At 34.3% G+C, this 144,179-nt stretch overlaps 1 protein-coding gene across 2 annotated transcripts; it reads left to right on the top strand.

Moving 5' to 3' along the window:
• Window positions 1-46,298: 46,298 nt before the first annotated feature.
• FSIP2 (fibrous sheath interacting protein 2) lies at window positions 46,299-136,674 on the top strand. 2 transcript variants are annotated; one of them, XM_059166833.1, is made up of 23 exons: window positions 46,299-46,511; window positions 46,854-46,979; window positions 50,329-50,490; window positions 51,498-51,587; window positions 52,809-52,948; window positions 54,274-54,415; window positions 54,913-55,023; window positions 58,517-58,643; window positions 62,161-62,250; window positions 71,531-71,643; window positions 72,440-72,482; window positions 73,668-73,774; window positions 75,976-76,039; window positions 82,269-82,326; window positions 85,972-86,008; window positions 88,191-97,083; window positions 99,059-108,594; window positions 111,229-111,723; window positions 113,441-113,541; window positions 126,761-126,807; window positions 130,356-130,399; window positions 133,761-133,830; window positions 136,479-136,674. In XM_059166833.1, the coding sequence occupies exons 1-23, from the start codon at window positions 46,413-46,415 to the stop codon at window positions 136,613-136,615; spliced, it is 20,832 nt and encodes a 6,943-aa protein (XP_059022816.1). In that variant the 5' UTR covers window positions 46,299-46,412; the 3' UTR covers window positions 136,616-136,674. The 2 variants fall into 2 exon arrangements, with proteins under 2 accessions (XP_059022816.1, XP_059022817.1); XM_059166834.1 differs by lacking the exons at window positions 130,356-130,399; window positions 133,761-133,830; window positions 136,479-136,674 and adding an exon at window positions 128,474-128,583.
• The last annotated feature ends 7,505 nt before the right edge of the window (window positions 136,675-144,179 follow it).

The raw sequence follows: 144,179 nt of genomic DNA, 5'->3' as shown, positions 1-144,179 counted from the left end.
CAGAGTGGCTGACAGAGTGACAAACACATGGAAGATTCACCAGAGACCAAGATAGGTACATAGAAATGAGAAGTGGATATTGTTGACAGACATTTTTCCTGGGGTCTCTTGTATTTCTGGCTATCTTGTGAGCAAGAAACAGATGGGTTTTGTTCAAACAGCCTTTCCAAGGATGTTTGTGTAGCAAACAACTTTGAAAGATGGAAATAATATCTCCCATTGGAACAAAAGACTGATTTGCTTACTGTCCAGTGTAATGAAGATAATGTCTTCCTCCAGGGCAAGGTTGGGTAGATTTGCTTGTAGAACCTTCTAATGAATTAGGGTTTCCCAAACTCAAGGTTACTCAGTTGTAATGCATGAACCATGAGAGACTGTGAACTCTGAGAATTTAATTCATTTTTAAAAGTATAACCTGTGTTGCCAAATTCATAGACATGCATTACACCATATAATAGCTAATCTAATACCAAAGGATGCAACTTCTTCCATCAATATGGCTTTATTCCACTGAAAAGATATATTCATGTGGCCCGTTACAAGATGAATGAATGAATGAATGAGAAAATAAACCCTGGTCTTTATATGTTTTACAAACAGTCAACTCTTCTACAATTATTCAAATTGATTTTATTTCAATCTACATTATGAATTTTAACTTACCAGATACTTTAGAAATAAGTTATAAAAGCTACTAAAGGAATCTTATAGGAATGCTAGAAAAAACCACAACGGGGACTCAGAAATAAGTTTTACATTCTACAGCATTGTCTCTAGATAGCTAAAATATTCAGCATCATTTCAGACTATATATTTTTTTCTAATCAGTACACAGTCATACCTAAGAAAGAAGCATCCTTTGTCTGCACTCATTTATAAACGTTTTACTCAATGAATATTAAATTAACACAACATAGCTAATTTATAGCTCTGCAAACAAATGGCCTGTTCAAAGAATGTTGATGGGTCACTTTTGGGGGAAAAAAATCTTGTTATCCCTTATGCTCTTCCTTATGTTATTTTAGGAACTATTATTTCACACAGTTGTTGAATGATATTGCTGTCATATCACTTTGTTTGGCTGATACTTTAACAGACTAAAAAGAAGCAAACTAGTTTTCTTAAACACAAACAATTTGGTACTTTAAATTAAAAACTATTTTATAAATATAGTCAATGCATGAACTAAATTTGACACATCAGTATATGCATTTGAAATAACTTCAAACTGTCCCAAAACAATGATGATCCCAAGAATATTGTCAGACACAAAGTACAGACCAAACCAAACAGGAAAAAAAATCATTTTAAGCTGTAAATGTAGGAATTATTTAAGACCACCAATATACCTTTCTATCTACTAAAGAAATGCTATAATTGCTGATTTCTTTAAGGTAATAACATATTCAGATCAATTAAAATATGTTGGCAAATATATGCTCATGTTTACTACATATTATGATTTGGTAAATGATAAACTGATATTATGCTTTCCAAAATAGAGAATATATATATATATATATATATATATATTTATGTATTCTAAGTGATTCATCACTCTTTTAAGACAAAAATATTTAATGAGGAAAAAGCAAGAGAGAGCAACTCTGAAAGACCATATAGTATACATAGCTTCAAGCTTCAAATAAAAGAATTCCTTTCATTTCAAATTGTATATAATATGCTAGTCTTTACATTCATAGTTTACATTCATAGGTAGCTTTTATTATTATGAAATATGACTGAAAATAAACAATGCAATGATTTACACTTAGAATTTCAAAGAAGTTCATTATAAACCTATATCATGCAAAAATTTGGAAATTGTCTTTATGATTTATTTTGTTCAGCTATGTTCATATCACATTTGAGAAGGAAAAGGGAAAATCAGTATGAGAAAAAGGTAGTTTAAAAATTATTCCACATTAACAAACCATAAGTGACTCTTAATCTCACAAAACAAACTGAGGGTTGCCGGGGGGAGGGGGTTGGGGAGAAGGGGGTGGGATTATGGACATTGGGGAGGGTATGTGATTTGGTGAGTGCTGTGAAGTGTGTAAACCTGGTGATTCACAGACCTGGGGATAAAAATATATGTATATAAAAAATATATGTTTATAAAAAATAAAAAAAAAAAAAATTATTCCACATTAAATCCTATGAAGTTATTCATCCTGATTTAAAAAGAAAAAACAACTGAGCCTCATGACAAACATCGAATGTCTTAAGACTGATGGATGGATGCAAAGGTAACTCTATTTCTAGTGTATTAAAAACAAATGAACACAATGATAAAGGGAACATTTTCTGACTCAACAACTATCTGCATCGTAACCATGGATTCCATTATAACTTGATTTTTCCTGTTTGTGCTCATGTCCAAAGTAATGATAATCTTGTGAGAAGCAATTTCAAATACTAAATATGACTGTGAATTAATACAAATGTTTCATTTAGACATCCATGACTTCCTTTTATATTCTGTACAATACTTGTCAGGCCAATAGTAAACGTATAGGCCTAATTACTGCTTTCATGCCGTCATGGGACTGGCTGCTTTAAATAAAATAACTTTGGATATCTTAACCCTTGAACTACACTTTTGTATATTCCCTTGTTCTAGCTTCTACATCCCACCATCATTCATCAATTTAACAAAGTTTTGTTTTGTCTTTTTTTTAATTGTATCTCCATCTGACACATATAACAAACTAAATGCTGAAAATGTGGATAGATGGGATTTCTCAGATTTATTATTAAATACAAACTATATTTTATTAAGAATGGTTTATATTAAATATATATTAAATATATTAAGATAAATGTACATGTTAAATATATTAAATATTAGTTTATATTAAAATATAAACTATAATTTATTAAGAAACATATCTAAAGGGAAAAAAGTAAAAATGAATTAATAGTTTCTGAATATAAAACTACACTGAGATTGCTTTAAATGAGGATAAATATATAATAAAGACAAGTTGGAAAAAATAAATGGAGAAGCACCAGGATACCTGTACAAGTTCTATGGGACAAGAAACTCTATAAAGAATACATGCTTTAATTACCACAATGCAGACTCAACAGTGGAAAGCTTTAGATGACCATGAATTATATATTACCTACCTATATCTTAAGAAATAAAGATTACAAGTACCCAATATGGATCTACTAAATTGAGAGGTAATACCTAGGAAAGGGAAAATATCTTAGCATAATTACTTCATTTTCCTTGAAAAAGATGCACATCTAGTAATAATAACAATAGAAAAAGCACAATATTATATGAAGTTCATAAGGGCAAATCACATTTTGCCTAAAAGCAAAAAGACATGTTAAATAAAGCATAAAATATTCAATATGTACTGATAGAAAAATAAATAGAAAGAATAGGTGCCAGAAAGAAAAAGAATAAATAAACTCTGAAAAACAGATGCAAGAAGATGGTCTAGTTTTGAATCAAATTTAGATCGTGAAGAAGGTATGAATGTGTGGATTTTTAATACCTATGTAGCTACCCTTTCTGGTTCCATCAGGCAGGAACTGAGTTGTCATCACAGATTTCAAAATATATTTTAAAGCTATTGTGGGATAGATTTTCTTTCATATAAAAGACAAGTTGAATGAAGTTTTTATCTTTGGGAGTAAGCAATGCTGATGAGAAAATTGTAAAAATATTTCTAGAGAGATACAATTAATTCATTTTGATGGAATAATAGATCAAGGCCTCAATAATGACATGAGAGACCTAAGTCTATGGGAATTTACATATTTAGCAAGATTCCAAGCTGATTCTTAGGTACACTAGAATTTAAGTACCACTGACTTTCAGATACAGTACAATAAAGAAAAAAGAAGTCTATTCTAGATAGGTTAGCTCAAACTAACTTTAAAGGAAAGAGAATTTATTCCATTTAATTCACAATCAGCTCTCAAGTTATTTTATATGTAATGCTAAAATAAGATAGCATAGAATATCCATGGTCTAAACAGAGATAGAAAAACTTTTCTTTCATGCAGATACCTAATAAATTATTCTGATAAGCCAATTTTATTTCATAAGTTTTAAATTAATATTTTAATGGCAATAAGTAGCTAAATCCGTGTCATTTTTAAAAACATAATAGTTTATAGAAATTAAGTATTGAAATAAAATGTTCTCCATAATCAAAGGCAGATTTTTTTAATTATGTTATTTCTGTAGACAATGGAAAAAATGATTTCATTGTTTTCATGGATTCATTCCTTTCTCCCAGAAACTATTTAATGAGCCACAGATATCACTATTTAAGGACATGATTATCAATTGCTTAAGTAAAAAATTAATTCAAAATGATTATGTGAATTCTGAGTCTGTCAGCTTGTTAATTCGTAACAAATACTTATTAAATTCCTTCTACATATAAGTAACAATAAGAGAAACACTCTGTACTCATTGAATTCACCTTCCCATGAGAAATAATTATAGTAGGTTGAAATCAATTTGGGGATGAAAATTCACTCTTTTATCCTCCCCTGTATTAAGGCAGAAAATGAACATTGAAAATTGGATTGTTTGAGAGTGCATGAGTTTGTTTATCTTCTGAAGGGAATTTGAGTTTTGGTCATAAATGCTTAGAGCACATCTGGCATATAGGATAAGGAAAATGATAAGTCATTAGACAAACTGCAAAGGGTCACAATGGAGCATGTACCCATGCGTGAATATGAGGACTGCACCCTAAAGGAGTGCAAAGCATGTTTGGCCTGCTGCTTTAATTTGTCCTACATGATTTGTTAAGCAAACAAAAGAATATGGAAAGCTTACTTGTCTTAGTGTGCCAAGGCTGCAAACAGGCTCTTCACCCATTCTTTCTAGTCCACCAGCCCTATGAGAGTTGTGGATGCAGAAGAGCTGGCTGCTGCACCATAGTAAATATGGCACAGTAACCAGAAAGAATTATGAACTACAAAAATGTAAACTACAGCTGCCACACTGGAAGAATACACAAAGATGGAGAAAACTAAAACAAAAACAAAGCAAAACAGAACAGCCATAAAATATTCACAGAAGCAAAAAATAAAACTCTCTTAGATATCTAGATAAATAAAATTTCTGTATTCAAATACATTATAGGTAACTGAAATATCATTGCGAATTGTATGATAAAAATATAGAAACTGAGATATGAGGAAACTGAATTTATCGAAGAGAAAAACTGTCACCTATGATGGAAAATTGTTATCTAAGTAATACCATAAATTTGAAGCAAGGCTAAAATTACAACCTGGGACTCATAATTTCTAGCATAATCCTCTTTCCACTGAAGCATGCTATGTCCTATCATCATAACATGTTCTCTTATCATCTATATCACTCACATTATGATGCTGTTATTTGATTATTTTCTCAAATATTATTGCTTAATAAATTCAAACTATTACTTGGTGTTCTGATAATACATGGAATGAACACGTACTTTTGTTAAATTTCTTATTTTATGAAATAAATTATAATAGTAGTTATAAAATATTTTAAGTACCATATGTTATAATTTTTCATGTGACAATATTCTTTCTATTATTTAACCTTTTGTTGTTTTGGTTATATTTCAGTTTCTTAAAAAATTGATATTCATTACCCTGGATCCTGCTAGAAAATATTAATTACATTTTAAAAATTCTCTTCCATTCTTTACATTACCTCTATATGTTTTGGAATCTGGTTCAACTTTTTTGTTCTGATCTTTCTCTTTCTGCTGCTGGCTATCTTCAAATATCTGTTAATCCTCAATTCTAGTTTTCAATATTTACAAATGAAGGACTATGTTGTTTAGTATCAGTACTGGCATTTTATTCTTCTGCAATAGTGGAGGGTTGCAAACAAATTACAATGATGGGAGGTTGCAACTTTCTTTGCATTATGCAAGGAATAAACCCAACCTGAAAAATGGACAAGTTCTAAGTTCAGGCAGCCTTCTACTGAGGGTATGTTATTAGGGAGATGTGTAAGACCCTTCAAATAATAATAATAATAGCGCTATTCTAGGACTAGCATACTTAATATTTATTTCAAAGGTGAGAGACATGAAATCCTTTTTTTTTCTTCTTTGACTAATTTTGGGATTGAAAATTGTCTTAACCTCTGTCTGCTCTCCAATTCTCACACTAGTACCCTTCTGTGAAATGGCTATTTAGAAAGTATTTCTTGGTTTTAGCTAAGGGCAAATGTTACAGCCTGTTGTTCCTTATACACAGAACATATACACTTCCAAAGAGAGGCCTTTAATTTATTACCATGAATTCTTCTCCAATAGTCCATCACTGCATTCGGATTCTCTACTGCATTCTCTTCTATGTAAAATCAGAATTACACATTCTTTTCAGGGGTCTCATTCAATAATCATCCACTCTCTCTCTCTCTCCTCTAGAAATCTGTCAATGTTTCTCTTCTGTTGATGGCACTATTTCTTATTTAGAAATGGATTTATACTTTTATTATTAGTATTTTGTATATATCAACTCTCACTTCACTTAGATTTTATTGAGGAGAAAGGGTAAATTTGTACTCTGTTAGCTTGAATCAGATACTCATTTGTTTTTAATATTAATTTTTGATGGTTTGTCTTGACCACTCATTTTTTAAATGTGTCTATTTTTTTAGTTTCTGTCTTTGTTGTGTCTATTAGATTTTTCCCTCTGTAATAATACATATTAATTATAATTATTTCAAGGTTTTATCAATTTTTTTCTCTTCTATATGATGATGAGAAACACAATGGGCAAAATTAATTAATTAATTAATTAATTAATTATGGGCAGTAACATATGATTTAACTGGCTCCATTTGACGAAAGAATTAGGGAGAGTTCTGGAGGGTAGTGCGTAATGAAGAAAGAATAAAATAGTAGTGCGTAATGAAGAAAGAATAAAACCAGAATGGCATGGACCTGGGTTTTAAGTAGATTATACTATAATGAAAATGCAATTAAAGCATTTATAGGATATCACAGCCCTATAGGTCTCTGAAGTGGCATGGGTTATAATCAATGTGAATAATTTAAATATTAAGAATCTACATATTTACATCCTCTATCTTGGCATCACTTCCAGAAGGAAACTACAGAGTGAGGAAATGATGGTGCAGACTCCTTGGCTTCACCTGTCATCTGGCTTTGGGCTATTACCATCTTGCTGATTCATTTAATCTTATTCCAAGTTTTTATCAAAATAGATCAAATAAATCCAGAAGAAAAGTCACTATACTGACCATACAGGGTTTTTTCCCGAAATTTTGGATTCTGTTAAACTCTCTATGGAATTTTTTTTTAAGATTTTATTTATTTATTTGAGAAAGAGACAGTGAGAGAGAGCTTGAGAGAGAAGGTCAGAGGGAGAAGCAGACTCCCCATGAAGCTGGGAGTTCAGTGTGGGACCCAATCATGACCTGAGCCGCAGGCAGTTGCTCAACCAACTGAGCCACCCAGGCGCCCTCTCTATGGGAATTCAATGAATGTTCGATTTGACATATTTATGAGATAATTCTTTCTTTGTCCAACACTATGAGATCTTTCTAAATTTTCCTTGGGACAAGTCTTCTTTTAAAAGTAAACCTGGTGATTCACAGACCTGTACCCCTGGGGATAAAAATATATGTTTATAAAAAATAAAAAAATTAAAAAAAAAAACTGGATTAAAAAAGTAAATGGTTAGTTTAATTTAGGCATGCCACATTAAAAATTGCATGTTTTTTTTTTTTTTTTTACTTACAACTATTATTCAAAGCCTTTAAGGTTCAAAACAAAATTCAGGGGAAGGTACAGAGATTTCCCAAATACCTTCTGTCCCCACACAGTTTTTTTAAACCTAAGAATCTTGGTTTCTCCATCTTCACCCTGATCCACCCCATCCCATCCCCATATAGGAGACCTCATTCAATTACATACATATTAAGTGGTATACCCAGACTTGCTTTTTATATCTTGGTTTAGTCTTTCTGGTTTTAGGTTCTTTTGCTTTTTGTCTTTATGTGTTTCATTCTTTCCAAATATAGATTGTTTTGAAGCTTTACTAAATTTTGTAGAAAATTTATTTATTATTTTAGAAAAGGTGGGAGGGGCAGTGGGAGAGGGAGAGAGAGAATCTCAAGCAGATTCCCCACCAAACATGCAACCTATGTCGGGCTCAATATCATGTCCCATGAGATCACGACCTGAGCCAAAACCAAGAGTCGGATGCTCAATGAACTGAGCCAACCAGGTGCCCTTAAGCTTTACTAAAGTTGAGAAGAAAACCTTTTATGTTATTTAAGCCAACTTGAAACTAAATTCTGCTGATCAGCAATATCATAAATGAAAGAAAATCTATTGGCCAATCCCACAAATACTCTCTAGCTACTTCCTAGACTTTTATGATATATACTGGAAGTTCGGTGCTGATGAATAATAGTAAAATATCTTGTGTATTTTATATCAGATCATGTATTTTCTTTATCAAAAATAATAGCTTCTTTAGTTTGCCATTTACAGTCAACAATTCAACAATCATATAGACATTTATAACTTTGTATTCTCTTTAAATGTTGTCAATGTACATCACCATTCATAATTTCTTTTATTTTCCCTTTCCTCATCTACTCCTAGCATACATTTTGTCCAAAGTGCTCTTTCTTCTCAGTTACCTCTTTTCTGAATGAATTAGTTGTACAAGCCAGAAATATGGAAGTTATTTTTGATGGCTCCTTCTTCTAACTTCAACATTTAATTAATCAGTGAGTAAGACCTCTGTATCATTCAAATCCACCTATTTTTCTCCTTTACATGGCTATAGTTTAAGTTCCTACCACCATGTTTTCTTGTTTTCTGAACCTCATTTTCTTGCATTACTCCTGTTTACATAATTTCACACACTGCAGCTACAGCCATTTCTTTCTGTATTATTTTAATCTATAATTAAAATATATTAACCACAAAATAAATTATTTTCCTAATAACCATACAAACTTAATCAATAAAGTGGGTTTATCATGTTTGTATTTATGGATTTTATTATATATCTTTTTCACTCCTACACAATTGTAACTTTTATATATGAGTACATTTTGTTAGTAATTATTTTTATTAAAGTTGAGGCATCTCGTACAGTAGAATCAAGCATTAATATATGAGAAATGTGCTCAGGTATACACTTACTAAATGTATTTTCAAAACTGTTAAGTAAAACTCATTTCATTCTTTAAAAATTTGTGAATATTTATTTTTTAATATGTCATGATAAATTGAAACTGTAATTAAAATTTCATGATATTTCAGAACCAGTACCATGGTAACATTATATTCAGGGATAATTTAGACATAATGAGAAATATGTATTTTCTAGACAATTATGCATAATAACCTTGATCAAAATTTATAACAAAATAATATTCTGGGAACTAAACTATCACGAATGAGAAGATGAGAATGAGAATGAGAAGTGAGACTATAAGAAAAATTATTAATTCTGCATATTTCTATATAATCTAATAATCTAAAAGATTATTATAGATACTATATATTATTAAGAGATTGTTGCTTTGGATCTACTGGCATCAGGGTATAATTCTTAATTATTTAAATTTGCAGAAATAAAAGAATGACTTACTATTGCCCACCTCCTATTTAATAATGAGCTGTATTAATTTCCAATTATTTCTTCATTTAACTTGTCAAATTGTAATATTGGATATTATTAACATTGCTATTGCAATTTTGACAGTAGTTGTACATTCTAGCAAGGCTATAAATATCATAATATTTTAATAAACTGAACTTGAAATTCTATTCTGAATGTATTCCTATAATATTAGGATTAATAAGGGAAAAGCACCTTTTTAAAAAATTTTTGTGAATGCTCTTTTAGTGTCCTTTCCTTCAAGTGCAAATTCTGGGACATTTCCTTCAAGTAATTTACCTAGGGAAACAAATAAATTTGAGAACCTGGCTTACTAATAAAATAATATATTCAAAAATCAGTTTTCTTTTTTTTTCCTGATTTACCGAGTCTTTACAAGAAATCTAGTTCAACCACAAAAAAAAAAAAAAAAAAAAAAAAAAAAAAAAATTACCAAAAATGAAGCATCATAGAGAAGGAAATTATAAAGACAACTCCAGAGGTCAACAGCTTTTTGACAAAGAAGCTACAGCAATTTAACTAAGAATAGTCTTTTCAACAAATGGAGCTGGAACATCTGGACATCCATAAGCACCCCCCCAAAAAGAAAAAAATTCCCAACGCAAAACCCCAAAAAAACCCCAAGAATCTAAACTTTAAACTTTTCCAAGAATTAACTCAAATGGACATAAATGTAAAATGCAAAGCTACTTTTACTCCTAGAAGATAGGAGAAAATCTAGCTAACCTCGGGTCTGGTGATAACTTCTTAGGTACAGCCCAAAGTATGATCCATGAAAACCAAAAAATTGATAGACTGAAATTTAATAAAATGAAATACTTCTCCACTGTGAAAGACTGTTAAGAGAATGGAAAAACAGGCCACAGACTGGAAGAAATATTCATTAAACACATAGCTGATAAAAGACTATATCAGCTAAAATCTCTACCTCACCTCACTTCCCAAAAAGTCAGGATTCAGCTCTTATAGCTATAAAGGGAATTTCCTTCTCGACTGAAATAGCCCTTTAAATTAACTCTGAACCATCTGTTACATAAAGCTCATTTAAATCCTATGTATACTCATCCTATGCTCAAATATTCTTTTTTTATTTTTTTAGGTTTGCATTTCTATACAATAAGTATTTTGCTATAATTCTCTAGATGTAAGAGGTAAATCTGAAGGTTATTTTTGAGGTACTACATTAAAACTAATTTCCATTTAAACATAACTCATATTTTTGTTTCTGTTTTGTGCTAATTGTTTGAATACTATCACTGTTTTCCTGAGTCCCCGGAATCCAAGCTTTATATTCCTCTTTTTGTTTCAGAATTTACTTCTGGATATTTGGTCATCCTTTCCCTATCAATTTAACATTGGATTTAGTTTAAAAAAGAAAAGAGAGAGAGACCTGCTTACAGAAGCTTTAACAAACAAGACCATTTTTCTCACGCAATTAGAAGTCTGGATAGGAAGTCCAGAGCTCATTTAGCTGTCCAAAAAAAAAAAAAAAAAGTCCTTCTATCTTTCAGCATTTGAACTCTGTGACTTTTTTCCCTCGTGGTCCAAGAAGAGTATTCTGACCAGTCTATCGATGTTTCAGGTATAAAGAAAACAACAGGAAGAAGCCAAATTCTTCCTAGAAACTCAGATCTACTGATTTTACATCTTTTTTTTTTTTTTTTTTTTAAATTTTTTATTTTTTTACATCTTTTTATCCAGAACTGTAATACATGACCACACTAGCTGCAAGACAGTCTGAGGAGGTGAATATATTTAAATGAACATATGCCTCCCTGGACAAAAGTATGGGTAGTAAAGAGAGAGGGGACACTGGAAATCCAGGATGTAATTAGTATACCCAAATGTTTATTTTAGTAACTTCTTTCTGGGTTCCTCCATACAAAGTAATAGAATCTCCTTTTATCTGTATTAATAGCTTTTGTTTTCCAAGGCAAACAAAGAAATCCCTTCCACATAGACATTATTCTCCTGTCAAAATATCTGAAGGCCCACTAAATGTTCCTGTCTTCCATCTGAGGACATGCATATACTCAATAGTCGTATTGCATTTTCTTTCTTCATGAAACCTCAAGTTTATATGAAATTAGAATCCAGATAATTCAATTTCTGATTCTTTTTCCTCCAATCATATATTGTCCATTTCAGAATGCTACCTCACATCTGAACTGTAAAATCCTTGATCTATAACAAGAATTTATTTAATCTGCCCATATGCTATATCATGAGAATTTAAAAAACACTATCTTGACTTCTACATAGATATTCTTAATATTCTAAAGTTCTGCTGAGAACAAGTTGATGTATCTTACAAATTCAAAATGTGTAATATCTGGTTATTATTTGATTTGTCATTTGTCATTCTCCATCAGTCTGAACAACAACTTTTTCTTTTTTCTATTGGGAGCTGACATAACAAACTGCATCAAACTAAAATAAACTTTTAAATCAAATATTCACGGGTTTTCTTCTTATAATTTTCTTACCATTTCGCTATTTGTGGCTCTTTATTTTAAGTAGGTATCCCATAATTCATTTTATCTTTTCCTTCATGCATTTCAAAGTGAATGCAAGTATCATACTTATCTCTGAATACTGGAGTATGAACAAAGTTCAATATTTGCTCAAGCTTTTTTGATATAATATTCACATGCAATAAAATACATGAATCTTAAGTGTACCTTAGTTGAGTTTTAATGAGTGAATATTCCTGTGTAACCCAAATCCTTATCAAAATAGAGAACACTATCATCAGACAGAAAGTTCCTTTATTTCCCTTCCCACTCAGTTCTCACCCACATTCCTTCAAATGCTTGCACTTGCATTGCCATGATTTTTCCTCCATAAGCATTAGTTTTACTTGTTCTACAAATTCATGTAATTGGAATCATTCAGTATACATTCTTTACAGAAAGCTTATTTCACTCAACAAAACGTTCTTGAGATTGACCCCGCTGTTGTGTATTATCATTAGGTTGTTCCCTCTCATTGCTGAGTAGCATTCCATTGTGTGAATATACCACATTTGTTTAGCAATTGTCCTATTGTAGGACACCTGGTCTGTTTCCATGGTTTTTCGCTATTATGAAACAGAGCTGCTATTAACATTTATCTACACCTATATTTTAAAAATAAGTTTCATTTCTTTTGAATAAATACCTAGGTGGGGACTGCTAGGTCAAAAAGTAGTTTATTTTTACTTAAAAAAGAAAAGAAAAACTTCCACATTGTCTTCCAAAGATGTTTCACCATTTTATATTCAACCAACTCTATACTGGCTGGCTATGCCAATCAAAAATCAAATAGGTCTGGTTATTTCACATTCTTGCTGACATTTAATGTTGGCAGTCATTTTAACTGTAGACATTTTGATAGATGTGTAGCAGATCTCATTGGAGTTTTAAATTGCATTTCTCTAATAAAGAATCAAGTTGATCTGTGCTGCTTTGAGTCTGCTTTAGTTATGCATGGTTTCAAAGTCAGTCAGGGACTTTTTTCTAAATTTATACATAGGATTTGGAGCTCCTCATTTCTGAATTTTCAGATCTAATATTTCCACTGGATTTTTTTTTTTTTTTTTGCTATTTCTGCTGATACTTGCTATATTTTCTTCCATTGTTAATATATTTTTCTTTACTTCAATGAGCATAGTCAAAATAGTTGTTTTAAAGTCTTGGTCTGACAGTTTCAACATCTGAGTTAATTAGCATTTACCATGTGTTGATAGTTTTTTGATAGTAGATTACATTTTCCTGACTGAATAATTTGATTTTGTTCTAAGCATTACGAATAGCACATTGGGTACATCCTAGATTCTGTCATCTTGCCTAGGATAACCATGTGTTGATAGTTTTTTGATAGTAGATTACATTTTCCTGACTGAATAATTTGATTTTGTTCTAAGCATTATGAAAGCACATTGGGTACATCCTAGATTCTGTCATCTTGCCTAGGATATAAAGGTTTTTGTTTTAGCTTGTTTGATTTAAACTGCTGACTCATCATACCTGCACTGAATGGCAGCTTGGATTTCTGTTCAGTTTCTTAATTGTTGGTTGCAAGTTGTTTTCAATTTGACCTTCATATGTCTTGTTCAGGGATCATTCAGAGAAATGGACTGTGTTTAGGAAATAGTCAGGAGTTTTCTCCTGGCTTTCTTTTTTTCTGGTGACTCCTTCCCCAACTCCAGTAGCTCTGGTTTACTGGGGTTCCTTCATTGAGTTCCTCTAGCTTGAAAGATTTCACATTTTCCTTTAAACTTTTGGAATCTGGTGCTGCCACTTTTGGAACTATGGTGGGAATTATTCAATTTTGATTGATTCTCCTAAGTTTTGCCTCCCCCCACCAAAAAAAAAAAAAAAAAAATCACCTACATTTTTTAAGTTATTGAGCACTAAAGTAGTGTTTTATTTTCCCCCAGCGTTACTAATAACTTACCAGTGTAAGGACTAGTGTCTTAGATGCTCATTCCTCCAAGCCAAACAACAAATTCTGGCAGAGTATGTATAAGCTACTTTTAGCATTGACTAAAACCTTAGCATTTAAAGTGTCACAAATATCAGCTAATTAGTAAGGAGACTAGCCTATCTAGAGGAGCCTGCTTCCTCCTCTCTCTCTGCCTGCCTCTCTGCCTACTTGTGATCCTTCTCTATCAAATAAATAAAATCTTAAAAAAAATTTAAAAAAATATTTGATGAACCATTGTCTAACATGCTGATTAAAATCAATTTCAAGTGTCAATTTCTTTCATTTTCATATCAAATGGATTTTATATCTTGTGAACTAATAAAGACATGTCTAATCCAGAGGTATTTTTATGGACCTTTTTCTTTCATTTAACTATATTACTGAACCACTGTCAAATGAATTCAAGACCTTTATCCTGTATCTATTATAAACAACCATTCTATCAGTCCAACTATTTCAGTAGTAGCATTTATCGCTACAACTCTTTTTTTTTTTTTTAAAGATATTTACTTCAGCGATACAGACGAAGAGAATCCACGTGTGAGCACATGGGGGTGGGGGTAGAGGGGGAGGGACACAGAAGGTCTAGCAGACTCCAGGCTGAGCCCCACGCAGGGCTCAGTCTCACAAAACTGAGATCATGACTTGAGCAGAAAACAAGAGTCAGATACCAAACTGACTGAGCCATTTGTATGACTCTTACATTTAGACAAGTATGACATTAAAAAAAGGAGACAGGATGCAGATAAAGGAACTGGGAAAAATGAACATTAACATATGTCTACAATGTACTAAATATTTTGTTAGAGATATGAACCCTAAATGTCTGCTACTGCCTAAGCTTAACCTACCTACTGAATTTTTCCACATGGCTCTAATAGCAAAATATGCAAATATGTGATATACAAACAGGACTTAAGCAGAATAAGTAAATATATTCTCTTTACTATGTAACTGTCAACTTAAAAAGTTTTCACAGTAATTTAGTATTTTTTTAATCAATGTTAAGTTGGAACTTTAAGATACACTTCTGACACAAAATGGGTTCATAAAATAAGTAAACTTATAGAATAATGTCCACATACAAAATTTAAAAAGTCAAAAAAAGAAAGGATTTTATTCATTTGTATACAATATGACACCAAGAATAAATATGCCTTAAATTTTACCTAGGTTAATATTTGATGAACCTGGGCATCTAGGTGGCTCAGTGGCTTAAAGCCTCTGCCTTTGGCTCAGGCCATGATCTCAGGGATTAAGTTCCGCATCCGGCTCTCTGCTCAGCAGGAAGCCTGCTTCCTCCTCTCTCTCTGCCTGCCTCTCTGCCTACTTGTGATCCTTCTGTATCAAATAAATAAATAAAATCTTTAAAAAAAATAAAAAAAAATTTGATGAACCATTGTCTAACATGCTGATTAAAATCAACTCAAGTGTCAATTTCTTTCATTTTCATATCGAATGGATTTTATATCTTGTGAATTAATAAAGACATGTCTAATCCAGATTTTAGTAATAATGGACTTAAATATTATTTAACTTAATATAAATCTCAGACTCCCTGTGATTATTTCATAAGTATACAACTTTATGTATTTTGCAATAAATTTAACTTAAAAATGCAATTATTCTTTTGAATTATTCTACTACTATTTTAATACATTAAAAATCACATTAAATTTAATATCAGTCTGAAAAAAAGTCCTTCTGCTTAGTGAAATCCAATCATTTTTGCTTCATACTACTTTCATAAAACCTTTACATATGCTCGCTTATGATATCATCAGACGTCATTCACTTAGAATTAATCATGTGCCACCTGTGACCTTTCATTTGTGGCATTATTTCTATTTTTCACACAGTTATGTTCTGTTTTCCCAAATGAACTTAATGTCAGGGAGTTTACATTGTCCTTCAAGTTGTTTCTATACAGAGACACACAACAGACATACATATATAATCTAGTGCCTACATACAAAAATGAAATATATCTCTGTTTGAAAATATGAAATGAGGTCCCTGGGTGGCTCAGTCATTAAGCATCTGCCTTTGGCTCAAGTCATGATCCCAGAGTCCTGGGATCCAGCCCTACATTGGATTCCCTGCTCAGCTGGAAGCCTACTTCTCCCTGCTTTTGTTCCCTTTCTCACTGTGTGTCTCTCTGTCAAATAAATAAATAAAATCTTTAAAAAAAAAAAAAAGAAAAAGAAAATATGAAATATCAATGCATATTTTGGTTTGGATAGAAAATTTAAAAGAAATATTACATTTCTAAAGATATAAATAAGAGCATTCTATAATCTCTAAAGCTGAATTTAACTGGTTATATATATTCTGTCATCTTAACTGTTTTTAATTCTTAATTTAAATTCAATTTAGTTAATGTACTATGTTGTTAGTTTCAGGGGTAGAATTCAGTGATTCATTGCTCATTATATTAAGTATGCTCCTAATGCCCATCACCCAATTACATCAACCCCCACACACCTCCCCTCCAGCAACTATCATTTTGTTCCTAGAGTTAAGCATCTCTTATTCTTTGCCTTTCTAGTTTTCATATTTTATTTTTCATTCTATTCCCATATGTTCATCTGTTTTGTTGTTTGTTTTGTTGTTTAAATTCCACTTGAGTGAAATCATATGGTATTTGTCTTTCTCTGACTTATTTTGCTTAGCATAATACTCTCTCACTCCATCCATGTTGCTGTAAATGGCAAGATTTCATTCTTTTTGATTGCTGAGTAATACTATATATATATATGTATATATAAAATATCTCTTTATCCATTCATCTGTCAATGGACATCTGGGCTCTTTCCATATTTTAGTTATTTTGGACATTTCTGCTATAAACATTTGGGATGCATGCATCCCTTAAAATCACTATATTTGTATCCTTTGTATAAACACCTAGTAGTGCAATTGCTGGGTCATAGGGTATTCCATTTTTAACCTTTTGCAGAACCTCCATACTGTCTTCCAGAGTGGCTGCACCACTTTGCATTCCCACCAGCAGTGCAAAAGGGTTCCCCTTTCTCTGCACCTTCACCAATATCTGTTGTTTCCTGAATTACTCATTTTAGCCATTCTGACAGGTGTGAGGTGGTATCTCATTGTGATGTCGAGTGACATTGAGCATGTTTTCATGTATCTGTTGGCTATTTGTATGTATTCTTGAAGAAATATCTGTTTATCTCATCTGCCCATTTCTTGAATGGATTTTTTTTTTTTTTTTGTTTTCTGGGTGTTGAGTTTGATAAGTTCTCTATAGATTTTGTATACAAGCCCTTTATTTAATAAGACATTTGCAAATATCTTCTCCCATTCTGTAGGTTGCCTTTTAGTTTTGTTGACTTTTTCCTTTGCTGTGCAAAAAGCTTTTTATCTTGATGAAGTCCCAATAGTTCATTTTGCTCCTATTTCCCTTGCTTTGGTCATATGTCTACCAAGAAGTGGTTGCAACCTAGGTAAAAGCGCTTGCTGTTTGTGTTGTCCTTTAGGATTTTGATTGCTTCTAGTCTTACATGTAGGCTTTCATCCATTCTGAGATTTCTTTTTGTGCACATGTAAGAAAATGGTCCACTTTCATTCTTCTGCATGTGGCTGTCCAATTTTCCCAATATCATTTGTTGAAGAAATATAAAATATTTCTTTCTTTTAACTAGAAGACCAAATATATATATAATAAAACACAATACAATGAAAGGAAACAAAAAATAAATATATATAGCATATATATGAAAATACAAATTGAATTAAATTAATATGTAAATAAAACTTTAAAAATTAAAAAAAATTAAATAATTGAAAACACAATACTTAAAGATTAAAGAATAAAAAGAAAGAATGCTATGTACTGTTTTCCCCCAGAAGCTGAAGTTTTGCAGTCCTCTATGACTAGTAAACTCAGTGCCAGCCAGTTGTTCCTACTGGTCTTCTGGGAAAGGGGCTTGTTGCACTGATTCTCAGGAGCACTTGCCCTATTGCAAATGTGCATTCCTTGCCAGGAGGTTACATGCTGTGTAAGCAGCTGTGAATTCCACTAAGTGGTGCTGTTTTGTTCCCTGAAGGCTTTCAGCACTGAAGGTGGGATGAATATGGTGGTGACAATGCTCTAGTCCCAAAGCTGAAAGTTCATGCCCCACACTCTTCAGTGAGCCCTCACAGAAATGCAGTTATCACTCTTGTCTCTTTGGTTCCCATCAGAACTCTGTGTTTCCCTGCCTGTGACCAAGAATTTTTATCTCAGGTATAGTACTGAGTTTGAAAACTCCAAATCCCAAACTCTGAAACTGTGCTGTGGATCCATGCTACTCAAGCAGGGGTCGTGACATGCTTCTGCCTTTTGCTAGACTCCTGCCATGAAAGCAGTTGCACAACTCTGCAGTGGTTCGAAGTTTATGGCAACACAAAGCAGAAAGACAGCACCTAGACTCACTGTTTTCAGCTGGCCTCCTCACTCCTATGCCTGGAAACTGCCACATGCAGGTACCCCTATTTCTCTTATGACCCTGGAGATCCTAAGACCACCTGTCACACCTGGAATTCTTCCCTGCTCTGCCACCTGAGTACTTTTAAGCCTATAGCAGACTTCTAAAAGTTCTGATTTTTGGAGTACTTTTGTACTTTTGTACAAAGTACTTACAGTACTTTGCAATAGCCTCTGTATTCACATGTATATCAGTCTGGATTCAAATCTCCACACCTCCTACCTTTGAAAAAGTGGTTGCTTTTCTACTTCTAGTTTTGCAGCATTTGTGTTCTCAGACCACTCACTGATTGATTTCTTAGTGTTCAGGAATGATTTGACAACTATCTAGCTGTATTCAAGGGATGAGACGAACTTAGCATCCCTTACTCCTCTGCCATCTTAACTTCTCCCCCATCATCCTAAATGTGTATATTCTTTACGTTATTAGTTGGTGTGGTTTTTCGGTGGGTTTTTTTGTTTGTTTTTTAAATAATTTTGACATGTTATATGTTGTAAATTCAAGGAATACAGCATGCTACTTTAATACATTTATATATTGTAATATGATTGCCATTGAAGTAATGTTTATCACATTATATCATTATAGTACAATGTTATTGTCTATATTAATCACACTGTGCATCAGATCTCTATGGCTTATACCTTTAAACACCATTAATTTAATCCCCTCACACTCCATTCCCTAGTAACCATCATTTTACTATTTTTTACAAGTTGGACTTCTTTAGATTCCACAAATAAATGATGTCATACCGTATTTGTCTTTCTCTGTCTCACTTATCTTGCTTAGCATGATATGCTCAAGGTCCTTCCATGTTGTCATAAATGATAGGATTTCCCTGTTTTTTCATGGTTGAATAATATCTTATTGTGTATAACATACCTTCTTTATCCATTCATCCATCAGTTAACAAGTTAAGTTTAATTTGTTCCTCTTTTACTATTTCTTTGAGATACAAAGTTAGGAGATTTATTTGATATTTTTCTAATCTCTTTATACCAAAATTCCTATAAAATTCCTTCTCAGAACTGTTTTTGCTGCATGTCACAAAGTTTGACATGTTGTATTTTCATTTTCTTTTTTTCAAGATAATTTTATTTCCCTTTTGATTTCTTCTCTTATCCATTAGTTGTTTAGAAGTATGTTGTTTAGTTTCCCATAGATTTGAAGATCTATTCGCTTTCATTCTGTTGATTTCTAATTTCATGCCACTGTGGTCAGAGAAGATAGCCAATATGATTTCAATCTTCTTAAATTTGCTAAGATTAGTTTTATGGACTAATATTCATTAGGACCTATCCTGGAGAATGTTCCATGCGTGCCTGAGAAGAATGTGTATTCTGCTGTTGTTGGATGAAATGTTCTATATATGTCTACTAAGTCTATTTGCTCTAAAGAGTTGCTCAATTCCAACATTTCCTTCCTAATTTTATGCCCAATCTACTCATGCTGACAGTGGGTACTAAAATGTCCTACTGTTATTATATTGTAGTCTACTTATTAATTAAGGTATATTAGCATTTGCTTAATGTATTTCAGTGCTTGGATGGTAGGGAGCATATATATAGTTGATCCTTGGATGGTAGGGAGCATATATATAGTTGATCCTTGAAAAAAAGAAGTTTGAACTGTGTGGGTCCACATTTTTTTAATATAAATATAATATGGTACTGTAAATGAATTTTCTGTTCCTTATGATTTTATTAATAACATTTTCTTTTTTCTGGCTTACTATATTGTTAAGAATACAGTTTGTAAAAATATACAAAACACATGTTAATCAATAGTTTATGTTATTGGTAAGGCTTCCCATCAACCGCAGGCTATATATAGCTAAGTTTTAGGGGAGTCACATAGAACAGATTTTCTACTCCATGGGGGATTCATACCCCAATCCCCTATTAAGAGTAAGCTATATTTATATTTGTTATATCTTCTTGATGTTTTGACCCTTTTATCATTATATGATGACTTTTTTGTTTCTTGTTACCATTTCTGGCTTGAAGTCTATTTTTCTCTAAGTATGGCTACATCTGTTTTCTACCATGTGATTTCTACCCCTTTACTTTAAGTCTGTTTCTGGACCTAGAGTACACTTGTTTTATCATCCATCCAGCCATGCTGTGGCTTTTGACTGGTAAGCTCAATCCATTCACATTTAGGGTGATTTTTAGTATATGAAAACTCACTAATGCCATTTTATCTTTTGCTTTCTGCCATTTTATATTTTGTTTTCTTGGTATTGCAAGAAGCCCCATTGTTTTTCTTTGTGTTTTTATTTACTTTTTTGGTTGGTGATTTTCTGTGATGATTTACTCAATTTCCCCTTTTCACATATTTGCTTTCTTTCTTTCTTTCTTTCTTTATTTATTTTTTTTAGATTTTTGTTTTGTGGTCACCATAAGGTCTGTATAAAATGCCTCATAGATAAGATAGTATTTTTTCTGATCACAATTTGTCTTCATTTGCCTATACAGGTTCTGTCATTTTCCTTCTACGTTTTTATATTTTTGTTGTTACAAATTATCCTTTTTACGCTGAGTCTGTTACCAATTGTAATAGCTATACTTATTTTTTAAAAAGATTTTATTTATTTGACAGAGATCATAAGTAGGCAGAGAGGCAGGCAGACAGAGAGGGAAGCAGACTCCCTGCTGAGCAAAGAGCCCAATGTGGGGCTTGATCCCAGGACCCTGGGACCATGACCTGAGCCAAAAGCAGAAGCTTTAACCCACTGAGCCACCCAGGAGCCCCAATAGCTATACTTATTTTAAATGTCTTTTTTCCTTTAACCTTTATACTACTCAATTTACTCAATTAAATTTAAATTTAAATTAAATTTAAGAGTATTCTTGGCTGGCAATTTTTATCTTTCAGTACTTTAAATATGTCATTCCACTCACTCCTAGCCTATAGAGTTTCTACTGAGAAATCTGCTGATGGTTTAATGGGAACTCCTTTGTAGATTACTGTCTTTTTTCCCTGGTTGCCTTTAAGATTTTTTTTTTCAATCATTGACTTTTGACAGCTTCATGTGATAATGTATGTTGGAGAGGGTCTTTTTGTATTGAGATAGTAAAGTGACCTATTAGCTTCATGGACTTGCATGGTTAATTATCTGCCCCCATTTGGAAAGTTCTCAGCTATTATTTCTTTACAAACCTCTCTGCCTCCTTCTCCTTCTTCTTCTGGTATACCCACTATTCCTATAGTGACTTTTCTAATGGAATCTGATAGCTCTTATAAGGTTTTTTCTTTATTTTAAATCTTAGTTTTCTCTCCTCTTCCACCTAAATCGTTTCAAGATTCCTATCTTCTAGATCACTTACTCTCTCTTCCATCTCATCTGCTCTATTTCCAATGCCTTCTAATGCATTCTTCATTTATTGAGTTCTTAGTTCCAGAATTTGTTTGGTTCTTTTTAAAAATTTTCGGTATCTTTGGTAAGGTACTCCTTCTGTTCATTAATTTTATTCCTGAGCTCATCAACTTGCCTTTGTTTTTTCTTGTAGCTCACTGAAATTCTTCATAACATCTATTTTGAATTCTCTGTCAGTTAGATCCCACTCTTCTATAAATTTGATTTGGGTTGCTGAAGAATTTTCATTTTCTTTATTTTTTTTAAAAAAAATTATTATGTTCAGTTAGCTACTGTATAGTACATCATTAGTTTTTGAGGTAGTGTCCAATAATTCATTAGTTATGTGTAACACCCAGTGCTTATCACAAAACGTGCCCTCCTTAATACCCATCACCCTGTTACCCCTTTCTTTACACCCTCCCCTCTGAAACTCTCAGTTTGTTTCCTGGGGTCCATAGTCTCTCATGGTTTTCTCTGATTTCTCCCCATTCAGATTTCCCTTCCTTCCCCTATGGTCCTCCGTGATACTGCTTATGTTCCACATATGAGTGAAACCATGCTTGACTTACTTCACTTAACATAATCCCCTCCAGTTTCAACCATGTCGATGCAAATGGTTGGTATTCATCTTTCTGATGACTGAATAATATCCTATTCTATATATGTACCACATCTTCTTTATCCATTGATCTCTTAAGGGCATCCTGGCTCCTTCTACAGATATATGAAAAAAATGCTCAACATTACTAGCCATCAAGGAAATATAAATCAAAACCACAATGAAATACTCTTACACCAATTAGAATGGCAAAAATTAACAAAACAGGAAATATCAAATGTCAGCAAGGATGTGGAGAAAGGGGAATCCTCTTACATGGTAGGAATGCAAGCTGGTACAGCCCCTCTGGAAAACAGTATAGAGGTTCCTCAAGATGTTAAAAATAGAGCGACCCTACAACCCAGCAATTGCTCTATTAGGTATTTACCCCAAACATACAGATGTAGTGAAAAGAAGGGACACATGCACCTCAATGTTCATAGCAGCAATGTCCACAACAGTCATTTTCTTTTTGTAATACTGCATTACTGTAATTTTTTATGGTACCTGATGAAATATGCCTCTGCCAGTGCATCTTTTATTTATGTAAAGTTTTGTTTGATTTTAATAGTTCTACAGGTTGGGAACTAGAGGCCTTTCTTTTATTTTCTAGCAGATGACACCACGGCACAAGTCTTTAGTTTCTATTACCTAAGCTTGTATTGTGACTGTATTTGGAAGTGTGCACTTTCCCCTTTCCACCCCCTCTGCAAGAAGGGCCACTGGCACCAAGGTCATTGCTTATGCTGCTAGGGTCCTCAATGCCACTGCCACTGCTGGGATAGTCAAGAGTTGTGGGTACTGTTTCTGTTGCCAAGGTCAGAGGTACCGTTGGTGCTCCTGGAACAGACACCAGGTGCTCCTGGTTTACAGACACCAGTACAGTCACTACTTCCCGGTTATGCTGTCTCCATGATGTCTAATCCACCCACATTCAGATATATAGATCTGTGCATCTCTTCAGCATCCAGGTATGCACAGAAACTTTTGTTGGGTTGTGTGTGTCCTACCGGTTGTAAATTTGAAGGAGAGATACAAAGGGAATGACTTATACAGGCATGATGCTGATGTCACTGCTGAATCATCTGTTCTATTAAACTATATAGTATGTTTAAAGAACAACTGAATCTATATACCTATTATTCATAATATGTTCCATCAATCAACTCAGTACAAAAATGTGAAGACTAGCATGATAAATCATTGAAATAGTTGGGTATTAAAAATATCTCATGCTTAAAATACGTGGAAACCAATTTTTAACTGACTTGGATTACTTCTTTTGTTATTTAGTTACCTATATAAATTCAACATTGAAAGGAAACAAAGATCTCATGGCTGGGTATCTCAGAAAATTTCTCTTTAAAAAACAAAATAAATCAAAACATAATGATTCAGACATAAGGTTCTATCTGCTACCAGCCTGGGTACTGCAAAAATACTTGTTTTTCAAAAGAATCAGGGACCAGTTTAAGAAAAAAATGGTATTCATTTGATATTAAACGGTCTCTGAAAACCCATTCCTATCATAGAACAAGAACCCAACTTAAGATCAGGTCCCTATATTGGTTCCATAAGATGGTGTCAATAATATAAATGGAGTGTTCCAAATATGATTTTGCATGTCCATGGTTAGTCACCAAGTATTTACAATGGGATTATATATTGCACAGATTAAAGGAGCAGTTTTGTTTAGAGAACATAATAGTTAGAATTTTCTTTGATCTAACTTTTTAGAAGTATAAAACTTACTTCAAAATATCAACTTCTTGTGAAAAATCTACTAGTTTTATTGTTTTACTAGCTGGTTAAATTACAGCATTCATAATAGAGACTGTTATATATATTACATAAGACAAGGTCTGCCCTCACATTTACCCACATAGAACTATGTCATATATAGAGTCAAACATAATTACATATTTAGAGAACTATACTCTTAAATCCATGGAAGAACCCTGTTGCTAATATGTAAAACCAGCACACTATAATCTGAATTATGAATATAGTACAAATATATATTCCTTACTTGTTTTAAAATGTTAGACACTAATTAAAACTTGAATATTATAAAACAGAAATGTTTTTATCCTATAAAAACTCCCACAGACATTAAGCTTTAATGAAAGTATCATTGGAATTTCTCTTCACTGATGCTCATATCTTCTCTTCCCCCATATTTCCATTCTCTGTAACTTGTTTAAGCCACAAATGTGGATGTGATCTTAACTCCTCTCTTTGCTTTGTTTACACTTATGCTAATTAAATAAATCACAAAGTATTCTTTATTCTACTTCTTCATTATTTCTAGAATCTATACCTTTTCTCCATCATCAAGATAATATTCAACTAACCCCATGATCCCTAGCTTGTTATAGCTAGCTTACTGCAACAGCATGTGAACTATAGGCTACCTATTTCTTATAACTGGACTCTTGTAATTCATCTTTGTACTGCATTCTTTCGCTCATTCATTGAATCTACTATTTATTTAGCTATATACTATAAGACAAGGCACTGTGTGACTAATCTTTCTAAAACTCAAGAGTTGATCATATTATCTTCCTTAAAACTCTTCAATGAGCTCACCTTTTTCTATGAAATACAGTTATTTTGAATTCTGTATAGCTCCTCATTACTTTGATTTCTCTCAATACTGATCCATTGCAAATGTTTAGATGTCTTCTCTGGCTAAAATCTCCTTTTCCCCCAGTGCTTTGTCAAGACTCTTCTATATCCCCACATAGTATTCATGAAGAGCAGTCACTGTACTTTAAGTGCCTAGCTAAAATGTCTCACCTATTGAAAATAAGTTCCTTGAAAAGGAGAATGTGTCTTAGGTGGACTATTTAGTAAGGTCTGAAAACATTAGAATCCCAATAAATAATTACTGATTAAACAAAGTCCTGCCTACCTGAGTTTTATAGAATATGTTAAGTTTACTTTTCCAACATTTATGTTAAACTTTCAAATCTTAAATACAATTTTAAAGTATATACTGATGATACTCTCAATAGATGCAGAAAAACCATTTGACAAAATATAGCATTCCTTCTTGATCAAAACTCTTCATGGTGCAGGGATAAAGTATACATACCTTAATATCATAAAAGACACCTACAAAACATGCACAGGAAATATCATTCTCAATGGGAAAAAACTGACAGCTTTTCCCCTAAGGTCAGGAACATGGCAGGGATGTCCACCATTACAACTGCTATTCAACATAGTACTAGAAGGCTTAGCCTTGACAATTAGACAACACAAAGAAATAAAAGGCATCCCAATCAGCAAAGAAGTCAAACTCTCACTCTTTGCAGATGATATGATACTTTATGTGGAAAATCCAAAAGACTCCACCCCAAAATTACCAGAACTCAAACAGGAATTTAGTAAAGTGTCAGGATATAAAATCAATGCACAGAAATCAGTTGCATTTCTATACACCAACAAGATGGAAGAAAGAGAAATTAAGGAGTTGATCCCATTTATAATTGCACCCAAGACCATAAGATTCCTAGGAATAAATCTAACCAAAGAGGCAAAGAATCTGTACTCAGCAAAACTATAAAACACTCATGAAAGAAATTAAGACTCAAAGAAATGGTAAAACACTTCATGCCCATGGATTAAAAGAACAAATAATTGTGAAAATGTCTATGTTACCTAGAACAATCTACACATTTAATGCAATACCTATCAAAATACCCAAAATACCATCAACTTTTTCTACAGAGCTGGCACAAATAATCCAAAAATTTTCATGGAAACAGAAAAGACTCCAAATGCCACAGGAATGTTGAAAAAGAAAAGCAAAGCTGATGGCATCACAATTCTGGACTTCAAGCTCTATTACAAAGCTGTAATCATCAACACAGTAGGGTACTGGCACAAAAACAGACACACAGATCAATGGAACAGAATAGAGAGCCCAGAAATGGACTCTCAACTCTATGGTCAACTAATTTTCGACAAAGCAGGAAAGAATACCCAATGGAAAAAAAGACAGTCTCTTCAAAAATGGTGTTAGGGAACTTTTGTATCAACAGGGATGGGACTGGAAGAGATTATGCTGAAGGAAATAACTCAAGCAGAGAGAGTCAATTATCATATGGTTTCACTTATTTGTGGAGCATAACAAATAACATGGAGGACATAGGGAGATGGAGAGAAGGGAGTTGAGGGAAATTGGAAGAGGAGGTGAACCATGAAATACTATGGACTCTGAAAAACAATCTGAGGGTTTTGAAGGGGCGGGGGGTGGAAGGTTGGGGGAGCCAGGTATTGCCCAGGAGGGCACATATTTCATGGAGCACTGGGTGTGGTGCAAAAATAATTAATTCTGTTACTTTGAAAAGAAATTAAAAAAAAAAAAAGAAAGAAAAGAAAGAAAGAAAGAAAACAATACAAAAAAAAAAAAAAAAAAAAGGTGTTGGGAAAATTGGACCACCACATGCAGAGGAATGAAACTGGACCACTTCCTTACACCACACAAAAAAAGAGACTCAAAATGGATCAAAGACCTCAATGTGAGACAGGAATCCATCAAAATCCTTGAAAAGAACAGAGGCAGCAACCTCTTCAACCTCAGCCACAATAACTTCTTCCTAGAATCATCGCCAAAAACAAGGGAAGCAAGGGCAAAATTGAACAACTGGGACTTCAAGATAAAAAGCTTTTGCACAGCCAAGGAAACAGTCAACAAAACCAAAAGACAACCAACATATTGGAAGAAGATATTTGCAAATGAAATATCAGATGAAGACCTAGTATCCAAAATCTATAAAGCACTTATCAAACTCAACACCCAAAGAACAAATAATCCAGTCAAGAAATGGGCAGAAGACACAAACAGACATTTTGACAAAGAAGACATCCAAGTGGCCAACAGACACATGAAAAAGTGTTCCACATCACTCAGCATCAGGTAGATACAAATCAAAACCTCAATGAGACACCACCTCACACAAGTCAGAATGGCTAGAAGTAACAATTCAGGGAATGACACATGTTGGCAAGGATGCAGAGAAAGGGGGGCCCTCATATATTGTTGGTGGGAATGCAAGCTGGTGCAGCCCCTCTGGAAAACGGTTTGGAGATTCCTCAAAAAGTTGACATAGAGCTACTGTACAATCTGGCAATTGCGTTACTGGGTATTTACCCCAAAGATACAAATGTAGCGATCCAAAGGGGCATGTGCACCCCAATGTTTATAGCATCAATGACCACAATACCAAACTATGGAAAGAGCCTAGATGTCCATCAACAGATGAATGGATAAAGAAGATGTGGTGTATATACACAAGGGAATATTATGCAGCCGTCAAAAATGAAATCTTGCCATTTGCAATAATATGGCTGGAACTAGAGGATATTATGCTAAGTGAAGTAAGTTAATCAGTGAAGGACAATTATCGTACAATCTCACTGATATGAGGAATTTGAGAAAACAGAGGATCATGGGGGAAGGGAGGGAAAAAATGAAACTAGACAAAACCAGAGAGGGAAACAAACCGCAGGAGACTCAGGAAACAAACTGACAGTTTGTTTAGAATGGAGAGGGTGGGAGGGATGGGTGGCTGGGTTGGACTTGGGGAGGGTATGTGCTATGGGGATTACTGTGAATTGTGTAAGACTGATGAATTACTGACCTGTACTCCTGAAACAAATAATACATTATATGCTAATTTTAAAAAGTATATACTGACAATGCTTATTAAGCAAATTCCTAGTCTCTTTTTTCCGTAGGGTCTCTGGACTACTCAGGAAGGACAGTAAATGAAGAGGTACACAATCCTCATAAGAAAGGCAAAGAAAAATTCTTGGGAGTGGCAGAATCCTTACTATTTAAGTGCAATCTAGGAAGTCATATATATTGTGGTAGTATGAGAACTCACACTTCACTGTTCCTATCAACAGAGGCTTTTTATTAGAGAAAACCGGAAATACTACCTTCACTAGATAACTAAGTAGTGGGACCAATTAACTTCATCATCTAATAAGATATACTGAGAATAATACAGACAGCATTTGTGGTATTCTAGTCAAATATGCTTAACCTGAATCTAACCACAAGGAAATATACAAAAACAAAATGAGGAAAATTCTACAAAATAACTGTCTTCACCTAAAATTATATCAAGAACTCAAAAGACAAGTAATGACTAAGGAACTGTTACTTATTCAAAGTAGTGAGGGACACAAAGTAGACATGACTTCTTTAACACATGATCCCAGATCCTGGAATCCTGGATCAGATCCCAGATCCTGAGGCCTGGATTAGAATTTATTTATTTGCTTGTTTTGTTTTGTTTTGCCATAATAGCATCTTCAGACAACTGGCAAAATTTAAATGAGATATTTGGATTAGAAGGCAATATCAGTGTTAATATCAATGTTAAATTTCTGATTTTGATTACTGTAATATTTATATAGAGAATGTCCTTGCATTTTAAGTAATTATACACTTAAGTATTTAGCAATAATGATCTATCATGCTTTCAAATTACTATCAATTGATTGAGAAAAATCTAATAGGGGCGAATATCTGGGAACTTACAGGTGTGTATGGAGAGAGGGAGAATAAATGGAAAATGGAAAATACTGGAAACAATTGGGGAAACCTCGAATTTCTTGTGAGGTGGAGAGTATTTCAAAATTTAAAAAGTATAAATAACATCAGAAAAATGAAAAAGCAACTTAGTAAGTTGAGAGAAATACTTGTAAATATCCTTAAATGGAAAACTTTACAGGGAGTAAAAGACAATACCATAAGATAGCCATTTGCTTCAACTTGATTTATAGCTTCAATGCAATTCCAATCAAAATTATAGTACAATGTTTATTCTTCCAATTCATGAGCATGGAATGCTCTTCCATCTTCTTCAATTTCTTTCACAAGTGTTCTGTAGTTCCTCAAGTATAGATCCCTTACCTCTTTGATTAGGGTTATTCCCAGGTATCTTATGGTTCTTGGTGCTACGGTAAATGAAATTGATTCTCTAATTTTCTTTTCTATATTTTCAGTGTTAGTGTATAAGAAAGCAACTGATTTCTGTACATTGATTTTGTATCCTGCCACATTACTAAATTGCTGTATGATTCTAGTAATTTGGGGGTGGAGTCTTTTGGGCTTTCTTCTCTCTGCGAAGAGAAAGAGTTTGACTTCTTCTTTGCCAATTTGAATCCATTTTCCTTCTTTTTGTTGCCTGATTGCTGTTGCTAGGACTTCTAGTACTATGTTGAATAACAGTGATAGTGTTAAAATGTCTATATTACCTAGAGCAATCTATAATTTCAATGCCATCCTGATCAAAATTCCACCAGCATTTTTCAAAGAGCTGGAACAAACAATCCTAAAATTTGTATGGAACCAGAAGAGACCCCGAATTGCAAAGGAAATGTTGAAAAAGAAAAATAAAACTGGGGGAATCACGTTGCCTGATTTCATGCTTTACTACAAAGCTGTGATCACCAAGACAGCATGGTACTGGCAATAAAAACAGACACATAGACCAGTGGAACAGAGTAGAGAGCCCAGATATGGACCCTCAACGCTCTGGTCAAATGATTTTTGACAAAGCAGGAAAAAATATACAGTGGAAAAAAAAACAAAAACAATCTCTTCAATAAATGGTGCTGGGAAACTTGGACAGCTATGTGTAGAAGAATGAAACTCAGCCATCCTCTTACACCATACACAAAGATAAACTCGAAATGGATAAAAGACCTCAACATGAGGCAGGAATCTATCAAAATCCTAGAAGAGAAGATAGGCAGTAACCTCTTTGACATCGGCCACAGCAACTTCTTTCAAGACATGTCTTGAAAGGCAAAGGAAACAAAAGAGAAAATGAACTTTTGGGACTTCATCAAGATCAATAGCTTCTGTACAGCAAAGGAAACAGTCAACAAAACAAGAGGCAATCCACAGAATGGGAGTAGATATTTGCATGTGACACTACAGACCACAGGCTGATATCCAAGATCTATAAAGAACTCCTCAAACTCAACACACACAAAACAGATAATCACATCAAAAAATAAGCAGAAGACATGAACAGACACTTCTCCAAAAAAGACACACACATGGCTAACAGACATATGAAAAATGCTCATCATCATCAGCCATCAGAGAAATTCAAATCAAAACCACATTGAGATACCACCTTACACCAGTCAGAATGGCCAAAATCAACAAGACAGTAAACAATAAGTGTTGGAGAGGATGTGGAGAAAGGGGAACCCTCTCACACTGTTGGTGGGAATGCAAGCTGGTGCAGCCACTGTGGAAAACAGTTTGGAGATTCCTTAAGAAATTAAAAATAGAGCTACCCTACTGCCCTGCAATTGCACTACTGGGTATTTACCCCAAAGATACAGATAGAGTGAAAAGAAGGGCCATTTGTACCCCAATGTTCATAGCAGCAATGGCCACTGTCACCAAACTGTGGAAAGAGCCAAGATGCTCTTCAACAGATGAATGAATAAAGAAGATATAGTCTATATATACATTGGAGTATTATGCCTCCATCAGAAAGGATGAATACCCAACTTTTGTATCAACAGCGATGGGACTAGAGGAGATTATGTTGAGTGAAATAAGTCAAGCAGAGAAAGTCAATTATCATATGATTTCACTTACTTGTGGAACATAAGTAATAACACGGAGGACATTTAGAGATGGAGAAAAAAGTGAGTTGGAGGAAATTGGAGAAGGAGACAAATCATGAGAGACTGTGGACTCTGGGAAACAAACTGAGGGTTTTGGAGGGGAGGGGAGGTGGGTATTAAGGATGGCATGTATTGCATGGAGCACTGGGTGTGGTACATAAATGATGAATTCAGGAACACTGAAAACAAAATAAAATTTAATTTTAAAAAATTTAAAAACTACAGTATAGGAATGTAAAAGCTAACTCTAAAATTGATATATAAATGCAAAGAGCTAATATAGCTAAGATTATTTTGAAGAAAAAAACAAATCTGGAAGTTGTACAATACTAGATAAGTCTACAGTTATTAAGAGTGTGTGATAAAGGTGCAAGGATAGACAAATAGCTAAATGAAACAGACAAGCAACACACTGATTCATGTCTTGTCACCTGATTTATACCAAATGGCCTCTGCATGAAATGAGAAAAGGTAATCTTTTCAATAAGCAGTGCTGGATCAGTTGGAATCTATGTGAAAAAAATAGAGTTTTCACCCCCACCACACACAAACATCAATTCCACATAGATTATAGACATAAATTAGAAAGTGAAAATATAAAGCTTTTAGAAGCTAACATAGGCAAATATCTTCAAGACCCTAGGATAGGCAACAAACCTCTGAATAAGTATATAAGTTGTAAGGTATTAAAGGAAAGATAAATATATTTAATGTCAAAAACTAAAAGACTCTATTTATCAGAAGACACCTAAGAGTGAAAATCAAGCTACAACTGACAGAAGATAGTTGCAATACATGAAAACAAGAAAATACATATCCAGTTACACGAAGAACTGCTAAAAATCAATAATTATCAGGCAGATATCCCAGTAAAAATTCAAAAAACCTGAACAAACTCTTCACAAAAGAATATATACAAATGGCCAAAAGCATGTGAAAAAATGTGTATCATTAATCATCAAGAAATGAAAATTAGATACCAATGCATGTCTACCAGAAGCGTAAAACAGAACAACAACTGATTATACCAATTTTGGGTGAGGATGTAGGGAACTAGAACTTTTTATGCTACTGGTGGGAGTGCAGATTAGAAATCCACCTAGGAAAATAGTTTGCAGTATTTCCTAAGGCTGAAAATACTCATGCTGCTGCTCAACCAATTCCATACCAGGAATATATATGTGCATCAAAGAGCGTGTGCCATAATTTTTATAGCAGCATTATCTGTAATGTCTCTAAACTAGAAAAAATCCAAATGCTCATCAATAATAAAATGGAAAAGTACAGTTTTCTATATTCATACAGTGAAATACCATTCAATGAATTACTCGTATATGTAACAACAGGGATTAATTTTACAAACACAATATTGAATAAAATAAGCCAAGCACAAATGATACACTCCATTTATATAATATATAAAACATTCAAATTCCATCAATAGTGGCAGATGTCAGAATATTTTTCTTGGAGACATCATTGACAGTCTTCTGGGGAGCTGTTAACATTCTACATCTTGATGTACGTGACAGTTACACAGGTGACTTAATTTTGTAAAACTCAAGAGACATACGCCTAATATTTGTGTATTTTACTAGATATAGAGTATGCTTCAATAGAAAACATTAAATGAACAATAAGAAATCAAGACCCAGCTTCTGCACAGTTTGGTCAGCTTCACTGTAATCTGTAGTTCAGCAAAGATTGACAGCACTAAGCAGAAATCTTCTATTTATTTTAATAAGTTAAAGAAGCTGTTATAATTCTTTTGAAAATGAGAATCAAAAATGTGAAATGCGAATTGATGTTAATATATGATGCTCAACATTTAACTAAGAAAACATTTTAAGACTGCAACTTGGACTGACTTTTATACCCAAGATACAAATACAAATACAGGAGGAAAACCTGGAAAGGAATTACTAGCACAGTATCATATTAAAGTTCTGATCACTTATTATTTGATTATTTTTATTTCATTTTTTATAAGTACATACTGCATCATTTTTCCTAGAAATAAGGCAAAATGCTTATTTGATCAAATATAAAGAAAACATAACTGTGCTAGATTATCTCTTATCACTTGTCTCTATCAGAAAATTTTGGTAAGGATAAAAATTACTATTTCTGAAAGCTTCCCTAAGTGGCTCTAGGTTAGAATTTGCAATGCAAGTAATCTGTGTGAACTATGGAAGGCAGAAGTGAAGAAAAAGCCATTATTTTCAGAGATCAGTTATAATGTTTTAATCAGAGTGACTTAGCAGATGACTTTATAGGCTCACAATGTCCATTGTGGCAGACTTTGCAAAACTCTCCATGAAATGCCTCTTCATGTCCCCATCTTTTGGCTACACATATCTCATTTTTGGATTTCCTTTTGAATACTAGCTTTTCCTCATGTTCCAGTGCTTTACGCTAAAGTTGTTATTGTTTCACTGCTCTGGAGCATTCCAGATATTCATACTAGCTCATCCTGCTTTTGTGTAAGCTCTAATTCCTTTTATTAAATATCTTACTCCCATAAAATTTTAGTGGCTCAGTATTGCCTGAGAAACCACTTTGATATTTCACATTTTAAAAGTTTTCTAACTTTACTGCCACATTTATGTATTTTTTATTAAGAAAAAGAGAACAGGATAACTTATTGACAGATTATTCAAGTACTTCAAAATAATTTAAAGATATACAACTCAACAATGTATGAATGGTAGCAGGGAAAGAATATTTTCTATATTCTATATGCCAACTTCAGCATTCATTATTGTCTACATTTAATAATGTAACAATCTTCCTACTTATAAAAGTGACTTGGGGTGGCACCTGGGTGGCTCAGTTGGGAGTCTGCCTTTGGCTCAGGTCATGATCCCAGGGTCCTGGGATCCAGTCCTGCATGGGCTCCTTGCTCAGCAGGGAGCCTGCTTCTTCCTATGCCTACTTCTCCTTCTCCCTCAACCTGCTGCCCCCTCAGATTGTGCTCTCTCTCCCTCTCTGTCAAATAAATAAATAAAATCCTTAAAACAAAAAGTGAGTTGGTTTCCTTTATCAATCTATCTTTTACAAACTGCAAACTATAACTGTAACTAAGATGTACTTAGTTTTGTGAAATGTGAAAACTGTTGATAGCCTCTTGCATTTATTTTGGTCTAATGACTTAGTGGAAAATATCTTCTTAGCAAGCATATTTCAACAAAAAAGCTACAAACCACAAACTACTACTATCTGGGTATTCTACAACAAGCAATGAAAGGAAGAAATAAGGAAAGAGAATGAGTGGAGAGCGAGGAGACAGGAAAGGAGAGAGAATGAAAGAGGATAAAAATCAATAATGTGAAAGATTTAGATAATTCAATTTATGGTAACATTGCTATGCTGGAGTAACACACAAAATTTTGCGTTAATTTGACACTAACCTTCTTCTAAATGTTTAATTCAACGGCACATCACTAAGAGTTAACATTTATTTAATAATAATATAAAATGTACTTCCTTCACATGTCAACTACATTGTTTAATATTACCAACTCAGAGAAATTATAAAGTAATTATCACTATTTTTATAATACCAATAATCATCATATGAAGGTATATTTACAATCTACACGGTGTTGCAAAGCAAATACATTTTCTTACAAAACTAAACCATTTGTGAGATGAAATTATATGTAAAGAAAGTTTTAAACTGCACATTTTCGATAAAACATGGTGCAAGCATCTGAACATTAAAAGCTAATTTAAGCTAATCAATTGCTTTATGCTTCCTACAACTAAACAAGAAAAAAAAACATATCTGGGGAAATAAGTTTAATAAGCTATTATCCAACACCCTAAAATCTTCCATTGTAAGGATTGTTTTTTAAGACATAATTGTTTCTACATAATTAAGTACCTACAGAAGTAACAGTTTCAATGATTACAAAGGTTACCCAAGGCAAACACAATAAATTTAAAATGAGAACAAATCTGAAACATGTTTCCAATATTTTGATCCATCAGAGACTAATAAAATCATACTTGAAATGAAGTACCTATGTAAACAAGGGCACATGGAATATTCAATCAATAAATGGCAAACTTCCTCTGAATTTTCTTCTCTTTCTCATTCAAAAAATTTTATTTTATGTACCTTCAAGATCTTACCAAGAAACATTGCCTTTAATGGTCTTTTAAATTTGGCCAGAATTTTGAAAGGACATTATTCCCTTTTCAATATGCACTCCCTGGGCCAGAATGAAAACACTTAACAGGACACCTTTATGAGTCCATAATTGAAACTAATTTTACTATTACTATTTGTGTAAAAATATCAAAGAAATTAAGAAACAATATTTACAAAGCAGTAAAGACCTTTAATAAGGTTTAGCAACAGAGACCAAGTCATGTAAAGAATCTTAGTAAACAGAGCATAAACTAATTTGACTGGTTAAAATGTATATATTATTCATGTTAATAAGTAAAAATGGTTTAATCTATTAAATTTTTTAAAAGAAAGTTTTAAACTGTCCCCCTCCCCGACACACACACAAACCCAACTGTTTTCTGAATGTAGGAGACATATCTAAAAATAATTCAAAAATAGATAGGCAATGACAAGCATATACAAACACTAATGATGATATATAAGGAGTGAGCTGCTAACATCAAACACAGTAGAATTCAGACAGAAAGACTTAAATAAGGGAGAAGAGAAATGTGAGATTTTTTTTTCTACAGAATGTTTTCTAAGGTCATTTTTATCCCCCCTTCATTACTTTTGAAGTAATACTAAAAATAAAATATTTCTAAGACTGTTCACTAATTATGTGAAAGAGCTAACCATCCAAACAAACAAACAAAAAGTCCCATAACTGATAAGCTGCTTCCTGAAATAACCCTGCCATGTTAATATAAATGACCAGCTAGGAGAAGATGAGAAGGAAGTAGTAATATTTTTAATTGGCACTTATTCTGAATACTTACAATACCAACTACATCAAAAGGTGAAAATTATTCCATGTTAACAAAAACCAAATTCCTCTTAATTCAATATCAGAAGGATTTAAAAGTAAATATATATAACCACAATTAGAGGAACTTTATTTAAATGAATATTTATTCTTTAAAAAAATCTGAAAAAAAAAAAAAAAAAAAACATTTCCGTGGTGATTGCACTCACTGTAAAAATGTGTTTATTTGGGAAAAAAACTAACATTAACTTAATGCCAGTTTCAGCCTAATGTTTAGAACAGATCCAAAGTTACATGCTTAGATAGCAAAAAAGTATTATATTCTCTTAAGCTCTATGATTTGATAGTAAATTGACAGAAGACTTGACTTAGGGGCGCCTGGGTGGCTCAGTGGATTAAGCCGCTGCCTTCCGCTCAGGTCATGATCTCAGGGTCCTGGGATCGAGTCCCGCATTGGGCTCTCTGCTCAGCAGGGAGCCTGCTTCCTTCTCTCTCTCTCGATGCCTGCCTCTCAGTGTACTTGTGATTTCTCTCTGTCAAATAAATAAACAAAAAATCATTAGAAAAAAAAAGAAGATTTGACTTATAACTTAAAGCTCCTACTAATCTAATTTGTAATTTTGGAAGATTTCACTTTACCAGTTCCATTTATCCTTACTTGTAAAATAAAAGTATTCATGTAAATAATGTCTAATAACATTTTCTGTTCTAATATTTTGAAGGGTTTTCTTTTTAGAGTCTTTTATTGACATATAAATGTTCAAAATCAATTATCTTGTGTCACTTTCAAACACTCCGTCCTTAAATTCATAATACACACATTATATAGCTTATATATTTATGTAAGCAAAATATGTTGTTTTATATTTATAATTAAAACAAATTTTCATAAAGTGATACTCCGATTAAATCTGAAACACACTATTTTCTATTATTTTCTCTTTACTTTATATTTAAAAACACTGTCTTGATCCAGAATTAATTTCAAAAGTTACTAATAGTTTTTGTTCCCTCATTTAACAAAAAAGCCACATTTATGCCCACCAAACAGCCCAGTACCTTAATCTGCAGATACTGATAGCTTTTATAACCATCCACGCATGAATGCTGAACAAACACGATTGATGCGGAGAAAGGGGAACCCTCCTACACTGTTGGTGGGAATGCAAGCTGGTGCACCCACTCTGGAAAACAGCATGGAGGTTTCTCAAAATGTTGAAAATAGAACTGCCCTATGACCCAGCAATTGCACTATTCGGTATTTACCCTAAAGATACAAACGTAGTGATCCAAAGGGTCACGTGCACCCCAATGTTTATCATATTGCATCAGAAGCACATGTTACCCCTGGGGATAAAAATATATGTTTATAAAAAATTAAAAAATAAAATATTTTAAAAATAAATAAATAAATAAATATGATTATCCTAAAAAAAAAAAAAAAAGAAGCACATGTTAATAGATGAGATTTTTAGGAGGTTTGCAGTTACTTACTTTACTTTCATATAACCCACTCAGCTTACGAGACACTTATATTTCATATTGAGAGGGTTGTATTGATTATGTAACGTTTTTCAACCAGGCATTTTCCATAACTCTATATATTACAGTTTATCATTAACAATTCTAGACAATAAGGTGCATCCTGCTAAAAGAATTCCATATAAAGTCTCTTCTGTAGCAAAAACCTTTGTTGTTTCTGGGCCAGTAAGATTGCCATCAGTATGTTTATAAGGGGATTAGCTCAAGTAACTTGCCATCTTTCATTCCCTGGAGCACCCCCAGTAAAAGAAGAGACTGTATTACAGACCTGTAACTTAACTTCTTTCTTTTCATATGAGAAGCTACCTTGGACATACTATCAAACATATTCACACTGAAATGAGAAGAGTGGTGGTTAAATCTTAAGAGCCAAGAAAGAAATTAGAATTTAATCCAGAATGTATTCTGGATTAAATTCATCTGTATTAAGAACAGAAAATGACTAAAATAGATAAAAGTAAAATCTTTTTTTAAGATTTTATTTATTTGACAGATGGAGATTACAAGTAGGCAGAGAGGTAAGCAGAGCGGTGGGGGAAGCAGACTCCCTGCTGAGCAGAGAGCCCGATGCGGGGCTCTATCCCAGGACCCTGAGATCATGACCTGAGCTGAAGGCAGAGGCTTATTAACCCACTGAGCCACCCAGGTGCCCCAGTAAACACAAATTTTGATTAACAGATATATGGGATCATAGTGAATTACTGTAGTATAGAGTTTAGAGATTATATCTTTAACAATTGAGATAGAATTAAGAAGAGAAATTGGTACATTAATCCTGCCCCTCATGTTTTATTCAAGTTCTGTCATGGTCATAACGGTACACAGTATAGATAATGAAGTCAGTACTATGTGGTGGTTTTATTGTTGGTTTTCTATTATTCTCCCTAATTTTATACTAGTGCAGTACAATGTGAGAAGTACATAAGTGCACAGTTTGTCAAGGTTCAAGGGTAGAGAGAACTGGAGAAAGGTGGTCAAAAGGTACAAAGTTCCAGTTATAAGATAATATAAGATAACCATTATAATTATAATTTATAAGATAATATAAGATAACCAGGGATATAATATACAACATGATGACTATAGTTAACACTGCATGTAATATATAGGAAAGTTGCTAAGTAAGTAAATCCTAGAGTTCTCATCACAGGAATTTTTTTTCTTTGTTTCTTTTCCCTTTTTATTGTATCTACATGAGATGATGAATGCTAACTAAACTTACTGCAGAAATCATTTCACAATATATGTAAATCAAACTATCATGCTGTATGCCTTAAACTGTTACCATGATATATGTCAACTGTATCTCAATAAAACTGAGGAAAAAGATTTAAGATGTAAGAAATTATTTTTAAAATGATGAGGAGAAAAATAATTGCTTACCTATTAAGAATTCCTTAAAACAAAGCCAATTTCAAAGTTTTATGAGGACAGGCAAATTAATTTTTCCAAGCCCAAATTTCCTCTTTGTAATAACTGTCTTACATGTTGATGAAAGGTTTTCATGATACACACCTTGCTAACTACCTAACACAATGAATGGTAGGTACACTGTAAGCATTAGTTTTCTATGGTTATGTAATAAATTGTTCCCAAATTTAACAGCTTAAAACATCAGACACATTTTGTATCTCATAGTTCCTATGCCACAGAAATCTGGGCATAGTTTAACTGTTTACATCTAGTACAAGGTCTCTCAGAAGACTGTAGTCAAACTGTTGGCCAGGGATGATATTTTAAAAACAAATTTCAGTTACTTGACTAATAGAGTAAAAATATTGACAAACCATAAGTGACTCTTAATCTCACAAAACAAACTGAGGGTTGCTGGGGGGAGGGGGATTGGGAGAAGGGGGTGGGATTATGGACATTGGGGAGGGTATGTGCTTTGGTGAGTGCTGTGAAGTGTGTAAACCTGGTGATTCACAGACCTGTACCCCTGGGGATAAAAATATATGTTTATAAAAAATAAAAAAATTTTTTAAAAATTTATTTTACTGAATAAAACTTTTCAACAATTTCAAAAAAATTTCCCCCAAAACACCAAATGTATTCATCATAATCCCATTAGTAACAGTGATTAAGATTGTGAGGGCAATGTATTCCAATAATCAAAATGAAAAGAAAAAAATCTTAATTATCAAAAAGTCCAGTCTCTCAATGTCTCTATGATTTTAAGCTAGAAGACAGGGTACTGTGCCTCGTACTACACTGAGCAGGGCAGATTGCCCACTATTAAAATTAATCATGCCCTCATTCACCATGATCAAGTGTGATTTATCCCTGAGATGCATGGATGATTCAACATATGCAAATCAATCAGTGTGACACATCACATTGACAGAATGAAATAAAAGAACCAAATGATCGCCTCAATAAACACCTAAAAATCATTCAACAAAATTCAATATTCATTCATGATAAAAACTCAACAAATTAGGCACTGAAGGAATATACTTGACATAATAAATGTTATCTATGACAAGACCACAGCTAACATTATACTCAATGGCAGAAGGATGAAAGCTTCTCCTCTAAGATCAGGAACAAGACAAGGATGCCCACTCTCATCATTCCTATTCACCATAGTACCAGAAGTCATAGCTAAAGCAATCAGAAAAGAAAAGGTATCAGAATTGGAAAGAAAAAAGCATAAATGTATCTATTTGCAGGTGACATGATTTTATATACAGAAAATTCTAAAGACTCCACCAAAAAAGTGTTATGTCTAATCAATGAAGTCAATAAATTTGATTATAAAAAATTAATACATAAAAATTAGAGCATTTCTATATACTAACAATGAAATTTCTGAAAAAGTAATTTAACAACTAATATCATTTACAGTAGCAACAAAAACAATAAAATAATTAGAAAATTTAAGTAAAGAATAAAAGATCTCTACACTGGAAATACAATAGTACATTGATAAAAAATAGAAGACATAAATAAATGAAAAGATATCACATGTTCATTGATTGGAAGAATTGATGCTATTAAAATGTCAATACTACTGGAAAGCCATATGTAGATTCAATACAAGCCTTATCAAGATTCCAACAGCATTTTTTTAAGTAGAAAAAAACTCTTTTAAAAATTATATGAAACCACAAAAGACTCAAAATAGCCACAAAAATCCTGAGAAAGAAGAACAAAGCAGGAAGTATCACACACTTCCTGATTTCAAGCTATAGTATAAAGCCATAGTTATCAAAACAGTATGGTACTGAAATAATAACAAATAGGCCATCAGAAGAGAACTGAGGGCCCAGAAATAAATCTAAACATATAAAGTCAACTAATACTTGACAAGGAAGCCAACAATACTCAATGGAGAAAAGAGAGTCTTTTCCATAACTGGTCCTGGAATAACTGAATATTCACAAGTACATGAATAAAACTCGAACCCATATCTTATATACTCACAAAAATTAACTCAAAATGGAAGACCTGAAACCATGAAAGTCCTAGGAAAAAACTAAAGAAACAAAGCTCCTTGACATGGATCTTAGTAATGATATTTTGGCTATGACACCTGAAAAATAAGCAACAAAATAAAAAATAAAGTGGGGCTACATCAAACTAAAAAATTTCTGCATAGCAAAAGAAACCATCAACAACAACCTACAGAATGGGAAAAAATATTTGCAAACAGTATTATCTGTTAAAGGGTTAATGTCCAAAATACAAAGAATACCTATAACCGAGCAGCAGAAAAACCAAATAACCCAATTTAAAAATGGGCAGAGGACCTGAATAGACATCTCTCCAAAGAAGACACAAAAGGCCAAGAGTAACATGAAAAGATGTTCAATATCACTGCCATAAGGGAAATGCAAATTAAAACCACAATGAGGTATTAAATCACATCTGTGAAAATGGCTACTAACAAAAAGACAAGGAATAACAAATGCTGGTATGGTTATGGAGAAAAAAGAACCCTGTACACTCATGGTGGAATTGTAAATTAGTATAGCCACTACGGAAAAACAATATGCAAGATCCTCAAATAATCAAAAACAGAACTACCTAGGATCCAGCCATTCTTCTGAAAATATATCCAAAGGTAACAAAAAAACTAACTCAAATATCTGCACCACCAAATGTACTACAGTATTATGTACAATAGCCAAGACATGGAAACATCCTAAATGTCCATCAATGGATCAATGGATGAATGGATCTCTTTCTCTCTCTCTCTCTCTCTCTCTCACACACACACACACACAGAGGAATATTATGTTGTCAGAAAAAAAATGAAAATGCTACCATTTGCAATAGCATGAATATGCCTTGAAGGCATTATGCTTAGTGAAATAAGTCAGACAGATAAAGACAAATACTGTATGATCTCTCTTATATGTGGGATCTAAAACAAACAAAACAAAAAACACAAAACTCATAGAAAAAGAGATCAGTCTTGTAGTTACCAGAGATAAGGGCAAAGGGAATTAGAGAAAGGTAGTCAAAAGGTACAAACTTCCAGTTTTAAGATAAATAAATACTAAAGATGTAATATACCACATGATGACTATGGCTAACATTGCCAGAGAACACACAGCTAACACTATATAGAAAAGTTGTTAAGACAATTTTCCTAAGAGTTCTTATCACAAGGAGAAATTTTTCCCCTTTATTCTTTTCCTTTATTTATTATATCTATATGAGAAGATGGATGTTAGCTGAACCTACTGCGGTGATCATTTCAACCCAATCAAACCATCATACTGTATGCCTTCAACTTATACAGTATTATGTCAATTATTTCTCAATAAAACTGGGGGATATCTTTAAATTAATTAATTAATAATTTCCCTATTAATGCTACTCAGTCAAAATGATGCTAATAATTAAACTGTCATTGATTGAGCATTTCTATAGACCATGCATTTTGCTAAGTGCTTTTATAAATTTAACTCATTTAATAGTCCTATAAGTTAACATTATACAAATTTCATTACTTTTTATTTAATATTTCACAATGATTTATTTGTGCTGCCACCAGAAACACATATATTGAGAATATATGAATAAATATCCCAACCAATATTTAATTTGGTCCCCTTCTTTCTGCATAGTCTGCACCATTTAACAAATCAGGAATCTGTATTCAGTGTCAGCTTTTCATCAAGATAAGTATGATATTTTCTAAAACAATGCAAATATAAAATATTTAAATGGGTGAAATACTAGCAAAGAGATATACCTTATAATATTAAAAGATACTGTGCAGTCCTTGCCAGATGTGTGTGTGTGTGTTTGTATGTGGGTGTGGGTGCATGTGCACGCACTATTTAGCAATGACTAAAAGGTAATCAGGAAATCAGCCTGAGTGCCTAATAAGCACTGGGCACTGTTGACCCAGGGGATCCAAAAAATGTAACTCCATCAAAAGCACCTAGAGTCTTATTGGGAGCATAAGACCCAAAGAGAGTCATCAAGTAACGAGAGATAAGAGCCAGGCAATATAAAAATCAGGGGCTAATTTGTTCTGCTGTAAAGGCAGTGCTGTATTAATAATGATAGGGGCAAAACTTCTCTTAATAGATTTTTTTAATATAAATTTTCATTTTTTCTTTTGGAAAGATGACAATTACTTAAAAAAATCTAAAGCATTAGTAAATAAGATACTTTACAGAAATACAGGAAAACAGTTAACATTTGATAAGTTATGTATCTTGAGAGGATGGGTTACTTTAATATTTGAGTCAGTTTTGTCAGCAATATAAGAAGTAATGTTTAATCGGAGGCAGTAACTAATCAGAAGCTAAGTAAGCTTTTACCTGGCAGAAACAGACCACTTCAGAAAGCATATGAGGGTGATACTTATTTATTCTTTTTGCCTACCTTTACTGAATCAATTATGGGAGGTTAGATAATTTTATTCTATCTAAGTTTTGAAATCATTTAGAAACCATACACATCATGATGACTCTGATATTTATAATTTTTGCTATTTCTAGACAGATTCTCATTTTAAGTCTTCTGTCTAATCAATAACCTAATAAAGCCTTTTTGACATATCAATATATCAAACCTCCTCCATTTGCAGGATATTCTGTAACTTTTTGTACTTGGTTGAATGGTGTCCCCCCCCAAAATTTAGTCCACTCAGAACCTGACTATGACTATTACTTAGAAATAGAGAATCATCGGCATCCTTAGAAAATGTTACACTAGTGAAGATTTGCACCAAAGCACACTAATGTTCATCCCCTCTTGATGCTGGAAACCCCAAGACGTCCATGTAAAAAAAGTATGATCTAAATACCTAGAATATGAAAAGAACATCTGGAGAGAGTGTTCCAGCAATCCCAACCATTACAGCCATCCCAGCTGAGGCCCTGGACATGTGGCTAAAACCATCCTAGATGATCCAGCTCAAGCTGAGTCAACTCTGACTAAAAGAAATGTCAGAGAACTCAAGGTTGTAAGAAATAATCATTATTTAAAGCCATTAAATTTTGTGAATGGTTTGTTATGAAGGAAAGGGCAAGATTGCCTCTGAAAAGAACCCAAAGTTTGTAAAATTTCAAACACATCCTCCTCTGTCATCTCCAAGAATACAACAAATACTTCTTTATACATACACAGCCAGAGAAAGATCTGAAAACACTACATGCTGGATTTGAAGTGGAGGACAGGGAAGCTTCTAGAAGCCATAAAGAGGAAGGACACAGATTGTGTCCTACAGTCTCCAGAAGAATGCAGCCTTGTCAACACCTTGATTCCAGCAAAATGGGATTCATTTCAGACTGCTGACATTAATTATTGTAAGATAATACCTTTGTGTTGTTTCAAGCCACTAAGATTGTGGCAATTTGTTACAGCAGCAAGAGAAAAATAATACAGGGACCAAGTCTCGGAGGCTGTTACATGCTTTGTGTTATTTTTTTTTTAAGATTTTATTTATTTGACAGACAGAGATCACAAGTAGGCAGAGAGGCAGGCAGAGAGAGAGGGGGGAGCAGGCTCCCTGCCAAGCAGAGAGCTGGATGTGGGGCTCAATCCCAGGACCCTGGGACCATGACCCCAGCTGAAGGCAGAGGCTTAACCCACTGAGCCACCCAGGTGCCCCATGCTTTGTGTTATCATATGGCAACCAGGGTTTACTAAAAGGGAGATAGATGGCATCAGAAAATATTTTGATAAAAGACGGACTGTTGGATAAAAGGAGGCAGAGATGAGGCTGTGGTGATCACACAGACAAAAAAATGATGAGCGGCTTAACTGGGGGAGTAGTGTACAGACGGCAGCGAGGAGAGGACCAATTGATTTCAGTGATAAAATCAGTAGGACAAAGAGATCAACTGAATGTGGGGGAATAATGGAAAAGGGAAGTATCCAGTATTATCTCACAGTTTCCAGCTTGGGTAGATCCTGATAGTGTCATTGAGATAGGAAATGAAGAATAGGACCTTAGTTTTGTACTGTTTTAGTGACAGGTAGATTGAGATTTGAGCACACTGAATTTGTAATGACTGTGAGAGTGCGGGCAGTGGACGATATCCCAAGGACTATATCCCAATTTTAAATTTAGGAGTCCCATGCATATGAGTGCCATTAAAACAAACAGAACAGACGGAAAACTAGTGCCCTAAGAAACGGTCTCTGGGGCCATGATTTAATAATAACTATCATTCTTCTTTAACCTTTGGAAAACAGAGGTCCTTATTGGCAAGGCTGTTACAAAGACTCAATGTGGTTAGCTCCGTATCTGGAGTTAGTAAATTCTCAGTAAAGAGTAGATATTTCTACTCAATGTCCCCGAAATAAGAAACAACAACAATGGGTTGAGTAATCTTAAGAGTCTCAGTCCACACTGCTGACAAACCAGGTACATTCAGTAAGCTCAAAGTACTCTCTAGGTGGCTCCTTGAAGGAAGAAGGGGCCCCATTTTACTCACTGCCATATTCCCAGAGCCCCCTTTGAATGACTGGCTCCGAGGAGTCAGGCGTGCGCTGACAGGAGAAAGAGGGATCTAGGAGAAAGCAAGGGAGGCCGAGAGCAGGGAGCAGGAGAAAGAGAAGAGAGCTAGAAAGGAAAGAGGGAAACTACAGGACGGTGGAGGCCAGGAGAAAGGCAGAGCAGAGTCCCCAGAGGAAGCCGAAGTACAGTTATGTGGACCTGGAGTGGAAAGAGGGCGTGGGAGCCTGTGTCGGGGGTGACCACAATCTCTATACGGGGCACATATAGAAAACCAGGCCTTTGCCCCTAGAATGGGCTCTACAGTCACTTCTGGATTTTTAACGATGTTTTTTTGCCTCCCCCCGCCCCCCACCCGGGCCAAACCAGAGCTCCTTGGAGGCCAGGGCAGATTAGCCAGCTACCCTCCCGCAAAGGTTTCAAAGTTCGGATTTGGGGTGTGTACGTCTGAGAGGAGCTGGTTTCTGAGAGAAATCAGATTTCGACTGTGGCCCTCGCCGACCAGGCCCCTAGGGCTGATTTCCCCACATCCGGGGCGCTGCAGGCCCAAGCCCTGCGGACCAGCCCTCGGGAGGGCACCCCCTTTCGGGGGCCCCCAAGTTCGGACGCTGGAACGCCGCGAGGGTGAGGCCTCGCGGAGGCGGGGTACTGGCCATTCCGGGTCCAGTCGCAACGGAGGGACGACGACGGGGAAAGGGGTGCGAGGGAAGGAGACCGGGGCGGGCGGAGCGGGGAAGAAGGGCCCAGGCCGGTGATGGAGCTGTACCTCAGCGCCTGTTCCAAGGCTGCCAACGTCGCTGCCTCCAAGACGGCCACCAGCAGCCTGGCCACGGACAGCCAGCAATGCGGAGACGTGAGTGGCAGCTAGCCTGGCGTCGTGGTGCTCCGCCAGGCTTCCCGCCCTCTAGGGCCGGGGCAGGGAGAGCCGCAGACCCGTCGCGCGCTTCCTAACCGCCCGCTTCTGGCGCCCTCGTGCGGGCGGCGGGTGGCAGTGCTCTCGGCCCGCTCTGGCCGCAACTGGCTGCGGGGCCTTGGCGAAGCGGGTGACCCGGGAAGCGGGAGGAGGTCTTCAGGGCTGTCTGGGAGGGCGCGACCCTTTGGCCCTGACTGTATAACTCTTGACTGGAGTAGGAGCAGATTGGCCTAATACCTAATACTAAAAGGAAAGGCCAAACTCTCCAATTGCATCTGACAGGGCGTGCACAAAACCCACTTACCAGGGGTCGGAGCGGGTCAACTACTGGATCTGCCTCTCGGGGTCAAGCTGCCTCTGATCCCAGGAAGCAAAACTTTATATTATACTACGAAGTTAAGTGAAAAGGTAAAGTAATTTTTAATGGTCTTATGTTGGTTTTCTTGGCTCTTTCCTACTTGCCGTTAGATACAAAGCCCACTGGGGGAATTTGCACTACCATGCACGGGAAAAAAATAACCAACCCCTCACCTAACCTAGGATGGATACCAAGCAACTTCATCTAGTAGAGTTTGCACAGTATCTTGGGCTAGAAAGTTTAGATTCTTAGTTATGTCTTAATTCATAACTTACAGAACCACATTAACTTTTCTTTACAATAACTGTGTGTATACCTATTTAGTGAGGTTTTGTTAAAAAACATTTGGTTGAAAGGTAAAAGCTTATTGGTGCTAGTTGGGCATTTAATTGTGTTATGATTTCAACCAATAATAACTTGGACAAAACCTGCATTACAGAATACTTTTCTGGGATTTTGTTAGGACTGCATTCTATTTCATACATTCAGTGAGAAAACAGTGACGTTGAAATAAGTTAACATGTTTAGTACTCAACTACTGACTCCATGATTCGCTTCAACCTCCTCATCCAGCCTTTTCTCTAATCGAGAGCCTCAGCGTCTTCTACCTGGGGTCTCTTATGCCATGTAAGAGACATACCACGTTAATATTTCTGTGCCTTTCTTCATCTTGCTTTCCAAACCGACATATTGTCTCCTCTTCTGCCCAATCTGTGAATCTGAACCATCTTTCAAGGTTCTTTCTGAGCTATTACAGCTCCCAGTTAGCTTACATTTCCTTAAAGTTTGCATTGCCCTTGGTTTGTGTAATTTTACTCAACACTATAATTTTATTATTATAATTTTATAATGTAAATCACACTGGGATATAGTGTGCCTGCCTCAAACTTTCATGTTTTTAGTCCTCAGCATTACCTAGACCCTTAAACATCCCCAGCCTTTGACTCAGTGCTAATGCTGAAGGAGATTCAACACATTCTTTTTTTGAGTGGTTGTTTTGATCAGTAGTTCAAAAAATTTTATAAGGAAAGAATTCCGAGTGACCCTTCTGCCCTCCTTCTATCTATGATGTCATCAGAAATTAGTAGGGTCCCTTGGTATTTGATACTTGCCTAATAAATATGATTACTCAAACTTTTGTTTCTGAGAAATATATAATTCCCCCCTTGTTTTACTACAATAGAGCAAACTAACGAAAAATAGGCCACCTCACACTGTTTGGCTAAGTCACATCCAAACAAACTAGCTTTTCTAAACTATGCTTGAAATCTCTTCAGGGTATAAACTTAGCCCTGTCTTTTGTCTGCTTATTCAAATATATTGTTTGCTGAATTACCATTTCTGTCAAATATTAATTTGCTTGTCAACTACTTTTTTAAAAGATGTTCTCTCTATTTTTATTACATTTATTCCCCCAAAACTATCATTATGTAATCATAATCAAGCACCAGACTACTTCCCTGAAGACTGACTTTGGGAGATCTTCTTTTTCTTTCAGTACAATCTCAAAAAAGAGATGGTTTATGTTTACACTTTAAAGTTTTTTTTTTTTTAAAGAAACCAACCACTTTAATTGACAAAGGGATGCACACACTGGCTCTAATGAATGGATATGTCTAAAAGATGTTCCTTGTTTACACACCAGTAGCCCAAGTTTGGTCCTGAGAAACATAACGCCCTCACAGCTAAAGTTCAACAGCTAAGAGATATTGACAGCTAAATGTCAACATCTTTAAAGAAAAAAAAATCAATCCATTCTTGAGTCATGATTGTTGATTGTTCCCCTTGCAAGAAAAGTATGGGCTTTGTACCTGGTCTTACTGAATTCAAGACACTGTCCTAAGAGATTCTTCTCTTGGCCTTCTCAGGGAAGCATTAGTAATGAGGGGATTCGGTTTTACGATGTACATCCTTGGAAGAGATTGAAGCCTTGCATTAAGCAAGAAGTCAGAAACTTATCAAGGAAGCTTTTAAATGGAAAAGGAAAGCTGGCATCCTGTCATATTCCTGCGGTCTGCCGCTTTGCCCACATATGCACCATCCTCTCATCTATAGCTTAAGGGGGTTCTTTTGAGGGTCCCACCTAGCCAGGCTCCTTAGTGTTCAGAATCTGACAGAGGTGGCTCCTGCCAGACTGAACACAGAGGTCACAAACTGGTACGTGCAGCCAGACCTGAATTGGTGAACAATGCGGAGGAACTCTCAGGGGAACTGAATATCTGCCAGAAGGGCAGGTGCTCTCGGGTTTGCCACGTCTTCCACACATTCCAGTTGTCTTTCCCTTGAGCCGAGTACTTTTTGACTGTACTTTAGACTAACTTACACTTCTCTGGCCAGGAAAAATTAAAGGAATGTGAAAAGAAAGAAAAAAGAAAAGAAAGAACACAAAATATTAGGACAGCTTCCACACCTACTTCATCCTCCACTTTTTCCCTTTCAGAAGTTCCCCAAAATCCATTATCACCATCCTGCAATTGGAAAACGGGCTGAAACACACACACACCACCACCACCACCACCACCACCACCACCACCACACAAACCCACCTCACTTTGGTAATGTTTTAATTTACAAATGGATGAGATAATTCAGCTGTTTCCTCTAAGGTAACAGATAGATAAACATGACTATTAGCTGATATTTTCTTTCGTTTACAGGCTAATGACTACTGTATAAGGTTGTATGTGGTCTTTACACATATAAAGAAACTTCAGTCCTTATCAATATCTTTTATAATTGGTTCTTCAATATGTTGAACTTTATAATACAGACCTTGATTTTTTTTTCCCCTGACTGTACCACTCTCAAAGACCACTGGATTTCTTGCCTTAAATAAGACCCTAATACAAAATAACCTTTATTCATTATATTTAATATCTAAGTTTTACTTCTACTTTTTTGGCTAAAGTTGTTTCCATGAATCCTGGTGAAAGACTTTCTTAATTTTATTCATTTTCAGATTATTGGTATATAATAATCATAATTACTATTATCCCTTTATCCTTTTAAATCTAGTGATTACCTTGACCTAGAAGTGGGAAAAGGAAAAGGAAGAATCATAACATTCACTCTCTTTATACATTAAAGCAAATTTCATTCTATTTCCTTTCTTTTCCTTCTTTCTTCTCTGACCCAAGAGCCAGAGACTGATAGTGATCTGGGAGGAATTAATTGAGTGAAGGTAGGTTTTTAGAATAACTCAGGTGAGTGGGGAAAAAGAAGTTAGGATAATATAAATTTCTGTTGCCTAATGCAAATCTTTCTGTTGCTGCTTCTTCCCCACTTCAAATTCTTGCATGCTTATTTTCAGTGAACAATCTAGTCATTTCAATAGATTAACATTTAAAAGTGAAATTCATTAGTTTTACCTTTATAATATTTTAAAATCTGTGTTTGCAGCTTTTTCAACCTTCTTACGGTTTTAACCTGACTGATCCTTATTGTCGACTTTTGGAAAACCAATATAAAAATCTTCATGATCCACATTTAAGAGCATACTATAAGCGCAAAGATATCCTGAGAAGATTAAAGAAAGGTGGCTATATCACCAGCAATAATAAAGTGAGTAGAAGATTAATTATTTTTAATCATTCTAAACCTCCAAGACTTGATAAAGCTTGCTTCTGTAACTCGCTGGGGGGTCTATATCACCTCTAACTTGGTCATGAGAAATACTTAATGGGAAATTTTATAAATTACTCAGTATTTGGGTTAAAGGAAAACAGACAATAGTTTCTTCTAAATGAAACTGCTTCCCTCATCTTTTTTCTTTATAATATCAAAAGATGATAACCAAATAATTTGAGGATATAAAGGTAATTTTCCCAGATGTATAATAGTCCTCTTTCTCTGTCTCTAAGGTCACTGTATGCTTGTCAGGGACTATGTCCCCTAAGCTTTGTAAAAACTTGAGATAAAATAGGAACCTAGTAATAGATAGAATCTTGATGAACTATATTCTTATTGGGACAGAACATTATTATTACATTGGTATTTTTTTATTATGTTATGTTATTCACCATACAGTACATCATTAGTTTTTGATGTAGTGTTCCATGATTCATTGTTTACATTTCTTCTAATAACTCAGTTGTGTGTACTAAATCCCCTAGCATGGCATAATGCATATTAATAAAGTAATGATAACTGGTTAGAAATTTCCTGTTGATTAAAAGTTGTAAAGAGTTAATGCAATTTATCACTCCTAATACAAAAATATTGTCAAGTGGTATGCTATTACTATTTTTCCTCAGAAAGAAAGGTGCAGGGTGCCTGGGTGGCTCAGTGGGTTAAGCCTCTGCCTTTGGCTCAGGTCATGATCTCAGGGTCGTGGATTGAGCCCTGCATCAGGCTCTCTGCTCAACAGGGAGCCTGTTTCCTTCTCTCCCTCTCTGGCTGCCTCCTCCTCTCACTCTCTGCCTGCCTTTCTGCCTACTTGTGATCTCTATCAATTAAATAAATAAAATCTTTTAAAAAATAAATAAATAAAAACAAAGTAATTGCTATGATTTTTAAATATTTGTATTTATATATTTTTGTCATTACTGTTGTTTTGTTTTGTTTTTTAGATTGTATGTACCTTGAGAGAACTGAATAAGTACAGGCAGTATCTTACCAGTTTAAAGTTAGACTTTGAAAGAAACTATATAAGAGATCAAGTAAGTTAAACACTTAAATTTGGTTTCTTTACATAAGGCTTAGCAGAAAGCGTTATTCGTATGCAAAATATTTTCACATAATATTTTTACCTTTAATTTTGACAAACTACTTTTTTGAAATGAAAATTTAGAAGAGGAATAAATAATATTTTGAGATTGCTATATTAAGCCAAGAAAAGGAACCAAGTCATCTATTAACAAGCCAATAGTAGTTTGTGTAATTTAGCAATTAAATTACTACTCAGATATGTCATTTCTACCTGAGCTAAGAGCAATAGGAAGAGTCTATTGTGGCAGCAAGATTCTTCAGCTGGAGTCCCCCAAAACATCTTTTGTAACAGGAAAGAAGGAGTATGAATAATTACAGTGTCCTATTGGTGACCGTAATAATATGTACACTGTGCATGTGTACCCACACACATGCAGCTGTCTTCATTCAACAAAAGATGTTCTTAAATGTGAAGTGGAATGAGCTGCTGTAGAGTGGATATAGACAGTGACTTCCTTTCAATTTTTGACAGTGGGTGCACATGTGCATGAGTGAACACAGGTTTTAGGGTCAAGAGAGTTGGATAAAAATGAGAAATGTGTTGTGTGTGTGTATGTTTACAAATTTATGTTCAAAGGTTAAGAGAGTTGTAGAGGGACACCTGGGTGGCTCAGTCAGTTGAGCATCTGACTCTCGGTTTTGGCTCAGGTTATGATCCCATGGGTGGTGGGATTGAGCCCCATCGTGGTCTCCACATGCAGCGTGGTGTCTGATTGAGAATTCTCTCCCTCTTTCCCTCCTCCCATTTGTGCACTTGTGCTCTTTCTCACTCTGAAATAAATAAATAAGTCTTTAAAAAAGAGAGAGAGTTGTAGGAAATAATGACTTTCGTACACTATTAAGTTTTCTATATTTTACCCAGTTTCCCCCTTATGTTTAGAGCTTCTCCTCCCCTCTTTTCTTATTATCATTTAATTTTTTCAGAATGGATAGAAAAATAAGATGAAATATTAATCATTTATTTTCAGAGAAAGATCTTTATTTTGGGTTGGCTGTCTTGTCTATAATAGCTAAACAGAATTAGCTATTCATGAAGTACAGGAATTTTACTAAGCATGTGATAGGACAGCTTTACTTCTGGGAATGTAAAATGAAAATTTTATATATACATAGTCAAATTTGCATACATTTATGTTTCTGTGTATATATGATAACACAATTCTTTTTTATAGGAAATGCTTGCAAAACAAGTAAATAGACTACAGGAAAACAGTCAAATACCTAGACGTTCTGATGTTGCACGGTTCCAAAATTTTTTGTTACAGGAAGGTACCCAATCTGTTAAAGATCAAGAAAGATTAATAAGGCACAGGTGAGACTAAAGTTAATGTGTGTTGCATTTATATATTGTGGACCCAAATATGTAGGAAGATACTAGAAAGAATTGACGGTAGGATTTTTAGAGAACTAGACACTACTTAACTCCACTACCGTCCCCACTCTGGAGAGGAAAGAAGACCAAGAGTTATGGGAATTGGGAAATTATGGTGGCAAAGCTGAAAAGAGAAATTTCTGCCAGAAAAGACAGGGTTGTTGCAAGTCCAAAAGGTAATCTAAGCTGATAACTGGAAAAGCAAAATCAGATCCAAAGTCCTTCCTATTGTAGGAGATGGAAGAAAATTATCTTTAGCACATGCTTCTACAGTAGCTTCTTATGATCATCTTCAAGGACTGACAGCATTAAGTTTGAATAAATTAGTGAAAAGTCAAAAAACGAAACTTTATCTAAGGCTAATATAAATATGCATCATCTCTAAATTGTCTTAAAGTCTTTGGATATTACTTACTAACATTCAATCATTACCATTCTGTGATCAAGAAGAAAGGGAAGGGATATGATTGGTCTTTTTCCTCCTCCTCCATTAAAGTGAGAGATTAGGCTGCAGTGCCTGACTTTTTATATTCCATATTTTTATTTCATGGTCGTTCCATAAAACAGATTGACATACCAGAGACCCAGACTCTTCGTTCAAGGCCTGGTAAATTACAGCAGACCTAATACATGTCTTTTTCTTAGGAAACTCAGATCTGTTTTTTGGTTTTTGGTGTTTTTCCAGATTTGAAGTCAGTGTTTCAGTTATTTTAGCTTTCATTTGCAAACCCATATTCCTAAATGTACAAAGTTACGAATACTTACTGTGCAAATTTTTTAAAATAAATTTGCTCCACATTTTATCATTGGTCGTACCATAATAAGAGATACTTATATACTAGGGAGATTTGCATAAGGAGTGAAGTATGGTGAGTTGGTGGGTCAGGCTGGTCTAAAGGTCCATGAGCAGAGCTGATAAGAAAACTGTAAAAATTCCTGCAGTTTAAGAAATAAAAAGTAGGGGTGCCCGGGTGGCTCAGTGGGTTAAAGCCTCTGCCTTCAGCTCAGGTCATGATCCGGGGGTCCTGGGATCAAGCCCCACTTCTGGTTCTCTGCTCAGCAGGGAGCCTGCTTCCCTTCCCCTCTCTCTACCTGCCTCTCCGCCTACTTGTGATCTCTCTCTGTCAAATAAATAAATAAAATATTAAAAAAAAAAAGACATAAAAAGCAAGCTAGAAGGTGGTTTGGGAGTATCAAAGCGGAAATGATGCCATTATAAGGGAAAGAAGCAATTCACCTTTACTTGTATTTGCACTTTTACTTAGATATTTGGATATGATAAATAGGGAATTAGAACAACTTGAGCACACAGCAGAAGAGCAACGCCTAATTCGGATGGATAGAGAAGAAAGACGACAGAGAGAATACACAAGGAGAAAACTTAGCCTTCGTAGAAAAATTGAAGAGGTGAGATAATAAAGTTAAAATATTTAGAGAAAAATTGTATACAGTTGCTTCATTTGTAATTAATTTACTTCTCTATTATACTTCTTGAAGTAATTTCAGGTCTGAATCATTTATCCACATTAATCTTTTTTCCCAGCTATAATATACAAGTTGTTACATAAAATAATGAGGCTGACACCACAAACTATTTATCTGAGCTAATCTCTACTATTAAAGAGATGATTGTGAAAGTCACTAGCCACTTTAACTCCCCAAAAGTCCTCATGAGAGGGTGGAAAATTCTTTAAATTTAGCTTTAGTAAAAAACTAACCATGCCTGCATTCGTAATAGGAGTCTGTAAGAAAAACCCATCCTAAAGCCTATGTATGACTTTAATTATGCCTGACCAGATTGCTGTTAGGTCCCTTGCTTGTTCTAATTTGCTTGGTGGTGGTGGAAAGAATACAAAGGTTTAGTGTGAACAGGTACTGAGTACAGTAACATTCGCGCTCTCTAGGAATGGAAGAATAAAGAGATGTTACTTCTGACAAGGATTGGAGAAGATGTTAAAAGAGAAGCTAGGATAGAGGAACAACGGCGTAGAAGCAGAGAAGAGAGTGACAGGAAGGTAGGATGAGCTTTAACCTCTAACTGGGACTGTTTAAGAAGCTTCTGCCAGCTTTGATATTTGGTAGTACAGTTTGTGAGGTAACAAACAGCCAGTTACCCCAAATGATATGCATTACACAAAACTGAAAGTTATGAAGTTCACTATATTTTGTCCCATTATATTCTGACAATAATCTGAAAAGTACTGTCCTATTTGATACAACTGCTTTTAACTTTATCTCACACCATAAACTATATTTGTAATTCCTCTAGAAAAAAATGATAAACTGATTTTTCTGACACTCAGAATTTCTTGGAAAAAGTTCTCAATATCTCCCACCAGCTAGGTTTTTTTTGGATTAACTGTTTTTAATTTTAAATACTACATAATATTTTATGATTGTAGAGTATAAACCATATAAAAGGAAAGAAAAAAAATATTTGTAACCCCAGCGTCACCCTATTATGTGGCATACACACACATTGTGTAATATTTCTATGAGAGTTTATTACAATAAATAAATTATGTTATTATGCCTTATAGGGTGTTTTGTAGATTGTTTTTTATTTAGTAAAATAACAGTGATAACTATCCATATCACTTAATGTTTGTCTAAAATTCTAAGTAATTTCAGTGGCTTATTGTTGACAAACCCAGAGGTGGCATAAGATACACATACTTTGGTTATATTGATACATACCACTACATCGAAATTTTTTTAATATTTTGAATTTAAAGATGTATGATAAACTTTTATTCTAATTTTGTTACATACACCTTTTAGTATTGTCAGTGCTTGTATGGTGAGCTCAGCTTATTCCACTTTACTGTAATTTTTATTTTCCAGTATTTACCCCTCTTTTCAGTGAGCGTTCTCTCCATGTTGATTTTTTTTTCTTCCAAACATCTCTGGAAGTATCTGGTTTGGAGAGAAACAGAATGTCCCAGGTCTCCTCTTTTTTATCAGGTCTCTGATACCAATTACTATTCAAGGAGTCCTGCCCAATTTTAGTGGCAACTAGTGCGATGGGACAAGTTCTGGCACTGGGAGAGCCCATTAGACATGACCACTGATTTTAGGCATGGTAACACCACAGGCTGCCTGAGCCAGGTTATTGGCAGAGCTATTTGAATTCTAGATATTTCCAGTGGAGTTATTCTAAATTGTTTCTTTTGAATCATGTCTTAATACAAGAGATTAATCTTTTTCACATTGACATGTTGTTGAGATATATACATATATATATATATATATATATATATATATATATATACACACACTCCAAAGTATGTGCTTAAATTACAGTTATCAAAATCTTTAAAAGATTTTTCCTTTGCACCTTTATCAAAAATCAGTTGTATAGACTGATTTTTGGACTCTTTTCTGTTCTTTGACCTATTTGTCTATTATACTGTCTTGATTATTATACCTTTAACAGTTCTTTAAATTAGTGGTGCTGACCTTCTAAGCCTGTTCTATTTTAAAGTTGTATTGAATAATCTAAGCCCTTTACGTTTCGATATAAATTTTCGAATCAGCCTTTCAATTTCTACAAAGAAATTTTGCCAAGATTTTGATTAGAATTATGTTGATTCTATTGTCAATTTGGGCACAGTTGATGTCTTGATAATATTGAGTATTCCAACCCATGAACTAAATATCTCTCCATTAATTTAGACTTCCTTAATTTTTGCAGTTTACAGGTGTTACACATCTTCTGATAGATTCATCCCTGGATATTTCATAATTTTTATGTTATTATCATTGGTATTTTTTTTATATTTTTTATTTTTTATAAACATATATTTTTATCCCCAGGGGTACAGGTCTGTGAATCACCAGGTTTACACACTTCACAGCACTCACCAAAGCATGCAACATGGGGGCTTAAGTGGGTACGAGAAGAATAAATGAAAGAAGATGGGATTGGGAGGGAGACAAACCATAAGTGACTCTTAATATCATTGGTATTTTTACCAACTATTTAAAATTCTGATTATTTGATCTTAGTATATAGAAAAGCATATTTTTATATTCATTTTGTATTTTTCATCGACAAAATCACTTATTCTAGGAATTTATTTCTAAATGCCGATTGATATTCTACAGAAATGATTATCTTGTCTTCAAATAAAGGTGGTTTTATTTCTTCCCTTTGAAGGTGGATCCATTTTTCACTTATTTTGCCTCATTGCCCTGACTATAACCTCTGTTATAACATAGTGCAGAAAAAATGATTATGGACATTATTATCAAATATTTCTTTTGCCCTTTCTTTTTCTCTGTAGGCATATTAGGCTGCTTGATGTTGTTCCACACATCACGAATACCCTTCATTTTGTAACTTTTTTTTCCCTTGTTTCCTTTTGGATGGCTTCTTTTCCTGACTGTGCATTAATTAATCTCTTCTTCTGCAATATCTATTCTACTATTAATGCATATCTTATATTATTCACCTCATACATTTAAAAAATTGATTCTGTTCCTTTTTACACCTTCTATATCTTTTCTTATGTTTTAATAGTCTTATCTTTAATTCTAACATTTGTGTCATTATGGGTCAGTTTTGATTGATTGATCACTCATTTTATGGGTTATATTTCTTTGCTACTTTTTATGCTTGGTATTTTTTGACTGGATGCCAGATATTGTGAATTTTACATTTTGGTTGCTGAATATTTTCATATTCTTTTAAATATCCTTTAGCTTTTTTCCTTGAATGTAGATAATTTCTTTGGAAACAGTTTGATTGTTATAGGTCTTACTATTTAAGATTTGTTAAGAAGGTCCAGGGCCATGTTCAATCTGACACTAGTTATTCCCCACCACTGAGGCAAAATCCATTTTAGAAATCTACACAATGTCCTGTGACTGACAAAGTTCTTCCAGAAGAAATGGCTAGTGAAAATAGGCATGATAGATAGGTGCCAAGCACTCTTCTCCCTAATGCTTTTGTACTGTCCTTTCTGTGGCCCTGCTTAGTTTCCTCACACACCTGTACTGATCCATCTCTTGCTAATAATACTCTAGGGAGCCCTTTGAGGATCTCTAAGGTTCTTTCTCTGCACAGTCATTTCCTTTCTGAGACATCTAGGGTCAATATTAGCCCAGAGATTCACAAAGGGAAGACACGTTTCATGTATTACGTGTATCTTTGGTCGGCCTGGGTGTTTTTGGTTAAGTTACTCAGGAATCCCTCCCATTGAGGATGATTTAGAAATTCCCTAAGCTCTGCAGGATAGCTATGATTAAGAGACCCCACCTCATCTGTGATGGGACCAGTTCCCTGAAGGTGTACCTTAGGTAACTGTATCTAAGTGCTCATGTTTGATTACAGATGGAAATTTACCCCTCACTGCCCTCCTAAATTTGTACATGTAACTTTACAAGTCACAAGACAGGAGTGACTTTTGATTTCTAATATACACTCTCACACTTTAAATATTTGTCTTTCATTTTTAAACAGGAAGCTGATGTTAACTTATATGTATATATATATTAATATTTTAGAAACAAGCCCTTCTAGAGAAAAAAATGGCTTATCATTTACAAAAGATGCAAGACAACAACTTTAAAGGAGAAGAGATGAGAAATGACACATTTCATTACAGAGGACAAGGTGGAACATATTGTGAATGTAAGAATATTAAAAGCTGATAGAGCTATGTAGAAAATTCTTATTTATATATTTACATAAAAATCTTTTTGTAAAATTCTGTTTGCTTACAAAATTCTGTTTGCTTACAAAATTTGTTTGTAAAATTGCTATATGCTTTGTGCTAGGCACAGTTCTAGGCATTTCTCTATTACAGTTCAAGCTGAAAAGCAGACATATATGTAAAAATTAAAACAAAGTAAAATAATCTTATCAAGTGGTTCAGTAGACAAGCTCACCTATATTGCAGTTCTAACCAACTTACATATGCTAAAAAAAAAAAGTGTATTTTTAGCATAAAATAATAGACTTTTTAGCATAAAAAGTATAAATGAAACTTTAAAAACTTGCATGTAAGATAATTGCTAATATATAATAACAGGGTAATCTACTATGTTGCCAGCCAGAAAGGGCAATACCAGAAGAAAGTGGTTGGGGGTTGGGGGCAGGAGGTTGGGGAATAAGGAAAGGAGGAGGTAGAGAAGAAGGAAAAAGTAAGGAAAAAAGAAAAAAAAAAGGAAATGAAGAGTTTAAAGGAGGGACATCCAGTCATGACTTTGCCATGCCCAATCTCTACCAGCTTTCTTTTATTTATAACATTATAAAATATAGTGAGTTTATTAAATTAAATAAATTAATGATATTAATTACAATTTAATGGCCAGAATAAAAAATGTAGCCTTGCTTGAGTTATCATGACTATGTAGTATTAGGAAAGAATAAAATCATCTTCCATCCCATCAATCCTATCTCTATCCCATCAATCCTGTTTGTAGGCGAGAGCCTCCTCCTGTTTCTCCAGTAGATTATTAGCTAGTTTCCATCGGCTCTTTTTTCTACCTACTTCAAATCCATTTTTCATGTGGCTACTCATTAAACTTTAAATCTGTCCTGAGGCTTTCTTCCAGCCCCAAAATGTAAAAATCCCCATTACCTCTTAAATGAAGTTCAGACTTTTGAGTCAAATGTTCATCACCATTGAGAGCCCAACCCAAACCTGACTTTTTTTGTTTGTTTGCTTATGTTACATATTGTTTTTTATTTAATTTTTTATTTTTTATAAACATATAATATATTTTTATCCCCAGGGGTACAGGTCTGTGAATCGCCAGGTTTACACACTTCACAGCACTCACCATAGCACATACCCTCCCCAATGTCCATAACCTCACCCCCCTTCTCCCAACCCCCCTCCCCCCAGCAGCCCTCAGTTTGTTTTGTGAGGTTAAGAGTCATTTATGGTTTGTCTCCCTCCCAATCCCATCTTGTTTCATTTATTCTGACTTTTACACTTCATTTCAAAGGTAGCTACGACCTAGGGCTGAGGTGCTTAGGCTCTGGAGCCAGACTGCTGAATCCCAAGCACTGCTTTCCCATTATCTAGCCATGTAAATAGCTTGAACAAATTACTTAACCTCTGTGAGCTAAGTTTCATCATCTGAAAATGAAAATAATATTCCTAGAAGTGCCTGGGTAGCTCAGTGGGTTAAAGCCTCTGCCTTCGGCTCAGGTCATAATCCCAGGGTCCTGGGATCGAGCCCCACATTGGGCTCTCTGCTCAGCAGGGGGCCTGCTTCCTTTTCTCTCTCTCTCTCTCTCTCTCTCTGCCTGCCTCTCAGCCTTCTTGTGATCTCTATCTGTCAAATAAATAAATAAAATATTTTAAAAAAGAAAATAAAAGAATATTCCTAAATTCTCATAAAAATCTCAAAACCACTAGCTCATAATAAGCAGTCAATTTATTTCATTGTCCAATCAAATGAGACGACTGACTATTCCTAAAACACAAGTAACTTTTCTTACTTATGTGCCTCTCTTTGTCCAATTTTCTTAGTCTGGAGTGCTGTGCTCACTGTCCATCTAACCCTATCCCACAGTTCGTTTAGCTCCACAATAAATGACACTCCACAAAGTCTTTCTTAATATAACCCTAATTGCAAGATCCTTCTCTGCGGCTCCTGGCTGGCTTAGTTGGTTAAGTGTCTATCTTCAGCTCAGGTCATGATCCCAGGGGTCTGAGATCCAGCCCCACGTTGGGTCTCTACTCAGGAGGAAGACTGCTTCTTCCTCCACCTGCCAACCCCCTGTCTGTGCTCTCTCTGTCAAATAAATGATCAAAATCTAAAAAAAAAAAAAGGAAGTTCCTTCTCCTTTAAATCCTTTATAGTACTTTGTATCAGTCTCCATACATTCATTCATTACATACTTTCTGTGTCTTAATCATCCATAATATTCTAACTACCACTTTTGTGTTCACAGAACAAAGAGTACTGTGTGTGTGTGTGTGTGTGTGTGTGTGTGTGTGTGTATAAAATATATATATACTAAATGGACTAATTCAACCTATTCAGCTCATTGAAATAATGACAACAATCTCTTGCTTCAGAAAAGAAACCACTTTAGGGGCCCCTGGGTGGTTCAGTCAGTTAAGTGTCTGACTTTTGATTTCAGCTCAGGTCATGATCTCCTGGTTAAGAGATCAAGCTGTGCTCAGTGTAGATTCTGCTTCAGACTCTCTCTCCTCCCCCCTTCCTCTCGCAAATTAAGAAAATGTTAAAAAAAAAAAAAAAACACTTTAGTAACAATATACATCCCTACATCTTCAACTGCTAAATTTCTAACTTAGTAGGAAAGGAGTTTCAAGTAGACATTTTAGACATTTGTTACCTCAGAACCCCTCTTCTGAAGAAGATGCAAATGAATTTAATTTATATTACCAAGGTGACAGAGAATATCTATTTTACAAATGAAATTGAATTATACTTCCAAGTAACATTGTCATCTTCCACTAAGTTGACAGTTTCCAGAGAGACAGAGAGAATGAGAAGGGAATATTAGGTGAATTTTCCCCAATGAGACAAATCACTCTCATATTTTACATCTCTAATGAAAACTTCTTTGATGAAAGTATAATTGAGTACACTTGATGTGAGGAGCTTTTGCCCTAAGTAAATGGTTAGAAACAGGAAATACAATGACCTTTTTCATACAGGAAGAATATGTATGCAGGTGCTTATGCCAGGCTGGAAGGCACACCCAAGAACTACAAGAGTCACTATGGACTAGTGGGTCTTAAGCCAGTAGCTATGATGGTAGGCATTCCCCCCACAGACAGGAAATGATATGTTACAGTTGGTCTGTGTGTCACCTTTCTCTCTACAAGAAGAAAATTCTGTCCCTCCAAGTATATCTTTTAACTGTGGATAATGTTTAAGAGTAATTGTATCTATATATATATAATATATATAATCTGTATTAATAAAATAATATAATATAATTAATAATATATATAATGATAACAATAAAACTGAAGGATAATGTTTCAAGAGTAATTGTCTTCCCATTTCACATCTCTCCATTTTCTCCAGTACTTCCCCACAGTGCCATATTTACAAATTAGCATAAGGCTCACTTCCCCTTGGGCATGAAGAAATAGACTATCTTGGGTAGTTCTGTCATCATTATTATTAAAAATAAATGTTTTATTACATTTCTTTAGCTTATTCTCCAAAGAAGAAAAAGAAGACTTACAATAATATAAACTTAATTTATACTGTTGGTGACCAGAGAGCAAGTAAAGAAGCATATGGTAATTGCATATTTTGATAAGAAATACTAAGTAGTAATTTGGAGAAAGACTGAGCTTGGATAGCATCTTTTGCATAAATGCTTTCAATGCTTAAATCTTCTGTTTTTTGTTGTCAAATAACTGATTTAGAGTGATGCGTACCAGTAATGACAAAATCTCTATTGCTTTCAGAATCTGATCTCTAGTTACTGATTTAGTGTTCTAAACTTAACATTATGTCATCATTTTAGAAAAATCAAATGAAGAGTCTATTGCTGTTAAAGAAGCAGTATATTAAACCTAACAAATTGCAAAACAGTTTTAATAACACTCAAAATGATTTTAGAAAACTCTTAAGTGGGTCAGAAATTAACTCCAAAACTACTGTGAACCCTATTTATTATTTGTCTCATACTGTGTTACTTGATATTGTCTAGTAGGCTCATGGATAAAACAAGGAGCCCAAATTACAACATAAAACTCCTCCAAATAATATACTATCATAAATATGAGACTATTAAAAGAACCTAGATGTCCATCAACAGATGAATGGATCAAGAAGATGTGGTATATATACACAATGGAATACTATGCAGCCATCAAAAGAAATGAAATCTTGCCATTTGCTACAACATGGATGGAACTAGAGCGTATCATGCTTAGCGAAATAAGTCAAGCAGAGAAAGACAACTATCATATGATCTCCCTGATATGAGGAAGTGGTGATGCAACATGGGGGCTTAAGTGGGTAGGAGAAGAATAAATGAAACAAGATGGGATTGGGAGGGAGACAAACCATAAGTGACTCTTAATCTCACAAAACAAACTGAGGGTTGCCGGGGGGAGGGGGTTTGGGAGAAGGGGGTGGGATTATGGACATTGGGGAGGGTATGTGCTTTGGTGAGTGCTGTGAAGTGTGTAAACCTGGTGATTCACAGACCTGTACCCCTGGGGATAAAAATATATGTTTATAAAAAATAAAAAAAAATTAAAGTCTAAAAATAAATAAATAAATAAATAAATAAAATAAAATAAAAAGTTGAACGATATGATCCTCCTCCCACTATCAAGTTTCCAGGGAAAAATTAAAGTATAAAAGCTAAAATTCCAGATGGGATCAGGAGGGAGACAAACCATAAAAGACTCTTAATCTCAGCAAACAAACAGGGTTTCTGAGGGGTGGGGAGGTAGGGATAGGGTGGTTGTGTTATGAACATTGGGAAGGGTATGTGCTATGGTGAGTGCTGTGTAATGTGCAAGCCTAATGATTCACAGACCTGTACCCCGGGGCAAATATACATTATAAGCTAATAGAAATAATTTAAATACATAAATATTTGAACTTAAAAAAAAAAAAGCTAAAATTCCTTTGGCCTTATCAGTTCAAATCTAAAGAAAAAAAGTCCAAAATCTTTCCTCCCTGGTAATGTAATGTGATCAGTCTCATCAAGACTTAGAAACCAAGGAATGACAAGGTTGCTTTAGTGGAAGCTGTCTTCCACTCAGGACCACTGAGTTACAGTTAATTCAATACTAAGCTTCATGGGTCCTATTTTTAAAGTTCAACAGTTTTTTTTAAAAGACACAGTAGTTATTACAACATAAAAAATTATGACAATACCAGCCCCATCTCTACTAAATATAGACAATAAAACTAAATTCTCAGTTTCTACAGCAGTTATCTCACACAGAATAATCTTCTAAAACTCTAGTGTTTAATGCAACACAGACTGGTTCTATTGATGGCAAAAATTCTAGCGTTATTAGGAGAGGATGGTAGATGTAAAATATTGTTTTCAGCCAGAATATCAGTCTGTGACAATTGTTCAGGGATCAAACCTATAAATTTCCTTTTGCTGTCACACCTTCCTCCCTCCCACTAACAACGCTAGGTAACCACTGATTATTCTTCATTACTATAGTTCTTTTGTCTTTAGAGCATGTCTTATAAATAGAATCTAAAAGTAGACATTTCATAATGTCTTTCTTTGTTCACTCAGTGTTTAAAATGTATTCAAGTTATTGCATGTATTGATAGTTTACTCCTTTAGTATTTCTGAGTAGTACTCCATTGTATGTATGCACTAGAATTTGTGTATACATTCATTGTGTATACATTCATTATCTGAAAAAAATTTTGGTTATTTCCAGGTTTTGGTGTTTATGAATAAAAAAATCAGAAGTATTTATAGTCAGCTTTTTGTCTAAACAAGGGATTGTCAAGTCATATGGTAAACATATGTTTATATTTATAAAGAGCTATCTAACTGCTTTCCAGAATGCCTATAATATTTTGCATTCCCAGGGCACCTGGGTGGCTCAGTGGATTAAAGCCTCTGCCTTTGGCTCAGGTCATGATCTCAGGATCCTAGGACTGAGCCCTGCATCAGGCTCTCTGCTCAGCGGGGAGCCTGCTTCCGCCTCTCTCCCTCTGCTTGCCTCTCTGCCTACTTGGGATCTCTGTCAAATAAAGAAATAAAATCATTTTAAAAATCTTATAAAAATTATTTTGCATTCCCACTAGTAATGCATGAGAGATGCATTTGCTGTGCAGTCCTGCAACCATCAGTATTGTCATCAATTTTTTAAAAAGATTTTATTTATTTGGCAGAGAGAGAAAGAGAGCACACAAGCAGGGGGAAGAGTAGATAGAGAGAGAAGCCACCCAAAAAAGACCACCCAGGTGTCTTAGCAAGTTTTTCTTTTAGTCATTCTAGTACATGTTGTGGTATCTCATTGTGATATTCATTTGCATTTCCTTAATGTCTAACGATGATGACCATCTCACATTTGTTTGCCTTTCATAAATTCTGCTTGGTAAACTATCTTTTGAAGGTTTTTGCTCATTTTTAATTTTTGCTCATTTTTAATTGGGTGGTTTTCCTACTGTTGAGCTTAAGGAGTTATTTATGTATTATGAATACACATCTTTTTCAGATATGTGAGTTGCAAATATTTTCTCTCAGTTATTTGCCTTTTCATTTTGTTCCACTGATCAGTTTATGCATCTATCTCTTTGCCAATACTGCGCTATCTTGATTATTGTAGCTTTTTACTGTCTTAAAATCAGGTACTATAATTCTACTATTTTTTCCCTCAAAATTTAAGAACTGTTTTAATTCATTTGCCTTCTGCATATAAATTTTATGATCAGCTTGTCTGCAAAAAATATCCTGGGACTTTTGAATGAGGTACATTAGATCAATCTACAGATCATTTTGAAGAGAAAAGAAATCCTTAAAGATTTTGGTCTTCCAGTCATTAGACAATATCATATCTCTTACTGCTTCTTTAGGTTGTACTTGATTTCTGTTGTCTTTTCATAGTTTTCAGCATAGATATCTTGTTGTGTTATATTTGTATATATATATTTATGTTATGTTATATTTATACATAAGTACTTCATTTCTTTGGTACTATTATACATGACATTTTTAAAATTTGTTTTCCAATTGTCCGTGACTATATTTTTAAAAGATTTATTTATTTATTTGAGGGAGAGAGTGAGTGTGAGCCAGGGGAGGGGCAGAGGGAGAGGGAAGGAGGGAATCTGCCAGCATACTCCCTGCTGAGTGCCAAGCCACCCTGAGATCATGACCTGAGCTGAAATCAAGAGTAGGATGCTCAACTGACTGAGCTATCCAGGCACCCCTGTCCATGACTATTGTTTTACTATGCCGCCTTATACAGATTTTTTTTTTTTTTTTTTTTTTTTTTTAGTGGTTGGTCCAGTTAACAATGTACTTAGCTTTTCACAATCAACTATTAATAGATATTTAACCCTTTAAGTGGAATGCGGAAATTTTGCCATTATATATGACTCCTTATCCCTCTTCTCTTTGTTATAGTTGTCCTTGTATTACATCTACATACATGAAACATCCACTCAGACAATATAATAAATTTAAATAACTAAGTAGAAGATTAGCCTATTATATTCACTCAGATAGTTACCATTTTCAATTCCCTTTAATTTCTGATATCCCAGGTTTCTTTCCAGTATCATTTTTTTCAGCCTATAGAATTTCCCTTCGGTTCTCTTTTAGAACAAATTTTCTGGCACTGAATCACCTTAAATTTCCCTTCATCTAAGAACGTCTTTATTTTATCTTCATTCCTGAATGATAGTGTTTGCATTTGATATAGAATTATACATTGACATTTTTTCTCAGAACTTGAAAACTGTTGTTGCATTTCATTGTGTTTCCATGGTTCTGATGAGATATGAGCCATATTTGAATTGTTGATCCTCTGTAAGTAAGGTGACATTTTTCTCTGGTTGTTAAGATTTTGGGGGGTGGGAAATAGATTTAGCAACTTCATTATGATATGTCTTGGTGTGGATTTCTTCTTTTCTTTTCTTTTTTTTTTTTTTTCTGTTTTAAGTTTCACTAAATTTCCTTAAGCTGTAAGTTTATATCTTTTGCCAAATTTCTTTAAAGCAGATTTCCTTCTCCCACAGAAATAACTACAAATCTGGTGCAAATCTGGTAATTGTCTAATCATTATTTTTAAAATATATTTACTACAAACTACATATATATATATATATATATATATAGGCATAGATACTGTTAAAATATTTTAATGTAACTTATATGCTGCTGTATCCAGTCTTATGTGACTTGCTTTTTACACTCAGCATTTCAGAATTTTTTTTATCTCTGTGCTGCCTGACATTTTATTTCATTTCACTATTGATCTTATCCATTATGTGAATATACCACAATTTATACATTTGTTTTTCTGTTGATGTAAGTATCTATTATTCGGACAATATTGCACTGAACATCCACGTGTGTGTGTGTGTGTGTGTGTGTGTGTGTAAAATCTCATGGTACTCACAGTGAGGAGATTCTTTAGGGGGTATAAGCCTAAATATAGGATTTCTGGGTCATGTTTTCCCTTCTGAGAAGTTATCTTTTCAAATCTTTTGTCCATTTTTCTTTTGGGTTTTCTTTTTCCTATGGATTTTAAAATCGGTTAAAGCGGGACGCCTGGGTGGCTCAGTTGGTTAAGCAGCTGCCTTCGGCTCAGGTCATGATCCCAGCGTCCTGGAATCGAGTCCCACATCGGGCTCCTTGCTCAGCAGGGAGCCTGCTTCTCCCTCTGCCTCTGCCTGCCATTCTGTCTGCCTGTGCTCGCTCTCTTCTCTCTCTCTCTGATAAATAAATAAAATCTTTAAAAAAAAAATAAAATAAAATAAAATTGGTTAAAGCCATACTAGACATTTGTCTATTATATACATATATGTAGTATAATAAATAACTTCTAATTTCTATTTTTCTATTGTTTCCTTTTATCTCTTGATGACAGAAGTTCTGAAATCAATAAGGCTGATGTTAATTTTTTTGTGTTATTTAGAGCAAATATTTCCAGTCTTGTAAATGACTTTTTTAGCTTTTCTCATTAAACATTTCAAAAATAAATAAAAACCAGCAGTACCCTTAATGTGTCTATCATCAACTTCAACAATGACTCATGAATAATTTTTTGTCTACACGCTCAACCTCTCTTCACTGCCTTGTTTTTCCAAAGCACAGCCCATCAATATGTAAATATGTATCTAAAAGATAAGGATTTTTTTAATGCATTACAGCAAAACCATTAGCACATGTTATAAATAATCCTTTAATATAAGAAAATATTTAATCCCGATTCAATTTTCCAATGATGTCATAAATGTCACAAAAATATTTTGATGTTAGTTTGAATGTACATTGACATGCATTGCAATAATTTGTTATGTAACCTAATAGATTCTCCTTCCATATACCCTCCCTGCTTCCTTTTTTTCTTTTTTTTAAAGATTTATTTATTTATTTGACAGACAGAGATCCCAAGTAGGCAGAGAGGCAGGCAGAGGGAGAGGGGGAAGCAGGCTCCCTGCTGAGCAGAGAGCCTAATTCGGGGCTTGATCCCAGGACCCTGAGATCATGACCTGAGCTGAAGGCAGAGGCTTAACTCACTGAGCCACCCAGGTGCCCCGTCCCTGCCTGTGGGTTGCTGCACTAGGGGTGGGGTTCTCAGCTTGACCACATCTCTGCCTCTCCTCTCAACCAAATGTGGCCTTTTTACCTCTTTCTTAGAAAGAATTGTTCTAGATGTAGCTGGAGATTTAGTGTGTCCAAGGGAGGAGGTGAAGTCAGGGTCTTCTTATGCAGCCATTCACAGGTTGTTTCTCTAACAAGACTGATTCAAAGATAGTGGTTAGTCTCCCCATCAGGCAGCATATAATATCTCCTTTTCTTTCTCTTTGTAATGGAGCAGCCATTTATGTTCAAGGCCTAGATCCATGAACTAATTACAGGTTGCAAAGTTGGGGTATTTTTTTAATTATTATTATTTTATTTTTTATAAACATATAATGTATTTTTATTCCCAGGGGTACAGGTCTGTGAATTGCCAGGTTTACACACTTCACAGCACTCACCATAGCACATACCCTCCCCAATGTCCATAGCCCCACCTCCCTCTCCCAAACCCCCTCCCCCCAGCAACCCTCAGTTTGTTTTATGAGATTAAGAGTCACTTATGGTTTGTCTCCCTCCCAATCCCATCTTGTTTCATTCGTTCTTCTCCTACCCCCTTAACCCCCCATATTGCATCTCCACTTCCTCAAGGGATATTTTATTTTTTTTTTAATTTTTAATTTTTTATAAACATATATTTTTATCCCCAGGGGTACAGGTCTGTGAATCACCAGGTTTACACACTTCACAGCACTCACCAAAGCACATACCCTCCCCAATGTCCATAATCCCACCCCCTTCTCCCAAACCCCCTCCCCCCAGCAACCCTCAGTTTGTTTTGTGAGATTAAGAGTCACTTATGGTTTGTCTCCCTCCCAATCCCATCTTGTTTCATTCGTTCTTCTCCTACCCCCTTAACCCCCCATATTGCATCTCCACTTCCTCAAGGGATATTTTAAATCTATGATTCCTTCTTCATGGATTAACTGTAATACTTGTATAAAATGAACTTCCTCTTAATTACTACTTCGCTACAATGTGGTGTATAAGATACTTCAGAAAAGCAGATTGATGCTTAATATTTTACCACCATTTATCAGTTTTCAAAATAGTTAATTGTTTCAGTAGCATCCTCCAACAGTGAGCAACCAGTTTTGTTTTATGTCATTATGAATTTATAGATTTAAATAAATTGAAAGTGCTTCAATACAGTTCTCTTACCGTGCTTATTCATGCTGAAAGTTTGATAGCTTTGGTGAGTGGGATCTCCGTTTAAGATAATTCTTGAGTCCTTTGTGACATAACCCTAATGATTTCTGATAGCTTCCTTGCTATCTGGGAAGACAGGATTATTCAACCTTATAGTGTACACATTCAAATTGCTTCAATATCATTGAGTTTTACTGTCGTTTTTGCAAAGATAAAGTGAACATATATAGATGATAGATATACAGACAGAACTGTTAGTGGAAATTCTGTTTTATTTATTTGTTCTTATGTGGATACAGTGTTCTCTTAATTACTGTAACTTTATAATAAGTCTTGAAATATGGCAATTTGAGTTCTCTAACATTCATGGTTCTTCTAGGCTGACTTGCTGATTGTTGGTCCCTTATATCTCTAATAAATTTTAGACTGAGCTTTCTAGTTTCTACAACATATTCTTCTGTGATTTCTTTGAAATCACTTTTCGTTTTCTTTTTCTCACTGGCTAGCACCTCCATGATAGTGTTGAATAAAATTATGATTGTGTACAACTTAATCTTGTTCCAAACACCTAAGGGAAAGCTATCAATATAAATTAGAGTATCATCTTTAGATATTTGAAGATAACTTTTATCATAGGAAGGACATATCCTCAAATTCTTCATTCACAAAGAGGTTTGATCATGAATGTGTATTGAACTTTATCATATTTTTCTCTGCATTTTTTGAGATGACCATCTAAATTTTCTTTTTTATGTTTTAATGTTGTTCTGAATCACTTTGGCTTATTTTTAATGAGTAATGGATTAACCTCATTCATTATGCATTAACTTTATCATGTATTGTTAGATTCAATTTATTTTACTTATGATTTTTGTATCTTTGCTAATGGGGAGATGTTTACTGAGGTTTTCTTTTCCTGTAATACCTTTCAGTGATTTTGGTATCAGAGTGATCTTGATCTCAAAGTATGAGCTGGGAAAGAAATTCATTCCTCTTCAATTTTCTGGAAGAGTTTGTGTGGAATTTATGTGATTTCTTCCTTAGATCTTAGGTATACTTCAGAAATGAAGTCATTAGAGCCTGGAGCTTTCTTTCTGGACATCTTTTTAACATATTCAATTTCCTTTGTAGATATGTAGTTCTTCATATCAACTATTCATGAATGAGATTAGTTTGTGTTTTTTAAGGAATTAGTCACTTGTATATATTGTTAAACTTAACTGCCATGCATTTTTCATAATATTCCTTTATTATTATTTTTAGTATTCTCTATAGATTGTTGTTGTGGTGTTATCTCTAATCTTCCTGATGCTGAAAAATTGTCTTCTCTTTTCCCTGGTCAATCTGGCTTTTGTTGAAGTTTTCAAAGAATCAGTTATTAGGTTCATTATTTTCTCTCTTTTTTCTATTTCTTTGATTTTCACTTTGATCTTTACTATTTTTCTTCTGCTTATAAATGTGGGCAAGAATGTGAAAGAATTGAAATTCTGATGCACAGGTGAATGATAGGTAAAAGGTATAGCCATTTTGGAAAACAGTGTGGTGTTTCTTAAACCTGGTGATTCACAGACCTGTACCCCTGGGGATAAAAATATATGTTTATAAAAAATAAAAAATTTAAAAAAAAAATGAGTCTCGTTGGGCTCTTTATAACAACAACAACAACTAAATAGAAGGACATATTTATTGAACAGAAATAAAATACCTAGTGACTGAAAAAAAAAAAAAAAAAGTTAAACTTATACCTACCATATGATCCAGTCATTCCACTACTAGGTATTTACCCAAGAGAAATGAAGACTCATGTCTACATAATTGACGTGTACATAACAGCTCATAAAGGTTTATTTGTGAAAGGCCAAAATGGAAACAACCCAAATAGTAGGTAAGTGGATAAAAAACTGTGATTTATCCATATAATAAAACACTTCTCAAGAGATGAAAAAATTTTAATGGTGTTGTAAAAGTTATTTTGATTGCAGTGATAGCCTCAGAGTTGTAGACATATTTTAAAATTTAAAAAAATTTCAATTTAAATAAGTGTGGTTTGTTGTATTTCAGTTACACTTCAATAGGTTGTTTTTAAAAAACTATGGTGTCTCTCTCTCATTTACTTTCAGGACCTGCATCAAATGTTATTTATCAATCTTTAAGTAGTTCAAAGACTGTTGTCAAAAAACCAGCAACTTCAGCTGGCCAGTTAGAAGTGCAAGTTAATGGTACAGAACAAAAGGTATAATATTGTCCCAATCTTTTGAATGGTGATTATTTATCTAGTTAATTTTTCACGTCTATGACCTATCTACTTCACTAGCATGATACTGATTGGCTAAGGGTATTATGATCTATTCATGAGGCCAAATCTCTCCTTAAGAGTATTGAGTCACTGTGTAATTTAGCAGAAACTAATTCAAACATTTAGCAATTGCAATAATAATAGCCAAAATTTATTGAACATCTATTGTTGACCAAGCCCTGTGCTCAACCAGAAGGATGGGAAAATGAGCAAATTGGGACACATAACGATAAAAACATGAATAAAACATAATCACTCCCCTTGAGGACCCATTACCTGATGGTGCAGACAGACACGGGGAAAATATCACAATGAAATGATGATCTCAAAATAAAAATAAAATTTTGGCCAAAATTTTGAGAAATATGTTTGCTAAGCTAGAGGCTGGATTGGAATGGGTTATATTTATTTCCCTTAGACAGATTGATGACTCTAAACTTTTTAGAACCAACCACTGAATGGATTACTATGCCTTTAAGCAACGTATGGAATACTAGAAAAGGAACAATGGTACATTGCTACATAATGAACTCAGTTTTAAAGTAATTAAATTTGAGATTCCCTATAGAAGATAATCTAGAAGGTTGTTAATATATATTTTCCCTGAGACAATTTTCATGTGAAAGTTAGGGGATAAATGGGGGAAATTTTTTATAAATTTGGTTGATTGACAGAGGCAAACTTTCTTTTAGAAGTACAGTTGCTAATGAATGTTTTTCTCTATACCATATAGAAAGACAGAGTAACCAGAAAATCAAGTACTTTTGATGATAGAGGTAAAATAAAAAATAGTCATACTTGTTATTTTGTTAAGTTCATAATCATGGCTTTATCATATAGTTTTTCAAATTGTTCTACCTGATTATAAAATCCATGGTTATTTTGGAAAGCAAGGCATGGTATAAAATTATTTATGAATATAGATATTATAATTGGCTCATGTATTTCAGTGATTGTTTGATGAGTATAGCTTTTGCATTTTGCGAACTGTAGAAAAGTTAGGGTCCCTACTGTGGCTGTTTATAGTGCTACAACACATTACTGATATACTTGATTCAGTAAGGTATAGCACAGAGAACTATCTCCAGGAAGGTCCCTGTACTCCACTGCCATCAATTCTCCACAGATAATATGTCTTATTTCTCATCTCCCCTTCAGTGGACTACACATTAGCTAAATTTTTCTGTGCCTTGTTAGATTTCTGGAAGTCACTAAAAATACTTCCATACATATCCTTCATATATATACAGAAAATATTAGACACCCCCATCCAGTGGCCAATGATTCCTGCAAATTCAATACAATATCAAAGTCATCATCTTCCTGATCTTTCTTCTGTTTTCACCCAGGCACAAGATGTGAGTTATCTTAGACTCCTTTTTTTTCTTGTATTTGCAATCCAAAGTTGCCACTTTCTGTCTATCTCCTTTTCTTTTGCCCTTTTTTATTTTTTTCATTCCCACAGTTTCTACCCTTGTTTCCTTCATTCTTGACTATTTCAGTAACCTTCCTCCATTCTCCTCCTCCTCCTTTAATCCACTATAAATTTTACTGTGAAAGCAGTCTTCCCTAAAACACAGCTTTGGTTATTCCCCTACCCAAGTAGTGACTGGTCTTCCATTGCAGACTGAATGAAATGGAAACAATTCTGGCAGTGGTCTGTGTTTAATTATAGGCATTAAACTGGCATAATGTTAAATAAATTAGGATTAGAGGTTAAGGATTTCAGACTTGTCTCTAAAGGCAATGGTGAACCACTGGAAATCTGCAGCCAGTGAACACTTAAAAAGGTCATATTATTCTTGGAGATACTTCCTTAACTCAAATATATCCCTAATTGTGGTAATTTAGTGATTGTGCTGGCTCAGCAGAGAGCACTGGATCAGATATATTCATTAGCATTCACCCTTGCTCCAGAAATATGATCTTCTCATATGTAAAATTCTCTCTTCTTTCTCTAGGAGCTGTATTCACCTCAGCTCAAAATTCAGTTATTTCACCTCAAGCTTCACCCACAAGAAATTATCCAAGAACTTCACAGTCTTACTTGGATCCTCCAAAAAATGAGGTATATAATATTTCTCTTGCTCTAAATGCAAGTAGAATAAATGAATAAAAAGTGAATAAAAAAAGAATAAAGTTGGTATAAAAATTTTCAATCATGAAGGGACCATAACAAACTGCTTCACTCCCTGAAATTAGTCATATTATAATAAGATTTTAATAGGCCTCAGATAATTTTTCTAAATATAATTCACAGTACATACCTGAGCCTTTAGAGGAAATATTAATGTGGCCTTTGATTGGGCTTTGACTAATACTGGTGGACTGGTCAGAGAAAATCATGCTATCAGTCCTCTTGGCTCTTGACCAGCCATCAGAGTCCTGCTATTGGAAAGTTAAACCCAAAGATTCAGGGTATGTCTTCTTACATAAACTAGATTTTTTTTTTCCTCTGTGAGTTGCCTTCTTATTATAGGAGTCAAAACCACATCATCCATTCCATTAGTAGCAAAGTGTTAACTGTTTAACCATGTTAAAGAAGTTAACGTGATTTGAAAATGGCAATTTATTAAGTTCTTTCCAAATGAATTCTACTTGACTTGGGTAGGAAGTGGCATCATTTTCTGTTTCTTCTAATGCATAATAATTGACAGACTACATTACATATAACTTCTAAGATATATGTTTACTATAAAATGCTTCTTTATAGTACAGTTTTATTATTCATATTTTATAGCTCAGTGTTCTACTATGTCATTATCCATTTCAAGTATGCTAAGAGTTAAAAAAAATCTTAACAACTTCAATATTTAAAATCTTCAATCTGCCCAATAGATTGCAAAAGCTATGTCCTTTACTAAAAAACAAATAAACAAAAAACTCCTGTAAAAACAGTATTTAAATTTTACTGCTGACCTTTTTTGTTCAATGTGTTTATTAAATTTTCCACTTATGTTGATCTCAAAAGAGTACCAAATGTCCAGAAGTTCCTAATTTATTATGAGAAACAGCATGGCCATCTTATTATACAAAGTATTACACTCAGCTTCCAACATGTACACAGGCTACCACTGTCAGAAAATGTATTTCTAGCAACCTTCAGCTCTCAGACCCGGGGTGCAAAAAAGAAGCCTATTTATTTCACTGGATTTACCTCCTTGAACATGTTGAGTTCTTGAACAAGTCTAGAGAATGACATTCCTCTATATTCACAGAGCCTGTTCTGTGCTCCAGCTCTACTTAAACTTTTCTCCTATTGTAGCTTTGTTTAAAAACATGTCTATGTTTTTGTTCCACTGAGTTTACTTTCTAATCAGCGCACTCCACAGATAGTTTATTTTAGGATGCCAGCGAATACTACTGTGTAGGAAAGAGTTAACACAGCAGGCTTGAGACTGCTGTCTTTAGAAGGGCCTGCTTTCAAGGTTGCCCTTTGTCTAGTGTTGGGAAGGTTAGCTTTTCTAACAGTCCCTAAGTGATACAGAACTTTCCCTACCTGAATGGATGGTGCATTCTATTGCAAATAACGTGATTTTTGCCAACCATCTGATTTCTTTTTAGGTTAGAATTTTGATATACATTAAGATGGAGGGTGTCCTTATGATCAGTCTTCAATACAGACTCAATAAAGACTGAGTACTAACTTTCTAATTGATTTCTTTGGGCAGAAACACTGTACATATTACTGCATTTTTTTTTTTAATTGTTGGAGAAAAGTGTGTCCTCTTAAGTGTGTTCTTTCACAGGAGGAGAGAGCATAAGAAAAACTATGCATGGATTTTTCCATACTCAGCCTATGTCTTCTACCCTTCCTTATCCTAAAGTGTATGCTTTTACTGTAATAAATCTTAGATGCAAGTACAACTATATTCTGAGTTCCATGAGCCTTAGCAAATCACCAAATGTTTAGGCGGTCTTGTGGACCTCCCATGATACAACTGTGAACTTTTAACTTCTGTAAATAGATTTAATATAAATATCACAAAATGTGTGCATTTCTTTCTCCGCTTGACTTATTTGGTGAGTGCTGTGAAGTGTGTAAACCTGGTGATTCACAGACCTGTACCCCTGGGGATAAAAATATATGTTTATAAAAAATAAAAAATAATATTAAAAAAATGTGTGCATTTCTTAAAAATTGACACTTAAGAGAAATTCTCAAAATCTTAAATTTCTGTATTTTAAATATGTAAGTAATAGTTGATGTTCAAATGCTGGGGGAAAAACTCCGTTGAGGATGTTTGTTTTGTTGTTTGGATTATGTAGAAGGAGATAAATGCTGATTGGAATGAAAGAACAAACAAGAGATCAAGCTACTTCTGTGAATCAGGTAAATATCAGTAACAGCTATTAATAAGTTATGCAATCTCTTAATTCACTTTTTCAACTAATATGTATTGAGCTCCTGCTTTATGCCTAGTATGGTGCTGAATATTCCTTGAATGTTTGGTATAAATCACTGGCAAAATATTTAACCTGGTCCTGGCTCTCTTAGTGAGAAAAAATTTAAAGCTACAGATTCAATTAGATTTGAAACTATGTATTTTGTTTCTTTTTAAGTTTGTTTTCACCACTAGACTTTTCTTATAAATTTATTCATCTAAATTTTCAAATTTCTTGGCATAAACTTATCATATATCCTATCCACATGGATCAGATTATCAGAAGGCAGTATAGCATAATAGGGAGGAACATATATTCGGGCAAGACTACTTAAATTGAACCCATACTCCAACACTAAAAATTTATGTCTGGCCAAGTTATTTAATTTCTCTGTTCTTCGATTTTTCCAACTATAAAATGAGAATGTTACCTAACACGAATTCACTGCCCATCTCTGGAAAGGCCGATTGAGAGATGAGTTTTGATTGGAAAGGAATCTTTGAGCTTTATTCAGGAGGCCAGAAATCTGCAGAGAAGCAGACTCTTGTCAGAGGTTTCTGCTTGGCCATAAGATTTTTAAAGGGGTTTAATCAGTTAAGAGAGTGCAGGAGTCTGTGACATTTTTTGATTACCTGCAGACTCAGTGATGCCAGCTATAGTTATTTCAGAGCTCAGAAGCTGTGCAAGAAGTTCTATTTCTTGGGTGTCCAGAGTGGATGTTGTGCAAGAAGGTCTGGTTTCCTGGTACCCAGGGGATGTGCAAGACTACTCTGTTCCTTCTACAAAGAAGGGCAAGGTCTACAGATGCACAAAGTGAGGTCAGTAAAGTCACTGTGTGACCTTAAAAAAGAAAAATATTTTGCTGAAAGATTTTTTGGCTAATCAGAGTCCAGGTGGCTTCAAACAGGTTTCTGGCCTCTGTGGCCTGGGAATGCTCTGGTCCTTCATTCCCAGGCCAGTGGTTTGCATATCTCAAAGAAAGTAAATTAGTAAATTAGTTCTGTTACAGATCAAGGACCTTAGGTCAGTAAGCAAAAAGTGGGTTGATTTGAAGCAAGTTAACCTTTAAGACTGGCTGGAGTTCTGTTACATGAACAGTAATAATAATACGTCATTCATATGATTCCTATAGCAATTCATTATGTTAGTAAGTATTTGTAAAAGTGCTTAGAATAGGGTGTGATGATATGTAAGAGATTTTGAAATGTACTGTAAAATTTAATGTACAATATTTTCATTTTTTTCTAGATCATATCTAAATTCCAATTTTTTGTTACTTTGTATTTATAAATGAGTTTTGTAATTTCAAGTATATTGGATTTCTAGTTTCCTTTTTGTTATTGATTTCCAATTTAATTGCTTTGTGGACTGACACCATGGCCTTTATGGCACCGGACTTTTGAAATATCTTCAGAATTGCTTTATTGGCTTAGCACACATGATTAATTTTTTACATGTTCTGTGTGTTTGAAAATTATAAATATTATTAATTTGGTGGTGCCATGTTCTAAATATTTTCATTCAATCAAACTGTTGAATTTTGTAGTTCATATATCTTATATATCAAATATATTATATATATATGTACTATATACTTATTTTAGTATATTATGTATTATATAATATGTTATATAATATATAATACACTATATATAATATATATTTTAATGTGTATATATATGTACTATATAATTATTTCTATTTACTCTGTTCTAAAAATCATTGGGAATGATTAGTTTATCAATTCCTCCATGTAGTTCTGTCCATTTTTAATTTTTATTTTTTGATCTAGGTTAGCAGGCACATCCAGGACTATCCTGGTGAATAGAGGGTTTTTTCATTTTTTCATTTAAATTTCAGTTAGTTACCATACTGTGTAATATTAGTTTTAGGTGTAAAATTGAACTTTTTGTTATTATGTATGACCTTTATCATAAGTGATGCTTTTTGTCTCAAATTTAGTAGATCTGATACTAATATAGCTATATCATCTTTCTAGTATCTTTTTATGTATAGATGTGGCTTTTATAAACACTCTACATCTGCATCATCTTGTTTTATTTTTATTGAGTTCGACTTTTATTTGAATTTAAACCATTTACATTTATGTTTTTACAACGTTTGGAAGATTTTTACTGCCTTATTGGTGCTTTGCTTTGTTCTACTTTTTTATATTTTCCTTTAATTTCTCCTTTTTGCTTTCTTTCAGTGTTAAGCTATTTTTTTCTTATGTTATGTAGGTCATCATACAGTACATCATTAGTTTTTGATGTAGTAGTCCATGATTCATTATTTGCATATAACACCCAGTGTTCATTGCCACACCTGCCCTTCTTAATACCCATCACTGGGTATGAAGGGGTATCTCATCCCCCACTCTGAAACCCTCAAATTGTTTCCCAGAGTCTGTAGTCTCTCATGATTCATCTCCCCCTATGAATCTTCCCACCTTCTGTTTTCTCTTCCTTCCCCTAATGTCCTCCATGCTATTCCTTCTGTTCCACGTATGAGTGAAACCATATTATTATCTTTCTCTGCTTGATTTATTTCACTTAGCATATTCCCCTCCAGTTCCATCGTGTTGATGCAAATGGTGGGTATTCATCCTTTCTAATGGCTGAGTAATACTCCATTGTCTATATGAACCATGTCTTCTTTATCCATTCATCTGTCAAAGGGCATCTCAGCTCCTTCCACAGTTTGGCTATTTTAGATATTGCTGCTATGAACATTGGGGTGCATGTGCCCCTTCTTTTCACCATATCTGTATCTTTGGAGTAAATACCCAATAGTCCAATTGCTGGGTCATAGGGTACCTCTATTTTTAACTTCTTAAGGTACCTCTATTCTTTTTTCCAAAGTGGCAGTTCAACATGCATTCTCACCAGCAGTGTAAGAGGGTTCCCTTTTCTCCACATCCTCATCAACGTTTGTTGTTTCCTTCCTTGTTAATTTTTGCCTTTCTAACTCATGTAAGGTGGTATCTCAATGTGGTTTTGATTTGAATTTCCCTGATGGCTCATGATGTTGAACATTTTTTTCTGTGTCTGTTAGCCATTTGTATGTCTTCGATGGAGAAGCGTCTCTTCATGTCTTCTGCCCATTTTTTTAACTTGAGTATTTGTTTTTGGGGTGTTGAGCTTGAGAAGTTCTTTATAGTTCTTAGATACCAGCCCTTCATCTATAATGTCATTTGCAAATATCTTCTCCCATTCATTGGTTGCCTCTTGATTTTGTAGACTGTTTCCTTTGCTGTGCAGAAGATTTTTATTTTGATGAAGTCCCAAAAGTTCATTTTTGCTCTTGTTTCCCTTGCCTTCGGAGATGTGTCATGAAAGAAGTTGTTGCAGCTAGTGTCAAAAAGGTTGCTGTCTATGTTCTCTCTTTGATTTTGATGGATTCCTGTCTCCCACTGAGGTCTCTCATCCATTTTGAGTTTATCTTTGTGTATCATATAAGAGAATGGTCAAGTTTCATTCTTCTGTATATAGTTGTCCAATTCTCCCAGCACTATTTATTGAAGAGACTGTGTTTTTCCATTGGATATTTTTTCCTGATTTGTTGAAGATTAATTGACCATATAGTTGAGAGTCCACTTTTGGACTTTCTTTATTATTTTTTATTATCTTCTTTCTTCTAAAACTTCAGTTATGTATATTTAGAGCTTTTTTTTTTCTATATCCTTTAACGACTATCGTGCTTTCCATTTCTCCGTGCTGCATTCTGGTTAATTTATTCAAATTTGTCCTCCAAACCTCCAATTCTTTCTTTAGCTTATCTAATTTACTATTTTATCAATTCAATGTATTTTGAAATTTCTCTGATTAAACATTATATATATGCATACACACACACACACACACGTAATTCCTGAACAATTATTTTTCAAGTTTAACTGGACTTTTTTGATAAGTTCTTGTTCTATTCCCATGTTTTCCAATCCCTTCTTTAAATATTTAAACATATAAGACAAACTTTTTGAATATTCTATATCTGGTAATTCAAATACCTGAAATCACTGATGTCTAAGTCTAATGCTTTTTTCCCCCCCATTAACAGTCATGGGGTTTGTTTCTTCATATTTGTCTCTGTGTGTGTGCGTGTGTATGTAGGGGGTATTATTGTTATATGTGAGCTCATTTTTGACAGAAATGTATCATTGAGAATTCTATATTTCGATAGTATGTGTTGTTCTATAGAAACAAATTCAATCCATTAAATATGTAGAGCTTTTTGAACACCAATTAAACTTCTATAAAGCTGTTTAAAAATTCTCCATATACTTTTGCTAGGCATCCAAAAGTTATCAATACAGATTCATTTTAAAATAATTTCTCACTTGGAGTTTTATGGCCATGCAGTAGATTTGAACCTCAAAGTCATATAGGAATCATAATCACAGATTATCTCTTAAGAGATATTTTAATTTTTTTCCTCTTCTTCCTTTATCCACAACTGAAGCCAAGACATAGTTTATTTGTGCTGCTACCTCCGTGACATGAGTTTTGTTTGTTTTGTTTTCTTTTTTGTTATGACAACTCTTCAACCAATGTATAGCTCTTTGGCATCCAGTACATTTTTAGAAGCTCTTACTCCGTTTTGATTCCCCATTTTGTTTGTAGGTATTGCCAATGCGCATAGAGCAAGCATCAGCTGCAAAAGTTGCTTATTGCTCTAGATTTGTGTTATTCCAAATTTTTTACTCTGAAAGATTTATCTTAATATGTTTAAAAGCTTAGCTGCTTTTAAGAGGGTGGTTTTAATGATTTATATAGAATTCTAGGCAAATATTTTAGATATTTACTCTAGCATATCAATGGAAACCGAAAACCTTTTTATTTATTACTTTGCTTTTAAAATAGTATTGACTTCACACTTAATTTCTCAGATCTGTGCACTCTTAATTCTAGTTACTTCTACCAAACTGCACACAAAAACGTATCTACAAAAACAAAAACAAAAACAAAAAACAAACTCAAAAAAGTTTCACAGGGTTTAAGTAAGTGTTTTTATAGACATGGTTAGTACCTATTGGTTTCTCATTTGCTGGAAGATACAAGAGTTACCATCTAAACGTAACTTTGAACTAGTTCTAATTACTAAAACTACTTTCTGAATTTAGGGCAATCTTTTTATCTAAAACTTTTATTAATTTTTGTTTTTGCATAATTGACATACACCAAATCAGTATGTCTGTAGAGATGGACTGCAGAAAGACTTCCTATATCACTTCAATCCCAAGTATTTCCCAAAACTCAGCAATAGAATCATGCTGGATTATATATAAAGTTAGATAATATCTGGGGCACCTGGGTGGCTCAGTGGGTTAAAGCCTCTGCCTTCGGCTCGGGTCATGATCCCAGGGTCCTGGGATCGAGCCCTGCATCAGGCTCTCTGCTCAACGGGGAGCCTGCTTCCCTTCCTCTCTCTCTCTCTGTCTCTCTGCCTTCTTGTGATCTCTGTCTGTCAAATAAATAAAATCCTTAAAAAGAAAAAAAAAAGATAATATCCAAGTAGGAGGAGATTAATGGCAGCAAATCAATCAATAAATGTTTAGGAATATATTAATTGAATAATGGATTCAACAAACAAATGTTACTGGATACTTACTATGTGTTAAGTGCTGAGGATATAGTGGTAAATTTATGTCATAGTCAGGAACACAGAAGAGTAAACATTTAATTATGATATAACATAATGAGTTTTATAATAGAAACGTGTAGAATGCTTCAGGAGCACTAACGAAGGATATTTATTTACTTAGGCAAAGTTTTCTAGTGGAATTAATACAAACTGAGTGAAGCCTAAAAGAAGAGAAATTGAAAAGAAGGAATAGGATGCTCCAGACTAAGGAAATGGCAAAAAATCAAAGGCCCAATAGCATGAAAAACATGATATATTTAGCAAATTATGTCATTCTGTGTCTATGGACCATAGAATATATATGAATGGATAGAGACTAGCCAGAGTAGACACTGCTGAGGTGAGAAGATCAGATTATATGGTATATTTTATGCCTTCCTAAGGAATTTAGGCTTCATTGTGGAGAAACTCTGGAGGCCTTTAAACAAGATAGCACCAAAGAATAAAGATCTACTAGAGGATATTAATTTCCACTTTACAAGTTGCCAGAGAAGTATATAAACTAATTATAATTTTATTTTTCTAATAAATAGGACCTCATGTTCATGCTACAGCCCATGGTACTCTCCCTTCTCATGCTTTCTCAAATACGTAAGTATCTAAGAAAATTAATGTGTAAATATAAATTAATATTTTAATAATTATATGAGTGCTATTCAAAAGCAAATGATTATACGGAATCCTCTAGTAGTTCTACTTGGATTTAGTGAGACTTCTGTCTTTTGCAAACTCTCAGCACTAAGCTTAAATTGTAAAGCAGACAAGAGAATGTTTTTCCTCTTCTCTGTTTCCTTATCCCCACTGTGGTTCTATCTTCCCCCTTCACTTCAGAATCTTCATACCACGTCTGAATATATCCAACAGTAATCCCTCCTCTTCAGAAGGCTTCCAGCATCTGGATCTTGTTTCTTTGCTTTTATCTCCTTTGAAACATTTATCATTTACTAGGCCTTTTGAGATTATTGGCTTCCGAAGAATGGTAACTTAGTTTACTGCAAATATTGACGACATAATCAATTATTCTTCTCCTAAAGGGTATTTGCAATATAATCCCAAATCCTCTGATGATGGAAATTGTAAGTCTCTGGAGAAGAAATTTGGGAGGCCTCAGGGATTTTCATTCCTCAAACCTCAATGGCCACCTATTATGGTGGTTAGGTATGGTTTTCTCAACTCTAGGGGAAAAAAAAAGAAACCTATTATTTTAGACCCAATATCATCACCTTCTTAAAAAGATAATATGACAAATAATGTTTGGGATATATTTTAGAAACCCCAGATCCCTATGAAAATGGTAGGCCAGAGTTAAGTGATGTATGGTGATAAAGGGTATCAAAATATTCAGATCAAACTTCCTTGGAGGAAGTATCGTGATGCTGTCAATTTAACTGACTACTGAGAATTCATAGGATATGTAGCAGTGTAATAGATGCAGAAGGAAGAAAACTGACAAGTTCAGTTTAAAGCACAAAGTGGAGGAATGACGATCACGTGTAAACAATGACTATATATATTTTACTTGTTGAATAAATACATATAATATAAATATTAGTATAAATACTTGCCTCTTCATTAAACAAGTTAGAAGAGGCTCCTAATGAAGTCTTAATTCCTGCCTCTTCATTTTCTCCCACCCAAGATTACAGACCTACAGAATCAATTCATAGTAAATATTTTGGCTACTCTTAAATTAATAATCTTGGCTCAGCTAAGATTATTAACTCTAGGCATGGTCTGGGTTTCTTTCACCAGTCCCTCCCAAACTAACAGGAATAAAATACATTTAGCTTCATGTACCCATCCCAGTCTCAGGTCAGAGTACAAATAAAGCACAACTAACAATACTTTCCATTCTGGCTCTGGCCATCATACACATATCACGTTCCTCTTGTTCTGATTTAACTCCAGATTTCATAAGACTCTATGAAGAATCACCACATCTGATCTACTGTCCACCTCATATTCCCTCTCTTTCCTCTATAATTTAGTTCTATCTTTTTCTAATGTTAATATAAAAGGAATACAGAAAGGTTTATAAAATAGACATGGAAATTCAGGACCAAAAGAATGAAGACAAAGCCAATACCATAGCAGTAGGGGTGTAAACGGAGTTGAAATAATTATGTACTGCAATTAGGTAATGAGTAAGTTCATATTATTGGGATGGAAGACATAAAGAGTAACAGAGTGAAGAGGCAGTATGTCCGCAGCTGTGCAGATTGTGGTCAGGAATTTGTAGTTTACTTAATAGGTAGCACTCTGATGGTTTGGAAGGGGAATGTAGTGGTCATATTGGCAGGCATGATAGACAGTTTGTCAGAATATATAAGAAAAACTGAAGGCAAGAAACCAGGAACTAGTTCTAGAAGTCCATTAGTGACCTGCATGAAGGCTTCATTTTGTATTAGAGAGTAGGCCTAGATCCAAAAGACTTTAAATGAGAATTTATCAAACATTTATTAAGAAACTTTATGTTTTTTTATGTTCAAAACATAATGCTAAGTGTTAAGCAGAGACCACAATGAACAAAGCCATGCCCCTGTGATTGCAAGGTGTTGTTTTTTATGGATACCGTGGAGCTGGAGAAAGGGGATAGAAATAGAGCAAGTTAAAACACCACAAAGCTCACTGTTTTTACCTAGATGAACTATTTTTCTTGAATAAACATTCTCTGGAATGCTAAAAGTCTTTGGTTAATTTTCAGAGTTCTGAATACTGAAAAAAAAATAACTATAAAAACATTTACTATGAAATTGTTTTAAAAAAAAATTTTTTTTTTTTTTGGCTGGTTTTCCCATTGCTTTTATGGAGGAGTAAGTTTTCAGAGATCCTCATTCTGTTTTTTTCACTGATGTCATACTTTATCTGGTTATTATAATTGTTCAAAGTGGTCTTCATTAAAGCTTTTTGTTACTTGGTCAATTTTATTCTTAGGTCTTTGCTTTTTGGATCTATGTGCATGCCTTTGGGGCAGAGAGCCTGTTGGGAACAGTTATCAGTTAATAGGTTGGATTCCATGAGTTCTGTTAGGTACCTACAGTATATGTGGGGAGAATAGAAAAATGAATCTGGGAGAGTTAGATTGGAGAATGACTAAAAAAGAAAATTATGCTTAGGTTGACCTGAGAAACCGAATCCTGAAAAAATAAAGAAGGCCAAAAGATAGAAAACATGTCACTGATATCAGCTTTCATGCTCCAGGTTCCATCCCACAAAAAGGTTTTAGTCTAAATATGTCTAATTTCTGAGCTGAAACCAGTAAAGATGGGTTTTTTGGGTTTTTTTTTGTTTGTTTTGTTTTGTTTTCCTCCCAGGATTTAGGATGTAATTCTCAGTCTTGCTGTTTCTCATGACTGAATTTTAGACTTTAGGAAAAACTGAATGTTATCATGTATAGCACAGGCCTATAAAAATGAAAAAAGAATGTCAATTTTCTTTTAAGGAAGCAGGAAAAGAACTGAAATACATAAAAGTATCGTATATCTGATTATAAGAAAAGAGCCTGTGTTGAAATTTATGAAAGTATTATATGGTCTTTGATCTGGTTTTATTAACTACTTATATTTTCTTTAATTTTCATTATTTGTTACAATTCAGAATTTTTATTTCATTAGTGTATGTTGATAAATAATTCTAATTAGAACACATGACATAATATTTTCATATGAAGAAAAGGTCTCCCTCTAAATTAGTACTTCATATGGCTAGGAACCTATTGTTTTAACCCACAGTTAATAATAATCATTATTAATGAATAATCATTCACATATTCCCTTCTTGCTGTTTGGTGAAAGAGTAGGTGGGACCATGGGATTTAAAAGAGTAGGTAAAGGATTATCAGAAAGCTCTGGTCAAATACTTTACTTCATGTTGCCTTTTACCAGGCAGAAAGGACTAGCCCACCTTCTAGCTCCAATTCAGTGGCGTCCCCAAGAGAAGCACAGAGCAGGCATGGCAAAGGTGGCTCAAAAGTAGACTTTTCAGATAGATACATATTGTTATGCAGCAGCCACAATTCTATTCTCCTAAGCAATAAAGTAAGTGGTTATCAAAGGAGCAGGATAAATTGAGGGGGAGGGACAAAAAAAGTTTATTTCACCTTTTGAATTTCCGGAGAAAACCCTGAAGTATAAGGAGAAGAAACAGATGATTCAATGATTAGAACTTTTGGGAAAAGTTATATGAATTCTTCACCCTAGGTAATAACTAAATGCTCAACCTTTCTTAATTTTACAGAGAACAGAACCTCCTACAAAACTGCATGCGAGAGAAAGTATGTATCATAAAATCATTTGATAAAGCAACATATTTAAAAACTGTGAATCAAATGATGAGTAATTACCTATCGATATTGGTTTATCTCTTTGACCTTTTTTTTCTTTAAAGTTTGCTTTCAGTTAATTCTTAAATTTTGCAGTGATCTAAAGTTCTTATCAAAAGATAACATTGGCCCTTCAGGAAGAAATCTCATGGGCATAGAAGTGTATGGAATGACATTAAAGGACCTAGCCATCATAACAGCATCAAATACCACAAACTCATTTTATCATGGGAAGCCTTTGTGTGACAAGCTTTGCAGACTTGGCTGGTGAGCTGGAATGCCTGGGTCTGGCTTAGCCATTTTAGTGAGATGACCTGGTCATCTAAGTAACTAAAAAAGGTGCCCTGGTCACCTGGTCACATAAAAAAGTACCTGGTCTCCTATGAGCTGAGCCTTGGAAGAGGCAGTTCCATTAGAGAACAACACATACTCTTATATACTTTTTTACACTGACTCTTACTCAAGTCATAGAATGTGTAGCAAATATAAAAGCTCTGATTCAAGGGAATATTTCTGTTTAATATTTAAATGGAAAGCAACTGAAAACTAGGTTCTAATTACTAAACTTCAATACATAGAAAACTTCATGAATATCTCTCTTTCATATATCAAAGTTGGAAAGCTTCACAACTAGCCTAGGAGTAATAATGTAGATTTTTTTTAGTATCTCCAATAATAAGAAAAATAATATATATTGAATGTCTTAGTTTATATGTGCTAGAGTAGATTAGAACAATTGCTTTTTCTGTTAAAATCTGATTTAGGATGCCGTTATATAAAACAAGTATTTTACAACATATGCTGCCATCCAAAATGTGTTTTCAAAGCACTAGCCATTGTACAGTAAAGTAAAAATTACATTAGGAGACTCATGAATTACAGCAAGATAGAATTGCTTTTCCTAAGGTGCCTCCAAACACTCTCAAATGTGTCAGGAAAGAGTATGTTACACAGGTGTTAAATTTTCTTTGAATGTTTGCCTGAACTGTGACTATTTCCATGCTAATCTAAGGTAATTCTTTGGTTATGAACAGCCCCATTAGAGCAATCATACTGTTTAACCTGGTGTCTGTGTACCAGCCTTCCAGTCTTTGCTGCCAATTACTCAAATTTACAGCCTTTATGTCTTAAGAGTAATAACAATTTAAAAACAGACTACTCATTTATGACAGGCAAAAGGATTTTTACAAGCCTAAATTCATTTTCAGTAAATAAGAAGTGGTTTATAGAATTCCACAGATGCATTGTTTCTACTTTTGGTTCATTTTAAGCTGTGACATTACCACTGACTACTAAGAAAATGGTTTTCCAAATCTGGTCACTGGGTTTCTATTTCTGGCTCAAAAAGGAATTCAATTTCTCTACCCTGTTCCTCTCCTGGCTCTTTCAGATCCCAGTCTAGGAGGAGCCCTTTGCCTCTATCTTAACTAGTTTGTTCCTTCATTGCACCATCTTTTCTCAGCCTTCCTATCTAAAACAGTTTGCTTTGATACTCTTGTGGAATACAAAGCCAGTCATCTCCATAGACATTAAATTTTCTGTTGCCTATCAAATAACTTTTAACAGTTAGCTGCATTCATTTCCATTTATGCAAATCATAGGGTCACCTCTGCAGCAGAGAATGGGAAGAAATGGCTTATTTTTAATCCTTATATCTTAGCTAGACAGATGTCTCTGAAGGCACCCAAATGTTTTGACCACATCTGTTTTGAAAAATATTTTGTAATAAATAACCTGGGATATTATTAAACAATACCATTGGATTGTAGACACTGCTTTTTCTTGCCAAAACTCGTGTTCTTTGGGAGACAGCAATTTGGTGATTTTTGTTTTCTATTTTTAAGCATAAAGTCATTTATCTCAACAACAAATGTTGGGGGAAGACAACAGAAAACTTGGAGGGAATGTGAATCAAATAGAAACTTATAAAAAGAAATTTACTATAGTACAGAGTAAGCCAACTTGAAAGTAATCTGAAAGTCTAAAATAAATTCTTTACTATGTTCTTTTTATAACCATGATGGTATCCTGCTAGGTACTGTTTGATATAAAAAAATTAAATGTTACCCTCTGTCCCAGAATGGAATAAGTTGTTCCATGATTTTCTCTTCATTCCTGCTTGCCTCTTTTCCAGGTAACTTCTGAAGAACTGAATAGTATAATTCAGAATATAATGACCTGGGTTGTAGCTACAGTGACCAGTATATTATACCCAGCCATCACAAAGTATGAAGAAAGGTTGCGAACGAAAGCATATCCAGTGTCTGATGAATCTATCCTCTCATCAGACAGTTCAAGTTTCTGTAGCACATGCAGTGAAGAGTTTACATATGGAAGCTACACATCTGCTACAACTAAAACATTTCAGGGAGAACCCTGTACGTTTACAGTTGACCTATCAATAAAGCAGCCAACCACACCTTTAAAACCACCTTCTGCCCATGTGGAAAGAATAACTGTGGGTAAAACATATCACGTGGAAGGACAATCTATATCATCTGAACTCAAATATAATAAAACCAGTATGACATGTGCATATCCTAAGCTCAGAATTTGTAAATCTGATAGTCACCTTTTAGCATCATTTGAAACAAACACAATAAAATCTAAGGATGCCACCACTGAAACAGATGGCTTAGAGAGTCCACTGTTTCCTGATCAAAAAGCAAAAGCCATGAATGAAATGAAGAATTTAAAGAACGTTTTTGTTAACTTTAAATGTCACTTAAAAGGGGAAACTGAATTAATTTTAGAAAGTATTTTTCAAGAAATAATGTCTGATTTAACGCAGGCTATTCCTTCTATTTCTTCTGTTACTGCTGAAGTCTTTGTTGAGCAAAATGAACCTGAAAAAAGAGACTTGCTTTCCAATGTTGATATCTGCTCAGCAGCTTCAGAGATTGTGGAGAATATGCTTGAGAAGCTACAGTCTGCAGTTGAGAAAAAATGTGTTGAGATATTTTCACAAGAAGATTTGTCAGTTGACATTAAACCAAGCTTGCCACCCAGTAGAAAATATCTCAGTCCATCAAATAGAAAATCTGTAAAGGCTTCACAGCCTTACAATTTGGAACCCATGTGTGATATTGCTGAGGATATGGTACATGCCATTTTAGAAAAGCTGATGACTCTTGCATCTTGTAAAAAAAATGAACTTCCATATCTTGAAGATGCAATTAAACTTTCTGATCAGCAACCTATGACAGACCCAACATACATGTCCCTCGAAAGAGACAACAAAATGAAACATAGTCCTGAACCTGATGCAGCTAATTTAATTGTTAAAGATCAAATACAAAATTTAATGTCAAATATTTTTTCCCAGTCCTCTTTGGTTGGATATATAGAGGAAGCAATCAGCACTATACTAGAATATGTACAAACTGAACTTAATAATGAGAGACTTACTGCATCTGAAGAAACAGTAGTGTTCCTTCAGCTTCTTGATGATATCTTCACTCAGCTACATCAAGAGCGAGTAAATGCAGATATTCAAAAATGCAGACACTCTAGACCAAGAAATCTTTCTGACACTGAAGAAAAGTACAGACTTACTGGCACTAGATTAGCTAATGGTCCTAAATCTAGAAGATTGTGTCCACCTATTAATGTTCCTGGCATGGTCCTTTATTCTGAAGATGATAATGAAGAAATAGACAAAATTGTGGAAAATGTGCTTGATTCATCTTTCAAAGATGAAAAGCCAAAATCACAGAAAGGAGTTCCTGAGAATTGGTTTACAAAAGGAAACACCAGTTTTGAATATAAACGAAATAGCAAACCACCTACAAATGCTGCTTCTCAAAGAAGCAAAGTTGCATTTTGTGATGGGGGATTAAAAACTGAGTTACCATCTTTTAATAATAAAGAAATTTTAAAGGAAAAACCCTGTCTGAATACAGACATGTTGATTTTCAGCCGAGATCAACAGCACCACATACAAAAAGCTTCAGAAAATGTAGTTAAAAGTATTTTAACAGATATGCTCAAGGACCTATCTTCTGTTTCTCCCGGTCCCTTAGACAATAAAACTGGGAAAGAAGCTTCAGTTCTTGTTTCAGAAAAATCTCAACGACTATCATATCAAGAATGGATGGACCAGATGTTTTCTGTGTCAGAAATTAGAGCAGTGTCTCGAGAAATAACAGACGCTGTGTTAAATATACTTCATAAGGCTTCAAGATGCATTCCCAATACGACCAAAAGTTCTAGTTCATCATCAGTTCACACTTCTCTAGGTACTTCTGATACTCCACACATGGTCAAAGAAGCACCAAATAAAAAGTCATTAAAAGTATGGTTTGACAGTGAAAAGAAAGTGAAATATTTATCTTCATTCAATGTAGATGCTGCAAAACCTTCTGTGTCACAATCTGAAATAAGTGAACCACAATCTATAGATGACATTACTGATAAGATCATTAATACAGTTTTTAAAAGGCTGAAGTTATTTATTTGTCCAAAATTGCAAATGGGCTTCAAACCTTCAGTTGTGGAGAAATCTTCCTTACAATCTCAACTTAGTACTTACACAACTAAAGTGGTAAACATTGTTTTGCGTGCTATCCAGAATGAACTAGAACTCAGTAAGAGAAGCCTAAATCATAGGGAAAGAGACGATACCAAATCCCTGACAGGTAAAGGATTTTTTGCTGATACTGATAAATTAGAATCTCTTGTCTCAATTATGGAATCTCCATTGTTAACTTGTATTTGTGAACTGTTATCAAGTGGACATTCTGATCAAAGCAATATATCATTCCCTTCAGATAAGCCCAAGCCTGCAACTTCATATGGATCTGACAGTACTGATAAACAAAATATTTTGCCAAATAGGCAGGATAAAAAATCTTTTTATAAATATTTGGCTACTCCATGTGCTCTCCATAGTGTTGTAAATGGAAAAGATGCCAAAGACAATGCTAGATTGCAAGTGTTAGACAGCATTGGGGAAACACTATATGAAATGTTACTTAAGCTCATAGGAGCCCATCCACACCATCAGCCACCTAATAGTAAACTAAACAGAGAAAAGAATGAAAATCCTGAAATGGCTACTCCATTGCAGTCTAATATTCAGCTCATTTCCAAAACAATTTTGGAATACATCCTTGCAAAATTATGTAGTGTTGATATGGATACCAGTTTTGCAAGTTCTGGATTTAAAGCTGTCTCCGAGTCTTTTGATATCGACAACCTATCATTTGCTTCAATTATTGAGGAAATAGCCAAATGCACTGACATAATCTCCAGGATCATTTCCAGGATGATTCAGGAGGGTAATAAAGATGTGACAAAACATAAAGAAAAAACTATTGCTCTAGTGTCTTCCAAAACAGGGAGCACAAAAGAAACACATTCAAATGAACTGAAAGCTCTAGCTTCGGATATTCTAAATGTGGTTTTTGCTAAACTGGAAGGGTTCGCTAATGGAAATTTAGAAACTCTCGGTTCTATTAACAACAGAAATGAAGAAAACAATAAGACAAACTTGGAATATGAAAGTCCCAGTATTTTCACAGACACACATGAGGAACTATTGCAGTCTGCTTTATACGTGAATGCAAAGAAGATATCAAGTACTATTTTGAAAGCTATTCAAACAGAGTTAAATATGAACTCATTAGATTTGAGGACAAGTACAAATTCCCCACCACCTGAGAAACAAACGCTTAAGAATATAGTCAATTTAATTTTAGATGCAGTATCCGCAGATATGTTTAATGAAACTGAATCTGAAGAGGGGAGCATTGAAACTTATCAATACAGGCCATCCTATGGAAATTTTCTTCCTGGAGGAGCTGAATCAGATTCATTTCTAGAAGATGTCTCACATACAGAGAAAGAATTCATTGGGGAAAGAACATTACTAAGAGAAGAAGCTAAATCAGATTCTCTTAAACAATGGGTTCTAGAAAGAATGTTAAACAAAATTGAAGTTAAACTCAAAGAACCACAGAAATCTCCAATTGTTCCCATTATAAGAAATATTTTGAATGAAATTTTTCAAAATGCTTTGGTCGACCAACTAAATGTGCTTTCTCTCTCCCACTCTCACTTAAACAGCATCATTCACAATGTTGAGGGGCCAATTCCTCAAACATCTGTTCAATTTATAGATAAAGTCATAGGCTCTTTAGTGTCTGAAGCAGATGTAATCGTAGTGGCAGATGATGTTGTTAGAACGGTATTTCATAAACTTTACTCAGCTGCTATGCCGGAAAGAAATACAAGTGAAAATAGGTATAAAACCATCACCTTTAGAGCAAATGTTTCTTTACAAGAACACACCAGATTCAGTGTTGACAAACAGGCCAAAGTAAATGTAGTTGAAGATATTGTACAGGCAATATTAACAAATTTAGAGACTTTTGCTACTTCCAAAGTAAAATCTCTCTTCTGTCCCCAGATCAGCTTCACTGTTCCAACAGCTTTATCTTTTCAGCAGGATAAAAGTGCATTAAGCAAAGCATTATCAGCCAAAGATTTGTATTCTGATGATCACTTGTCCTCTTGCTCAGTGGATCATATTACATCAGAAAAGACCAACTCAGTGTGCCAACTCTCTTTGAATAAATTAAATACGTATGCAACAGAAGTGGCTAGAAAAATTTTACAAGGAATCAAACATGAGTTAGATAAAGAAAGGGAAAGTCCTTTCTCAACTCATAACATTGTGGTTTCTGAAAGTATTGCAAGCCAAGTTGTTAACACAGTATTAGATATCGTATCATCAAAAGGCATGTGTGACAATTCTGAGAAAGAGATTAATTCAGATCAACAAGAAGGTATTATTGAAAAGCTGTTTAATAAGAGTGAATATAGAAAAGTACTTCAGTTTCAAATACAAGGTATCATTGAAGGTATCTTATGTGATATTTATGAAAAAACACTGTATCAAAATAATCTAACATGTGCCACACCCACTCTGAAATGTAGCATAACTGGGAAACATTCCAGAGAAAATTCTGAAATATTCATCAAGGATGCAAATAAAATTATTCCAAAACTTTCAGTTCCTAAATCAGATGTCATTTTCATATCTAATGATATAGTGGATGTTGTTCTTCATAATCTCAGTTCTACTGTCCGGCTTAGCATAAATGCAAAAAATCCTACATCTGCAAGATTGCCTCTGACCTTTTGTGACATATTTTCAAAAGCAGAGTGTCAAAAGCCTCCTTTTATGGGGTCAAAAAGTGAAATAAAGACAGAGTATTTGCCATCCTCAAGAAATCTGAAATCAGCTTACGCTGATGATTGTCAGATAACTACAGTAGAGAAAGAAGATGCCAAGAAAACTGCTCCTGACCCATGTGAGGAAAATACTAACTTCATTACTAAAACTATTTTCAATCGGTTAGAAGCTTTTGCCACAGAAAGAATAGACTCATTAATTACTCTTGCTTTCCAGTCTAAAGAAAAGTCAATTGCTAGCCTGGAACAGGAAAATTATAAACAAGAAGATAGCCTCTTTCATGAATCAAGCCAACAGGAATCAAATGCGAATGCCCTGAAAATATCCACTAAAACAATCCTCAGCCAAGAGCTCACAGATTCCACTTTTGCAAATTACAAAGAAAATGTTGGGTCCACAATTCATCTCTCCCAAGCTAGTCTTAAGGAATATGCGGACATCATTGCCAGTGCCATTTTGAAGCTTATTAAAAATGATTTAGACTTAGAAATTCAAAAGATGTATCCATATCCAAACAGCATTTCATTCCAAGAAAATATTATTGTGAGTGAAATTGTCAGTAGTATCTTAAAGAGTTTATATGATAAAAGATCTGCAAAGGAAATAAGCGTTTACTCAAAAGACAATCCTAAATTGTTTTCACAACTAACAGCATCAAATGAAATATTGCTGGGACAAAGAGAGCAGGAAAAAAACAAATTATCTCCATTTTCAAAATATCCATTGGAACAAAACCAAGTAACATTGGGAAAAGAAAGCCAGAGAACTGTTTTGGAAGAAATATTTATGAGAAATGGAGAATCGAAACAAAAAGAAAAAACTGCATTGCTCAGTGGAGTGCAAGAGATTTTAACTAAATTGCATCAAAGAATAATGGATATCATAGGTCATTTGCCTCCATTTAATGATATCCCCCATTTAACATCTAACTCTAAAATTAAAACATCAGATATAACACAAAAAAACTTCTTTCAATCACAGATTAACAGGGTAACAAATGACATAGTTGAAAGTGTTTTGGGGAAAATGTACTCTATAGTTGTTACACCATTAAATGAAAATAACAAAAAAGTAGAAGCACCTGACAACAAAGATACCTTGTCTAAGAAAGCAACCTGCATCAAAGAAACTGAACAAGCAGGAAAAGGAAATAATCCCCCCAAATATGTGACACCACAAGGTTATTCTTATGCAGGCAGTCAAAGTGTCTCTCTATTAGAAGACAAATTTTTGCAGTATGCACCACTGCAATTGGGGAAGGATTTAGTGGAAATGGTTCTTAAGAAGATCATAAATTTTGCCTCAATTCATCTAGAAGAGACTTTGTCCCCTGAAAGTTTTTCTGATGAGTTGCTACCTGTAAAGTCACATAATTCCAAAGTGAGCTCTAAGAGCAGCTCTAAACCAGATTTTAAAACAAGTTTAAAAGCAAGATCAAAAGTTATTCCTTTGCCTAAATTTAAAACAAAATCATACCTAGGACCTAGTGGTGCTAAGGTCAAAAGCAAGACCAAGTTAGGTCCTGGAGAGAAGACTCCAAGAGACAGCCAGTCCAAGACTACCATTGGGCTGCCACCCACACTATCAACAGGAGATGCCAAAAACTTACTGGAAATGAGATTGCGCAATTCAGAACTAAGAATGTATGCCAAGGATATAGTAAGTAGTATTCTGGAAACAACTGTGAAAGAATTTGAAAAGGTGATGCAAACTAAAGCAATGATAAATGTTAAAGCCTTACCATCTGATCAAATCATGGCAGCAAATAAAATAGTTAATGCAGTTTTGCAAGGATTATATGCTACAAGTAACCACAATTTGGCTTATCCAATCAAATTCTCGCATGTGGATGATCTCAGACTTTCACAGGGGAATTCAGATGCAGAGTATCTTGCCAAACCACAAGCATGTTTTTACCTGGAAAATGTTTCTTCACAGCTCGAACAGATTTTTCCTAAAGAAGGTATATTTAAAAAAATGTTTGACAAATGGCAAGCAGAATCAAATGATATGGAAAATGAGAAGTGTAAGCTAATGATGATAGCTGAAAATGTTTTGACTGAAATTCCAATAAAAACAAAAGAATTAGAATATTCTCTTTCACTTTTAAATTTGCATCAACTTGAGGATTGTGAAAGCAGGTGTTATAATCATTTCAAAGGAGCTTCTACTAGAGTTGAAGATACAAAAGCACAAATTAATATGTTTGGAAGAGAAATTGTTGAAATGCTATTTGAAAAATTGCAGCTGTGTTTTTTGTCCCAGATACCCTCCCCAGATAGGAAAGGAACTCTAGGAAAGAGGAAAGAATATATTAGTACTAAAAGTAAATATGATTTGCCAGTCAAGGACATCCTTAGCAGTGTACCAATATATAACACAAAGACAGTAGACCAAATTTCGTTGGGCTCCAGCAACCAAATTGTTCAAGATATTGTAGAAAGGGTTTTAAATATTTTAGAGTCATTTGTAGACTTACAGTTTAAATATATCTCTAAATATGAGTTTTCTGAAATTGTGAAAATGCCTATAGAAAACTTTTTTCCTCTCCAACAAGGACTAGTAAGCAAAAAGATGTTGCCAAAATTACAACCACTAAAAAAGTTTCCTGATGAATCCAATTCAAATACTATTATTTCCAAAGAAAACATACAGAACACCATCCTACAGATTCACTCATTCCATTCAGAATTAGTTACATATGCTATTAATATTGTCAGTGACATGCTCTGTATAATTAAGAACAAGCTAGACAAAGAAATAAGCCAAGTGGAACCATCTTCTATTAGCACATTGAAAGAGACCGTTATAGCAAGTGAGATCATTGGCACACTGATTGACCAGTGTATTCATATCAATAACCTTCCAAAGAAAAGTTTGTTCCAAGGAGCAGAAAATGCCTATATTGTTAATCAAGTTGAATTAGCAACTTATATGAAAATGCCCACATCAAAGTTAAAGGAAGATAGTTCTGGGAATAATCCTTCACAAATCAGTGTACCTGGTTTTGTGTGTTACTCAGAGGAAGGTATGAAAAAAAAGTATAAGCCTTCATCAAAATTACCCTCACATCCCAGAGCCTCTGTAGAAGATACAATTAAAAGTTCAGAGCCAATGGAAAGGCTTGATTCAGAAAATATACCATCATTCTTTAAAAATGAAGTACAAAACTATAGTCCAAGGGAATCAAACTTTGGCCATTTTGACCAATTAATGCAAGGAAATAAGTCTCTCCCTGAAGGCAGTGTCTTACAAAAACTGTTTAAGAAAGCAAATGAGTCCACAGAAGCAGCATTAAAGCAAGTCATGTCATTCATAGAAATAGGAAAAGGTGAAAATCCAAGAGTATTTCATTTTGAAACTCTAAAGCCAGTTGAGACAAACCAAATTCAGACAACTGTTTCTCCACTCAAAATATCTTTAGCTGCAGAAAATATTGTCAATACTGTACTGTCAAGCTATGGCTTTCCAAGTCAATCAAACATTCATGAAAACATGGAAACAAGGAAACCATTTTTCCTATCAAATCAAAACCCTTTGTCTGTAATATCCGGAGGACAAAAGAATGAGGAGAAAAGTTTGCTTAGAATGTGGGATAAAAAAATAAGCTATATACCTGAAGAAGAAAATAAAAAACCTGAAGCCAGCAGGGAAGATTTTTCTTTATTGCAAAAATGGGAAAGTAAGAGATCCCCAAATGGAAAGGCTCTGAAGGAAGTTAAAGTAATTGCTTTTGCTGATCATGAACTGGGTCCAAAGGAAATTCATTTGGTAGCAAGACATATCTCCACATCTCTGGTCACATATTTCAAGAATTTTGAAACTAGAGGTAAGCACGAAATAATCTGGCATAACAGAAAAAAACAGGTATTTTTAAAACAATTTACGGGTTTCTTTTTTCTTTTTTTTATGACAATAGCATTGGAAATGGAGTATTTAATTACTTCTTAATATACCAGGATACCAGAAAAGAAAAAAAAAAAAAAAGTTTGACATTCACATGGTTTGGATCTGAACAAGTCTGCTGTTCAGTTTTCCATAACTACAGATGAGAGAAAATGGCATTACTTTAAAGCAGAGCATTGTGGTTGAGTGTGAGATAGAAGCTCCAAAAAGTTTTTAAAGTTTTTTATGCATGACTTCTTTATGATCATGCCAAATATATATGTAATTGATTGAAGGTTAGTGATTCATCTTTTCAAGGTGAACAGTTGAACTCTTTGCCATTATTAGTCACAATGTATAAGAACAGTGTATTAACCATTTATTTTGTTCATATTCCAGTATTCTTAAATTCTTTAAAATCTGAACATCTCCTAACATAGCCATTTTCATTCTTTTTCTAAGAAGTTGAATCATATGTAAGAGCCATTTTTTTTGTATATCAAAACCTGCTGATTATTGGCAATTTCTTTACTGGCAATATTCCAATAAAGCATAGTACCCCTGAACTGGATCAATAATTCCAGTTACCAGTAACCAGTTGCTATAATACCAGTTCACATACATTACTTGCCAATCATTCAAACAGGAATACACATCCTACCAGTCCTAACCACCTGCATGGGCGTTCATTTCCCATCCTTAAAACTGTCATTCTTTCAAGATGGATAGCTGTGTGTCTGCAGTTTCAAGCTCATAAATGTATTTTCTCCAAAAACAGCCTAACTAAACTTAGAGAATTATAAAGAAAAACAAAACAAGAGAAGATCCATGATTTCATCCCACTGGTATTTTTCTCTACCAAATCTATTCTCTATTTTCAGACACATTCAGGGCCTTCCAGTGATTTTACTCCTGCTCCTTATTCCTTTTGGAATATTCTTTCCTCACTTTCTTCATCTCAACATAGCCAAAGCCTGCCTAGCAGTCAAAGCTCAGCTCTAAGCTTCCCATCTCCACAGTTTTGCCTAATATTACATGCAGAGGTATAACAGATGATTAAGTGTTGAGGAAGTTTTGAGAAAAAAATAGTGTGTTTCTCTGGCTGCCAGTTGAAGAAGTTGGCCATCCCAGGTAGGTATATGATTTTCAATAAATACTATTTTGAATAGAAAGAAAGAAGAGAGGTGTGACACACTAAAATCTAAGGGTTAAAATACTACTGACACTGCAACCTATCCCTAACCCTTCTGGAGTTTAGCACATTTTCATTTCAATCAAGTTATTGTTGCAACACATCTCTGTAGCCCCCTAAAAGTAATAGAGGGATGCCTGGGTGGCTAAGTCTCAGGTTACATGTCGGGCTCTTGGTTCCAGCTCAGGACATGATCTCACGGTTGTGGGATCTAGCCCCCAGTTGGCTCTGTGTGCAGCGTGGAGCCTTCTTGTCTCTCCCTCTCTGCTCCTCCCCCGACCCAAACATATAAATAAATAAATTCTTTTCAAAAAAGTAACTGTTAACCTAACACTAAATATTTTCACTAAAAAATAAATTTTAAATAATTGCATGAGCTCTCTAGAGATTACTGCAGACAAGCTAAACTGTAACATCAAAACTTGGAAATCAGTTTTCTGCTCCATGATTTCCAGCTTCTTAGAGCTCCTAACCCATCTAAGAAGACAGATATCAGCACTTAATTGAGAGACTTAAATTCTTTAGGGTTATTTTCTCAATTTTCTGGCTAAAATTAAGATTCCACAGGTGGGTAATAAATGTCTGAAGAAAACCCAATTTCTTTCTTGACTATGTTTTTCTTTAGGGAGATATTCCATAGGTGAAATTCAAATGTAAATAATTATCAATATATTGAATTTTATATATTTCTCTTTATGCATGCTAAAAATGGTAATTTTTCTTCCAGTTTCCAGTGAGGAGAAGGTGTCTATTATTTCTACATTGTCAAGGAAAAAATGTGAATCAAAACAGCCTCTAAGAAGTATCTACAATGATTCTTCACTTAATCAACTTTGTGAACATCTCACTGAGTCTATCATTTGCCATTTAACTTCAAGCATTTCTGGTAACACCAAAGATAGTAGAGAAAGGGAGAAAATACTGGAAAGCCAAAATGTAGGATTTAATAGGATTATTTCTATTGATTCTCAAACGTTTGAAAGCAGGTCAATTTCTGTTGGAGAACTTGCTTTAAGAATTTCTGATATTGTTACTGAAATCCTTTTTAACAGTAACATTATAGAGGTTGACAATGCACAGCAAATGTTTCCTTTAAAAACAAAGTATATTTACTGCCCAAGAGCAGCTTCTGCTGACTTTGATAATCTCTTTCAGGATCTCTTAACAGGAGTGATTCATGTAATGTCCAAAGAAATAAGAATAAACCATCATCTTGAAAGCAATGGAAGAGAAAAATCATTTTCCATGTTTAGAAGAAATAGTGTGACCATTTGCAATGAAACAAATACCATGGAAAGACAGAAAGGCTTCAGAGATCGGAAATCATCTAATTACCAAACTGATCATCTCCTTCAAAAAAGTAAATTAAATTATCTGGCATGTAAGTTAGACAATCTGATTGGTACCCTAAAAACTCGTGAATCCAAAGAAGTAGTCAATAAAGTTTTTAATATTGTTTTAGATTTATTTTTACCAGATGAACATCCAAGCGAAGCCATGAATTCTGATAAAAAAGCAGGAACATTTTTTCCATCCTCAGACCATCAGCAAAGTAATAGCCTACTTGGAAATAACTTAGGCCTCACCCCCAAATCAGTTTTTCTTCTTAACATTGTGTGTGAGAAACTTATCAGAACACTTTTGGAAAAATGCACAAACACTGTTTTACTTGATAATAGCCCTCTTTCCAATGAAATATCAGCAGAAGAATGTAAACTTTTAAAAACACTGCAAAGTGTAGAAGATGAAGAATTTGATTTCTGTAAGGGAGAAATGGACTGTGAACAATTTCAAGGAGATTATATGTCAGACTTTTTAGAAAATCTGGCAGAAATGGATCAAGATTTATTATCATCAGACTCTATGCTTACTTTTATTTCCCACAGCTTGGTTAAATCATTGATGGACAAACTATGTCACAGCGTACAACTCCCCCAAAGTCCACCTTCTGCAAATAAGCCTTTGAAGTATACAAGAAAAGAAATGCAGTCTAGTTTCATAAATGCAAAAGGGCCAGAATTAACAGAATTAGGACAAGGTAAAGACTTTTTAGGATTCATGAGTTACAATGGTAATGCTTTGACAGGATCCCTGAATAATCCCAGTGGGGTTAGCTCCAAAGTAAAAGCACCATTTGGCAAGAAATGTTCAGTAAATTCCGCCTCTGTGTCACCTCTCAAAAGACAGGGAACAAAAGATGTGGAGTCAATACCCATCCATAATAAGCTCTATCCAGGAGATATAAATACAGGTGTGTACTCAGCCACGTTTTTGGAGGAAATAATTTCAGAACTGTTTTTTAATCTCTCTACTTCACTGTGGGACAAAAACAAAAATATCACTGAGGACTGGCTCTATGAGATGAATACAATATTTGTTAACAATGTAGTCAATGAGTTTAATAAGGCACAAGTTACCGTTTTACGGAATGTTGAAGAAAGGCTGTGTTTTCCACCAATCCATAAAGAAACTATTAGTAGAATTGTTGACTCAGTTTATTATGATGTTTTACAGCAATATAAAGTGAAAGTGACCTGTGATGATAATCAAGCATGTGACAATACCTCAATAGCAGAACAAATAACTAATGGCATATTGTCAGAGATTTTAGATTACCAACTCCCATCTTGCTTCAGAGGAAAGCTCATTCCAAATTCCTATTACCCTCTCCAAGCTGAAATTATACTGCAGAAACTTCAAAATAACATGAGAAAATTTACTTCCCAGTTTAGGTCTTTAACAAGCTACAGCACCATGTTGTCCCACTCATTTTTGGAAGATATCATCCGAAGACTTTTATCTCAACTCATTCCTTCACCCAACAAGGCTTCCCCTTTGGGAAACAAATATTTCATGAGTTCTGATTTCAATGAAATGTCTACATGTATAATAAATAAGGTTATATCGGCCATTTCAAAACATAAAATTTGGTTCACTATATATGATAATCTGTATCTATGTACTGGAAAAAACCTCCAGAAGATGGTGGATTCTGTTTATAGTAATATTGTGCAAATGTCTGAGTCTCTTGTTTCAATACAGAAAAGTATAGTCAGCCGAAGCCCAATTATGACTGACCGAATAGCCAGTTTTATTATCCAAGAGATTATTGAAAATCATCTTCAGCCATTTTTGTGTGGAGAAGGTTTACCTCGTCCAAAGACTCCATTGGATGCAGTATCAAATATGGTTAAGCAGGTTCTTAATGAAGTCAGAGAGTCACACAGATTCCAGACACCATCACCCTTAGGTATTTATCCAGAGACATTTGTAGGGGAAATTGTTGCCAGACTTTTATCAAAGATTTTTAATCCAAAGCACGACACTGAAATTGAACTGGAAAATATGACCCAAAAAATAGTGAACTCAATAAATAGCCATTTTAACAAAGCTAAAATTCACTTTCTATATGATGACAAAGAACAATCTTATACCTCTGTAAATATAGATATTGTGGATGAACTTGTCACCTCAATTTATAGAAATGTTTTAAAACAGCATGGGCTAGACCCTGAAGTTGATAAAGAGTCTAAAGACAGTGATATTTTTGTGGAAAATATTACCAATTTAATTATAGCAGCTATTTCAGATTACCTTCTTCATCCACTCTTCTCCGGCGATTTGTCATCATCTTCTCATTCAATTTCAATGGCTGAGAATATTGTTCAGGACATTCTTGGTAACATCAGTAAATCTACCAAGCCAAGTCAGAGTTTATCTCCATATAACACTTTGCTTCCATACACGTTTTTAGAAGACATGATAAGAGTACTATTATCTAGAATCTTTCCTTCTGCATCTAGCATTGTTCCAGACAGAGAAACTCCAAAAGACAGATCCAGAGCAAATTTCAATGAAATTGCTTCAAAGATAATCAGTGATATTAGGATGAAAATTTCCCAACATGAAATTCGATTTTCCAAAAACGAAGAAGAAACTAAGTTTGTTTATTCAGAAGACGATGTTCAGCATCTCGTTGACTCAGTATTCAAAAATATTTCACAAAACTCTGAGTCTCAAGAACCATTTGAGCAAAATATCACAAGCAGTAGTGATATTTTTATTGATAGAATAGCAGGGTTTATCATTAAACATATCTGTCAACAACATCTTCAGCCATTTGTGGATGGAAATTTATTACCTTCTTCAGCATACACATATTTGGACAATAAGAAAAAGCAGTGGTTTTATGCCACTGTTTATTCCTCAACTTTTTTGGAAGATGTAGTCTCTGGGGTTTTAAGCAAAATACTCCACAGGGTATTAGGCATTGTACAAACAAAACCAGTAAGAGATTCAGAAGATGAACTGTTTGATAAAGCTGAGAAACTCATACATTTGATAGCAGAGGAATTCTCAAACTTTGAAGTTAGCATTCTAGAAAATGCTGAGGAACAATTGTGTTTGCCTCCAGTGGAGAGAGAGATAGTCAAGAACATTATTAATAAGGTGTACAGCAAACTGCTGCAAGAATATGAGATGGAAATAACACCTGACAAAGATTTTCTAAATGACCCAAAGACATTAGCTGCAAGGATAACCCAAATCATCCTTGCTGAAACTTTTGATTTCCAAATTCACCCAAACCTTGTAAGAAAGCTTCCTTTAAAGTCACACTCCAAACTCAATACTAATGTTTTGATGAAGAGGGTTCAATGTAACATTACCAAATCAAGATTTCAAAGGCAGACATCAACAATATATACTACCATGTTATCACATACTCATTTGGAAAAAATTGTCACTCAGCTTATATCTCAGATGAGTCCATTGGCATGCAGAACAGAACACCCAACTACTACTCAATCAGATCTAAGTAATACAGTCATAAAACTGATAAATGAAATTATGTCAATAATTTCAAAACATGCAATATGTATTATTAAACATGGAAATGGAAAACAATGTATGATTTCAGAAAAAGATATCCAGTCTATGGTTAATTCTATCTATGCTGATCTTTCATATTCAAATTTATACCAATCTCTTACAAAAGATAAAAAAGGTATAAGTAACATACCTGTCTCAAAAATAGCAAGTTTTATAATAAAAGAAATCTTTAACCACCATCTTCAGTCATTTTTATCTGGAGATAAAACTCTTGTTTCATCTGCAGTTGATCAAACAGATAAACAGAATGTAGCAGATCCTAAACAAAGAGAGTTGTCCTTCATTGTGAACTCAGCTTTCTTTTTGGAGGAAGTAATTTCTGAGCTTTTATGTAAACTCCTTTATGCATTCTCACATAATTTCTTGGCTGCTGAAAACCCAGATACAGTAAAAACCAAAATTACCAGCATTGTTACAACCTTAGTAAACTCAATTGTTCAGGAGTTTACCACATCAGAGATTTTAGTTGCAGATAACTTTGATGATGATATGCGTTTTTCAGAAGGATATAAAGAAATTGTTCAAAAAACAGTCAACCTTATTTATGAAAAAATTTTAGATGAATATAAATCTCTGATTCAAGTATACAGGGCTATACAAAGTGACACTGTTTGTTTTGGAAGAAAAATATATTATTTGCTATTAGAGGAAATTTATGATTATCAGGTGCAATCATTAGTTTCTGGAGAATTAGTGTCTTCTTCTTATTCTTCCCCGCAAGCTGATAATATCATCAGAAATGTGCTCAATGTAATCACAAGTGATAGCCATACCTTACCATCATGTATTACTGTGCTGCCTCGTTCTCTTCTGGAAGATATGATTTACAAGCTGCTAGTGCATATCTTCCCTTCACCTGACACTGAAAGTGAACTAAAAGAGGAAGAAGTTACCTCAGATTATGAGTTTGTAGATGCAACTTCAAAGCTGACAGATGAAATTATCAAAGAAATTTCTGAACATGAGATCCGTCTTGCCACAGCAGAGGAGAATGCAGAAACTATGCAATTAGAAATGATTGAGAATTTGGTTGACTCTATATGTAATAATATTTTGAAAAAATCTGAATTTCAAGCTGAAGTACAGAGAGGTGAAGACAAAAAAGGAGGCTCATTCCTCAGTAAAATAGCTGGATTCATCATGAAGGAAATCATGGATCATCATCTGCAGCCATTTTTACATAATGAAGAATCTTCCAGTGATGTATCTGAATATGGGCAAAAGCCTGTACTTAGTAAACCTGGTAAAGAAAAGACACAGCCTGCTCTATATTCAGCTACATTTTTGGAAGATGTAATTGTTGACCTTGTTCATAAATTTTATTCTCTTCCAAGTATTACTGAAGATTCTAAGAAAAAAGAAATGCTAGAGCCTGACATTGTGGGCTTAGCTATAAAATTTGCAAATTCTCTGATAGGAGAATTTAAGAAAAGTAAAATTAAAGTTCTACCAAATGCTGAGGAAATGTTTTCTTTTCCACCAATTGATAAAGAAACAGTTGACAAGATATCCAATTTTGTATATGATCAGTTCATAGGAAAATATGGCTCTAGTGATATTCAGGATGACAAAAATAACGTTGTAGCAGAAATGATTGTTGCTTTAGCTCAGAAGGCAATCTCTGCTTTCAAGATTCAACCACTTTTTTCAGGAGACTGGTCTTCCACCTTCTTTTCATTTCTAAATCCGGATAACATCACCCAAAGGGTTCAGCACCTACCACAGCAAACCTCGACACAGATAAACAGTTGCTTGAAAGGGAATGAACTTGCTTTACCAAAACAATCATATAAATACACCTCTGTAACCACAGGCCAGAAAAATGTGTCAGACACTTTGGAAATAGATAGCAGTACAATAAGTAGAAAGAAAAGTTTCAAAACTGAAGAGACATCAATGAAAAAAGGTGACATTCAAGATCCAGTAGTTACCTCTATAACTACAATTATGAAAAGCAACATGAATAACATGTTATCAGTGCCCACTGCAAATGTGACAAATGAAAATAAAGAGACAGAAAATAAAATGGAAATTTCAATAAAATACGAGAATGTATCAGGAGTCACTTGCCCAACTACTAGTGTGAAACATAAAGACAGGCAGGAACCAGATTTGAGGGTAACTCTTAAAAATAATGAAATTGAGAAGATAAGCATATCAGCTTCAAAGGATGAGAGGAGACAAGGTAATAAGTTACACACACAATCTCTAGTAGTTACTGATGTTACAGTATATGAGGAGGAAATACCTGGACCAAATTTTGAAATAAACAATGAAAAGAAGATTGACAAAACAAGGGAAAATACATCAAAAGAGGAAGACAAGCCCTTTCAGTTATCCTTGACATCCAAAGTGAGGAATACAGAGACCACAACAGAAAATATTTTGAAAACAGTTATCCAAAAGCCACAAAAAGAGGATGAAAAAAACCTTTCATCTCAAACAGATATAAATGAGAAACAGTACTCAGATTATGAATACGTTCAAAATGTCATTGAAAACATTTATGACAATATTTTAGTAGTATATCCTTCTCCAGAATCAGCAGATTATTCAAAACCCCAAACTCCCCTAAATGATACAACATCACATGTAATTCAAGAAGTTCGCCAAGATTTTACACAGTCTGTTTCAACAAAAGATTCATCCCTCTCAATTAACAGTCTTCCAATCAAAGAGAAAGAGGAAAAAGAGAAAGTGAGAAGTACAGAAAGAAGTAAAGAGACAGAGAGAGAGAAAGAAAAAGAGAAAGAGAGTAAGAGAGGGAAAAAATCAGAAATTTTGAAAAATAAGGAGATTAAAAATGAACCTAGTAAATCAGACAGTCCTCAATACACATCAAAAGGTAAACCTGGAATTGTCCCTGCTAAATTTTTAGAAGATGTTATCATCGAGATGGTTAACAAATTGCTCTTTTCTTCATCATCAGAAACACGAATAGGTGACAGATGTCAAAATGTAAGTGATGATGGTAAAAATCAAGCTGAACTTTATGATATAGCTATGAAATTTATGGAGTCACTATTGAAGGAATTTTCAGATGCTCAAATTAAGGTTTTTAGGCCACATAAAGGAAATCAGTTTTTTCCACCTGTTGATAAAGTGTCATCAGTTCCTAAAGCACTTCCCAGGCAAAAAGAAACAAGTACGGACGAAACATCATCCAACATTAACAAACTAATCGTGGATAAAGTGCCACTTATGCATAAAATGACTGAAACACTATCATCAAATAAGATACCCTTCCTAGATAAAATACAAGGAATTGATAAAACACTGGTTAACAAAGTAGTCCATTCTTCTGTGTGCAATATTTTGAAGGAATATAAATCTCAAGACTCGATCTGTAAGAATATTAAAAATAATGGGGAAAATTTAGCACGAAGACTAACCAGTGCAGTGATAAATGAAATTTTTCAACATCAGCTTAATTTCATATTTTGTGATGAGGTTCCAACTTCAGCATGTTTGCCTCTGGAATCTAAGGATGTTGTTAGAAAGGTCCAAAAGGTGGTACAAACAGCCAGCAAAGAATGTCAACCATTACCACCATCTACTATCATGCTGCCTCATGAATTTTTGGAAAATGTTATTTCTGCTCTTTTAGCCAAAATTTTTTCAACAGTATCCAACACTGAAGTAGAAACATCTGAGTACAATTGGTTCACAGAACTGGATTTCCTTAAAATGAGATTATTAAATACAGTTACAATAGCAATCTCCAAAGATAAAGATATGACCATACAATATGTGGAACCTTTACATCCCAATGACAATGAAATTATTCAATTAGTGATTCATTCCATTTATAATAATCTCTTGTCACAGTATGGATCACAAGAGATAATACAAAATTGTGTAGCCAGCGGATGCAGAATCCTTTCAGAAACAATAGTTGACTTAGTTCTGAAAGAAGTGACTGGCAGTCAATTGCAAAACTATTTTTCTGGAGAGCTAACTCCACATCAGTGTGCAGAAGTTGACAGTGTTGTTGAAAATATTCTTAAAGATGTTATCCAAACTCCTGATGCTCTCCAGCCTCAACCATCACATGTTCGTATACTGCCTTATAATATAATAGAAGAAACTGCTGTAAAATTTTTATCAAAACTTTTATCTGTGTTTCCAAAAGTGGATAAGGAAAGAACCAAATCTCTAGAAACTGACATGCAAAAAATAAGCTCAAAAATATTAAATTCAATACAAGAATTTATCTCCAAAAGTAAGATTAAACTTGTATCACCAGCCAAGGAATTCCCTACTGTACCTTTAGCTAACAATGAAACTATTGAAAAAGTAGTTAATTCTGTTTATGCCAGTGTTTTAAAGCACTCTGGTTCACACACTTCTGTATTTAAAGATTTAATGAGTAAAAGTAATGTCCTCTCTGATATAATAGGTCTTTTAATGGTGAAGGAAATTTCTAATGCTGAATTTCAACCTCAAGTAGAGGACAAAGTATCAAGTTCAGGATTAGTTCTGGAAGCTGTCAAAATTATGGAAAAAGTGCTCAAAACTGCTGATGAATCTAAGTCTCAGGAAAAGTCTTCATCCAAAAAAGGTTCTATGTTAGATGCCAGGTTTTTAGAGGAAGCATTGGCCTTGTTTTTGGCTAAGATAGTAAAGTTGCCAAGTGCCTCAAGCAAAGATGCAAGAAATTTATCAAAGCCCGAATTAAATAAAATCGCATCTCAACTGACAAAATCTGTGACAGCTGAAATTTCCCAAAGTAATATTAATCTTGTTGCTGCTAATCCTGAAGAACACCTTTTAAATCCAGAAAGTATAGAAATGATTTCTCAGGTTATTGATTCTATTTATAGTAATGTACTCCAACAGTCTGGAACCCAGGAAGAACTTTATGATGATATAAAATGTACAAACACTGTTTTCCCTAGAAAAGTGGCTAGTTTTATTATTAGTGGAGTTTCACAATTTCCATTAGATACAGTTACCAGAAAGAATTCAAATGCTAATTTCTTTGGAAATCTGGATGTTGATAGAATTATTCAAAAGGCCCAAAAGCATGCTGCTATTGATATAACACACAAGTTAGAGGAAGAAGAGTCATATCAAGATTCAACTGGAAATTCTCCAATCAAAATAGTTCCTCATTTTGGGAATAAACCCATCAAAATAGATCCAGAAATTATCTCCGAACACTTAGCAGTAATTTCTGTAAAAACTCAACCTCTTGAGAAACTCAAGATGGAGTGTTTAAGAAACACTGGACATAGTATAACAGAACTGAGAAAGGCATCAATAAATGGGAGAAGCTACTCCTTACCAGACACATCCAATATAGAAAAGATAAAGAGAGAAAGACGTTCCTCGTTGAATAAGTTGGGACGACTGGATGTAAAACCCTTTGAGGTAAGTGCAAAAGCAATAGTAAAAACAAGTGAATAGTGAGACATAGTGGTTCTGTGATTCCCTTCCTCCAACAGGCATATGGGAATGCATTTTTCTTGTTACTATCAAGCCCTATAGGAGAACTGGTTGCATGGGTTCATCCATATAGTCATATAATTTACTGGGACTTGCCATATCAGTTTAGGGGCTCACTCTAAAGGTCTCAGGCAAGTTTTCTTATGAAAATCAGTTCATAGTGCTGCTGTGTTTTTTTTTTTTTTAAAAAGGTAGTAAAATAAGGCTGACTATTTATAATCTTCAATTGCCAATTCAGAAGAGACACAATCCTGCATAGCTCCTGTAAGTTCTTTATTGTGGATATCAAAAGCAGTTTTAAAAGGCCAGTTAATGGAATATCAGGATATATGAGGTTTCAAAAACTATCTACAAAAATTTAAAACGGTTTAATTTCTCAAACTTATCGCTTATACAGTGGTAATCTTTTTACTTTGAGCAACATTTGTTAATAAACATTCCACTAAAAATCCTAGATTATACTGGTTTCTTATTATTTCACTTCAATTATATTAGCCTCTTCAAATTTTTCTATACTCTCAGTAAATGCCCAGTTTCCCCTTTTACCTGTATTCTAGACCTAGGGCAGCTACCCTAATGCTGCCATTTTGATGAACCAATTTTCTCTTGCTATGGACCTAGCTCTGCCTTAATGCTCCATACTAGGGCCCCAAATACATTAAACTAAGTAGGACTTTAAAATATCAAAACTATGTCCTTGTTACATGGAAACTATACCACTGAGGACAGAGGGATTGTCTGGCCTATATATTTACATTGACCTACACATTTTGATTTTTGTCAAATCCCCTTATATTGATGGTGTTCACTCATTAGAAAACTGAGTGTACTTAGGGAAATAATCTGTGGCCTGGAGCAAAGTTTTATAGACCTTTTCTCCCTCGAGCATAAACTTGAGTTTTTTTCCAATGCTGTTCTACAATACACTGAACTAAGACTTAGGGCTGGTAAATATGTTAATTAGTGCTTTATGTTTTCATACTCAAATACTGAGATCATCATGAACTGAGGCATAATTTAATCTTCTTTGCCCTAAACTTTTTGGATCAGAGGACAGTCCTTTTCACCCTTAAGTTTTGTTATTATATATGTGTTCTTATCATTCTATTAGCATATTATTTAGCAGTCTTCATTTATATACAAATAACCCCTTGGGGGTTTAATTTGCGTGAACAGATTGTAGAATAACATTACTCAAAATTGGTTTTTAATTATCTGTAGGATTTTCTGTCACAAATTTTACTTTTAGTCATTGCCTCTCTTTATTTAAGTCATTTGTAGACCACACCAAGCAGGAAAGAGAATATTTAATAAACCAAAACAATCACCTGTGTCTTTTTAAAGGGAAGAAAAGCCATCCTAAAAAAATTTTTTTTAAAGTATATTAAAGAAATAGATACAGAGAACTCTATTAAGACACATGATTTTTACCAATCTGGGTATCAGCACTGTCTATCTGTAGCATAGGGACAAAGAAGAGATAAAAGAAAGGTAGATTGGATCAAAGAACTTAGACATTTGATGGCTCTATAACAGGGCTTTGTTTTCTGTTTTGAGTAGTATAGATTCCCAAAACACTAGGCATATACATATCAAAATTATGTACAGTAATAAATTCCAACACCATATGGGATGATTTTTTATTTTCTAAACCATTAATTACCCTTACTGACACAGAAAATCAAAATTGATTGTGTTTTAATTTCTTTAAAAAGCTGTTTCTATATTTTTCCACAGAAGATATTTTTTTAGGACACCATTGTCTGAAAAACTGGCTCGCAGTATTACAAATGATGTTGAGGTTTATGACTATTAAGTCAGTTTGGAGGTTCTGTGGTATCATCAAAAACAACAGAAATTAGAGAAATTCTGTTATCTATAATTGTCTTTTCTTTGATTTGTCTTTAGACATTGGAAATGGGAAGTAAGACTTGACTAGAAGGGTAAAAAAAAAAAAAATTTAAGACTTGTTTTGACAATTCTTTTGGAAAATATAACCAAAGGTTCAGGAGTGGAAGAATAAGGATTAAGGAGTCAAAGACCTTCACAAGTCTGGCTATTCATCATTTTTAAAAGCCAAGATCAGACAATATCTTGATTTTTTTTATTGACTATACATACATTTAGGATTCTCTATGATTGCCTATCTAGAATTTCAGAAAAATAGATTATAGTATCTATTCTGTCCCAGAATTTTGAAGGTCAATGAAAAAACAAAATGTAAATTATGAAGCAACAAAATTTAGGCTTAATTTAATTTAAGTTTAAGAAAAAAGAAAAGAAACCAGTGTTAGATGTTCCTCTATACTTTGGAGTAAGTTCTGATAGATTAATATGATCTCTGGAATATAAAAGAAATGCTAGACACCACAAATATTTTTCATAACTTTCATTTGTTTCCTCTTTTTAAAACATTGTTAATATACAAATAGTGGCATTTGAAGATAATACTCTTTAAACTGAAACTATAAATCATATTAAAGTAGTTAAATTATAATAGAACCACAGGAGATTGATTGAGGCATTTGTTTTTAATATGCAATGTACCTTCAATTCCAGGCTGTTTGCAGAAATTCATTTCAGAATATAAGAAAGCCTGATATCACCAAGGTAGAGCTTTTAAAAGATGTTCAGAACAAAAAAGATCTTATCATTCGGTTAGTAGCTCATGATATTGATCAAGAAGATTCAGCAAGTACCATAGAAGAGGAACTAATGTCTGAAGATGAAGTTGTTTTAAAAGAGATTGTACAAGAAGAGTGCTTAAGAGAACAATTTGAAGACCAAGTGAAAGAAGCCATGAAGCCAGTAGAAAGCAAAGTTGTCTCTCCCAAGCCAACAATAAGCACAAGCAGCCTGAAAAAGTTTTTGTCTCTAAGCAAATGTTGTCAGCCCACATCCAGTATAAATATTGAAAGTACTGAAGCAACCTCAAATCATATAATAGAACCAAAAGAGAAAAAAGTTAAAAGAGCAATTGCTGAGATTGACATGGCCACATGCTCAGCAACCATGACTGAAACGGGCTCTCAGGAGAAAAAAACACAGAATAAGGTGAATGAAAAACATAGCTGTCAGTGACTGATATCAATGGAAAGAGTAGAGATCTTCAGAAATTCTGTCTGAGAATGTATCTTAATTAGTCATAAATGAATAGTAAAATGGTTCCAGTCTCCTCCTAAGCCTAATAATATTTATGGTATGAAAGAAATCATTAACAGATGAACCCATGAAACTCAATGGAGGGAAAGCAGATAATGGAAAGAGACCTAAATTAGTTAGAAGCCCAAGGAGAACATAAAATATAAACCATTGAAAAGAAATGCAAGCTAATTATTTAATCTATAATTTAATAAATTTCAGTCCCTTTGTATTTTGGCTGGTAAATATCCATTGATTATTTTGTGTAAGGAAAACTTCTACAGGTAGGATAGGACTAGACATTGGGTCAATGTAGGAAGAAGTAAAAAAAAAAAAAAGATTCATACAAATTTAGATCGTCTGGGTCTAAATCCTGACTCTCACTTAATAGCTATGTGTGCTTTGGGCAAGCTACGCAGCCAGCTTATTTAGTTAATTAGCTAACATGCCCCAAATTAACAAGCTAATCAAAATATTTTAAATGTCACCCTTATAACCAGCCCATAAGCTCCACTATTATCATGGGGTATAGCTATTGTCGCTAAAATCACACCCCTCAAATGGTGGTCTGAATTTCAGTGATCATTGTCCAAAAACTGGTACCAAAACCTGTTTTTGGAAAGGGTATATGATTTAGGATATCCTGGTAAGAAAATTCTATTGTGTATCCACTTGACATGATTCCTGGGTATGTATAAAAGCTGAGATGAACAAGAGAAAAAGAAAAGAGATACAATTCTGTTCAATTCAGAAGCTTAACAAGTAAATTATCTTAATGCATATTCTGATCTATCTGTTGGGAAGCTATTTGTGATTTCATGACCAGATGCAGTCTTCAGAATAATTTTCTTGAGCCTCATAGTCAGAAATGCTGGCTTCATAGATAACTAAAGAAATATTATAGCATAACATTTGAAAAACTCAAAATGGAGGGATACCTGAGTGGCTCAATGGGTTAAGTGCCTGCTTTCAACTTAGGTCATGAACTCAGAGTCCTAGGATGGAGCCCTGTGTTGGGCTCTCTGCTCAGCAGGAATCCTGGTTCTCTCTATCTCTCTGCCCTTCCATCTGCTCGTGCTCTCTCTCTCTTTCAAATAAAATCTTTAAAAAAGAAACTCAAAATGGATTATATGAACAATAATCCCAATAATAGTAGCTTTTTGGGATTTTAAGAAATATCATAATAAAGATATACTCATTAAAAATATGGTCATGAAATCACATGACTTCCCAATAAACAGAGTACATATTAAGATGGTTGACTTGAAATACTTCTGAATTGACCAGACTTATGTCTCTGTTCTTTTTCTTTTTGTACTTAGTAAAATAAGATTTAAAATATTTGTAAAGTACAGAAATGGAAAACTATATTCTTCAAATACTGTTTAAATTTATATTAAAAACTATTCAAACTCCAATATAAAATATAGATCATCAGCACTGAGTCATTTCCAAAGAAAAAAAATTATTTTGGAAAGAGACCTTTTCATTAGAATTAAGAGATTCATCTTTTAAATAATCTCTAGAATTTTTTTATTATAGTTTAGATTTGAGTGCAAAGTATGCCAATAAGGTGAGAAAGTACATGTCAAACTCGACTTTATGTAATATATGTTTTTCACTTCTCCAGAAAGAAAAAAGGAATCCTAGTACTGAACCAACACATTACTTCATACATAGAATCATGAGTTCATCTTCATACAACCAAGAAGATCTGATTTCATCTGCCAGGTATATGAAATTAAAGCAATACAAAAATAGAAATCTGAGATGAAAATAATACTTATGGGAAGAATAGGGTCCCTGGTAAAACTATGGTTGGGCAAGTATTCAGCATTGGACTTTACCTTACTCCTTATTCTTCCCTCCTATACCTTCTCACTGTGGAGAATTCCTGAGGCAGTCCCCTTTTCTACCTGATCCCTCATTTTCAGTTACCTTGTTTCTACATCTTTTATAGTATAGCAGTGTCTTGGATCAAGAATTTGCTAGTGTATTTGATATCTGCACTATCACCCCAAGGAGTTCCTGCTCAATCTGCTTCAATAGCTAAATGTTCCAGTGTATATAAATGCCTGTAAGAAGAATTAAAAGATGAAAGGGGGCATTGTAAGGTAGAGCATTCAGAGATGAAATCTGGAAAACAACGGAGTTTGATATGGGCCTCTAAGTATAGAGAGCATTTATATAAGAAGATAATTCAGGTTTGGACAACTATAGGAATAAAGTCGGGAGTGTGTGGCAATTACAGAGGACAGAGACAATAAAATATACTGTAGACTTGAAATCTAATAACCATATCTACGAGAGTTAAAAGTTGTTTAAAATTGTTAAGTTTATGAATATTCTTATATTCATATATTCATAACCCAGAAGAGGTAACATTTTCAATTATAGGCGAAGGAATGGGTATAAAGAGAAAAATCTGCCTGGTTACATTTCTTTCCACATAGCATGAAGGAGTTGTTTCTTTTTGACACTGACTCTGACATTATTTTGGGGATACCCATCATTGCCTCTCTTTCCTACATAATGGTTATTTTAAAATACATTATTAATGTGAGCACCTCTCTATTGTTTATATCAATGATGAAGACAGAGGGCATAGATGATATCAAACAAAAGTCAATTTGGAGCAATATGGCAAACCAGGAAACTACAGGCCCTTGTCTCCTCAGGGAAACAAACAAACAAAAACTACAGGCTGATAAAATAACCTTCTATGAGCTCTGAAAAATAGTCAAATATTTGCAGTAATCGAGTGAATGTGTAATCAAGGTAAAGTCACATTCAAAATGGTAGGAAATTCCAGATTTTTGCTTGCCTTTGCACAATCCCCTCTGCAACATGACAAGACACAGTTGGAAAGAAATGGCCCAATTCCTAGTTCCCTCCCTTGGGATGGAAAAAAGCAGACTGGAACTTGTTTGCACTGTTCTGCTAGCTGTGGGCTGGCTGAGGGAATGTTTCTGTTTCACCTAAATAGACTGAGACAGTGGCATAGTTTGGAACTATGCCTGGAAATCACAGAAGGCAGCTGATGGGTCCCACAGTGCATGAAAATCACAGAGGACTACAAGATGCACCTGAGAGCAAGAGATTACTGGCAAAAGAATACAATGAATATTGAAGGCCCTGAAAAGAAGCATGATGGGAAGCATTCTTGGGAAATAAAACATTTAAAAGAAGATCTGACAAAAGGGAGTCCTTGAAGTTTGGCTGGGAAGTTGGCAGAAGGAGGACCCAAAGCTCACCTTGTCCCCTGGATATAACTAGCAAACATCCATGCCAGTGTAAATAACCCAGGAAATGACCTGAAGACTGGGACAAGAAACTCCACAACTAAAGGCAAAGAAGAGTCCACATCAAATAAGGTAGGAAGGGTAAAAAGGGTCTGGGAACAAAATGGACAATGGCCTTCTGCAGGAAGGAGGGAGCCAATGGCATAGAGAAAGGTCAAAGACAGACTTTTCACAATGGGAAACTCACAAATCGGGAGCTTTAATCTACATAATATTTGCCTTTGAAAGTGAGAGGGGTTGAATTTCATGAGTTCTTAAAACCAGCAGGACTTAAAGTCTATTATTTTAAAAAATCAGTAGGCTTGGCTGTGGTAGAGCCCAGAGGTGTTAAGAAGTGGAGTCCCTGCCCTTAAAAAGATAGCATGACAAACAGCCCATGCAGATACAGCATAGAACCAGCAGTTTGAAAAATGCAGGGGACAGACAGGAGGGAGACTGCTCTGTTCATATCAGTGTACAGCCCAGAGAGACAGGGATCATGGGGAAGCCCCTCCAGGAGCAAAGGTGCCAGCAGGTACCATTTCCCTCCCTTCATCCCCAGCATAAACAATGGCCACCTGTGGGAACCAGTGCAGCACCAACACTCCTTACCTTCCCCCTACACACACACATACTTTAGCATATCTACCCTTCTTGGTCATGCCCACCTCAGTACTGGTACTACAGGCCCCTCCCCAGAAGACCAGCTCAAACCCTGTCAACACCACATCACCTGACCCCTGAGTATTTTGCAGGACCTCAGTTCCAGCAGGAGTGGAGGCACGTCTCATTTTGCAAGCAGACAACTGTACCTTGCTGTCCACAATAGGCAAAGATAGCCTCTGCAAACAATTGGACTAAAGAAAAAAAAAAGACCAAGACTCAACAGCAGAGCACACACAGCACCATAAGAAATACTCCCTGAAGTGCCAGGACCTGGGGAACAGGAAATACTGTGCTGCAGGGCACTACAGGACATCTTCTTCATAAGGCTATTATCATTAAGAGCAAGTGAATAGCTAACTTTTCCTAACACATAGAAACAGACACAAAAAGTCACACAAAATGAGGAGACAGAAAAACATCTGCCAAATGAAAGAACAGGACCAAACCATGGCAAGAGACCAAAGTTAAATGGCAACAAATAATATGCCTGATAGAGAATTTAAAGTAATGATGACAAAGATACTCACTGGACTACAAAAACAAAACAAAACAAAAACAAACAAACAAAAAAAAAAAAACTGTGGACACTGGGGACACCTGGGTGGCTCATTCGGTTGGGCATCTGACTTTTGATTTCAGCTCAGGGTCATGAGACCAAGCTCTGTGTCAGACTCCATGCTCAGTGTGGAGTCTGCTTAAGATTCTCTCTCTCCCTCTATCCACCCGCTTCTCTCACTTGTTCTTTCTCAAAAAAAAAAAAAAAAAAAAAAAAAAAAAAAAAAAAAAATGGCAGACATCAGTGAGATATTTAATACAGAGATTTAAAAAAAAAAAAGTACCAATCAAAGATCAAGAACACAATAAATGGGGGTGCCTGAGTGGCTCAGTGGGTTAAGCCTCTGCCTTTGGCTCAGGTCATGATCCCAGGGTCCTGTGATCAAGCCCTGCATCATGCTCTCTGCTCAGTAAGGGAGCCTGCTTCCTTTTCTCTCTCTGCCTGCCTCTGCCTATTTGTGATCTCTCTCTCTCTCTCTCTGTCAAATAAATAAATAAAATCTTAAAAAAAAACCCACAATAAATAAAGTTAAAAATACACTTGATGGAATAATTAGCAGGCTAGGTGAAACAGAGGAACAAATTAATGACCTAGAAGACAGAGAATGGAAAGTAATCTACTTGACAAAAGGAGAGGAAAAAATATGCAAATTGAGAATAGTCTTAGGGAACTCAGTGACTCCATCAAGCATAATAACATCCACATTCTATGGCTCGAAGAAGGAGAGAGAGAAGGCAGCAGAAAAATTTATTTAAAGGAATAATAGCTGAAAACTTCCCTAATTTGAGGAAAGAAACAAATATCCAGATCCAAGAGTCATGGAGATCCCCTCAAAAGTACCACCTAAGGAGGTCCACACCAAGACACTAATTAAAATGGCAAAAGTTGTGATAAAATATTTTAAAAGTAGCAAGAGAAAAGAAGACAGTTACATACAAGGGGAAACCTCCGTTAGGCTATCAGTGGACATTTTAGCAGGAACTTGCAAGCCAAAAGAAAGTGGCATGATATATTCAGAATGCTGAAAAGAAAACATCTGCAGCCAAGAATACTTTTCCAGCAAGACTATCATTCAGAAAAGAAGAAGAGATTTCTCAAACAAAAAGAGTTTCTCAAACAAAAACTGAAGGAAGACATGACTGCTAAACCAGCCCTACAAGAAATATTAAAAAGTACTCTGTGAGTGGAAAGGAAGACTATAAAGTAGTAGGAAAAGTAAAAAAAAAAAAAAAAAAAAAAAAAAAAAAAAAAAACACAAAAGCATTAACAATAAATTTCTATACAATCAAGGGATTCATTTAAAAAAATGTAAAATATAACACCATATACCAAAAACATGGGAGGGAGAGGAATAAAAAAAAATGGATTTAAACCTAAGCAAACATCAACTTAGTATACACTGTGCTTTATATAAGATGTTATATGTAAAACTAATGATAACCATAAATCAAAAACCAGTAATAGACATGTAAAGAATAAAGAGAAGGGGATCCAAGTACATCACTAAAGAAAGCCAACAAATCATGAAAGAAAGCAAAAGAAGAAAGGATCAGAGAAAATCTGGGGTTTTTTTTAAAGATTTTATTTATTTATTTGATAGCTCAAGCAGGGGGACCAGCAGGCAGAGGGAGAAGAAGAAGCTCCCCGTTGAGCAGAGAGCCCAAGGCAGGACTCTGACCCGGGACCCTGGGATCATGACCTGAGTTGAAGACAGGTGCTTAACCAACTGAGCCACCCAGACACTCCAGGATCAGAGAAAATCTATAGAAACAACCACGAAACAAGTAAAAAAAATGGTAATACATACTTATCAATAATTACTTTAAATGTAACTGGACTAAATGTTCCAATCAAAAGACATAGGGTGTCAGAATGGATTAAAAATTCATATGCTGCCTACAGACAATCAGGACAAAAAGAAACCTGCAGTTTGAAAGTGAGTGGATAGGAAACATTTATGATTTAAAAAAAAAAAAAAGCTGGGGTAGCAATAATTATATCTGAAAAAGAAGCCTTTAAAACAAAGACTGTAACAAGAGGCTAAGAAGGATACTATATAATCATAAAGGGGGCAATCCAACAAGAGGATATTACAATTGTAAATATTTATGCATTCAATATGGAAGCACCCAAATACATAAAACAAACATAAAAGAAAAATTTTGTTAATAATAAACATAAAAGAAAATAAAAGAAATACTTGAGAGTAATACAGTTATAGTAAGGGATTTTAATACCCCATGTACATTGATGGACAGATCATCCAAACAAAATATCAACAAGGAAACAGTGGCTTTGAATAACATACTGGACCAGATGGATTTAATACACATACTCAGAATATTCCATTCCAGTACAGCAAAATATACATTATTGTCAAGTGCACATGGAACACTTTCCAGAATAGATCACAGATTAGGCCATAAAACAAGCCTCCACAAATTTAAAAAAAAAAAAAAAATTGAAGTAATAGCATGCATCTTCTCTGACACCACTGCAAAACTACAAATCAACCACAAGAAAAAATCTAGAAAGACCACAAATACATGAAGGTTAAATAATATGCTATCAAACAATGAATGGGTCAGTGAAGAAATTAAAAATTACATGGAAATGGGAAACAAATGAAAATGAAAACACAATGGTCCAAAAGCTTTGACATGCAGCAAAAGTTGTTTGAAGAGGGAAGTTTGTAGCAACACAGGCCTACCTTAAGAAATAAGGAAAATCTCAAATAAACAACCTAACCTTACACCTATACGAGTTCGAAAAAACAAACAAACAAACAAAGCCTAAACCCTGGAACACAACAGAAGGAAGGAAATAATAAAATGTAGCACAGAAATAAGTGATACAGAAACTGAAAAAAGAAAAAAAAAAGAACAAATCAAATGAAATCAGGAAATTGTTCTTTGGAAAAATCAACAAAATTGATAAACCTCTAGCAAGGAAAAAACAAAAATGAGAGAGATAGAGAACCCAAAGAAATAAAATTAATAATGAAAGAGGATAAATAACAACCAACACCATAGAAATACAAATAATAGTAACAGAATATTATGGAAACGTATATGCCAACAAATTGGACAACTTAGAAGAAACATAATATTAGAAACATATAACCTACCAGAACTAAAGCAGGAAGAAATAGAAAAATTTGAACAGAACAATTGCCAGCAATGAAATTGACTCAGTAATTAAAAAACAAAACAAAACAACCCAAAAATAAAAGTCTAAGTCCAGACAGCTTCACAGGCAAATTCTACTGAACATTTAAAGAAGAGTTAGTACCTGTTCTTCTCAAACTATTTCAAGAAAATACAAAAGGAAGGAAAAATTTGCAGTTCATTCTATAAGGCCAGTATAAGCCTGATACTAAAAGTAGATAAAGACTATACACACACACACACACACACACACACAACTGCAGGAAGATATCTCTCATGAATATGGATGCAAAAATATTCAACAAAATCATTTCAATGGATGCAAAAAAAGCATTTGGCAGAGTACAAAATATATTCATGATAAAAACCCTCTGCTAAGTAGGTCTACAGGGAACATAGCATAATAAAGACCTTATATGAAAATCCCACAGTAAACATCATACTCAATGGTGAAAAACTGAGGGCTTTCCCTTAAGGTCAGAAACAACACAAGGATTTCCACCACCATCACTTTTATTCAATAATGTACTAGAACTCCTAGCCATAGCTATTAGACAAGAAAAAGAAATAAGAGCTATCCAAAACTGGTAAGAAAGAAGTAAAACTTTCATTGCAGATGACATGATAATACATATAGTAAACCCTCAAGGCTCCATCAAAAAACAACTGGAGTTGATAAATGAATTCAGTAAAGTTGCAGGATATAAAATCAATGTACAGAAATATGTTGCATTCCTAAACACTAACAATGAAACAGCAGAAAATGAAATTAAGAAAACAATCCCAGGAGTGCCTGGGTGGCTAAGCATCTGCCTTCTGCTCATGTCATGATCTCCAGTTCCTGGGATTGAGCCCCACATTGGGCTCCCAGCTCAGCAGGAAGTCTGCTTCTCCTCTCCCTCTGCCTCTCCCCTTGCTTGTACTCTCTTTGTCTCTCTCTCAAATGAATAAATAAAATATTTTTTAAAAAGAAAAGAAAGAAAACAATCCAATTTATAACTGCCTCAAAAACAATACTATATCTAGGAATAAATTTACCCAAAGAGGTGAAAGACCTGTACTCTGAATACTATGAAATACTGATGAAAGAAATTCAAAATAAAGCAAAGAAATGGAAAAACATTCTATGATTGTGGGTTGAAAGAACAAACGTTAAATTATCTATACTACCCAAAGCAATCTACAAATTTAATACAATCCCTATCAAAATACCAACAGCATTTTTTCAACGGAACTAGAACAAACAATCTTAAAATCTGTATGGCACCACAAAAGATCTAAAATGGCCAAAGTAATCTTAAAAAAAAACTGGAGATATCACAATTACAAATTTCAAGTTATATTACAAAATGGTGGTAATTAAAACAGTATGTTACTGGCATAAAAATATACACATACATCAATGGGATAGAGCAGAAAACCCCAAAATAAATCCACAATTATACAATCAATTTATCCTTAACAAAGGAGGAATGAATATCCAATGGGAAAAAAGACAGTGTCTTCAAAAATGGTGCTGGGGAAACTGTACAGCTGAGGAAAGAAAAAAGAGAAAAAGAAAGAAAGAAACAAACAAACAAACTGGATGAACCACTTACTTTCATCATACACAAAAATAAACTCAAAGTGGATTAAAGACCTGAAACCACAAAAATCCTTCAAGAGAGCACAGACAGTAATCTTTCTGACATCAGCCATAGCAATATTTTTCTAGATATGTTCTTTTGAGGCAAGGGGTGATAAAAGCAAAAATAAACTACTGGGACTACATAAAAATAAAGTTTCTGCATAGCCAAGGAAAGAACCAACAAAACTAAAAGGCAACCTACTGAATGAGAGAAGATATTTGCAAATGACATATCTTAAAGGGTTAGTATGCAAAATATATAAGGAACTGATATAACTCAATACCCAAAACACAAAAATTCAATTAAAAATGGGCAGAAGACATGAACAGATATTCTCCAAAGAACACATACAGATGGCCAACAGACACATGTAAGATGCTCAACATTAATTATCATCAGAGAGAGGAAAATCAAAACCTCAATGAGAATATCACCTCATAGCTGTTAGAATGGCAAAAAAAAAAAAAAAAAAAAAGGAATACAAGAAACAAGTGCTGGCAAGGTTGTGGGAAAAAAGGAACTCTCTTGCACTGTTGGTGGGAAGGCAAACTGGTGTAGCCATTGTGGAAAACTTTTTGTAGGTTAATCAAAAATTAAAATAAAACCACTCTACAATGCAGGAATTGAATTACTGAGTATTTACCCCAAAAATACAAAGACACTAATTCAAAGGGATACATGCACCTGTATATTTATTGCAGCATTATTTATAGTAGCCAAACTGTGGAAGCACACCAAGTGTCCACCAATAGATGGATGGATAAAAAAGAGGTGAGATATCGAGATCTCTCTCTCTCTCTCTCTCTCCCTCACACACACACACATCCAGTGGAATATTATTCAGACATAAAAATTAAAAGTAATCCTGCCATTTTCAGTAACATGAACAGGGGCACCTGCCTTGCTCAATCATTAGAGCATGAAACTCTTGATCTCAGGTTCATGAGTTTGAGCCTCATGTTGGTCCTAGAGCTTACTTTAAAAAAAAGAAAAAGAAAAAAGAAAGAGAGAGAGAGAGAAAAAAGAAAGAAAAAAGAAAAAGAAAGACTCATGCAATAACATGAGTAGTGTTAGAGAGTATAATGTTGAGTGAAATAAGTCAGCCAGAAAAAGACAAATATCAGATTATCTTACTCATATCTGGAATTTAAGAAATAAATGACCAAAGGTGGGGAAAAAAGAAAGAGAGAAAAACCAAGAAACAGACTCTTAACTATAGAGCATGAAAACTGATGATTATCAGATGAGAGGTGACTGTGGGAATGTGAGAAATATGAGATGGTGATTAAAGAGTACACTTACCATGATGAAATAAAATAAAATGATTTTTAAAATAAGCAATAAAATGAAAATAAAAAACCAACAAAAAGCAACCAGCAAACAACAAAAAAAAGACCAAGAACAGACTATTTATAATGGGTTTATCAGGATGTGACCCCATTATAATTCAAAGATCTGTATATACTGTCTTTAAGAGACTCACTCTAGCTAGAAAGACACACATAGGTGGAAAGTGAAAGGATAGGAAAAGATACCCTATGCAAACAGAAACCAAAAGAGAACAGAGTTAGCTATACTAATATCAAGGAAAAGAGACTCTGAGTAAAAAACAAGAGACAAAGAATATTATTATAATGACAAAAGGGTTCATTCACCAAGAAGATGTAACAATTATAAACACATATGGAACAAACTTGAAAGCTCCAAAATATATGAAGCAAACACCAACAAAGTTGAAGAGAGAAACAGACAGCTCTAGCTCTCCAACAGTGAGAGAGGTCTTCAATAAACTACTTTCAGTAGTAGACAGAATAACAAGATGGAATGTCTGGAGGACTTCAACAAGATGATAGATCAACTGGAACTAACAAACCTATACAGAACACACTCCACCCAACAACAGCAGAATATTTTTCTCAAGTGTACATGGAACATTCTCCAGGAGAGACCATATGTAGATCATAAAACAAGGGTTCAAAAATTCTAAAATATTAAATTCATACATAGCATCCTTTCCAATCACAATGGAATAAAATTTGAATATATAATACAACATATTTTCCAGAAGAAAAACTGAAAAAAATTCACAGATATGTAAAAAGTAATGTATTCTTAAACAACCAATGGATCAAAGAACAAATCACAGAGGAAATCAGAAAATATCTGAGACAAATGAAAATGAAAATATACTTAAACTTATGGGGTGCAGTGAAAGTAGTACTAAGAGGGAAATTTATAGCTGTAAATTCTTAATAAAGATCTTGGGGGCCTCTGGGTGGCTCAGTGGGTTAAAGCCTCTGCATTTGACTTAGGTCATGATCTCAGGGTCCTGGAATCCAGCCCCATATCGGGCTCTCTGCTCAGTGGGGAACCTCCTTCCCTCTCTCTCTGTCTGCCTCTCTGCCTACTTGTGATCTCTGTCTGTCAAATGAATAAACAAAATCTTTAAAAAAAAAAGTTCTTATAACAACAACTTACCTTCATACCTTAAATAACTAAAAGAAGAAAAACAAACTCAAAACTAGTATAAGGAAGGAAATAATAACAAGCAGAGATAAAAAATATTCAAAATAGAAAAATAATAGATAAAACCAATGAAACATAGAGTTGGTTCTTCAAAAAGACCAGCAAAATTGACAAAATTATTGTAAGATTGTCTAAGGAAAAAAGAGAAGATTCAAAAAACTAAAACTATAAATGAGAAACAGAAACATCACAACAGATTTTACAGAAATGAAAGGATTAGAAGAAAGTACTATGAACAGTTATATGTCAACAATTTAGATAACTCAGATGAAATGGATAAATTCCCAGAAACACATGGCTATTATGAAATTGAATTATGAAAAAAATAGAAAATCTGAGCAGACTTATAACTGGTAAGGAGACTAAGTCAGTAATCAAACACCTAACAAAGAAAATTTCAGGACCAGATGGTTTCACTGGTGAATTCCAGCAAACATTTAAGGGAGAATTACCATGAATCCTGCTCAAACTCTTTCAAAAAAAAAAAAAAAAACTGGATAGGATGGAATATCTCCAAACTCATGAGCCAAAATTACTTTGATACCAAAAGCTAGAAAAAGGCACTGCAAGTAAACTTCAGATTAATATCCCTGATGAATATTGATGGAAAAATCTTCAGCAAATTACTGACAAACAGAATTCAACAGCCCATTAAAATATTTTACTCCATGACTCAGGTGGGATTATCCCAGGAGTACAAGGGAGGTTCAATATATAAAAAATATAATACAACATATTAACAAGATGAAGAAAACACACACATTCTCATCTAAATTAATGCAGAAAAACCATTTAACAACACTCAACATCTTTTCAAAATAATAAAACTCAACAAACTAAAAATAGAAATTACCTCAAAATAATAAAAGCCATATATCGAAAACACAACTCAGAGTGAAAGCCTATAGGATTTTTCAAGATCAGAAATAATTTCCCACTCTTACCACTTCTATTTAACGTGGTCGAAGTCCTGGTCAGAGTCCTTGGTCAAACAAAAATAAAAGGCACCTAAATTGTAAGATAAGAAGTATAATGTCCTCTATTCACAGATAACATTATCTTATATGTAGAAAATCCCTAAAGATGCCACACAAAAAAGAAACAAAAACTTTAGAATAAATGAATTCATCGAAGTTGTTGGATACAAAATCAACACAGAAAAATCAATTGCATTTCTATACAATGACCACAAAGAATCCAAAATGGAAAACTAAAAACTACACAACATACCTGAAGGAAATTGAAGGAGACAAAAATTAATGGAAAAATTATGTTTCATGAAGTAAGACTGAGAAAGAAAAAATACCATATGATTTTACTCATAAGTGGAATCTAAAAAAAAATGAATGAACAAAAAGCAGAATCAGACCTATAAATATAATACAGAGAACAAACTGATCCTTGCCAAAGGAGAAGGAAGTAAAGATAAGTGGGAAATACACACTTTCAGTTATGGAATGACTGTCACAGAAATAAAAGGTACAGCATAAGGAATATAATCAATAGCATTGTATGGGGTCAGATGGTAGTTACACTTGTGGTAAACACAGCATAATGCATAAACTTGTCAAATCACTAGGTTGCACACCTGAAACTAGTGTAACATTGCATATCAACTATACTCAAATTTAAAAAATTTAAAAAGCACTTAAAAAATTCATGAATTAGAAGATTTACTATTGTTAAGATGTCAATAATTACACAAAGAATTCTACAGATTAGCATTTTTATAAGAATTACATTTGATAGCATTTTTTACAGAAATACAAAAAATTTATTCTAAAATCTATAGTTTTTCAAGGGACTCCTAATAACCAAAACAACATTGACAAGGAAGAACAAAGTTAGACTTACTGATTTTAAAACTTACTGCAAAGATATGGTAATGAAAACACTATAGTACAGACATAAAGACAGATATATAAAAAAAAAGAAATAAAATAAAAGGCCTATAAATAAATCTCCCATATGTGGCCAAATGTTTTTTGATAAACATGCCAAGGCCACTTAGCTTCAAAGGACAGAGTGAAAAGAATGGGAGAAAATACTTGCAAATCATATATCTATAAGGGATTACTACCCAGAATATATAAATAACTCTTATAACTCAGTAACAACAAAATAATCCAAAAAACTGATTAAAAATTGAGTAAAGGACTTGAATAGGTATTTCTTCAAAGAAGATATATAAATGGGCAAGAAGTACATGAAAAGATACTCAATATAACTAATCATTAGGGAAGTGCAAATCAAAACCACAATAAGATGTTATTTCACACCCATCAGAATAGCTGTTATCAAAATAGAAAACAAAACCAACCAGAAACAGAAAATAACAAATGTTGGCAAGAAAGTGAAGAAATGCAATCCTTGTACATTGCTGTTGGGTATTTAAAATGGTGCAGTTGCCATGGGAAACAATATGACAGTTTATCAAAAAATAGAGTTACCATATGATCTAGCAATTACACTTCTGGATATATACCCAAAAGATTTGAAAACAGTCACTCAGATATTCATACACTCATATTCATAAGCAGCATTATTAACAACCGCTATATCCTGGAAGTAATTCAAGCCATTCAAGAGAATGGTTAAGCAAAATGTAATATATACATTCCGTAGAATATTATTAAGCCTTAAAAAGGAAATTGTGACACATGCTTCTCGTGGGAACCTTGAAGACATTATACTAAATAAGCCAGTTCCAAAAGGACAAATACTACATGATTCCACTTATATGAGATAACTCAGTTAGTCAAATCATGGAAGCAAAAAGTAAAACGTGGGAACAGGGGGGTGGGTAATGTGGAGTTACCCTCAGTTGGGGAAGATGAAAAATTCTGGAGGATAGTGGTGATGGTTGCACAACAAAGAGAATGTCCTCAAGTACAGAACTTAAAAATGGTTAAGGTGGCAAATTTTATGTTATGTATATTTAACCAAAATTAAAAGTGAAAAGTCAATTTAGAAATAATTTTCATTTGATTTTGGAACTGAGTGATAAATTATTCCAGGTTTACTTCCATACAAATAATAACTGACAGATTGTTCTTTTGCTTAACCAGTAATTTCTTTAGTCAATAAATACACAGAAAATGAAATGTGCTCTTTCTTTTGTTTTAGTGAGACTGAAGATTTTACCTCAGATTCAAGTGACAAATTATTACAAGGTTAGATTTATTATTTTTCTTAAATTAGAAAGCATTCAAAAGACTGCTTTACTGCTTTAATGAATTTTTCAGCTATTGCTTTTTGTTTGTTTACTGCTTTGATGATATTTTTAGTTATCAGACCTGAGGTTGATAATTTTTTTTCCTGGGAATTTACCTATTTTTTGGAAAATAATCCACTACTACATCACTCAGGTGTTAAAATGAACCAACTAGTTTGCCTTTGCTGAATTATTATCAAGATTTTATTAATAATTTTGATCAAGAAAATGGTATGATGTTATGAATTCACATTTACTATGCTCCTGTGAAAAATATTCATAAAATAAGGATGCACCATACAATAGCTTCTATCTGAGCCAGAATCCATTATACTAGGATTTAATGATTTCTTATCCTTCCTTTGTGCTTAGTCCTACCAAAATGTACAAAAAGTGTGTGGGGGTAAGGGAGTTTTTAGACCTAAAGTTGTTTGCTCACATTAATATCTGACTAATATAGACTTCGGTATTTTTAAAATAGTACCTACTCCTTAGAATATTTAAGAACTTTTTGATTCTCTATTTTTTGAAACCTCAGAGGATCAATGTGGTTCCAACAATGACCATATGTATAAGAGGTAGAGTGTCATGTTGATTGTAAAGTGGCTTTAAAACTCAAACCACACATTTGGCTATTTCAGACACACAGCCCACTCAAGGAATTACTTTAAAAACAAATTGTCTCAACTTGGAAGTGGAATTGTTTTAATTAAGATGATTCCTAGAATAGCAATAAATATGCCAGAATCCCATAAACACACCATAATCAGAAGATGTCACAATAATCACTAATCGTACCGGTAGTATGGAATCATTCTATACAAATCCCTTCATGTTTTCGTGAGGAAACACAAGCTAAGAATGATGAAGCAGTTCTGCCAAGGTTACTCTGAGTCTGAGGCAGAGCCAACTCTGGATCCTAAGTATCCTGACCATAAAAACAGTATTGTTGTTATTGTTTTCTTTTCCAATTTTGTGCAATGATCATGCTTAATTTTTACATCCTTCAGTAATATTTCACTTGCCCAGTTCAATCCTTATTCATTCATTCATTCATTCATTCATTCAAATACTTAGTGAGTATCTCCTTTGTGTTCGAGAATCCCACAACACTGACACAGTCCTTAATCTCATAGAATTTACACTGTAACCTGGGGTGGGCATCAAAGAGTAACCACATAAACAAGATAATTCCAGCTATTGATAGGTGTTCCCCATCTCATCTGGGACAAAAGTGAAAGAAACCACGATAGCTTGCAGAACCCTACCTCATCTGGACATCACCTCCCCAACCTTACCTAACTTCCTCAATCTCTGTCTCTTTCTGGCTCTCTGCTCCAGCCTCATGGGCCTTGCTTTCCTTAAACATTCCAGGTATTGAGGGCCTTTGCTTTTGTGGATCCTTGTGTAAGGTGTCCTCCCCCTACATCTACATTGCTAGTCCCTCACCTTCAGGTCTTTGCTCAAATTTCACCTTCTCAGTGATGTCTTCTTTGACCCTACTCTGACACTGTGGCCTCATTCCCACCATGGTACTAACTATTCTGCATCTGTGCTTATTTTTCTCACTGGCACTTATAATTATCTGACAGAACATTAATTGTTTTTTCACTCTCTCCTTCTAGAATGTGAGGTCCATGAAGATTACAGCTGTATTCCCAAGAACCTAAAATAGGCAATATAATAGAAGGAGCATTTAGTAAAATAGGAGGGACAATGGGACTAATGAATGAGAGGCACAAGAATTCTGTTTTGGGGGGCACCTGGGTGGCTCAGTCAGTTAGGCGACTGCCTTTGGCTCCGGTCATGATCCTGGGGTCCTGGGATCGAGCCCCACATCGGTGCTCTGCTCAGCGGGGAGCCTGCTTCCTTCCTCTCTGCCTGCCTCTCTGCTACTTGTGCTCTTTCTCTCTGTCAAATAAATAAATAAAATCTTTAAGAAAAAAAAAAAAGAATTCTGTTTTGGTTATGCTGAGCTTGAGGTACCCATTAGATATTCAAGTTGAGGTATCACATAAGAAATAAGATAGTTAAGATTGGAGTTTAATGGAGAGATTAGGACTAGAAAATTAGATTCTTTGTTTCATTTAGATATACAATAAAATAAATCTGAATACCTGAGACCCTCAAATATCAGGGTTTTTTTCTTTGACTTTTCATCAAAACAAATTCCTAGTATATCCTGGGAAGTTGATAGTCATTTATCCTAGAAACTTAAAAACCTAGCATTTGGAATGACAGCCCTGGAAGTAAACCCAATACCCTTAGTCATTTAAAAGCAAAAGTCAGTTAGTTCAATTATGTGCAATATAGAGTCAGGCAGTTTAAAAAGATTATCAACCAACAATAAAATTTTATCAATATTGTCAGATAAGTGCAATCATCAGTCCCTCTCATATCTGAGTTAATTGATGTTCTACTACCAATTTTTTCCCCAAAACCTACATTGATCCAAAGGATAATGCGGAGAATGACCATATATTGGCCCCTGATGATTACATTTCTATAAAATGCACAATATATTTTTTTAAAGATTTTATTTATTTATTTGACAGAGATCACAAGTAGGCAGAGAGACAGGCAAAGAGAGAGGAGGAAGCAGGCTCCCCGCGGAGCAGAGAGCCCGATGTGGGGCTCGATCCCAGGACCCTGAGACCATGACCTTAGCTGAAGGCAGAGGCTTTAACCCACTGAGCCACCCAGGCAACCCAATGCACAATATTTTTATATAAGATATCTCATTGCATCCTTTTTTGAGACAGCCAGGGAAGACAGTCTCATTCACATTCTACATAAAGAGGAAACAGAGTCAAATAAGTTAGATTCAACTTGCCAATGTTCATACAGCTCTAAGAAATGAACCTAAGACACAGACTCAGATTTTCTGCCTCCCCAGTAGACCGTTGTTGTAAAAATTTTCTCATCATTTCTAACTCCTTAGTCTAAATTTGTTTTACAGGCTAATTAACCTCTCCTGGAACTTGGGCAATTTTTGGTTCTGTAGCAATTCCTCCAGATTTCCTCTTTGTATTGCTTCAAAATTCTCCTGGTTCTCACTCAAATTATTTCATAAGACCAGCATTTTCCTGTTAGTGCCAATTATCTGCTTTTAATTAGCTATGTAGACCATTAGAGCTGCAAGGCCCCTTGGAATCATCTATGAGGTAATCTCTCATTTTACATGTAAACAAATGAGCCTATAGAAATTGAGTAGTTGTGCATGAATATGTGGCTCTGAAGTTATGGAGTCTGCCTCTCCTACCAAATCATATTTCATCTTTCATAATTCCGAAAGGAAGATCTAGACATGCCCCATAATTCCAGGGATCTTACCTATTTCTATGTTATTCTCACTGTCTATACACTGAAAGTAGTAGTAATTTTTTGTACCTGCCTAAATTCTAGAACTTTCTGGTGAAAAATAATAAGACCAGGTTTGTCTCAGTACTATTCATGCCCCCCCCAAAAAAAAACATTTTTCCTTTTTTTTTTCCCCCTTCCCAACAGGAACTTCTCAAGAGCAAACACCAGAGAGTTCGAACAGTGTCAAGGTAAATATTTTTCAATAAACTATAAATGGTATACATGGGGTCCAGTTGAATATAGCTCAATTTTCAACATCAAATCTGGGCTTGGGTGGTACGATCTGAGGAACATCAGGAAGAGTACCCCTATGCACAGTTTCTTCCTGCTCAGGTATCTCCCTCTGGCTGAGACCCATGCATGGTACTGGAAAAATCCCCTAATCAAAATTCTCACTTTACAATTAAATTATTCCTTGCATATGTGCACAGAATAGGCCACTGTTCTTCCCTAGCACCTATGTACAATTCTGTTCCTAAACTCTGTTACTGCAGTCTCTGAAGAAAACCCTACAGAGAGTCACTCCATCCTGTTTAGGGCAGGTAGACTCCAAGTGAGGAACTTGGAGGAAGCAGGGAGGGAATAGAAGCTTCAAAAACAGGAAATGGGCTTGCAGAAAATTCGTACAGATTCCATCTATTTTTCTGTGTTCCTAAAGAATGATTGTTTAAAGGCAGCTTTCCAAAAGGCCCAGCTACTCTCCACCATAAACTCAGGAAATTTCCTCTTCCTTAACCCTTTTTAGAAATTTCCAATAGAGTAGTGTTCAGAACCAAATCTTAAAATTCTTACTCATGCCAATTCCTGAAGATGCTAGGCTAGTTCCTCATTCAACCTAATGCTCATTTATGAATATAAACATCTATTTGACAACCTCGGGCTTCATTTAGACCATATTTTCCAAGTAAAATCATTTGGAAATAACAGAGAGAGAATCTCTGAACTGACAAGCTGATTACAGACTGGTCCTTGTGACAGGCTGAATCCCTGATTAAGCTGGACCCTTTTGGCTCTTTGCCTTTCCTCTCTCACTTGCAGCTTTTTCCATGGTGAAACATGCTTGAAATTGGTATATCCAACCCCGTTCAAAGTAAGATGGAGTAAGCACATTCTACCTCATCTCTCTCGTTTTACAACTAAAAACGCTGGACAACTACTGAGGATGCTGAAATAATAATAGCTGGAGTTTGAGGAAGGAAGTAAAAACTCAAAGAATCACCAATACCATTATGAGTTTCCTGCTGTCCCCTGCCCCCCTATCTCCTAGTTTAGTTAGATCCAGAGAAGTTCAAATCCTGGAATTACTTAGAAAGAATAGGCAGAATAAATCTTCAGGAGAAAACATTGCTCTCCGATGAAAATTAGGAACAAGTTCCTGTGGACTGTGAAGTAGAAGAAACTCACTTTTTTCGCACTTTTCCTGCTTGGTTCTGCCTCAAGGCAAGTTTCAGACATGAAGCTACAGAGCAATGGCAGCAGAGGCTGCTGAGGCACTTAAAGCTCACAGAAAATACTTCCTTCTGACCAGAATAGGAAAAGTCTCCAGTAACCTGAAGAATATTAGAAGGAAATCTACTTTTTTCTCTGCTGTCTTTTGTCATTTCACCCTAGACAGGGATACAGTTATGGGATGTGTGAGATAGCACACAGGGAGGGTAGCCACAGCATTTAGCCATAGAAACAGAAAAGGGGACTTATGAGTGTTAGAGATATTTAAAAAAAAAAAAAAATTAGAAGGATCATCAAAAAAGGAGTCCCTAAAAATCTGCTGAAAAATCTCTCCTGAGCTGTGCATGTATGGAACTGACATGAGCTTGTATAAACAAAAGTCTTTGAGAACTTGAACTATAGCTTTAATAGTGGTGCATACACAGAGATTTAAAAAAAATACTGCCAAGGCTTTGGAAATTGAATTTACATTGGAAGCACTGCCATAGAAGGCAGGGTAGGATATGTGGTCTGAATCTAAGCAGGTTAGCTACCTAGTTAAGCAAAAAAGCAAAAAACAAAAACAAAAACAAACAACAACAACAACAAAAAAAAAAAAAAACAGACAAAAAAACTCAACCATCTCCAGAGGATACTAAGAGTTCTTGGAATCTCATAAATTATTTTAAATGCCCAAGATAGAATCCAAAATTACATAACATGTAAAGAAATAAGACAATGTCTACAACTTCTAAGGGAAAGGATATGAGATGCCAAGTGCAATGCAGCCAAGATTTTAGAATTTTCAGAAACTTAAAGCAATGATAATAACAGTGTTCCATCAAGAAATGGCATATACTCTTAAACCTAGTGCAAAGATTCATGTTTCCACCAGAACTTACATTACTTACTCATCTGAGACACTTGGTGGCATCTGCCCTCTGCTTTTAGATTAAGGATTCTCAAGTCAGTCTCACACATGCAGACATTTTTTTTAAAGATATCAATATATGCCTCATCCTCAGAAATTTAAGTTCAATTGGAGATGTGGGACCCAGGGATTCATATTTAAAAAAAAAAAAAAATCCACATGTAACTATTGTAAGCCAATACTGAGAATCAATGCTTTACATAGTCTCAGCTCCACTTCATTCCTCAGCTATCCAGAAATATATTAATAAATAAGTTGCATCAAGTCCTCATGAAGGAACTCTGATAAAACTCTTATAATATCTGATGGTCTTGGGGTACCTTGGTAGCTCAGTTGTTAAGTGTCTACCTTCAGCTCAGGTCATGATCCCAGAGACCTGGGATTGAGCCTCACATCAGGCTCCCTGCTCAGCGGGAAGCCTGCTTCTCCCTCTCCCACTCCCCCTGCTTCTATTCCCTCTCTCACTGTGTCCCTCTGTCAAATAAATAAATAAAATCTTTATAATATCTGATGATCTTTACATAATCTATGTATCACATATTTTATGTTTCTTTATTTAGGCCTTTATTCATTTCTCTTCATTGATTTCCTTATTTAATAACTAGTATTATAAAATATTTACAGGGAAGCCCAGCAACATACCTCAGTTTATTTTATACATTTCTGAGAAGATTGCTGCTGCTATATTCATAGAAGTGATATAGACCTACAGAGTAAAACTAGTATCTGAGCCATGTTCCTTAACTGACTAGGTCCCCATAGCCACTTCATTGCTCCAGACCCCAAAATGCCTAAGATTTCCATAACAGGGAACTGGAGTTACACAGTGAACATCCATTTTCCTTCCCCACTTACCATTATCTCTCGCATTAGAAAAGAATATATAATTCGTTGTTTATTTCAATCCACCCAAAAGAGTGAGGGGGCAGACAGAGCCGGTATTTTTTTGTGATGTAAGATGCCTGGTCATCAGTTAATGGTGGCTAAGGCCCACATCTATGACAAGGGTCAATCCTAGGTGCCCTAATTGGCAAAAATTATGAGCCTAAGACTCAGAGAATAATTCTAGGGCTTCAGAACATAGATGCTATTTATGCAGTGGTTGTACTACATCTTTTGGGGGTTTCTAGGTATCTCTAGTGTGTAGTGTCCAAAACACACTAACTACATAATTTGCTTTGTCTTGGCAGTTTATCACCATCTTTGAAGGAAACAAGAATAATACTGAGAGTGCATGTTCCTCAAAAGAATTCATTCCAGGTACAAAATTTGCCATACTTTAGCATTCCTCCTGGAATGACTGATTCCTCCCTTCTAGTACTGACACCTGAGATTGAGTAATGAGACTGAAATAATATACTTAACTATGTATATGTATGTGTGTATAGTCATTTTCAGTTTATTATGTTTATTATGTAGTTCTTTTACTTTAACCTCAAACCACATAACAAATAATGGAGCTAACATTTATTAGGTACCAGTTATCTCCATTTTATTAAAGAGGAAAGTGAGAGTCATTGAAGAGGAAAGCAAGAGTAGGTTACTCAAGATCACCTCATAGCTAATAAGCTGCAGAGCTGGGATTCAAACACAGAACTGCCCAACTTCAAAGCTTAAGTACATTAAATATGATGATAATTTATACACTCAAATACCACAGGAGCCAGACAGTTACTACAAACAAGAGGAATAAGTTGAGCAGGGGTGTGGATCCACTGGAGATGGGGTGTCCCATCTAAAGGAGGAGATGATAATCCAATCACTGACATCCTGGGTTGTTGCTTGCTTTTCCAGTTCAAGTCTGAGCCTTTTTCTAAAGAAGCTGGAGATGAAAATTTTATGTGAAAATTCCCAACTTTTAAATTTTATCAGATCATTCAAAGCTTTGTGAAATGTTTTGTAGACAAAACTAAACTTGTCTATATATCCCCTATACCATACTACTCTCCCTCTGTCAATCATAAATCCCTAATTTACAAAACAGAAAATGGAGGTAATAATCACCTGAGTTTACACAGTCAACAAATGGAGAGTTTTTAAGGCCCAAAACAGATCTTCTGACTTTGTTCCTCCATTTTTGCTTGCCTCCATAATGTGGTTCTATATTGTTGCCACTGCTTCCCAGAATGAGCCCCATGTTGGGTAATAATCAAAGATAGTCTATAGTTTTGCTACAAAAAGAACACAGGGTTCACTACTCTCTATAGGGATGAGCTTCATGTATGTTATTAACTTATGATACTAGCCACCATTGGTCTTGAATAAGGTACAAGGAATCTAGAATGGATGCATATTTGAGGCAGTATCCTCTATGTGTTTCCAGGAACTGCTTTGCATTAGAATCATCCAGTGTATTTTTTAACAGTGCAGATTCCTGGGCCTTCTCTTAGACTTCCCAAGTTACTATCTCTGAGTAATGGTGCCCAGGAATCTGAATTTTTAATAAGAACACAATTTTTAAGAATGGAAGCTCCTTAACTTCTCCAATGAGAATTTCAAAAGTCTTGCAACAATGTCTCAATCATATCAATAAAAAATTTATCTTACTTTTTCAGAATGTACATCTTTCTCTTTCATCCGTGCTTTTGTGTCTTATCCACTGCAGATTTTGGCTGTTTCCTTTTAAATTCTTAGGTTATTTTTTAAAATAATAGTTATATTATTATTATTATTATTATTGTATATTATGTATATAATTTGTATATTATATTAAGTATGTTATATATAATATTAATATTATTATAATTAATAACTATGTAGTTAAAAACCTAAATATGCTTTTTTGTTCTTCATAGTGAAATTTACTATAAGCTATCTTAGCTTTAATCATAGAATATTATCTTGCAAAAAAGACATCTCTAAGTAACTGCAAGAGGTACAGTCATGAACTTTGGCATGCATTAGAATTAAGAAAATATTGGTTTTACTGTCATGTGTGTTTTTATGCCCCGTCATAAAGTTTCAAAAAAGTACATAAATGTTCACTTTTGTCTTTACATGTCTATATGTAAAAATCTCATTTTGTGATAATTAAAATATTATATTCTTTAAGGCCCCATGTGTTGAATAAGTCATGTAGAAAAATGAATCTAAATGAAAAATATTTTATTATCTATACAGTGTTACCTCACATAACAAAAAATTACTTAAAGTTAGCTAACTGAAAATTCACCCAAAGGAGGTGAGAAATTATACCAATTTTAATGCACTTGTACTTGCACATAAGCACTCTGAAATGGATACTCTTACTGCATAGAGTTGAAAGTTACTTTCTCATGTAAGTTTAGCTCATCAGGCATTTTCTAAGAATGTTCTGCTAGATAAAGAAAGACATTCTTTGCATACCTGACTAAAGAAGCATCAAAATACAGAAGGTGTAACTATGCTATATAGAGTCAGAAGCTGGATCCTATTCCCAGTGTAGCCATTTTCCACTCGTATGACCTTATGCTAGGTATTTAACCTTGCCAAGATTCAGTATTCAAAAAAGGAGAATTTCCTATTTCCTTCCTATTTCCCCGGAAGACATTAGCAGGGCCAAATCGAAAGAATCTTTGTGAATGTTTTTTGTTTGTTTGTTTGTTTAAGATTTTATTTACTTATTTGACAGAGATCACAAGTAGGCAGAGAGAGAGAGAGGAGGAAGCTGGCTCTCTGCTTGGCAGGGAGTCTGATGCGGGACTCGATCCTAGGACCCTGAGATCATGACCTGAGCCAAAAGCAGAGGCTTAACCCACTGAGCCACCCAGGCACCCCTGGTTTTTGTTGTTATTGTTGTTGTTTTTAAATCCCATAAAGTATTGCATAAATGTCTTTTTCTGAATTCTAAATCATCAATTCTGTAATATACCTTCTCTCAATTAGAATGTCTAATAAATACCCATATTACTTTTTTGCTTTATCCACAGAAAATCTCAAGCCTAGTATTTCCAAACAAGGATCTAAAATGCTGGCAAAGGTATCTTCAGCTCTGTCAAAGGTGTTTTCTCGAACTAACACCAATATTTCCAAATCTTCCTCACCACCTCACCAGGATGAGCACTGAAGTTTTTATACCTGATATAACCATGCTTACTTTCCTTAGGAAATAAAATGGTTTTAAAAGCATAACATACTGTTCTATATGATGATATTTATAAAATTGAGCAAAATCTTAAGAGCAAAAGAAAGTCCAATAGAGAACTGGGTAAGAGAAAGTTTTAATGAATGCTTTTCATAAGCATTTTGGTATAAGAAGGGTATTAATATTACCTGTGTGTCATTAGGATAAAGAGACAAAAAGTGTACAAAGTAACCAGTTAGCACTTAAGCAACCACCAAATGTCCTTAGATGTTTCCTGTTAAGTTTTGGAGGGTATTTTCACCAAAATACTTAGAAAATTGAGATAACACTCAAATGAATAACACAGCTATGAAACTGATTAGCTCACTGTAAAGGTATATTTGGAGGTTCAAATTAAAGTATACCAGATATAAGAAATCAGACTTTCCCATCTGCAGATAATGTTTCATCAGTTTATAAAATATCTCCCAAGCAAAAACTCTCACTTGAAAAAAAAAATTGCAGAAAAGACAAAGGTATTTTGTGGATAAATTACCATCGATAAGTAAATTATTGATCAGTGGCCACTAAATCCTCAAATAAATATTTTTTCATAAATATTAATAAAGGCTCTATTTGTAAGATCATAAAAAGTAATGAAAATTTAACAAGAGGAATAGCTAGTACATTGACAAAAGAAACTTTTCAAAAGCAGTTAATGTGCTACTTCATGATATGAATCCAACTTTAGCATGTTTGCCACTGGATTGAAAACTCCTGTACCCCTGGGACTAATAATACATTATATGTTAATAAAAAATTAATTTCTTTTTATAATCTTTTTATTTTTTATAAACATATATTTTTATCCCCAGGGGTACAAAAAAATTAATTTTTTAAAAAATTAGAAAATTTAAAAATTAAAATAAAAAAATCCAAAACAGCACTATCTACCCTAATGCTGATTCATGAATTTTTGGAGAATGTGACATCTTCTCTTTTATCTAAAATTTTCTTGACAGCAGCCAGTGCTAAAGTAGAAAAATTTGAGAAAATGTTGCTTTACAAAATTGGATTTTAATAAAGTTAGTGAGGGCATCAGGGAGCTCCAGAGAAAGAGATGTGATTCTAAGGTGGAATTTCTACATTCTAATGATAATGAAGTGATTCAATTAGTAATTTAGTCTATTTATAATAACCTCAAATTATTTGATCTCAAAGAGCACACAAAATCATGCATCTTACAGATGCAGAGCTTTTAAAAAATGTTAGTTGATGAGAAATGACTGGCAGTCCAGTTCAAAACTATTCTCAGAAGTATTCTACCACTGGGCTTAAATTGATAAGTATTAAGTTGAAAGTATCCTTACAGATGTAATCAAAACCACATATGTTCTATATGTTTTTAAGCTGTCTTTTATAACAGAAAAGTTTGCTGTAAAATTTTTTTATCAAAGCTTTTATCCATCTTTTTAAAAGTCGATATAGGAATAAGCAAATTTCTCACAGCTGAAATTCACTCTGATTTCAAAGCACTCTGATTCACATAGTTCTGTAGTTAAATATTTAATATATAAGAATAATGTACTCATAGGAAGTTTTGTGGGTTTTTTTTTAAGATTTTATTTATTCATTTAAGAGAGAGAATGAGCAGTGGGGAGGGGCAGAGGGAGAGAGAAAGACAGACTCCCCAGGTGAGCAGGAAGCCTGATGTGGGGATCAATCCCAGGATCCTTAGATCATGACCTGAGCTGAAGGCAGATGCTTAATCAACTGAACAACTCAACTCAGGTACTCTTTATGAGGGTTTTTTTTTTTAATGGTAAAGGAGACTTCCAATTTTCTCCAACTCAAGTAGAAGAAGAAGCATCAAGTTAAGAATACTTGTTAAAGTTGTCAAAATTATGAAAAATGTAGCTAAAATTATGGATAAATTTAAGTCCGAGGAAAAGCCTTAATAAAAAAAAAAGAAAAGAAAAAAAGAAAGGCTCTGTGTTAAATGGCATGTGTTAAATGAAACTTTGGGCATGTTTGGCTAACCTAGTGAAAAAGATGCTAAAAGTATCAAAGATTAAATTGAGGAAAAAAGCTTAGCACCTGATAAACTTTTTGGTAGCTGAAATTTCTAGAAGTAACATTCTTTGAGCTTAAGACATCTTAGATTGTTGATTCTGTTTATGCTGTGCTAAAACAGAAGTTGGCAAATTTTTTATATAAAGGCCTAGACAATAGACACCATAGGTTTACAGAGTATATGAATTCTTTCAAAGCTATTCCATTGGGCCTTTGTAGCCCAAAAGCAGCCACAGAAAATATATAAGCAAATAATGGAACCAATGAAAATTTATTTATAAAGAGTGAAATCTGAACTTTAATTTTCACATCACAAAATATCATTCTTCTGATTTTTTTCAGAAAACTTATAAAACCACTCTTTGTTTTCAAGCTGGTCAAAAATAGATGGCAGGTAGATTGATGCCATTGGTGGTAATTTTCCCTAAAAATTTGGGACCCATAAATTAGTTGAGTATGATGTGAAGGACACAGAATAATTCTCAAAATAGTAAACTTTACTAGGGAAGTACATTAGAAAAAATGAGTGATTACAAAAAAATCACTAAACAAATTTCAAACGTTCATCTCTTTAGTACTTTAGTTATTGAATATATTGCCAAGAAGGCACAAGAGCATTCTGTTAAAATATACCTTGAATTAGAAAAAGAAAAGTTCAATCAACTTTAGTTTGGCATTGAATTTCTAGTAAAAATTACTTCTTATCTTGAGAGTAGCCAACCAAAATGGATCCAAACATAATTTCAGACACTTGTTAGTCATATTTATAAAACAAACAAACACAAAACAAAACCAAAAAATCCTCATTAACATCCAATGCAGCAAAAGAAAGTAAGGCGCTCCAAGTTCTCATCTCCCACAGAAACAGTGACAAAAAAGCAAAAACTGTCAAAATTAACTCTTTCAGAATTCTGGAAAATAGTCAAAGGCTTACAGCAATGAACTGAACATGAAAAGAGTTAGTAACTTTAAAGTGGTAGCAAAGATTTGTGGTGTATTTACTTGTCCTTGCTCTAACTCTTCCTCAATACAGTAGCAGTCTTGGAAAAGAAACCTGCAACCTAAGTATAAGTCTTTGGTCCCTAGTTCCATAGGGAGCATAGCAAACCTTATAGGAAAATTACTACATATGAATGTCCATCTCAACCTGTCTGGGAGACACTTGAATAAGGGATGTAAGACACTTGTCTAGGTTTCACATGACTTAGAAACTCTAACCAAAAAAGCAGGGGACCTTGCTCATAAAAGGGGAAGCCAAGGGACATGGGTGGCTCAGCAGGTCAAATGTCTGTCTCTTGATTTTGGCATATGTGTGTTTTAGTTCCTGGTGCTCAAGGAAATCGCTGTGAAAACTAGCTTAACATGAAGATAAGAGACTTCAGTGACCATAAAAGACAAGCAACATAGCCTTTGAGAAATAGTTTGGGAAAGTCAGTAAACAAATGGACTAGTACAGTTTTCAACAGTCAAAAAACAAGCCCTGGAAAAGAGGGAGATCTGATGTCCAATGTTACCATGTTATAATATTTAAATGTCTGGTTTTCAACAAAATAACTCATGGAAAGTATGAAACAGGAAAGTATGGCACAGGAAACAGTAAACAAAACAGGAAACAGGAAAGAAATATGGCATATTTAGAGGAACAAAGGATTAAGAAATCATGAGGAAATCCAGATTTGGGGTTAATTATACAAAGAGTACAAAACAACTTTATTAAATATGTTCAAAAAGCTAAAGGAAAATATAGATAATATAATATAATATAATATAATATAATATAATATATAAGGAAAATATAAGAGTGAAGGAAATCAGAAAAACAATGTATACACTAAATGAGAATATCCATAAAGAAGTAGAGATCATTAAAGGAATCAAAAAGCCACTGTGGAAAATTGGCATTTCCTCAGAAAAATATTTCTCAGCCTTAAAAAGAAATAAAATTCTGATACATACTACACATGTATGAAACTTGAAAACATTATGCCAAGTGAAATAAACCAGACACAGAGGAGTGTTATATAATTCTACTTACACAGAAAAGTAAAATTCATAGAGAAAGAAGAATAAATTTTAACAAGAACTGGAGACAGTGTGGAATGGGAAGTTATTACTTAATGGGTGCAGTCTTTCTGTTTGGGAGGATGGCCAAATTCTGGAAATGGATAGAAGTGATGGTTGTACAACATTTGTAAATGTACTTAATTACTGAGTATACATTTTTAAAAGGTTAAAATGGTTATCTTTTGTTAAAATTGTTACTTTTACCATAATAACTTTAAAAAATGGCTTTACAAAGGAACCTCACAAATTCTGGAGGTGAAGAGTAAAATAATTAAAAATTTACTAGAGGGGTTCAACAGCAAAATTAAACAAGGAACAGAAATAGTCAGTGAACTTGAAGTTAAGACTGACCAAACCAACTGAAGTTGGTTTGAGGATTTGAAACAAAAAGAAAAAATATATTCTAAAGAACCTATATGAGATGCCATGAAGCAGACCAAAATATGCATTATGCAAATCCTAGAAAAAAGGACGGAAAGAATATCTAAAGTGCAGCTTCATATATACCACAATTCTTTCTTCTTTTACCCTGTCCTAAAGCCAGATGTCCTAAAATTGCTAATTTTATACACCAGTTTTAATTTAGGATCTTAGTTGGTCAATAGTTTTAAAATCATACTCTATTTTGGGGAAAGGATAGATTTTATGACCAAATGCAATGTGCAATTTTCCTCTGCAGTATGGTCAGAAGTGCATATAGAAATAGAAGGAAATTTTAAGGCATTGTTTTCTTAATTTATATCAAATTATTCTTTGCCTGATACCTGACTTGCATTTTTCCTAAAGAAAGGAGACCAATTACTGAACCAACTTATTACTGCATAAATAGGGATTGTGAGTTCACACTCAGGTATCTAAGAAAATCTGATTTCATTTGCTGGTTACATTCAATTAAAGCAATTAAAAATATAATTCTGGAACATAATTTATGTATTTGGTAAAATAAAGCTCTTAATAAAACTGACTACTTGACCATTCCTCCATTCCCCAATTCCCTATTAAGGTCAGTTCCTAGACCTCCCTTTTCCATTTGCTTCCCCATTCCTGTTTCCCTAATTTCTACTTAGTTTTCTTGAGACTTATTTTGTTGTACAATGATGCAATGGATAAAATTTTTGCTAATGTGTTATATTCTTTAACTGGGAGACAGGTACATAGTCAACAATAGGGCCTTCATACTCTAGGCCCTGATTTTATATTTTTGTTTTTAGTGTTCAATTTATCCAGCTTATAAATCTAATTCTTCTTAAACTTATAAAGATAAAGACAATTTATAATCTGTCACTTACAATGGTTACTTGTAAATACAGTAATTTGTATTAAAATTAAAAGCACTACTTTTACTCATGTCCTTTGTTCAATACTCAATTATTCTATCATTTTGGCAGTGCAGAATAATATTAAACACTTACCACAGTTTACAAATTTCACTATGTAAATTCCCTCAGATATTTCAAGGTACATGAAAACAATTAGTCTACTTTTCTTAAACATTCAAAATACCTACATCTCAACTACAAAACTTTTAAGTTTAATATGATTATAAAATTTGTCAAGTACACCCATACACATATATACAGATAAATACTATTATAATTGCAAGATAGCTCTGTTTTGTGACCAAAAACAAGGTTTTAGGTAATGGATTTCATTGGTGGATATATAATATGAGAGTGCTTGGAATGACTGAAGTTTGCCAGAAATAATTCAGGGGTCATCATTATAAGGATCACATTATTCTAAGAGCACTGATCATAAAGGAAACACAAACAATATTTACTCAAATGAAGCAAAGTCATCTTCAATAGACTATTTGTTCTCTGACACCTTGTTTAAATTGACTGAATATATAACCAAAAGATACTACTTAAACATGAAAAGAACTAAGATGCTGCAGATTAAGTAGTTTATTTCCCAATAAGCAAAGTGATATCCCACAAAAGCCCACGGAAAAGAATGTTAGAAAACTAGAAGAAAGACTAAGAGGGGCGCCTGGGTGGCTCAGTGGGTTAAGCCTCTGCCTTTGGCTCAGGTCGTGATCTCAGGGTCCTGGGATCGAGCCCCGCATTGGCCTCTCTGCTCCGCAGGAAGCCTGCTTCCTCCCCTCTCTCTGCCTGCCCCTCTGCCTGCTTGTGATCTGTCTGTCAAATAAATAAATAAAATCTTAAAAAAAAAAAGAAAGGAAGAAAGAAAGACTAAGAGACTAGAGTTTTCTTTGAGTGCTTGATTATTACCTGAATTTGCAAAGGTTGTGGCTGGAACTTTTGACCATGGCTTTGAAGAGTTTAATAAATCCTCTTCTTCAAAAAATAAGTATAAAACCAGACAAAACTGTTAAAGCAAATCATATGAGGAATATGGAAATAGATATATGGCAAACAAAAAATTGGGAAGGGATTATTCATAACAACCTGCCAGAATTTCAAGTAAGAACAGAAAGAGATCTGGTTTTGCATGAGGCTCTTCCCTACCTTCTCTCTCTCTATCTTGGTCAGCGGGGACAGTTTTCTCCAGGCATGGCTGACCACCATACCAGAAGCTTTGCTTCTAGAGAGGGCACACAATTTGTGACAGAAGGTAAGAACATGAGGTGATTTTTTTAATTAAAGGTAGTAAACTCAGTAGAAAAGAAAGGTGAAAACCTACAACTGTGATAGGACTGGTTTGTAGTCATGGTTGGTACATAGATTTAGCTAGCCAGAGAGCTTATAAGGGTGAGATAAGCTATCTACATAATTCTGGCTAACTAAGAGACTAGGTCCATGCACAGAGGATACTTGAAAGACCCTGAGATCTTGGATACCTGAGATACCTTAGATATTAAAGAAGTGAAAGCCCAGGAAGAATAGAAGATTAGCTGTATTTCTAACACATCCTAATACACATAGATAATTAAGATGAGGTTGATAACCATAAGGACTTAAGAGCATAACCTCTTCCCTAGTCATTGACTGATACTTGGCTTTGCAACTCTTGAAGTGACCATTAAGATACCAGGCTAAAAAATAAATAACTAGAATAAAAATACAAGGACAAATATATCTAGATACATTCTTTGAGGTGATAGATTTGGCAGCTTAATCCAGAAAAGCTACCAAATTTTTAAAAATAAAGAAGGACCCAGATTTGCTATCTTACCTAAAATGCACAGTTGTCAATAAAGTTAGGAACCATGCAAATAATCAGGAAACTGTGACCAATACTATGAAAAGAAAGCAATATTTCCTGTATGCTTAAAAAGATCCTGCTGTTGTTGGATAAAGTAGTCTGTAGATGTCAATTAACTATCCAGTTGATTACCCTTATTGATTTTATGCCTGCTAAATCTATCCATTTAAAATAGAGGGGTAATGAAGTCTCAAATTACCATAATGGATGTATCTCTTTCATCTTGGCAATTTTATTGGGTTTTGCCTCATGTAGTTTGTCA

This window comes from Mustela lutreola, chromosome 3 (assembly GCF_030435805.1).
Source record: "Mustela lutreola isolate mMusLut2 chromosome 3, mMusLut2.pri, whole genome shotgun sequence".
NCBI lineage: Eukaryota > Metazoa > Chordata > Mammalia > Carnivora > Mustelidae > Mustela > Mustela lutreola.
Note: the sequence above shows the minus strand (reverse complement) of the source record. Positions and strands in the feature narration are given on the sequence as shown.

Bases quoted from the DNA above. Each gene is read 5' to 3' on its own strand.
- FSIP2 (XM_059166833.1), top strand. From the start codon at position 46,413: ATGGAGCTGTACCTCAGCGCCTGTTCCAAGGCTGCCAACGTCGCTGCC. The intron at 111,724-113,440 runs GTGAATGAAAAA...TCACTTCTCCAG, and splicing joins AGAAAAAAACACAGAATAAG to AAAGAAAAAAGGAATCCTAG. The intron at 126,808-130,355 runs GTTAGATTTATT...CCTTCCCAACAG, and splicing joins AAGTGACAAATTATTACAAG to GAACTTCTCAAGAGCAAACA.